Raw genomic sequence first — 109,176 nt, forward strand, 5'->3', positions numbered from 1 at the left:
GTTAACTATACTGCTGCCATGGGGCCTAGAGCTGAACAGTTAACTATACCACTGCCATGGGGCCTAGAGCTGAACAGTTAACTATACCGCTGCCATGGGGCCTAGAGCTGAACAGTTAACTATACTGCTGCCATGGGACATAGCTAGAGCTGAACAGTTAACTATACTGCTGCCATGGGACATAGAGCTGAACAGTTAACTATACTGCTGCCATGGGGTCTAGAGCTGAACAGTTAACTATACTACTGCCATGGGGCCTAGAGCTGAACAGTTAACTATACTGCTGCCATGGGGCCTAGAGCTGAACAGTTAACTATACTGCTGCCATGGGGCCTAGAGCTGAACAGTTAACTATACTGCTGCCATGGGGCCTAGAGCTGAACAGTTAACTATACCGCTGCCATGGGGCCTAGAGCTGAACAGTTAACTATACTGCTGCCATGGGGCCTAGAGCTGAACAGTTAACTATACTGCTGCCATGGGGCCTAGAGCTGAACAGTTAACTATATTGCTGCCATGGGGCCTAGAGCTGAACAGTTAACTATACCGCTGCCATGGGGCCTAGAGCTGAACAGTTAACTATACTGCTGCCATGGGACATAGAGCTGAACAGTTAACTATACTGCTGCCATGGGGTCTAGAGCTGAACAGTTAACTATACCGCTGCCATGGGGCCTAGAGCTGAACAGTTAACTATACTGCTGCCATGGGGCCTAGAGCTGAACAGTTAACTATACTGCTGCCATGGGGCCTAGAGCTGAACAGTTAACTATACCGCTGCCATGGGATCTAGAGCTGAACAGTTAACTATACTGCTGCCATGGGGCCTAGAGCTGAACAGTTAACTATACCGCTGCCATGGGGCCTAGAGCTGAACAGTTAACTATACTGCTGCCATGGGGCCTAGAGCTGAACAGTTAACTATACTGCTGCCATGGGGCCTAGAGCTGAACAGTTAACTATATTGCTGCCATGGGGCCTAGAGCTGAACAGTTAACTATACTGCAGCCATGGGGCCTAGAGCTGAACAGTTAACTATACTGCTGCCATGGGGCCTAGAGCTGAACAGTTAACTATACTGCTGCCATGGGGCCTAGAGCTGAACTTACTTTGCACACAGAGAGAACCAAACAGAGCAACGGAATGATAACGAACAGATTTATTTAAATTTATTTATATTGTTTTATTGCGTAGGGACATATACAATCCAAAGATTTTACAAAGGTAAATTGGATTATATCATCACATTTTATCTGGCTTTTCTACTGAACACCTGGGTGAAAACACTATTTGAAAACTTTCAAATACTTTAAGAATTTTCTTTAGCCTGCCTGGAGTTTCAGGTGCCTGCCTGGAGGTTGGCAGTTTTGGGACTACTCTGTTGGTTCCATTAAGCCAGACAAAGTTGATCAAGCACAGATTAAGTATTTGGAACGATTTTTCATAGTATTTGAACCCATGTGTGTTTGTAGCTGGGTTTTCCTCTCTAAACCAGCAGCTGTAGAAAGAATAGTATTTGAACCCATGTAACTGTGTTTTCCTCTCTAAACCAGCAGCTGTAGAAAGAATAGTGTTTTTTTCTATTTCCTCTACTCAGGGGTAGGACAGGTCTACTTCTTGTCTGCCTCCATACCATACATGCTAAGGTTCAATTCAACTACAAAATGTAATGGGTATGGCATTAGCTGTAGACAAAATCAAACCGAGACACCAGCCCCCCTCCCTCACTTCACTGTATCACTTCCACTGCACATTCTGCAACTACACCGACATGCAATGTACCCCCAAATAAGGAGAAATAACCAAATAAGGAGAAAGAAGATCATGTATATGTATATATGAAGAAGAGTTGGTCTATGGAGACAATTCCAAAATGTAGATATTTCATCCAGTAAATTCTCAAAAGGTTACAAAAGGACAGTTACTGTAAGTGTGCATGTGCTGTGGTATAGTGTAGGTTGTGAGTGGAAGCAATAGCTAGCGACTCAGCAAGAGACCATTCAGAACAAATACTGCGGTTACCTTAAAAGCATAGAGAGATCCTCAGTTCAGACAAACAGGTGTCTTTGTGTATAAAGACAAAGCTGATGTAGTGGTTACGTAAGTTCTCCGGAATCTCTCCTGTAAACATCCTCAGAGCATAAATCTGAGTCATCAGAGCCTTATCAACACTTATCCTCTCCAAACCTTTTGAAACACAGTAGCCGGGACCAAATATTTGTCAATTGGTCACTCCAACCTATATAGGAATGGAATAAATAGTATACATTTTATTTTTAAGCATTTCACTTCTTTGTCTAGTGTTTTATCAGTTGGCCGCTGTATCTCACAATCTGAAAAGATTGTAGTAGACCTTCCGTCAAACGAGGTCTCAAATGATGCAGCAGGGTTAAATCAAATATAATTTCATTGGTAGGTTACACATTCTTAGCAGATGTTATTGGTCAGTTACACATACTTAGCAGATGTTATTGGTCAGTTATACATACTTAGCAGATGTTATTGGTCAGTTATACATACTTAGCAGATGTTATTGGTCAGTTATACATACTTAGCAGATGTTATTGGTCAGTTACACATACTTAGCAGATGTTATTGGTCAGTTACACATACTTAGCAGATGTTATTGGTCAGTTATACATACTTAGCAGATGTTAGTGGTCAGTTACACATACTTAGCAGATGTTATTGGTCAGTTACACATACTTAGCAGATGTTATTGGTCAGTTGCACATACTTAGCAGATGTTATTGGTCAGTTATACATACTTAACAGATGTTAGTGGTCAGTTACACATACTTAGCAGATGTTATTGGTCAGTTACACATACTTAGCAGATGTTATTGGTCAGTTACACATACTTAGCAGATGTTATTGGTCAGTTATACATACTTAGCAGATGTTATTGGTCAGTTACACATACTTAGCAGATGTTATTGGTCAGTTACACATACTTAGCAGATGTTAGTGGTCAGTTACACATACTTAGCAGATGTTATTGGTCAGTTACACATACTTAGCAGATGTTATTGGTCAGTTACACATACTTAGCAGATGTTATTGGTCAGTTATACATACTTAGCAGATGTTATTGGTCAGTTATACATACTTAGCAGATGTTATTGGTCAGTTACACATACTTAGCAGATGTTATTGGTCAGTTACACATACTTCGCAGATGTTATTGGTCAGTTATACATACTTAACAGATGTTAGTGGTCAGTTACACATACTTAGCAGATGTTAGTGGTCAGTTACACATACTTAGCAGATGTTATTGGTCAGTTATACATACTTAGCAGATGTTATTGGTCAGTTACACATACTTAGCAGATGTTATTGGCCAGTTACACATACTTAGCAGATGTTGTTGTGGGTGTAGCAAAATGCTTGTGTTCTTAGCTCCAACAGTGCAGTAATATCTAACAATTCACAACAATACACACAAATCTAAAAGTAAAAGAATGGAATTAAGAAATACATAAATATTAGGTTGAGCAATGTTGGAGTGGCATTGACTAAAATACAGTAGAATAGAATACAGTATATACATATGAGATGAGTAAAGCAGTATGTAAACATTATTAAAGTGACTAGTGTTCCATTATTAAAGTGACCAGTGATTCCAAGTCTATGTATATAGGGCAGCAGCCTCTAAGGTGCAGGGTTGAGTAACCAGCTAGCGATGGCTTTTTAACATTCTGATGGCCTTGAGATGAAAGCAGTTTTTCAGTCTCTCTGTCCCAGCTTTGATGCACTTGTACTGACCTCACCTTCTGGATGTTAGTGGGGTGATCATGCTGTGGCTCGGGTGGTTGATGGCCTTGATGATCTTTTTGGCCTTCCTATAACATCGGGTGCTGTAGGTGTCCTGGAGGGCAGGTCGTTTGCCCCCGGTGGTACATTGGGCAGACGGCACCACCCTCTGGAGGTGTGCACCTGTAAAAGTTGGTGAGGGTTTTAGGTGCCAAGCCAAATTTCTTCAGCCTCCTGAGGTTGGAGAGGCGCCTTCGGCACCACATAGTCTGTGTGGGTGGACCATTTCAGATCATCAGTGATGTGTATGCTGAGGAACTTGAAGCTTCCTACCTTCTCCACTGCGGTCCCGTCGATGTGGATAAGAGCGTGTTCCCTCTGCTGTTTCCTGAAGCCCACGATCAGCTCCTTTTTTTTGTTGACGTTGAGTGAGAAGTTATTTTCCTGGCACCACTCTCCCAGGGCCCTCACCTCCTCCCTGTAGGCTGTCTCGTCATTGTTGGTAATCAGGCCTACTACTGTTGTGTCGTCTGCAAACTTGAAGATTGAGTTGGAGGCATGCTTGGCCACACAGTCATGGGTGAACAGGGAGTACATGAGGGGGCTGAGCACACACCTATGTTGGGCCCCTGTGTTGAGGATCAACGAAGCGGAGGTGTTGTTTCCTACCTTCACCACCTTGGGGCGGCCCGTCACGAAGTCCAGGACCAAGTTGCACAGGGCGGGGTTCAGACCCAGGGTCCCGAGCTTAATGATGAGTTTGTAGGGTACTCATCGTTAAGAAGAACAGGTTGTTTAATCTGTCAATTTAAAGTAGAATATGGTCATTTAGATTAATCGGCTATCATACTGGTGTAGCTTTGTGCTTGTAGTTGGGTCAGGTTACCAGGGCAGATGTCTTGAAGTGACAAGGGTCAGTGGCTCACAAAAGTTCTCTGAGCCATGTTTACTGCAAGCTCCCACTGAACTCCAATGAATTGTGTTGGTGGGATCAACTCCCTGCCTACCTGTAGACTCACAAAGCCTGTGGCCTCACGTAACTGTGGTAAAGTTGAACAGCCTTCCCTTGAAAGGGAAACCCATCTGTATAGTTTCACTGACAACGTCTGTCCCCTGGATTCAATATCATCAACCATTGAGGTAGTCAATTGTGGTCAGGTTTCATTGTTAGAAAGGCAATGAATTGGTTCCTATTATCATGGATGAATAGCAAGCTAAGATAAATGTCACACATCATCATCATCATCATGACTGCTCTTCAGGTGGATGAGTAAAATAATGTATTCTCAAAACCGTTGTTCATATTTTTTAAATTTTATTTCAGGTGGCAACTAGTGGTTGTGGCAATGCAAAACTGAAATAAAACCTTAAAACACATCTAAAATAATATGCCTAATCTGTAGGAGCCCACATCGTTGTCCTTATATACAGTGACTCATTAGTGGACAGAGTGACGTTTTTAAATATGCAACATTAATAAAAATGTGATTATAAAGTGATTATAAACGTTATTACAGGTTGCTAGATAAAAGGCTCCGTTTTTTCACCTACCCTCACCAGCAGACAATTAGACCAAAACAAACACATCATAAACATGACATATGATCATGTTGTTCATCTGTCAGTCTGACTAACTACGCGGCCATGTTGTGTTGTCTAGGACTACCGCACCTGATACCGGGACCTTGGTAACCGGACGCCTCTACCTATTTACCGTGCTGCACCACAGTGACTAGTGATGGGGTGTGAGAGCTTCAGAGGCAGGGGACTTTAGGACGACGTAGCGGTGGCAGAATCAACAGGACTAGTCTTACCTCTACCTTCAAATTAGTTTCTACTTGTTATTGGGACTTGAATTGTTACTGAATATCCCCTGGAAAGCACTTTGTGCTGACATCTACCATAACCATCGAACTCAGCACTGCAGTGGGAGCTAACAAAGCCAAAGGAAGATCTAATACAAAAGGAGATTACCAATTTCTGTCTGTTTTTGTCTCCTACTGATACATTTGTACCACATCACAAGTAGGGTACAAGAAGATGCCCGTTCAGATACCAGACGATACAGACTTTACCTCCTTCAAGGAACAATGTGAAAACCAGGAAGGATGGACAGCGCGCTACAACAAGGGAAACGTGACGGTGTGGTGCAGGGATGAAGAGTGTAAAACTATCCAGAAACTAAAGGCAAGTGTGTCGCTACTACAGATTCATTCCGGCACGTCTGGTGCTGTGCTTAAAGAGAAAGCACTGCACTGCGGAGAGGAGACTGGAAGTCAGGTTTCCAGGAGAAACCGAACTATTGTAGCGCTTCTCAAGATGAGTATAATTTTATTTTCAACTGAACAGGTTTGAATCTAACGTGTGGAATCATAATGATACTTTCCCTAACTTGAAAACCAATACGATCATCAATACATCCTGTATACAGCCGTATTCATGATATTGTGTCTGGAGTAGACTTGAGAAGTTCGACTTGAGATGTAGGTTTACCTTTGTGAATAACATGGCATTGAGTAATTCCCCTGTTCATACAAAGTTAATATTTTCTGATTAGATAGGTGACTAAGTACACCAGGGTTTAGGCTTCATAATACACTGGTGACTGATGACATAGTCAACCACAACTTATTATAATGTGTGCTGGTCTCTTAACCATATTAGTGGCACATAATGACAAATACTGTCAGTGTCTCAACATCACTTGGGATGCATCTCAATAGTCTACAGTAGACTTAGAGATCCCTGGAGCATTCTATTACCCATACTGCTGTGTTTCTCTTCTGTCCTCCCCTGGAGCATTCTATTACCCATACTGCTGTGGTTCTCTTCTGTCCTCCCCTGGAGCATTCTATTACCCATACTGCTGTGGTTCTCTTCTGTCCATACTGCTGTGGTTCTCTTCTGTCCTCCCCTGGAGCATTCTATTACCCATACTGCTGTGGTTCTCTTCTGTCCTCCCCTGGAGCATTCTATTACCCATACTGCTGTGTTTCTCTTCTGTCCTCCCCCTTAGAGACCCCTGGAGCATTCTATTACCCATACTGCTGTGTTTCTCTTCTGTCCGCCCCCTTAGAGACCCCTGGAGCATTCTATTACCCATACTGCTGTGTTTCTCTTCTGTCCTCCCCTGGAGCATTCTATTACCCATACTGCTGTGTTCCTCTTCTGTCCTCCCCTGGAGCATTCTATTACCCATACTGCTGTGTTTCTCTTCTGTCCTCCCCTGGAGCATTCTATTACCCATACTGCTGTGGTTCTCTTCTGTCCTCCCCTGGAGCATTCTATTACCCATACTGCTGTGTTTCTCTTCTGTCCTCCCCTGGAGCATTCTATTACCCATACTGCTGTGGTTCTCTTCTGTCCTCCCCTGGAGCATTCTATTACCCATACTGCTGTGTTTCTCTTCTGTCCTCCCCCTTAGAGACCCCTGGAGCATTCTATTACCCATACTGCTGTGTTTCTCTTCTGTCCTCCACCTTAGAGATCCCTGGAGCATTCTATTACCCATACTGCGGTGTTTCTCTTCTGTCCTCCCCTGGAGCATTCTATTACCCATACTGCTGTGTTTCTCTTCTGTCCTCCCCCTTAGAGACCCCTGGAGCATTCTATTACCCATACTGCTGTGGTTCTCTTCTGTCCTCCCCTGGAGCATTCTATTACCCATACTGCTGTGGTTCTCTTCTGTCCTCCCCCTTAGAGACCCCTGGAGCATTCTATTACCCATACTGCTGTGTTTCTCTTCTGTCCTCCCCCTTAGAGATCCCTGGAGCATTCTATTACCCATACTGCTGTGGTTCTCTTCTGTCCTCCCCTGGAGCATTCTATTACCCATACTGCTGTGTTTCTCTTCTGTCCTCCCCTGGAGCATTCTATTACCCATACTGCTGTGTTTCTCTTCTGTCCTCCCCTGGAGCATTCTATTACCCATACTGCTGTGTTTCTCTTCTGTCCTCCCCTGGAGCATTCTATTACCCATACTGCTGTGTTTCTCTTCTGTCCTCCCCCTTAGAGACCCCTGGAGCATTCTATTACCCATACTGCTGTGTTTCTCTTGTCCGCCCCCTTAGAGACCCCTGGAGCATTCTATTACCCATACTGCTGTGTTTCTCTTCTGTCCTCCCCTGGAGCATTCTATTACCCATACTGCTGTGTTTCTCTTCTGTCCTCCCCTGGAGCATTCTATTACCCATACTGCTGTGGTTCTCTTCTGTCCTCCCCTGGAGCATTCTATTACCCATACTGCTGTGTTTCTCTTCTGTCCTCCCCCTTAGAGACCCCTGGAGCATTCTATTACCCATACTGCTGTGTTTCTCTTCTGTCCTCCCCCTTAGAGACCCCTGGAGCATTCTATTACCCATACTGCTGTGGTTCTCTTCTGTCCTCCCCTGGAGCATTCTATTACCCATACTGGTGTGGTTCTCTTCTGTCCTCCCCTGGAGCATTCTATTACCCATACTGCTGTGTTTCTCTTGTCCGCCCCCTTAGAGACCCCTGGGGCGTTCTATTACCCATACTGCTGTGGTTCTCTTCTGTCCTCCCCTGGAGCATTCTATTACCCATACTGCTGTGTTTCTCTTCTGTCCTCCCCTGGAGCATTCTATTACCCATACTGCTGTGGTTCTCTTCTGTCCTCCCCTGGAGCATTCTATTACCCATACTGCTGTGTTTCTCTTCTGTCCTCCCCCTTAGAGACCCCTGGAGCATTCTATTACCCATACTGCTGTGTTTCTCTTCTGTCCTCCCCTTAGAGACCCCTGGAGCATTCTATTACCCATACTGCTGTGGTTCTCTTCTGTCCTCCCCTGGAGCATTCTATTACCCATACTGCTGTGGTTCTCTTCTGTCCTCCCCTGGAGCATTCTATTACCCATACTGCTGTGGTTCTCTTCTGTCCTCCCCTGGAGTATTCTATTACCCATACTGCTGTGTTTCTCTTCTGTCCTCCCCCTTAGAGATCCCTGGAGCATTCTATTACCCATACTGCTGTGTTTCTCTTCTGTCCTCCCCTGGAGCATTCTATTACCCATACTGCTGTGGTTCTCTTCTGTCCTCCCCTGGAGCATTCTATTACCCATACTGCTGTGTTTCTCTTCTGTCCTCCCCCTTAGAGACCCCTGGAGCATTCTATTACCCATACTGCTGTGTTTCTCTTCTGTCCGCCCCCTTAGAGACCCCTGGAGCATTCTATTACCCATACTGCTGTGTTCCTCTTCTGTCCTCCCCTGGAGCATTCTATTACCCATACTGCTGTGTTTCTCTTCTGTCCTCCCCTGGAGCATTCTATTACCCATACTGCTGTGGTTCTCTTCTGTCCTCCCCTGGAGCATTCTATTACCCATACTGCTGTGTTTCTCTTCTGTCCTCCCCCTTAGAGACCCCTGGAGCATTCTATTACCCATACTGCTGTGTTTCTCTTCTGTCCTCCCCCTTAGAGACCCATGGAGCATTCTATTACCCATACTGCTGTGGTTCTCTTCTGTCCTCCCCTGGAGCATTCGATTACCCATACTGCTGTGTTTCTCTTGTCCGCCCCCTTAGAGACCCCTGGAGCATTCTATTACCCATACTGCTGTGGTTCTCTTCTGTCCTCCCCTGGAGCATTCTATTACCCATACTGCTGTGTTCCTCTTCTGTCCTCCCCTGGAGCATTCTATTACCCATACTGCTGTGGTTCTCTTCTGTCCTCCCCTGGAGCATTCTATTACCCATACTGCTGTGTTTCTCTTGTCCGCCCCCTTAGACACCCCTGGGGCGTTCTATTACCCATACTGCTGTGGTTCTCTTCTGTCCTCCCCTGGAGCATTCTATTACCCATACTGCTGTGTTTCTCTTGTCCGCCCCCTTAGACACCCCTGGGGCGTTCTATTACCCATACTGCTGTGTTTCTCTTCTGTCCTCCCCTGGAGCATTCTATTACCCATACTGCTGTGTTTCTCTTCTGTCATCCCCCTTAGAGACCCCTGGAGCATTCTATTACCCATACTGCTGTGGTTCTCTTCTGTCCTCCCCTGGAGCATTCTATTACCCATACTGCTGTGGTTCTCTTCTGTCCTCCCCTGGAGCATTCTATTACCCATACTGCTGTGTTTCTCTTCTGTCATCCCCCTTAGAGACCCCTGGAGCATTCTATTACCCATACTGCTGTGGTTCTCTTCTGTCCTCCCCTCGAGCATTCTATTACCCATACTGCTGTGTCAGCTCTAATACACTCTCTCCTATACTGTAACACTCACTAGATAAATAACTGCTGAGGTTTCTCATCTTCTCATCTTGCAGCAAATGCTTGTTGATACGAGAGTAGTTTATTCAGTCTCAGAGCTTCATGTCTAGTGAATAGGGCTGACATGATGATGATGATGATGATGATGATGATGAGAGAGAGAGAGAGAGAGAGAGAGAGAGAGCTTATCAGAGAGAGAGAGCTTATTTATTAAAAGGAGAGCTTCCTCTCATTTATGATCATTTAGGACAGCAACATTATGCAGTACAATGTACCAAGAATGTTGCGGTTTCCGAAAGCATTGCCTACACTCGGAGAAAAAATGGTTCCAAAAAGGTTCTTCGGTTGTCTCCAAAGGAGAACCCTTTTTGGTTCCTTGTAGAATCGTTTTTCAGTTCCAGGTAGAACCCTGTTGGGTTCCATATAGAACCCTCTGTGGAAAGGGCCTCACATGGAACCCCAAAGGGTTCTACCTGGAACCAAATAGGGCTCTTCAAAGCGTTCTCTATGGGGACAGCCAAATAACCCTTTTAGGTTCTAGATAGCACCTTTTTGTCTAATTCTGTACTCATGTCCTAGAATACTCATCAGTTCCAGAGGATTCATTCATATTTCATGGAAGGTTTGTTATTGCACCATTGGATAGGAATTCAGGCGGATCCCAATTCTGCCCTACAGTATAGCAGTATAGCAGTATAGCTGTATAGTAGTAAAGTAGCATAGCAGTATAGTAGTATAGTAGTAAAGTAGCATAGCAGGATAGCAGTTTAGCAGCATAGCAGTATAGTAGCAGAGCAGTATAGTAGCATAGCAGTATAACAGTATAGTAGTATAGCAGGATAGTAGTATAGCAGTATAGTAGTATATTAGTATAGTATCATTACAGTATAACAGCATAGTAGTATAGCAATATACTAATACAGCAGTATAGTGGTATGGTAGTATAGTAGCCTAGCAGCATACCAATATAGCAGTATAGCAGCATTGTAGTATAGTAGTATAGTACTATAGTAGCATAGCAGTATAGCAGTGTAGTAGTATAGTAGTATATTAGTATAGTAATATAGCAGTGTAGCAGTATATTGGTATAGTAGCAAAGTAGTATAGTAGTATATTAGCATAGTAGTACAGCATTATAGTAGAATAGCAACATTTTAGTATATAAGTATGGTAGTATAGTTGCATAACAGTATAGTAGTATAGCAGTATATTGATATAGAAGTATATTAGTATAGTGGTATAGCAGCACTGTAGTATAGTAGTATATCAGTATATCAGTATATTAGTATAGTGGCATAGCAGTATAGTAGTATATTAGTACAGTAGTATAGTGGTATAATAGCATAGCAGAATAGCAATATATTAGTATGGTAGTATAGTAGCACAGCAGTATAGTAGTAATATAGTAGTATAGCAGTATATTAATATAGTGGTATGTTAAAATAGCAGTATAGTAGTGTAGCAGTATAGTAGTATAGCAGTATATCAATAAACCAGTATAGTAGTATAGCAGTATATTAATATAGCAGTATATCAATATAGCAGTAATTTAGCATAGTAGTAGCAGTATAGCAGTGCTGTACTATATTAGTATAGCAGTCTAGTAGTATAGTGGTACAACAGTATAGTAGTATGGTGGTATAGCAGTATAGTAGTATATATGTGTAGTAGTATAGTAGAATAGCAACATAGTACTGTAGTAGTATATTTGTATATTGGGATATTAATATAGTAGTATAGCAGCATAGTAGTATAGAAGTATAGCGGTATATTAGTACATCAGCATGGTAGTATAGAAGCATAGTACTGTTGTAGTATAGGACTATAGTATTATATTGGCATAGTGTTATAGTAGTATAGCAGGATAGTAGTATAGCAGTATAATAATATATTGGTATAGTATTAAACTAGTATAGCAATATGTCAATATAGCAGAATAGTAGTATAGTAGTATAGCGGCATAGTAGTATGTTAGTATAGTATTATTGTAGTATCGTAGTATAACAGTGCAGTAGTATAGCAGTATACGGATATAGCAGTATAGTAGTATAGTAGTATAGCAGAACATTGATATAGCAGTATAGTGGTATAGCAGTATACCATCATAGCAGCATAGTAGTATACTAGTATAGCAGTATATTAGTATATTAGTATGGCAGTACATTAACATAGTGGTATAGTAGTATAGCAGTACAGGACCATAGTAGTATATTGGCATAGCAGTATAGTAGGATAATAGTATAGCAGTATAGTAGTATACTAGTATAGTATTATAGTAGTGTTGCAGTATAGTAATATTGCAGAATAGTAGTATGGTAGTATAGTAGCATAGCAGGATGGTAGTATATCAGTATATTAATATAGCAATATAGCAGTATATTAATAAATCAGTATAGTAGTATGGTGGTATAGCGGTACAGCGGTATACCAACATAGCAGTAGGATAGTAGTATATTAGTATAGTAGTATAGCAATACATTAGTATATTTGTATGGTAGTATAGTAGCATAGTAGTATAGTAGTACAGCTGTATAGTAGTACAGCAGCATACTAATATAGCGGTATATTAATATTGCAGCATAGTAGTATAGTAGTATAGCAGTACCGCAGTATATTAGTATAGCAGTATAGTAGTATATCAGTATACCAGTATAGTGGTATAGAAGCATAATAGTATATTAGTATAGTAGCATAGCAGCATAGTAGTATTTCAGTATATCAGTATATCGGTATATTGGTATATTAGTATATGAGTATGGTAGTATAGTAGCGTAGTAGTATAATGGCAGAGTAGTATAGGAGCATAGAAGTGCATTGGCATAGCAGTATATTAGTACAGCAGTATATTAGTATAGCAGTATAGTAGTATAGCAGTATATTTTATAATATTATAGTAGTATAGTAGCATAGCAGCATAGTAGTATATTGGTATAGTAGTACACCAGTATAGTAGTATAGTGGTATAATAGTATAGGAGTGTCGTAGTGCATTGGCATAGCAGTATATTAGTACAGTAGTATAGTAGGATAGAAGTATAGCAGCATGTTAGTGTAGTATTATGGTAGTATAGCAGTATTTTAATATAGCAGTATAGCAGTATAGTAGGATAGCAGTATAGCGGTGTAGCAGTATATTAGTATAGTATTATTGTAGTATAGTAGTATATGTGTGTAGTATAGCGGTATACTAATATAGCGGTATTGTTGTATAGCACTATAGTAGTATAGCAATATACCAGTATAGCAGTATTGTAATGTAGTAGTATACTAGTATAGAGGTATATTAATGTAGCAGTAGTATTGTAGCATAGTAGTATAGCAGTATAATAGCATGGTAGCATAGTAGTATAGGAGTGTAGTAGTATATTGGCATAGCAGTATATTAGTATCATAGTATAGTAGGATAGTAGTATTGCAGTGTAGTAATATATTAGTATAGTGTTATAGTAGTTTAGCAGTATATTAATATAGTAGTATAGTAGTGTGGTAGTATAGTAGTGTAGTGGGATAGTAGTATAGTGGTATAGTAGTATATTAGTATATTATCATTGTAGTATAGCAGTATAACAGTATAGAAGTATAGCAGTATGTTAGTATAGCAGTATATTGACAGAGCAGTATAGTAGTATAGCAGTATACCACCATAGCAGTATAGTAGTATAGCAGTACTGTTGTATATTAGTATAGTAGTGTAGTATTATAGTGGTGTATTTGTGCCATAGTATAGCAGTATATTAGTATACTAGTATAGTAGCATAGTAACATAGTTGCATAGTCGTATAGTAGTATATTAGTGAAGTAATATAGTAGTATTGTAGCATAGTAGTATAGTAGCATAGCAGGATAGCAGTATAGCGGTATATCAATATAGCAGTATAGTAGTATAGTACCATAGTAGTACATTGGTATAGCAGTATAGTAGCATAGCAGTATATTAGTATGGTAGTATAGTAGTATTGTAGCATAGTGGCATAGTAGTATATCAGTGTAGCATTATATTGGTATACTAGCATAGTGGTATATTAGCATAGTAGAATAGTAGTATAGTAGTATAGCAGTATATTAGTATATTGGTATGGTAGCATAGTAGCACAGTAGTATAGTAGTATATGAGTATAGCCGTTTATTAGTAGTGTAGTTGTATAGTAGAATACTGGTATAGTGGTATAGTAGTATATTGGTTTAGCAGCATAGTAGTATAGTGGAATAGTAGTGTAGTGGTATTGTAGTATAGTAGCATAGCAGTATAGCAGTATAGCCTATGTTGACCTAATGTAGATGCATACTGTAACCAAGTAGGGTCCAAATAATTCATTCAGAAACAGAACCCACAACACACTAGACGACATTACGCAATATGTATTGTATACTTCTATATTATATAGTAGTCCTACAGTAGGTAAGACTCAATCATCTGACCATACCTCTGTAGCAGCCAGCTATACTGTAGTGCTAGGGTAAGACTAGGTCATCAGACAGTTTCTGTCTGTCAGAAAGGAAAGGCAGGCTGGGTCTCTGATGTGACGTCCACCCAGGAGAGGTCCTGAAAAATGAAGAGTGGAAAACTTTCGTAATGGCTAGCAGCTAGTAACGAGGAAACCCTATTCCCCCCTGCTGCCAGGCCAAGAGGGTAACAGCCCTTATTAAAGGAACTCCAGCTGATCCTGTCTGGAACCCAGATAAAGAGGAAAGACAAAAGAAACAGGAATGATGAATTGTTTAGAAGGATGAATGAGAAAACAAATGTTGACACCCAGAACAAACGTCAACAAAACAAGAGATGATGGCTAGATAGATCTCTCTTTATAGTACATGAATATTTCCTGGGGCAGTGATGCACTTCTTGCCTCCTGAATAATACAACATAGAGTTAGGTATTGACGACATTCCATTCAGAGGGACATAACCTAACCTAAGGAGGCAACCCAGGCAGTGGAAATGAGGAGTGACTAGGCCTTCTGTTAGAAGCCAGGCCCGGACGGGGGTTGGACAGGGGGATGTGATGGTGAATTATTAACTCAACCTAAGCGATCTACTGATTGAGTTACGTGGAGCCGTTTGCTACGTTGACCCGACACACGATATCTGATTGTGTCACACCTGGCATGCTATACAGAACTGTAGTCCCTGCACACTGATTAACCAAAGGCATCCTGTAAGATTTACAATGGAAGGAAGTGGAATCCTTACTCCGGTCTAGGCCTACCTAACCCCTCTTTACAGTTTTCCTATCCTGTACTTTACACCTCTATGATAATGGGTCAAATTGAATTGAATGAATCCACTCTTTGTCCTGTTGTTTCCACTTGAATCTTGACTCCTGTCTTTTCTTAATTATTTACTCACAAAGAGTCCAACATTTAATGAGCCGTTTGATCAGCCAAATAACCAGCGGTCCCCACTGAAGATGAGTTTCATAGAATCAAGCTCATTGATCACAGAAGAGACAAAATAAACATATTTACTTCAGCTATGAAGAGCGCCAGGAAAGTAAACTAAGTTGTGCATTATAATGCATTATGCACAGCTAATAAGGTGTTAGAAATGCGCTTATAATGCTTAATGAAGAGTGTATCCATACGAAGTGTTATGGGAAACTCCTGTTGCAGCCTCATGGTTAAATATAAACACTAAACTTCTGACCACTGGCTCCTCTCTCTCAGTCCTTCCTTCCTCTCCCAAACACAAGGAAAGGAAGGCTAGGGGCCACCATCATTAGAAAAGATCTGATCAAATAAGAGAAGAAAATATACATTTGTCTGGCCTCCCAAGTGGTGCAGCGGTCTGAGGTGTCACTACAGACCCGGGTTCGATCCCAGGCTGTGTCGCAGTCGGCCGCGACTGGGAGAACCATGAGGCGGTGCACAATTGGTCCAGCATCGTCCGGGTTAGGGGAGGGTTTGGTCCAGCATCGTCCGGGTTAGGGGAGGGTTTGGCCAGCCGTGATGTCCTTGTCCCATCGCGCTCTAGCTACTCCTAGTGGCAGGTAGGATGCATGCACGCTAACTTCGGTCACCAGCTGTACGGTGTTTCCTCCAACACATTGGTGTGGCCAGTGGTGTAAAGTACTTAAGTACAAATACTTCCAATTCGTTTTTAGGGTGTCTGTATTTTACTATTTATATGTTTTACAACTTTTACGTCACTACATTCCTAAAGAAAATGATGTACTTTTTACTCCATACATTTTCCCTGACACCCAAAAGTATTCGTTACTTTTGGAATGCTTAGCAGGACATAATTTTTTTCTAATTCACACAGTTATCAAGAGAACATCCCTGTCATCCCTAATGCTTCTGATCTGGTGGACTCATTATACACATGCTTTATTCATCTGAATGTTGGAGCGTGACCCTGCCTATCCGTAAATTAATAAAACAAGAAATTATGCCGTCTGGTTGGTTTTCTGAGGTCTTGGCTGATTTCTTTTGATTTTTCCATGTCAAGCAAAGAGGCACTTGAGTTTGAAGGTAGGCCTTGAAATACATCCACAAGAACACCTCCAATTGACCCAAATGATGTCAATTAGCCTATCTGTCACGATTGTGTGTAGAGAAGGACCAAGGCGCAGCGTGCTCTGAGTTCCACATTTTATTTTAGTGAAACTTTACAACCAACAACAAAAAAAGAAACAACCTACAAACCGTGACGACAGAGGTGCAACATGCACTGACTCAAAATAAGATCCCACAAACAACAGGTGGGAAAAGGCTGCCTAAATATGATCCCCAATCAGAGACAACGAGATACAGCTGCCTCTGATTGGGAACCATATCAGGCCAACATAGAAATACATAGAATAAAAAGGATCTCTAAGGTCAGGGCGTGACAGTACCCCCCCCCCCCAAAGGTGCGGACTCCGGCCGCAAAACCTGAGTCTATAGGGGAGGGTATAGGGGAAGGTCCTGGTGGGCATCTAGCCTCGGTGGCGGCTCCGGTTCGGGACGTAGACCCCGCTCCGATTGCGGATCCCTCCTCTTCCGTGGAACCGGACCGCGGATCGTCGCCGGAGGCTCTGGACCGTGAATCGTCGCCGGAGGAACTGGACCGTGGATCGTCACCGGAGGAACCGGACCGTGGATCGTCGCCGGAGGCACTGGACCGTGGATCGCCCCCGGGGACTCCGGACTGGGAGCCCTCGCTGAAGGCTCTGGACTGGGAACCCCCGCTGGAGGCTCTGGACTGGGAACCGTTGCTGGAGGCTCCGGACCTTGGATTGTCTCTGGAGGCTCCGGACCTTGGATCGTCTCTGGAGGCTCCGGGCCCTGGATCATCCCTGGAGGCTCCGTACCATGGATTGTCAGTAGAGGCTCCGTGCCATGGATCGTCACTAGAGGCTCTGAACCGTGGGCCGTCTCAGGAGGTTCCGGACCGTGGGCCGTCTCAGGAGGTTCCGGACCGTGGGCCGTCTCAGGAGGTTCCGGACCGTGGGCCGTCTCAGGAGGTTCCGGACCGTGGGCCGTCTCAAGAGGTTCCGGACCGTGGGCCGTCTCAGGAGGTTCCGGACCGTGGACCGTCATTGGAGGTTCCGGACTGTGGACCGTCGCTGGAGGTTCCGGACTGTGGACCGTCGCCGGAAGCTCTGGACTGGGAACTGTCGCCGGAAGCTCTGCACTGGGAACTGTCGCCGGATGCTCTGGACTATGAAGGTGCACTGGAGGCCTGATGCGTGGGGCTGGTACAGGTGACACCGGACTAGTGACACGCACTTCAGGGCAAGTGCGGGGAGGAGGCACAGGACGTACTGGAATGTGGAGGCGCACCGGAGGTCTGGAGCGTAGAGCCGGTGCAGGATGTACTGGACCGTAGAGGCGCACTGGAGGTCTGGAGCGTAGAGCTGGCACAACACGTCCTGGACAGACCTTCACACGGCAAGTGCGGGGGGCTGGCACAGGACACACTGGGCTGTGGAGGCGCACTGGAGACACGGTGTGTAGAACCGGCACACATTGTACCGGAACTGTGACACACACCTCAGGGCGAGTGTGTGGAGGAGACACAGGACGTACCGGACTGGGGAGGCGCACTGGAGGCCTGGTGCATATGACACCGGACTGGTGTCACGCTCCTCAGCACGCCCGCTCTGCAGCGCTCTCAACGCCAACACCTCTCTCCGGAATCTTTTGTCGAGTTCCTCACTCGACTCCCCGACTGGCTCTGGTTCACCCCTCGGCTCCGCCGACCAGTCTGTGTGCCCCTCCCCCCCAAAAAATTTGGGCTGTCTTTTGGGCTTGCGTCCTGGCCGCTCACCCTGGCGTCGTCGTCGTTCCTCCTTCGCTGCTTCCGCTTGTTTCCATGGCAGGCTTTTGTCTCCTGCCATTATTTCCTCCCAAGTCCAGGATGTCCTCCACTCCTGGCTTTCCTCCCAGGCCCAGGATCCCTGCTCCTCCTGGGCACGCTGCTTGGTCCGTTGGTGGTGGGATCTTCTGTCACTATTGTGTGTAGAGAAGGACCAATGCGCAGCGTGCTCTGAGTTCCACATTTTATTTTAGTGAAACTTTACAACCAACAAACCGTGACGACAGAGCTGCTACATGCACTGACTCAAAATAAGATCCCACAAACAACAGGTGGGAAAAGGCTGCCTAAATATGATCCCCAATCAGAGACAACAAGATACAGCTGCCTCTGATTGGGAACCATATCAGGCCAACATAGAAATACAAAGACAAGAGTACCCACCCTAATCACACCCTGACCTAACCAAAATAGAGAATAAAAAGGATCTCTAAGGTCAGGGCGTGACACTATCAGAAGCTTCTAAAGCCATGACATCATTTTCTGGAATTTTCCAAGCTGTTTAAAGGCACAGTCAACTTAGTGTATGTAAACTTCTGACCCACTGGAATTGTGATATAGTGAATTATACGTGAAATAATATGTCTGTAAACAATTGTTGGAAAAATTACTTGTGTCATGCACAAAGTAGATGGCCTAACCAACTTGCCAAAACTATAGTTTGTTAACAAGAAATTTGTGGAGTGGTTGAAAAACAAGTTTTAATGACTCCAACCTAAGTGTATGGAAACTTCCGACTTCAACTGTATATATACATTTGTCTTGGACATAAAAACACTCAAACCCAAACACAAGGAAAGGCTTGAAGACCCCCAGCTATCCCACGCTCCCATCCCACTCTGCTGCTGTGGCGCAGGCAGAACTGTATATATATCAGTCACTCAGTGATGCGTCAGAGATATGGGGCAAATCCACTTATTTGCTTGTTTACGTTGTAATATAATACACTGTGCTTGGCTTGTAGCTAGGCCTACTTTATCCATTTCAATATGATGTACACTATACTGTAAACAGTTTAATATGATGTACACTATACTGTACAGGGTTTAATATCATGTACACTATACTGTAAACAGTTTAATATGATGTACACTATACTGTAAACAGTTTAACATGATGTACACTATACTGTACAGGGTTTAATATAATGTGCACTATACTGTATAGAGTTTAATATGATGTACACTATACTGTATAGAGTTTAATATGATGTACACTATACTGTAAACAGTTTAACATGATGTACACTATACTGTAAACAGTTTAACATGATGTACACTATACTGTACAGGGTTTAATATCATGTACACTATACTGTATAGAGTTTAATATGATGTACACTATACTGTATATAGTTTAATATGTTGTACACTATACTGTATATAGTTTAATATGATGTACACTATACTGTACAGGGTTTAATATCATGTGCACTATACTGTATAGAGTTTAATATGATGTACACTATACTGTATAGAGTTTAATATGATGTACACTATGCTGTACAGGGTTTAATATGATGTACACTATACTGTATCCATTTTAATATGATGTACACTATACTGTAAACAGTTTAACATGATGTACACTATACTGTAAACAGTTTAACATGATGTACACTATACTGTAAACAGTTTAACATGATGTACACTATACTGTACAGGGTTTAATATCATGTACACTATACTGTATAGAGTTTAATATGATGTACACTATACTGTATATCGTTTAATATGTTGTACACTATACTGTATATAGTTTAATATGATGTACACTATACTGTATAGGGTTTAATATGATGTACACTATACTGTATAGAGTTTAATATGATGTACACTATACTGTATAGGGTTTAATATGATGTACACTATACTGTATAATGAGCATTAGGATGGATGTAATGTAAACAGAGAGCATTAGGATGGATGTAATGTAAACAGAGAGCATTAGGATGGATGTAATCTTATGTAATATCTCCAAGGCAACACTTCCTATAGTTTATTTTTAATTCAACTAATATATATCCTATGGTAAATGAATGTAGTTAGGTCCTGGTTTATTCCGTTGGTTCCATGTGGTCACACAGGAATTACAGTAATAGAATATATTCAACTTCCTCAACTTCAAATGTTGTTGTTATGGTGGTGTAATGTACTGTATTCCCACCTGGAGATCTTTTGAAATCTAGTTGATGAAGGTTTTCTGCACAGTGTAATCTTTACTGTAAAACACAGACTGATCTATTGGGAGCATTCCAACAGTGTTAACTGTAACATAAATCCTTCTAGAATCAAGCCTGTAGCAGGTTTTTGCGTCAGATCTATTTTTATGGCGTGCACTACTACATCGTTCTAAACTTCGTCGATACTAAAGACAGTTACAGCTTCAGAGGACCCAGTTCAGGGAAGTCGAATCAATCTCTGTTTTACCTTGTTATTCATAGCTAACCTAGTCCTATGTAATTACACAGTAATTAGCAGTAGCAGAACAGCAGGGACATAGAAATTACTACGTAATAACATGGTAACAAGGTTTAAGGTTATTACACAGATATATCTATCAATACATTTTTTAATATAATGTGTTGTTTAACTTATTGTTTCAGATGAGGATAGCGTGTAAGGACGTGACTGCTGAGACCCTTTACGACGTCCTTCATGACACCAGCTACCGGAAGAACTGGGACAGCAACATGATCGACACCCATGATATCGGCAGACTTACTGTCAACACAGACGTAGGATATTACTCCTGTGAGTTAGTTTCAGATGTAGGATATTACTCCTGAGAGTTAGTTTCAGACAGGATATTACTCCTGTGAGTTAGTTTCAGATGTAGGATATTACTCCTGAGAGTTAGTTTCAGACAGGATATTACTCCTGAGAGTTATTTTCAGACAGGATATTACTCCTGAGAGTTAGTTTCAGACAGGATATTACTCCTGAGAGTTAGTTTCAGATGTAGGATATTACTCCTGAGAGTTAGTTTCAGACAGGATATTACTCCCTAGAGTTAGTGTCAGACAGGATATTACTCCTGAGAGTTAGTTTCAGACAGGATATTACTCCTGAGAGTTATTTTCAGACAGGATATTACTCCTGAGAGTTAGTTTCAGACAGGATATTACTCCTGAGAGTTAGTTTCAGACAGGATATTACTCCTGAGAGTTAGTTTCAGACAGGATATTACTCCTGAGAGTTAGTTTCAGATGTAGGATATTACTCCTGAGAGTTAGTTTCAGACAGGATATTACTCCTGAGAGTTATTTTCAGACAGGATATTACTCCTGAGAGTTAGTTTCAGACAGGATATTACTCCTGAGAGTTATTTTCAGACAGGATATTACTCCTGAGAGTTAGTTTCAGACAGGATTTTACTCCTGAGAGTTAGTTTCAGACAGGATATTACTCCTGAGAGTTAGTTTCAGACAGGATATTACTCCTGAGAGTTAGTTTCAGACAGGATATTACTCCTGAGAGTTATTTTCAGACAGGATATTACTCCTGAGAGTTAGTTTCAGACAGGATATTACTCCTGAGAGTTAGTTTCAGATGTAGGATATTACTCCTGAGAGTTAGTTTCAGACAGGATATTACTCCTGAGAGTTAGTGTCAGACAGGATATTACTCCTGAGAGTTAGTTTCAGACAGGATATTACTCCTGAGAGTTATTTTCAGACAGGATATTACTCCTGAGAGTTAGTTTCAGACAGGATATTACTCCTGAGAGTTAGTTTCAGACAGGATATTACTCCTGAGAGTTAGTTTCAGATGTAGGATATTACTCCTGAGAGTTAGTTTCAGACAGGATATTACTCCTGAGAGTTAGTGTCAGACAGGATATTACTCCTGAGAGTTAGTTTCAGACAGGATATTACTCCTGAGAGTTATTTTCAGACAGGATATTACTCCTGAGAGTTAGTTTCAGACAGGATATTACTCCTGAGAGTTAGTTTCAGACAGGATATTACTCCTGAGAGTTAGTTTCAGACAGGATATTACTCCTGAGAGTTAGTTTCAGACAGGATATTACTCCTGACAGTTATTTTCAGACAGGATATTACTCCTGAGAGTTATTTTCAGACAGGATATTACTCCTGAGAGTTATTTTCAGACAGGATATTACTCCTGAGAGTTAGTTTCAGACAGGATATTACTCCTGAGAGTTAGTTTCAGACAGGATATTACTCCTGAGAGTTAGTTTCAGATGTAGGATATTACTCCTGAGAGTTAGTTTCAGACAGGATATTACTCCTGAGAGTTAGTGTCAGACAGGATATTACTCCTGAGAGTTAGTTTCAGACAGGATATTACTCCTGAGAGTTAGTGTCAGACAGGATATTACTCCTGAGAGTTAGTGTCAGACAGGATATTACTCCTGAGAGTTAGTTTCAGACAGGATATTACTCCTGAGTGTTAGTTTCAGACAGGATATTACTCCTGAGAGTTAGTTTCAGACAGGATATTACTCCTGAGATTTAGTTTCAGACAGGATATTACTCCTGAGAGTTAGTTTCAGATGTAGGATATTACTCCTGAGAGTTAGTTTCAGACAGGATATTACTCCTGAGAGTTAGTGTCAGACAGGATATTACTCCTGAGAGTTAGTTTCAGACAGGATATTACTCCTGAGAGTTAGTTTCAGACAGGATATTACTCCTGAGAGTTAGTTTCAGACAGGATATTACTCCTGAGAGTTAGTTTCAGACAGGATATTACTCCTGAGAGTTAGTTTCAGATGTAGGATATTACTCCTGAGAGTTAGTTTCAGACAGGATATTACTCCTGAGAGTTATTTTCAGACAGGATATTACTCCTGAGAGTTAGTTTCAGACAGGATATTACTCCTGTGAGTTAGTTTCAGACAGGATATTACTCCTGAGAGTTAGTTTCAGACAGGATATTACTCCTGTGAGTTAGTTTCAGACGGGATATTACTCCTGAGAGTTAGTTTCAGACGGGATATTACTCCTGAGAGTTAGTTTCAGACAGGATATTACTCCTGAGAGTTAGTTTCAGACAGGATATTACTCCTGTGAGTTAGTTTCAGATGTAGGATATTACTCCTGAGAGTTAGTTTCAGACAGGATATTACTCCTGAGAGTTAGTTTCAGACAGGATATTACTCCTGAGAGTTAGTTTCAGACAGGATATTACTCCTGTGAGTTAGTTTCAGATGTAGGATATTACTCCTGAGAGTTAGTTTCAGACAGGATATTACTCCTGAGAGTTATTTTCAGACAGGATATTACTCCCGAGAGTTAGTTTCAGACAGGATATTACTCCTGAGAGTTAGTTTCAGATGTAGGATATTACTCCTGAGAGTTATTTTCAGACAGGATTTTACTCCTGAGAGTTAGTTTCAGACAGGATATTACTCCTGAGAGTTAGTTTCAGACAGGATATTACTCCTGAGAGTTAGTGTCAGACAGGATATTACTCCTGAGAGTTAGTTTCAGATGTAGGATATTACCCCTGTGAGTTAGTTTCAGACAGGATATTACTCCTGAGAGTTAGTTTCAGATGTAGGATATTACTCCTGACAGTTAGTTTCAGACAGGATATTACTCCTGAGAGTTAGTTTCAGACAGGATATTACTCCTGAGAGTTAGTTTCAGACAGGATATTACTCCTGAGAGTTAGTTTCAGACAGGATATTACTCCTGAGAGTTAGTATCAGATGTAGGATATTACTCCTGTGAGTTAGTTTCAGACAGGATATTACTCCTGAGAGTTAGTTTCAGATGTAGGATATTACTCCTGAGAGTTATTTTCAGACAGGATATTACTCCTGAGAGTTAGTTTCAGACAGGATATTACTCCTGAGAGTTAGTTTCAGACAGGATATTACTCCTGAGAGTTAGTGTCAGACAGGATATTTCTCCTGAGAGTTAGTTTCAGATGTAGGATATTACTCCTGTGAGTTAGTTTCAGACAGGATATTACTCCTGAGAGTTAGTTTCAGATATAGGATATTACTCCTGACAGTTAGTTTCAGACAGGATATTACTCCTGAGAGTTAGTTTCAGACAGGATATTACTCCTGAGAGTTAGTTTCAGACAGGATATTACTCCTGAGAGTTAGTTTCAGACAGGATATTACTCCTGAGAGTTATTGTCAGATGTAGGATAGGGGGGCGGGGGGGGGAATATGAGGAAGAGCTGAAAGAGGAGGAGGGGAATATGAGGAAGAGCTGAAAGAGGAGGGGGAGGAGAAAGAGGAGAAGGGAGAGGAGGAAAAGAGGAAGGGGAGGAGGAAGAGGAGGAGGAGGATTCTGAACTGCTGAACGTGAACACCAGTCAGTATGAGTCAATATGCAACAGATGTAGTAGACTGAACCATGTTTCTCAAAGTGAAAGGTGTTTTTATGATTAGGCCTGCTGTAACCACATGTTGGAGATGAAAGGTACAGCAATCTAATCAGGCATAGAAATAGACTGTATAGACTGGGTTGTGAGGCAGTTTGTCACTGAGAATCATTGAGAACTCTAGAGAACTAGACAATAGAATGCTACTGTATGTGGACATTTGGACTCAGTGAAACATCTTCCACTGAAGTCATGTTGTCATTGTGTTTGTAGGGAAGTGCCCGAGCCCCCTGAAGAACAGGGACTTTATCACCATGAGATCATGGCTTCCTCTGGGCAACGACTACCTGATCATCAACTACTCTGTCAAACACCCGGTATGTACCTTTATCTACACACGGTGTTGCTTTGCTCTGAATATTATCAACCGTGGGGCTCCCGAGCGGCGCAGAGGTCTAAGGCACTGCATCTCAGTGCAAGAGGTGTCACTGCAGTCCCTGGTTTGAATCCAGGCTGTATCACATCCGGCCGTGATTAGGAGGCCCACCTAGTTATATAAAAACAACGTCACAATGGACGAGTGGCTGGACCTCTTTTTCATACAAGTAGGATTACAAAGATGATTTGACTTATCTAAAGTTGTACATGTCGTCTAGTGAATTTTGTACAATAGATAGATTCCATTAGTGCTGTTTGGCAGAGTCAGTGAGAAAGCTCTGCCAGAGGCCCAGTCTACTGTAGAAGTCAGATCAACATCTCTACATGACTCTGTGACTCAGAACAGAAGAAATCTGGTTTGTTAAACAGAAGAAATCTAAACATAATGTGAACAGCTGACTGCTTTCATGTGTTATGGTAATCCATGTATGAATAATACTTTCATTTGATTGGTCATTTGATTGGTCTTATTCCAGCAATATCCACCCAGAAAGGACTGTGTGAGAGCGGTGTCTCTGCTGACAGGCTACCTGATTCAGTCCAACGGAGCAAACTCCTCCACTCTCTATTACCTAACGCAGGTCGATCCCAAAGGTAAGCCTTTTAACTGGTTATATACAGCACTGTACATCTAAATGATTTACATAACATCATGTTTTGGTGTTTACAGTACAGCTGTAACGGCTGTCGTATAGATGGGACCAAAGGGCAGCGTGTATAGTGCTCATTATGATATTTATTAACTCGAAAAACACTAAAGACAAAATAACAAACGGCAAACGATCAGAATACAGTTCTGTCAGGTACAGAGAATAAACAGAAAATAACACAAACACAGGTGGGAAAAAACCCTACTTAAATATGATCTCCAATTAGAGGCAACGAGGACCAGCTGCCTCCAATTGGAGATCAATCCCCCCCCCAAAAAAACATAAAAATAGAAAAACTAGAACTTAAACATAGAAATAGAAAACATAGAAAACCACCCAAAACGCCCCTGTCACGCCCTGACCTACTCTACTATAGAAAATGACATCTTACAAGGGTCAGGACGTGACAACAGCTCTATGCTGGTCAACACCGGATCTGGATACAGTGCATCGCTGTCATAGGGTGCTATGAGAAAACTGCTCTGTCTGTTTGTGTACGTAACACCAGTCCTATTAGCTCAAACTCCCCTAGCTTCACTCCACACTGAGAGTCCTGTTGAAATACCTCTGTGTACACAGACACAGGTCTTAGGAAGGAATCAGGCAAACGATCAAACGCAACAAGATTATGTTTCATAAGTAACTTTTAAAAAATATATATATATATATATATATTAGGCCGATGATATGACCTGTGGCATATATCCTTCCTATCAAAGATATTTAAGGTGCTTTTAACGACCGTGCTCTAAAGAAGGCCATTACTGACAGAAAGCTTGCATCTGATCTCACATTGCATCTGATTAAAGTTTGGAGAGACTGTTTCACTATAGTATACAGTATGTCTTCTCTTGCACCTTTTGTAAACCCAATGTCAGAGTGCAGCAGATCAACACATTGTCTGAAAGGACTCTGTGTGCTCCATTGGAATTTAACAACACTTTTCATCATTGGACCTAGTTTATAATACAGCTTAACTCCAACCAAATGTCTGTCCTTGAGGGAGAAGATACTCAGTGTGTGTGTGTCCTTGAGGGAGAAGATACTCAGTGTGTGTGTGTGTCCTTGAGTGTGAAGATACTCAGTGTGCGTGTGTCCTTGAGTGTGAAGATACTCAGTGTGTGTGTGTCCTTGAGGGAGAAGATACTCAGTGAGTGTGTGTGTGTCCTTGAGGGTGAAGAGACTCAGTGAGTGTGTGTGTGTGTGTGTCCTTGAGTGTGAAGATACTCAGTGTGTGTGTGTCCTTGAGGGAGAAGAGACTCAGTGTGTGTGTGTGTGTGTGTCCTTGAGTGTGAAGAGACTCAGTGTGTGTGTGTGTCCTTGAGTGTGAAGCATCAGGAAGCCTTTGATGCCCCCTGCACCAGTTTAGCACCACTGCTGCTGAAGACATGTTTTCTGAATCTGCTGATGTCATCTGTTTTCTGTGCTGCTCCAAGCTACCCCATTGATAATAAATGCCTTCTGTTCCATTGATGTGTGTGTGTGTGTGTGTGTGTGTGTGTGTGTGTGTGTGTGTGTGTGTGTGTGTGTGTGTGTGTGTGTGTGTGTCCTTGAGTGTGAAGAGACTCGCTGTGTGTGTGCGTCTGTGTGTGTGCGTTGCTGCAAAGCTCATATTCATGGCATGGAATCCCCAGAAGCTATGAACAGCTGGAAAAGTATCGTCACACTTCTGTACTGTATACTGCCTTTACTGTAAACCAGGGGTCCTGTAGGAACTATACCTACTGTCTACTGTCCTTACTGTAAACCATAGGTCCTGTAGGAACTATATCTACTGTCTACTGTCCTTACTGTAAACCAGGAGTCCTATAGGAACTATACCTACTGTCTACTGTCTTTACTGTAAACCATAGGCCCTATAGGAACTATATCTACTGTCTACTGTCCTTACTGTAAACCAGGAGTCCTATAGGAACTATACCTACTGTCTATTGTCTTTACTGTAAACCATAGGTCCTGTAGGAACTATATCTACTGTCTACTGTCCTTACTGTAAACCATAGGTCCTGTAGGAACTATATATACTGTCTACTGTCCTTACTGTAAACCAGGGGTCCTGTAGGAACTATACCTACTGTCTACTGTCTTTACTGTAAACCATAGGTCCTGTAGGAACTATATCTACTGTCTACTGTCCTTACTGTAAACCATAGGTCCTGTAGGAACTATATCTACTGTCTACTGTCCTTACTGTAAACCATAGGTCCTGTAGGAACTATATCTACTGTCTACTGTCCTTACTGTAAATCATAGGTCCTATAGGAACTATATCTACTGTCTACTGTCCTTACTGTAAACCATAGGTCCTGTAGGAACTATATCTACTGTCTACTGTCCTTACTGTAAACCAGGGGTCCTGTAGGAACTATATACACTGTCTACTGACCTTACTGTAAACCATAGGTCCTATAGGAACTATATATAGTGTCTACTGTCCTTACTGTAAACCAGGGGTCCTGTAGGAACTATATATACTGTCTACTGTCCTTACTGTAAACCATAGGTCCTGTAGGAACTATATCTACTGTCTACTGTCCTTACTGTAAACCAGGGGTCCTGTAAGAACTATATCTACTGTCTACTGTCCTTACTGTAAACCATATGTCCTGTTGGAACTATATCTACTGTCTACTGTCCTTACTGTAAACCATAGGTCCTGTAGGAACTATATATACTGTCTACTGTCCTTACTGTAAATCAGGGGTCCTATAGGAACTATATATACTGTCTACTGTCCGTACTGTAAACCAGGGGTCCTGTAGGAACTATATCTACTGTCTACTGTCTTTACTGTAAACCATAGGTCCTATAGGAACTATATATACTGTCTACTGTCCTTACTGTAAACCAGGGGTCCTGTAGGAACTATATCTACTGTCTACTGTCCTTACTGTAAACCAGGGGTCCTATAGGAACTATACCTACTGTCTACTGTCCTTACTGTAAACCAGGAGTCCTATAGGAACTATATCTACTGTCTACTGTCCTTACTGTAAACCAGGGGTCCTATAGGAACTATATCTACTGTCTACTGTCTTTACTGTAAACCATGAGTCCTGCAGAAACTAAATCTACTATATACTGTCCTTACTGTAAACCAGGGGTCCTGTAGGAACTAAATCTACTGTCTACTGTCCTTACTGTAAACCAGGGGTCCTGTAGGAACTATATCTACTGTCTACTGTCCTTACTGTAAACCAGGGGTCCTGCAGGAACTAAATCTACTGTCTACTGTCCTTACTGTAAACCAGGGGTACTGTAGGAACTAAATCTACTGTATACTGTCCTTACTGTAAACCAGGGGTCCTGTAGGAACTATACCTACTGTATACTGTCCTTACTGTAAACCAGGGGTCCTGTAGGATCTAAATCTACTGTATACTGTCCGTACTGTAAACCAGGGGTCCTGTAGGAACTAAATCTACTGTATACTGTCCTTACTGTAAACCAGGGGTCCTGTAGGAACTATATCTACTGTATACTGTCCTTACTGTAAACCAGGGGTCCTGTAGGAACTATATCTACTGTCTACTGTCCTTACTGTAAACCAGGGGTCCTGTAGGAACTATATCTACTGTCTACTGTCCTTACTGTAAACCAGGGGTCCTGTAGGAACTAAATCTACTGTATACTGTCCTTACTGTAAACCAGGGGTCCTGTAGGAACTATATCTACTGTATACTGTCCTTACTGTAAACCAGGGGTCCTGTAGGAACTATATCTACTGTATACTGTCCTTACTGTAAACCAGGGGTCCTGTAGGAACTATATCTACTGTCTACTGTCCTTACTGTAAACCAGGGGTCCTGTAGGAACTATATCTACTGTATACTGTCCTTACTGTAAACCAGGGGTCCCGCATGAACTATATCAACAGGAAGCAGTGTGTTTTTTTTAAGGAGTGAAAAACACATTTTTGCTAGTATTGTATTTGCTATCATAGGCCTGCCTACTAGAAATACTTGAGGAGTATTGTATTGGTGTTGTACCTTCATGTTTTTTCTTTGGACTGCAGGTTCGCTTCCCAAGTGGGTGGTGAACAGAGCGTCTCAGTTCGTAGCACCAAAGGTAATATTATCAATCTGGACCATCTGATAATCAATCTGGTCCATCTGTCAGTGTATTATGTCTGTTTGTAACGGTGGGTTTATATGTGAAAATGTGGTCGTTTTAAAACATTGGATTTAAATGTTTAAAGAAGATTAGTTGAAATGAGGACGAAAAGAGATCCTAATAAAATAAAATCTGTTTTAGAAATGTAGTATCTTGAAAGCGAGAACTAGAGAGATTGTTCCTAACACATCCCATGGGGTAGTCTATATTATCCATCTCTGGTTTGGGAAAGAGAGAAATTATTGTATATCTCTGCCTCCATCTATTGGTTTCAGGAAGTACATGCATTTCCCAAAGATGTTTTGACTGTTTTGATTCCAAAATCGCTAATCGTGGACACCATTAAAAGTAATACCGTGCTGTTATAACTCATTATTACACATTTAACAACTATTTATAAACACATCATTTACAGTTTATTGCTTACTTATAAAACCCTTCAAAACATGTCTGCATGGCTTATCTAATAGGCTCTTAATTAACATATTCATTTAGAATCTAAATTTCTGCTCCTTCCCCCTAGGCCATGAAGAAGATCTACAAGGCCTGTCAAAAGTATCCAGAGTGGAAGAGGAAGCACAACCCTAACCTGAAGCCCTGGATTTATCCGGAGCAGAACACCTTAGCGTGTATTAACGTGTCTGACCTTGTACTACAGAGAGCCGACTCACTGGAGAACATCGATGAGAGCCGGCTAACGGAGGAGAAACAAGCACAACATCACAGCGATGACGAAGAGACCTAGGCTTACTCTGAGTGAAGACACTGTTTGTTTCTGATTGTGTGGCTGTGTTTAAAATGGCACCCTATTCCCTATATAGTGTATTACTTTTGTGCAGGGCCCATTAGGCTCTGGTCAAAAGTAGTGCACTACTACCTATAGGGCTCTGGTCAAAAGTGTTGCACTATATAGGAAATAGGGTGCCATTTGGGACACAAACTCTGTGTTGAGTTTGGTGTGTGTGTGTGAGTGTGTGTGTGTGAGTGTGTGTGTGTGTGTGTGTGTGAGTGTGTGTGAGTGTGAGTGTGAGTGTGTGTGTGTGTGTGTGTGTGTGTGTGTGTGTGTGTGTGTGTGTGTGTGTGAGTGTGTGTGTGTGTGAGTGTGTGTGAGTGTGTGTGAGTGTGTGTGAGTGTGTGTGTGTGTGTGTGTGTGTGTGTGTGTGTGTGTGTGTGTGAGTGTGAGTGAGTGAGTGAGTGAGTGAGTGAGTGAGTGAGTGAGTGTGTGTGTGTGTGTGTGTGAGTGTGTGTGTGTGTGTGAGTGTGAGAGTGTGTGTGTGTGTGAGAGAGTGTGTGTGTGTGTGTGTGTGTGTGTGTGTGTGTGTGTGTGTGTGTGTGTGTGTGTGTGTGTGTACAGTACAAATAATGTACATGTATGATAGACTATCATTTTGACCTGCAAATTTGCCTTGTTGCATTTAGTTGCTAATTTATCTATAACTTAATAAATCAGAAGGGTTTAACAGGGTATTTTCATATAGCATGACAAATTAGGGAAAAAATCGGACATATTCTTTTAAAAAATGGACGACGTATTTACGGTGCTATCGTTCAATTAAATAGTATAATATCTCATTGACAGTAATAATAGAGTAAACCTTTGAGTAAAACTTTGTGTCTCTTTAAAAAAAAACGAATTTGAAGACAATATTTCAAGACCCTATTCACGTTTGATTTGACTAAGTTTTAATTTGGCTCCTGAGGGGATACAGCGGTCCAAGGCACTGCATCTCAGTACAAGAGGCTTCACTGCACAAATCCAGGCTTCATCCCATTCGGCTGTGATTGGGAGTCCCATAGGGCGGCACCCAACATCGCCCGGGGTAGGTCGTCATTGTAAATAATAATTTGATTTGAACTGACTTTCCTGGTTAAATAAAAAACAAAACAGAAAAATACAGTAGCCTTTACCAATACAGGCAGCCTACTACAGTATATTTCCAGGTCTCTAGTGCCTCCCAGTGGCAGTAATATGTCATAACATTTCCTCATCCCCCAGTGTTCCGGAAGCCATGAGCTGTTAGAACAATGGAATGTCAAGTTTGTTAGGAAGTGAATTAGCATAATGCACCAAGACATGTGTGCTTTTGTACAGTGAATGGCCCACTGAGGCTCCTAATGAGAGTCACGGGGGAGGAGAGATGGCAGCATAACCTGTTTGGAATCATTATCATCAGTCATAATCTGTTATAGTTTTTTATCACTTTAGGGGTCATGAAGCATGTTTAGTTGTTAAAAGGTCATTACATCACTTATACTTTGGTGTTGCCTGTTCTGACTGAATATCAAAGATTATGTCTTTATTAATTAATAAAGTTATTATTAGGCATGTGTTTTCATTTAGTTCAAACTGTCTTTTGGTAGTATTTTCTGACATGTTTCCAAAATGGAGCGGCATCATGTTCATACCAACGCACATGTTAAATAAAGAGAAGCTGTCTCCTGATTTTAACACCTTCGCGGCTGATGTTCTTGATTCTTAAATTCTAAGTACAAGTTCCCATTTCGACCTCCATGTTTGTTTTTCTCCGTCAATAAGGAACGTTTATGTGTGACTGTATCCTTTTTCAGACTTAAAAATGCAGCTGGGAGCCAATTCTCAGAATCTGTATTGTCTCAGGCACTTCCTTTTTCCCCAAGGCTACTTCCTGTCACGCTTCCTGTCCGCATCAGTCAGATTGTTTTTTGAGGGAAAGGAAACGCCACTAGTGTCTAGATTTCTCACACGGCACAAAAGCTTCTCGTTGTTTTCAGAACTCACAATTCATTGCTTTGTCTACCATAAAACGTCTTCCATTTTGAGTGATCGTTGAGAATGAAAGTGTGTGATGTTGTTGTATTGTGTGCATCCATTAATTATCCATAATCTGAGCTTCCGTTGATTTTTGAATGACAACGTGTGTGATTCATGATGGCCCTGGAACTTGGAACAACATTTTTAATGTAACCTTTATTTAACTATTTAACGTAATGTACGTGTGTGTGTGTGTGTGTGTGTGTGTGTGTGTGTGTGTGTGTGTGTGTGTGTGTGAGTGTGAGTGTCAGGAAGGGTGATGGGGCTCAGGAAAATCCAGGACCACATCTTAGTTACACCTTAACATCTACATTTTTTGTAGATATTCAAAATTCTGATCTCTCATCAGGTGGTGTATTGTATCAGTAGTCCTATTGAAGCCCACATCAGGTGGTGTATTGTATCAGTAGTCCTATTGAAGCCCACATCAGGTGGTGTATTGTATCAGCAGGCCTATTGAAGCCCACATCAGGTGGTGTATTGTATCAGTAGTCCTATTGAAGCCCACATCAGGTGGTGTATTGTATCAGTAGTCCTATTGAAGCCCACATCAGGTGGTGTATTGTATCAGTAGTCCTATTGAAGCCCACATCAGGTGGTGTATTGTATCAGTAGTCCTATTGAAGCCCACATCAGGTGGTGTATTGTATCAGTAGTCCTATTGAAGCCCACATCAGGTGGTGTATTGTATCAGTAGTCCTATTGAAGCCCACATCAGGTGGTGTATTGTATCAGTAGTCCTATTGAAGCCCACATCAGGTGGTGTATTGTATCAGTAGTCCTATTGAAGCCCACATCAGGTGGTGTATTGTATCAGCAGGCCTATTGAAGCCCACATCACATTACTTTTCCCACCATGCAGCTAACCTAAACTAACCTAACCTAAACTAACCTAACCTAACCTAACCTAACCTAAACTAACCTAACCTAAACTAACCTAAACTAAACTAACCTAACCTACACTAACCTAAACTAACCTAAACTAAACTAACCTAACCTACACTAACCTTACCTAAACTAACCTAAACTAACCTAAACTAAACTAACCTAACCTACACTAACCTTACCTAAACTAACCTAACCTACACTAACCTAACCTAAACTAAACTAACCTAAACTAACCTAACCAAACCTAAACGTAACTAACCTAACCTAATCTAACCTAAACTAACCTAACCTAACCCTAAACTGTAGGCTACATATTGCACATACTGTGTAGTCTTTTTTGTTATTTTGCAGGCAATAGGGAATGTTTTTAAAATAAGAGCATGGGGCCCCAACACAGTATAATTAAATTACCTGATTGCAAGCTGTCAGTTCTTTAGCATTATGCCTATTACGAAAGTGAAAAAATAAAAAATAAAATAAAATAATAATATATATATATTTTTTCTTTTCTTGCAAAGGTAAAGTGGCGCAGTCAAAAGATATAATTTCTGTTTATGAATTACCATCATGTCTTTAAAGTTGTGGGATAATGAGTTTGTTGAACAGGAAAAATGTCGGCTAAACTCCTTCGCCGCCCTCCCCTTTAAGTAAGATATCCTTGATACATTGCGGAGTAAACTGACCATTACAACAAAGTTGCCGACAGGGATAGTTCTTCCTCTACTGCTCAACCTAAAAAAAACGAGCGATTCAAGAATGTAGACGGTCCATTGGCATAACAACCACGCACATCGAAACACAGCAAAAGGTAATGCATGATTATCATATTATTGGACTAATAGAGTCTCGGAGAGGTGGGCGACATGCCGCAGCATGAGATTGTGAGAGAGCGCTCTTTTTCAATACATTATTTTTTTTCTTCTATAGGACTAATAATGATTTAAATGATCAGTATTATTTATCAATATTGTCGTCATATGTTACTTGTAGAGTTGTGTAGGCCTACCGCAGAATAATTAAATAGATTCTGTGTAATGATTTATTTGACTATTTAAAAAAAAATATATATTACCATGTTTAAGAGTAGCCTATCTTCTGACACCACATGGGCTTGGCATGTGAGCCTATTGTAACATTTCACCCATTATACTATCTATCACCTGTCTGTTTTGCTGTAGGCTATGGGTTTACAGACCCACCCCATTGTAGATTTGCCAGGGGCACATCAGACCCTCTTCATCTTGAGTGGGTTTTGGGGTCTTGGAATCTCTATCTGTTGTATAGTTTCACAGCAGAAACCTGATTGAATCAGTAAGTTATTTGTTAGACAGTGCACCAGCAGAGGACAGAGAGACATCACTGGAATTTCTCATTTAAGATACTAACCAATTTTAGCTCTGTTTTTTTGGAATTGTGTTGAGTGAGATTTATTAATTTAAATTAAAATGTCATGAATGGCTGAATGTTATGTCGTTCAGTGTCAGTGCCAGCTGTAGCAAGGCTCAGATTATAGTTCCTCTATATTCCTCCTGTATGAGTGTCTCAGAGCTGCTTGGGTTAGTCTTTGGTCAGTAGATGGTCAGTGTGACGGACAAAGTTACACTGACCAGAATCATTGACCTCCAGAGCCCTCTCCATCTGTCTATAAATGGACACTACAGCCATCCTTATCTGTGACCCTGTTTTAGGTTTTATATGTGACGTAGTATAGTGTAGCATAGATTTGTAATAGCGTTTCACATGTAATTTTGCTTTGCGTGATGTATTGTTGTCTCTATCTTCTTGCCCTTTGTGCTGTTGTCTGTGCCCAACAATGTTTGTACCATGTTTTGTGCTGCTACCATGTTGTGTTGCTACCATGCTGTTGTCATGTTGTGTTGCTACCATGCTATGTTGTTGTCTTAGGCCTCTCTTTATGTAGTGCTGTGTTGTCTCTCTTGTCGTGATGTGGGTTTTGTCTGTTTATTTTTATCCCAGACCCCGCAAGAGTCTTTTTGCCTTTTGGTAGGCTGTCATTGTAAATAAGAATTTGTTCTTAACTGGCTTCCTCGTTAAATAAAGGTTAAATAAAGTAAAAGTACTTCACACTACGGATCAATACATAACTATTTCCAATTACATTTACTAATCAACAAAACGACTTCAAACCTCCAGAGTTAACATTACATTCACTTTGATTTTCTGTTCTGCTTTCCTTAATTGAAATGCATTCCTGGTGACTACCTCATGAAGCTGGTTGAGAGAATGCCAAGAGTGTGCAAATCTGTCATCAAGTCAAAGCGTGACTACTTTGAAGAATATCAAAAATGAAATACATTTTGAATTGTTTGTCACTTTTTTTTTTGGTTACTACATGAATCCAAATGTGTCATTTCATAGTTTTAATGTCTTCACTATTATTTTACAATGTAGAAAATATTACAAATTAAGAAAACCCCAGGAATGAGTAGGTGTGTCCAAACTTTTGACTGGTACTGTACATCAAAACACAATAATGTTGACATAAAGAACCCTGCCAACTAATATCAACACTTTGTATTTTAGTTCTGGGTCAATTATTTGCCTTTTGTAAGTTTTTAAGAATCATTGCCTTGTAATTCCGTTACCAAAATGAAAGTTCACAGAAGTAACAAGAAAAGGTAGACCTACCAATTAGTTCGTGTTTTTACTGATATCAAATTTGTTATAAATTATTAAAGCTCATAATTCTGTTACGGAATTACTGCAAAATCTGTAATGGAATTACTGCAATTGAATTGGCTACAATGTAACATCATAGTAGTCACAAACCACAGTTGGGTTACCTGCTATTGTCCTCCCTTCCACTGGTATACATGTTCAGCTCATAACGGTTTTCTTTCTGTCATCTGGGGGTCAAAGCAAGACTGGACAACCCCTCCCTCCCTCTCTCTCTCTCTCTCTCTCTCTCTCTCTCTCTTCAATTAAAGTCACCTCTTCCAGCTCTTACTGACACCTACCATGAATCCTACCACCTACCATGAATCCTACCACCTACCCTCTTTCCATTTACTGTAACAAGCATCCTCACCTACTGAGCACCTGCACCGGACGTCCATGGACGTTGAAATTTGGTCAGTCCACCATGGCCGGACCAAATCTGAACTAATCGTAGATGTCTGTTTCATATGTTTGGGCAGCATACTACAGTAGAGTTTCAGTACAATACAGTAGAGCACACTAGAGTACAATGTAGTGTACTGTACTGAACATATCTACTTTACTGTACTCTACTGAGCTCTACTTTGCTGTATTTTGATGACCAAACTTGTGAAACATACACGTCTATGATAGGTTCAGATTTGGTATGGTCCAGAACAACCAAATGTGGTCTTGTTTGGGGGCAGATCTCTTATAATAGTCAATGTGTATAATAATAGCCAAATATGCAAAAGAAGGAAGGATATTGCATATTTCTAGTTTTGTGTACTTATTCAGGATATATCACCATGAAAAGAATAGATATTCGTTATTCATAATTATGCATTTTCTAGTGTAACAACCCATATATTTATTATTTTCAAACTCAAGGTGTCATGTCTGCATAAAGAATGTGGTGTCAGCTATCTTTTGAATCTTCATTTCGGAGCACATATTTAAAGGTTTTTTGGAAAACGTGGTCACAAAAAAAAAAACTGAGGGAGATTTTGCTGTAAGTCTGACTGTTACCAAACTTTGCATCTGCTCATTTCTTCAAGTAAATGTGCTTATGTGACAATTTCTGTGTAAATTGTTCAAAGTAATCCTTGTGCATAGAGTTGTATGGTTTGTTAAACTTTTTAAATCAGTTTTTTTTGTTTGGCATACACTTTTGTTTTTTTAAGTGAAGAATCTGAGCCAAAGCATAATTCCGTTACCTTGGAATTGCCCTCCAGAGCCGCCATGCAAATATACATGATACATTAAAGGGGGCACATTCTAATGATTACAGGAAACTTTGCATTTTAAACATTTTTTTAAATGTATTATCTCTTACATTGTTAGCCCAGAAAATCTGGCATTTTTACAAGCATTTCGCTACACTCAAATTGGTCCCATCTGTGTATGATTTGATTTTGAGGGAGAGAAGAGGTGGATTTGAAAGCATTGGACTGATTGTCATGTGACTGATACTAACTGTAGTCAAATCAAATTGTATTTGTCACATGCGCCGAATACAACAGGTGTAGACCTTAGGAAAATGCTTACTCACAAGCCCTTAACCAACAACGCAGTTTTAAGAAAATACAAAAAAAAAAAAAAGTAAGAGATAAAACTAACATAATAATAATAATAAAGAGCAGCAGTAAAATAACAATGGTGTACAGTAAGTAATGGAGATTGCTGTATACGTCAGAAAGGGATACTTAGGCCTGTCATTTAGGTGTACAGATCTACGTCTCGTACTGCCGTCTCTCCTCCTTCGTAGAGAGACAGGGAGGACACAGATTAACTCCTGATTTATGACTTTCTGGGAGTTTGTCTGTTTGGTTTTTTTACTGCTCTAAGTGGTCGATCTAACCATGTGTGTACAGAAGAAGCTCCTTCCACACTGTGTCTTTTTGTTGTTTTTCCCAAGGAAGAGGGACAGCATGTGCTGGACTAAAACACTGTCTCAGTCAGATGTCTTCGAGAGAGAGAGAGAGAGAGAGAGAGAGAGAGACCAAAATGTGACTGAGCTTGTTAGCTAGTTAGTACACAGGCCTGTACTGTCATCCAGGCAGCGTGGAGGCCATAGCTAGCCTAGCACTGAACAATGACATATTGTGTCTCACAATAGTGCTTCACTGTTATTTATCTACAGCCTACCCCCAACCAGCCAGCCAGCATCCTGTATATAACCCAGAGGCCTGGCCTGCCTGGGTCCTCCCTCCATCCTCTTCCTTTTGGAAAAAAACGTTGGACTTTACCTCTTGTCCGCTTCCGCTAATTGTTTGACTTGATTTACGAGTGGAGAGTTGGAGTTGGGGACATTACGTATCTGGAAGATCATGTTTGAATGGGTTCTTTCCAGATTCATTTAGAGCAGCGGTTCCCAAACTAGGGGTATGATATGAAAATGGGGACGCAAGAGAATTTCCAAAATGTTAAAAGAAGAAATATGTATAAGTACAATACCAGACAAAGGTTTGGACACACCTACTCATTCAAAGGTTTTTCTTTATTTTGACTATTTTCTATAAAATAATAGTGAAGACATCAAAACTATGAAATAACACATATGGAATCATGTAGTAACCAAAAAAGTGTTAAATAAATCAAAAAACATTTTATATTTGAGATTCTTCAAAGTAGCCGCCCTTTGCCGTGATGGCAGATTTGCACACTCTTGGCATTCTCTCAACAAGCTTCATGTGGAATGCTTTTCCAACAGTCTTAAAGGAGTTCCCACATATGCTGAGCACTTGTTGGCTGCTTTTCCTTCACTCTGCGGTCCAACTCATCCCAAACCATTTAAATTGGGTTGAGGTTGGGTGATTGTGGTGGCCAGGTAAACTGATGCAGCACTCCATCACTCACCTTCTTGGTCAAATAGCCCTTACACAGCCTGGAGGTGTGTGTTTGGTCATTGTCCTGTTGAAAAACAAATGATAGTCCCACTAAGTGCAAACCAGATGGGATGGCGTATTGCTGCAGAATGCTGTGGTAGCCATACTGTCTAAGTGTGCCTTGAATCCTAAATAAATCACAGACAGTGTCACCAGCAAAGCAACATCACACCACCTCCTCCATGCTTCATGGTGGGAACCACACATGGGGAGATCCTCCGTTCACCTACTCTTGCGTCTCACAAAGACACCGCGGTTGGAACTCAAAATGTCAATTTTGGTCTCATCAGACAGAAGGACATATTTCCACCAGTCTAATGTCCATTGCTCGTGTTTCTTGGCCCAAGCAAGTCTCTTCTTATTGGTGTCCTTTAGTAGTGGTTTCTTTGCAGCAATTCGACCATGAAGGCCTGATGCACGCAGTCTCCTCTGAACAGTTGATGTTGAGATGTGTCTGTTACTTAAACTCTGTAGTATTTATCTGGACTGAAATCTGAGGTGCAGATAATTGCAGATTTCTGAGAATGGTAACTCTAAGGAACTTATCCTCTATTGCAGAGGTAACTCTGGGTCTTCCTTTCCTGTGGTGGTCCTCATGAGAGCCAATTTTATCATAGCGCTTGATGGTTTTTGTGACTACACTTGAAGAAACTTTAAAAGTTCTTGAAATGTTCCAGATTGACTGACGTTCATATCTTAAACTAGTGATGGACTGTCATTTCTCTTTGTTTGTTTGAGCTGTTCTTGCCATAATATGGACTTAGCCCTATTTGGTAAAGGACCATCTTCTGTATACCAACCCTACCTTGTCACAACACAATTGATTGGCTCAAACACATTAAGAAGGAAAGAAATTCCACAAATTAAGACGAGTGAGTTGGTGTGTCCACACTTTTGACTGGTTCTGTATATATACAGTGCATACGGAAAGTATTCAGACCCCTTGACTTTTTCCACATTTTGTTACGTTACAGCCTTATTCTAAAATTGATTAAATCATTTCCCCCCCTCAATCTACACACAATAACCCATAATGACAAAGCAAAAACAGGTTTTTAGCCATTTTTGCAAATGTATATAAAAAAAACAACTGAAATATCACATTTACATAAGTATTCAGACCCTTTACTCAGTACTTTGTTGAAGCACCTTTAGCAGCGATTACAGCCTTGAGTCTTCTTGGGTATGACGCTACAAGCTTGGCACACCTGTATTTGGGCAGTGGTGGAAACAGTATCAATTGTCATACTTGTGTTAAAGTACAGATACCTTAACAGAAAATGACTCAAGTAAAAGTCACCCAAATACTACATGAGTAAAAGTTAAAAAAAAGTTTTTAGTTCTAAATATAGTTAAGTACCAAAAATAAAGTATAAATAATTTCAAATGTCCTATATTAAGCAAAGCAGAAGGCAACATTGTCTTGCTTTTTAAAATGTACAGATAGCCAGGGGTACACTCCAGCACTCAGACATAATTTATAAATGATGCATTTTGTGTTTAGTGAGTCTGCCAGATCAAAAGCAGTAGGGATGACCATTTGTTCTGTTGATAAGTGTGTGAATAGGACCATTTTCCTGTCCTGCTAAACACTCAACATGTAACGAGTACTTTTGGGTGTCAGGGAAAATGTATGGAGTAAAAAGTACATTATTTTATTTAGGAATGTAGTAAAGTAAAAGTTGTCAAAAATATAAATAGTACAGACCCCAAAAAACTACTTAAGTAGTACTTTAAAGTGTTTTTACTGAAGTACTTTACACCACTGTAGTTAGGGAGTTTCTACCATTATTCTCTGTAGATCCTGTCAAGTTCTTACAGGTTGGATGGGGAGCGTCGCTGCACAACTACTTTCAGGTCTCTCCAGAGATATATGACCGGGTTCAAGTCTGGGATCAGGTCGGCCCACTCAAGGACATTCAGAGACTTGTCCCGAAGCCACTCCTGCGTTGTCTTGGCTGTGTGCTTAGGGTTGTTGCCCTGTTGGAAGTTGAACCTTCACCCCAGTCTGAGGTCTTGAGCGCTCTGGAGCAGGTTTTCATCAAGGATCTCTCTGTACTTTGCTCTGCTCATCTTTCCCTCGATCCCGACTAGTCTCCCAGTCCCCAAATACATCCCCATGTCATAATGCTGCCACCACCATGCTTCACCGTAGGGATGGTGCCAGATTTCCTCCAGACGTGACACTTGTCATTCAGGCCAAAAAGTTCAATCTTGGTTTCATCAGATCAGAGAATCTTGTTTCTCATCGTCTGAGAGTCTCGGAGCTCTACGGACAATTCCTTCGACCTCATGGCTTAGTGCATGTCAGAGAAAAAAACATCTACTGTTGGCCCTTATATAGACAGGTGCATTTCCAAATCATGTCCAATCAATTTAATTTACCACAGGTGGACTCCAATCAAGTTGTAGAAACATCTCAAGGATGATCAATCGAAACAGGATGCACCTGAGCTAAATTTCGAGTCTCATAGCAGGGAATAATTATGTCAATAAGGTAAACCTGTTTTTGCTTTGTCATTATGGGGTATTGTGTGTAGATTGAAAAAATGTATATATTTAATCCATTTTAGAATAAGGCTGTAACGTAACAAAATGTGGGAAAGGGAAGGGGTCTGAATATTTTCCAAATGCACTGTATACTGCATTATAATATTGTCTATATCTCAGTCATTATAATGTGGTTACCCTTAAATCTAAATAAAACATTTTCAAATCTAAAAGCTAAAATTAAACCGGAGAGTGCCCTTAAGATCATGGGAAAAGGCCACACTTGAATCATTCCCACGGTGAATGACTAGACCAGCTTCGCTATGAAACCACACCATATTGCAGAGACGTTGACATTACCAGGCAGCTGCAAATGGTTTGGTAAAAACAATGTGTGGAGAGGCAGAGGCACAGAAACTCACATCAATACCTTTTTTTAGATAAAACTGTTCAACAAAGAATTGATTCTATTGCTAGAAATCAAGAGGAAACTGACTGAACCACTGAACTCCCCAGCTCATGCTCTCCAAATGGACGTTAGCTGTGAGGGCCGAGATACACATGTATTGACTTCTGTTCGCTACACCTGTCTGGGGGTTTTCATTCACCAGGATATATTGTTCTGTCTCACGATTCACGAACATGAAACGGCACTGGGGATGTTCAGTGGGCTGCGTGGCTGTATTGATGAAAAACAGATTCTATATGGGATGTTCAGTGGGCTGCGTGGCTGTATTGATGAAAAACAGATTCCATATAGGATGTTCAGTGGGCTGCGTGGCTGTATTGATGAAAAACAGATTCCATATGGGATGTTCAGTGGGCTGCGTGGCTGTATTGATGAAAAACAGATTCCATATGGGATGTTCAGTGGGCTGCGTGGCTGTATTGATGAAAAACAGATTCCATATGGGATGTTCAGTGGGCTGCGTGGCTGTATTGATGAAAAACAGATTCCATATGGGATCGAATGCTGGGCTTTTGCACAGATGGGGATCCATCTAGGGCGGGTTGGTGGGCAGGACTTTGCACTCTAGTTATGAATATGTCTCCATCTGTCATATACACCCACTGTAGTGGATACACCCACTGTAGTGGATACACCCACTGTAAGTGATACACCCGCTGTAAGTGATACACCCGCTGTAAGTGATACACCCGCTGTAGTGGATACACCCGCTGTAATGGATACACCCGCTGTAGTGGATACACCCGCTGTAGTGGATACACCCGCTGTAGTGGATACACCCACTGTAATGGATACACCCACTGTAAGTGATACACTCACTGTAGTGGATACACCCACTGTAGTGGATACACCCACTGTAGTGGATACACCCACTGTAATGGATACACCCACTGTAGTGGATACACCCACTGTAATGGATACACCCACTGTAGTGGATACACCCACTGTAGTGGATACACCCACTGTAATGGATACACCCGCTGTAATGGATACACTCACTGTAATGGATACACCCACTGTAATGGAAACACCCACTGTAATGAATACACTCACTGTAATGGATACACCCGCTGTAATGAATACACCCACTGTAATGGATACACCCACTGTAGTGGATACACCCACTGTAGTGGATACACTGAGAGCAACTGGCGGCAAAAGAGCTGAGTACAGAACTCAGAGAAATATTGAAGTAGTTTACAACTGAATTTACCTGCATCAAACTACATCCACTGCATCCACCTGTTAACAAAACTATGTGGAGACAGTGGGGATTTTAGCATGTAAATCTTGGTAGGGAAAACTCCCCAAAAATGTTTTAGATACATGCCAGCAAAACCACTACACAATACATGAATTGTGCTGTAACAGTGACAAACGGTGCTCACAAACTGTTAGGGCCTAGATAAGTCTGTCCCAACAGCAGAGTCCCAACACTTTACCACTGTTACACCTGGCTATCATCGGAGCCTTGTCTGTCAGTGAAACCGTTCATTTAGCCTCATTTACTGCCTTTTAAAAAAACATAGCTGATATGGCTGACTTGCTTAAACAAATGTGGTTTCTGCTGACAATTGAGATGTACAAACTATGGCATAAGGGGACGACAAGCAGACAACAGGAAATCCATAATTTGGATTCAGACAATGAGCGAGCTAGGATGGACGTAGTTAATATAACTATTTGTTCAGCACTTTTGAAATGTACAGCGACAGAATTCAGAACATGGGCCGTTCTTACAGTATTCTGCCTGTTCACCAAGTCAGAACCGTAGGGTAATTAGAGGGGGCGTATAAGCAGACAATGAAAGCTCGTACAATATTTGATGACATTTCTCTAAAACAGACTATAGGCTACATGTGCACCACCAAGTCAGAACAGGAGGCTAAGTTATGAGGGGTAAAGGGACCAAATTATCAGGGTAAGGCACATGGGTTACTAACAGCTTATTACACAACATACACTTAGTATTACTTTCTTAGCTACAGTATACACATATCTCCCTGGGATATTAAATCATTTATGTAGCAGCATACAATACATTTTTGGACTCCCCTTGTGCTCACTTGAACAGGAAGTTGGTGAGGCGGTCCTTGGGGGCAAATTATGTCATCAAAGTGGGGGAAAAAACGTTTTATTCATGACATCAGGGATCTTCCGGTCGAAGCTCTAGAAAGAGGCCTGAGTTCCAGACTTGGAATTCTGAGTTGGATGACTGTTCCTCTTCATATGACAAGGTTTGAAAAGGATTTGCCAGTAGATTGTCGATGTGACTTATGATGATAACTGCTTGCTAGCTAAGATTTTGAAAGTATGATGTTGACATGATCAGTCCAATCACAGCTACGGTAGATATAACGTGATTTGACGTAATTTTATCTGTTGCCAGTGACCTTGAGCCTTCTCGGAAGGGCACTTCTAATGTAACTCTATGGCAGCACCCACTGGTGGAAAAAGTACCCAATTGTCATACTTGTGTAAAAGTAGAGATACCTTAACAGAAAATGACTCAAGTAAAAGTCACAAAAGTATTTGGTTTTAAATATACTTAAGTATCAAAAGTAAATATAATTGCTAAAATGTACTTAAGTATCAAAAATAAAACTAAGTATAAATAATTTCAATTTCCTTATATTAAGCAAACCAGACGACATGATTTTCTGTTTTTTTTATTTAGTTACGCATAGCTAGGGGCACACTGCAACACTCAGACATCATTTACAAACAAAACATTTGTGTTTAGTGTTTAGTGAGTCCAAGGGAAGGGGGTGTGGTTATGAGAAGCAGTAGGGTATGTTCTCTTGATAAATGTGTAAAATTGGACCATTTTTCCTGTCAAAATGTCACGAGTACTTTTGGGTGTCAGTGAAAATGTATGGAGTAAAAACTAAATTTTCTTTAGGAAGTGAATTAAAAGTAAAAATTGTCAAAAATATATATATATAGTAAAGTACAGATGTAAAAAAAACTACTTAAGTAGTATTTTAAAGTATTTTTACTTAAGTACTTTACACCACTAGCAGCACCCAAGGGGCTTGAATTTTCGGCTCTACCCTTAGACTTGGCGGTGACCTAGTTTCCCCATGAGTGACAGAACACTGAGCCAATCACGGTGCAACTAGAGAACATTACCCTATGCTCCATGTTTTCGCTGGCTGCTCCACCACCAAAGAAAGCACTGAGCTAGGCTGAAACACCTACATTTTGGAGCTGCCTTACTCAAGAAAGCAAAAAAGAGACCATGTTTGTATGCAGCTTTATCAACTCAATTATTTCTTTTTTACATTTTCATAGCATGACCATGTTCTTTCACACCGTGGCTTGGTGGTTATCGAGGGGGAACAATGGATATAAAAAAAGTAAATACAGACTTGGTTGATTTTCTGTGTAATGAAAAATAAAATGTCTGCTTGCCTATGTAACAGACATATTTGGGAAACTGAACAAACTGAATGCAAGCATGCAGGGAAAATACAAAAACATTCTACAGACGAGTGACCGAATCAGTGTATCCAGAGAAAATCATTGTTATTGGAGAGTCTTTCAAAAGTGAACCATGTCCCCTTCCCTTGGCATGGCATGTTTCCAACAGACAACAACATCAGTAAGTGCTACACCAGTGATGACTGCTCAACTCCAACGGTTCCAAGAGCACTTTGGAACCTACATCCAAATCCGTTTGACTCAGTTGACATGCCCGTATGTGAAATCGGACAGCTGATCGAGCTGTCATATGACCGAATGCATTCACGGGTCATTGCTGAGGGGTTTTGGTTCCTGACTGAAAGGGAATAAATACCCTGCTGTCTTTCTCTGAGCATTAATGCTGCGTTCAAGACAACTGGGAACTCTGGGGGGGGGGGGGGGGAAACGAGCTCCGACTGGGAATAATCTTTTTGAACGGTTATCCAACTCGGAAACGTAGTGGTGCTCATGGGCCATTGGAGATTAACATTACAAAACAAGTTGGAAATTGCAAATTCAGCAATAAGGGGTTTGGAAGGAATTAGTGCAAGCGTTGCAAAGCAATCACTATTTTGCTTCCCCTGCGATTCGGGGGAGAGGGTGTGTGGTCCAAGTCTGGGTTTAAGGTTCTCTTTACCAGCTTAAAAGAATAAACATTCACATGCAACACCATGGGCCATAAAAGGATTGAATACATTGGCCATGCTGTCAATCCAGCATGACTTCTGTGCGTTCAAGACAACTTGGAACTCTGAAAAAGATTTTGCTCTGACTGGGGAAATATATTTTTGAACAGTCATCCAACTGGGAATTCCAACTCAGGAACTCTGGCCTCTAGAAAGAGCTCTGACTTTCTGACCTAAAGATCACTGACATCATGATTTGATCTCGTATTTTTACGAGTTCCCAGGTGTCTTGAAAGCACCATAAAACTCATGGTACCCTTCGCCTGCTCATATCTGTGTGAAGCTGGATTCAGTGCTCTTGTCTGCATTAAAACCAAATATCGATCCAGGTAGGATGTGACAGCAGAGATGAGGTGCTCACTGTCGACCACGCCCCCTGACTTTGAGAAGCTCCGACCCGACATAATGCCACACCCATCTCATTAGTGCTGGTGAGATAAGATGAATTGCTAGACTAATATGCAATTGACTGTCACAGCCCCACATTAAAAGTATGTGATGGTGAGTTGAGAAGACAATCAGAAGTACTTTTTAGAATGTTTTTCAATTGACTGTCATAGCCCCAAATATAAAAGTACATACTTTTTTTCACATGGTTGGGGTCGTGAGAATTTTCAGATATCAAAATGGGGTTGTGGGCCAAAAAAAGTTTGAACCACTGAGGTTTGATCCACTGAGGCATATTGTATCTTTTCTTTCACAATGTTGTTGAGTCCCTTTCCATGTAACTTCCTGTTTACCTAGGGTGATGTCATCATGAAGACTAACGTCAGACTGTTAAGGGGGACAGTACGGTTGTTGTTGTTCTTTACATTCAGACCACTAGAACATACCAGTGAATCAGTTACAGCCTTCTCGGTCGCTGTTATTTTGCCAATCAACCCACACTGCAATGAGACATGCTTGATTTTGCAAAGCATTACTTCGTGGTAACATAATGAATTGAATTCCATAAGAAAAAGAGTCCTGCCAATCTCTCTGTAATGTAAGTGTTACCAGGGACTGGATTTGTGGTCAGAACTCATGGTGCCTAGCTGTTAACATGGCTTAGTTGCAATTAAGAACAAATGAACCCAGTAAGTCTGTCAAGATATTAATTTGTTCAGATGCTTTTATGTAAAGCAATTTACATTTGTCCAAGCTAATGTCAGACAGAGAGACACCAACAAGCTCTGAGAAACGATTGACTCTGTACTGTAAACAGAGTCCTGAACAGGACAACTTGAAATAGAATTTTAGTTGTCTAAAAGTAACCACATGACCACTACTGGAAAAGGGGTTACTGTCATGACCTCTTCATGCAGACAGAAGGTCTCACTAAGACTGTTTTGGAGCTGCATGTTGTCTTGTGTGAGACGTCATAAGGTCTGTAACAATGAAGGACATTTTAGATTTGTGTGAATGATGCAAACTGTCTGTCACTGGGTGTAAAAATGAAAAGCTGATTCATTGCATAATGCGCTGAGAGTTTGAAATATACTTTAAAGTCACACTCTGTGAGATGGTTCACCCCCCCCCCCCCCAAAAAAAACAAAAAAACAATGATCATGTTAGTTTTGAATGACAGCATTTTTTGATAAAGATCATTTGAAATCAGGGGAGGCCATTTTGTTCCTCCCTTCCCACCCCTCTTTCAGTACAGTAGCCTGACATACTGATGTTATGGGAACTGAAAATAATTCAGCTGCTGTCACAGATTACCATCATCCTACCACCTCTCCTAGCCTACAACACTTCAGTTTACTGTCATCCTACCACCTCTCCTAGCCTACAACACTTCAGATTACCATCATCCTACCACCTCTCCTAGCCTACAACACTTCAGATTACCATCATCCTACCACCTCTCCTAGCCTACAACACTTCAGTTTACTGTCATCCTACCACTGGAGGAGGTTGTGGCGTCTCTGTTTTCCTCCAGTGTATGAGGGACAGCTGTATCCTGTGTTTTATGTAGCTCTGACAGAGCCCAGATCTCTAGCCCAGATAAATACTATGGGCAGGGGAGAAGAGGAGAGAGATGAAGACTATTGAATGGGAGAGAGATGAAGCAAAGGCCTGATTTTGGTTTGTTTGTTGCAGGTGAAACAGGAACTACATTCAGGTTATTTAAAACTGACTAGGCACTGTAAAAAAAAAAATCCCCATGTCTTGTCGGGAGTTGACTATTAAAGATACTGTATCTAGTGATTCAACATAACTCCCTGTTCCTCTTCATAATCTCAGTGTTCCCTTCAGATCTCTCCTCTTCTGTTAATCTCAGTGATCAGCAGCTCTCTCTCCTTCTCTCCTGCTGAACGCGGCCAGTCTGAGAATGTCCAATTACTGCTGAGTTGCTTCATCTACAATCCTCCCCCAGCCATCACCCCTTCGGCCTTACATGGAGGGGACTTGGAAGCAGTTTTGGGGAGTAGTGAACCACATGTTGTTCAACTAGTAGGTTATCTATATTTAGCAGTAGCTTGGTGGATGTTTTACTATATTTAGCAGTAGCTTGGTGGATGTTTAACTATATTTAGAAGTAGCTTGGTGGATGTTTAACTATATTTAGGAGTAGCTTGGTGGATGTTTAACTATATTTAGCAGTAGCTTGGTGGATGTTTAACTATATTTAGGAGTAGCTTGGTGGATGTTTAACTATATTTAGCAGTAGCTTGGTGGATGTTTAACTATATTTAGCAGTAGCTTGGTGGATGTTTAACTATATTTAGCAGTAGCTTGGTGGATGTTTAACTATATTTAGCAGTAGCTTGGTGGATGTTTAACTATATTTAGCAGTAGCTTGGTGGATGTTTAACTATATTTAGGAGTAGCTTGGTGGATGTTTAACTATATTTAGCAGTAGCTTGGTGGATGTTTAACTATATTTAGCAGTAGCTTGGTGGATGTTTATCTATATTTAGCAGTAGCTTGGTGGACGTTTAACGATATTTAGCAGTAGCTTGGTGGTAGTTGAACTAAATTCTAATCAGTAGTTCATTACTGTTTTACCATGTAGCGGTGTAGCTAACTACTGGAACTACACACTACTGTTTTACCATGTAGTGGTGTAGCTAACTACCCACTACTGTTTTACCATGTAGCGGTGTAGCTAACTACTGGAACTACACACTACTGTTTTACCATGTAGCGGTGTAGCTAACTACCCACTACTGTTTTACCATGTAGTGGTGTAGCTAACTACTGGAACTACACACTACTGTTTTACCATGTAGCGGTGTAGCTAAGTACTGGAACTACACACTACTGTTTTACCATGTAGCGGTGTAGCTAACTACTAGAACTACACACTACTGTTTTACCATGTAGCGGTGTAGCTAACTACTGGAACTACACACTACTGTTTTACCATGTAGCGGTGTAGCTAACTACTGGAACTACTCACTACTGTTTTACCATGTAGCGGTGTAGCTAACTACTGGAACTACCCACAACTGTTTTACCATGTAGTGGTGTAGCTAACTACTGGAACTACACACTACTGATTTACCGTGTAGCTAACTACTGGAACAACTCACTACTGTTTTACCATGTAGCGGTGTAGCTAACTACTGGAACTACACTACTGTTTTACCATGTAGCGGTGTAGCTAACTACCCACTACTGTTTTACCATGTAACGGTGTAGCTAACTACTGGAACTACCCACTACTGTTTTACCATGTAGCGGTGTAGCTAACTACTGGAACTACACACTACTCTTTTAGCAATAATTGTCTTTATTTTTTGGCATCAGACCTTCCTAATTCTCACTTAAAACATTTGTTGTTGTGTTTAATAGGCTGAATTACACATTCTGTTAACATCTCACTCCAGATCTGTTCTTGCAATTTGTATTCTATGACATTTTAGATTTAGATATGATAATGTATCACATAGTAGTTTGACAAAGTAACTTATCCTAGTAAACTATATTTTTCTTAAGGGTAGATTTAGTATGGCTTCTTCCAGTGTGAAGTAATTGGTAGCTTGGTAAACTATTTTCAGAGTAGCTTCCCCAACACTGGTAGGTAGCCACACAAACACAGAGGAAGTGTGCTGTAGGATGTATTTCTGCCTGAAAATCCCTCATTGGCCTTGTGTGGAGGAAGGAGGACGCCATTGGGCCTTGTGTGGAGGGAGGAGGACGCCATTGGTCCTTGTGTGGAGGGAGGAGGACGCCATTGGGCCTTGTGTGGAGGGAGGAGGACGCCATTGGGCCTTGTGTGGAGGGAGGAGGACGCCATTGGGCCTTTTTTGGAGGGAGGAGGACGCCATTGGGCCTTGTGTGGAGGGAGGAGGACGCCATTGGGCCTTGTGTGGAGGGAGGAGGACGCCATTGGGCCTTGTGTGGAGGGAGGAGGACGCCATTGGGCCTTGTGTGGAGGGAGGAGGACGCCATTGGGCCTTTTTTGGAGGGAGGAGGACGCCATTGGGCCTTGTGTGGAGGGAGGAGGACGCCATTGGGCCTTGTGTGGAGGGAGGAGGACGCCATTGGGCCTTGTGTGGAGGGAGGAGGACGCCATTGGCCTTGTGTGGAGGGAGGAGGACGCCATTGGGCCTTGTGTGGAGGAAGGAGGACGCCATTGGGCCTTGTGTAGAAGGAGGAGGATGCCATTGGGCCTTGTGTGGAGGAAGGAGGACGCCATTGGGCCTTGTGTGGAGGGAGGAGGATGCCATTGGGCCTTGTGTGGAGGGAGGAGGATGCCATTGGGCCTTGTGTGGAGGGAGGAGGATGCCATTGGGCCTTGTGTGGAGGGAGGAGGACGCCATTGGGCCTTGTGTGGAGGGAGGAGGACGCCATTGGTCCTTGTGTGGAGGGAGGAGGACGCCATTGGGCCTTGTGTGGAGGGAGGAGGACGCCATTGGGCCTTGTGTGGAGGGAGGAGGACGCCATTGGGCCTTTTTTGGAGGGAGGAGGACGCCATTGGGCCTTGTGTGGAGGGAGGAGGACGCCATTGGGCCTTGTGTGGAGGGAGGAGGACGCCATTGGGCCTTGTGTGGAGGGAGGAGGACGCCATTGGGCCTTGTGTGGAGGAAGGAGGACGCCATTGGGCCTTGTGTAGAAGGAGGAGGATGCCATTGGGCCTTGTGTGGAGGAAGGAGGACGCCATTGGGCCTTGTGTGGAGGGAGGAGGATGCCATTGGGCCTTGTGTGGAGGGAGGAGGATGCCATTGGGCCTTGTGTGGAGGGAGGAGGATGCCATTGGGCCTTGTGTGGAGGGAGGAGGACGCCATTGGGCCTTGTGTGGAGGGAGGAGGACGCCATTGGGCCTTGTGTGGAGGGAGGAGGACGCCATTGGGCCTTGTGTGGAGGGAGGAGGACGCCATTGGGCCTTGTGTGGAGGGAGGAGGACGCCATTGGGCCTTTTTTGGAGGGAGGAGGACGCCATTGGGCCTTGTGTGGAGGGAGGAGGACGCCATTGGGCCTTGTGTGGAGGGAGGAGGACGCCATTGGCCTTGTGTAGAAGGAGGAGGATGCCATTGAACATACTGTACACGCACAGTAATCTTGCCACTTCTCTTCCTCTGTTCTGACTTGCATTCGGCAACCAAGCAGAAGTTGTGGTCTGGGTCTTACGTTGGTATGTCACACTTCCTTTTTGCTGGTAGTTTAATGAGTGAAAGGAGTTCATCTGCATCTTTGTAATCTGGTCAAATTGTTAGGTACATCTAGGTTAATAATTCTGTCAGGTTGCTAATTCAGTTCGATAACAGCCGCCATGTTGCGGTTACATCGCAGCCAGGTATCCATCACAATACCTTTTGCAGTGCGAAGTGGGATAGGAGGGACAATATCCTCTCACCCATTTCCCTCCCTCCCTCGCTCCCTCCTGCTCACAGCACCAGACCTGGGTTCAAATACGATTTACAATCTTTCAAATACTTCATCTGTGCTTGATTGAGATTATCTAGCTAAATGGACAAATAGATCAGTCCCAAAACTGTAACCTCTGTCCATCTGGTTCTCGAAGCAAGCTAGAGAAAATGCTCAAAGTATTTATTTAATTGATTTGAAATAGTATTTGAAACCAGGTCTGCTCTCGTCACAGAACCGGAGCCCTGTGTTTTCTCTGTGTGTATCAGTGGGCTGGAGGCAAAGGTTAACCTACAGAGTGGAGACAGAGGAAGAGAAGGATGTGACTTATAGACCTCTTTCAGGATTTTGCCTCCCATTCCCCTGCTCCCTGCTCTCTGCTCCCTGCTCCCTGCTCCCATTCCCCTGCTCCCTGCTCTCTGCTCCCTGCTCCCTGCTCCCATTCCCCTGCTCCCTGCTCTCTGTTCCCTGCTCCATGCTCCCTGCTCCCATTCCCCTGCTGCCTGCTCCCTGCTCCCTGCTCCCTGCTGCCTGCTCCCTGCTCCCTGCTGCCTGCTCCCTGCTCCCTGCTGCCTGCTCCCTGCTGCCTGCTGCCTGCTCCCTGCTGCCTGCTCCCTGCTGCCTCCTCCCTCCTCCCTGCTGCCTGCTGCCTGCTGCCTGCTCTCTGCTCCCTGCTGCCTCCTCCATGCTCCCTGCTCCCATTCCCCTGCTGCCTGCTCCCTGCTCCCTGCTCCCTGCTGCCTGCTCCCTGCTCCCTGCTGCCTGCTCCCTGCTGCCTGCTCCCATTCCCCTGCTCCCTGCTCCCATTCCCCTGCTCCCTGCTCCCATTCCCCTGCTCCCTGCTGCCTGCTCCCTGCTCCCTGCTGCCTGCTCCCTGCTCCCTGCTGCCTGCTCCCTGCTCCCTGCTGCCTGCTCCCTGCTGCCTGCTGCCTCCTCCCTGCTCCCATTCCCCTGCTCCCTGCTCCCATTCCCCTGCTCCCTGCTGCTTCCTCCCTGCTCCCTGCCGACTCCTCACTGCTGCCTGCTGCCTCCTCCATGCTCCCTGCTCCCATTCCATTGTTCCCTGTTGCCTGCTCCCTGCTCTCTGCTCCCTGCTCCCATTCCCCTGCTGCCTGCTGCCTGCTCCCTGCTGCCTGCTCTTTGCTCCCTGCTGCCTCCTCCATTCTCCCTGCTCCCATTCCCCTGCTCCCTGCTGCCTCCTCCCTGCTCCCTGCTGCCTGCTCCCTGCTCTCTGCTCTCTGCTCCCATTCCCCTGCTCCCTGCTCTCTGCTCCCTGCTCCCTGCTCCCATTCCCCTGCTCCCTGCTCTCTGCTCTCTGCTCTCTGCTCCCATTCCCCTGCTCCCTGCTGCCTGCTCTCTGCTCTCTGCTCCCATTCCCCTGCTCCCTGCTGACTGCTCCCTGCTGCCTTACTACAGACTGAGGACTAGTTCTCCTTCCTTATTGTTCAATGGTGAGAGACCACCCTTTTCACACTATTGTGCCTATCCAACTCAACCCAAACCTGACTGGATGCATAACAAGGCCAGCCCAGTACAGGCCAGCCCAGTACAGTTGGGCTCTGCACGGCATGCCTCAGTAATGTATAAATGATATGAGTATGGCTGCCATCAGACCCTACTCTACTTGTTAAAGTAGAACTACACTTTAGTTCAAAGATAGTTCCTACAGCCATCTGTAGCTCTGTTGGAAGTCTTTACATTCTGATCTGGCGCCCATAACTAATTTAATAGGAATCTGTCTTAATCTGTCCAAGGCCTCATAAATTACTATTTTCTATCCTAAACTCTATTCGAACGTGTGTTATGTGTTGTGCTGTGTGCCTCCCCCTCACAAGGCTGGCAAACTGCCCCAGTCAGCCTTGAGATTCTCTTTAGTTCTGACTAGGTTCTCACCCACAGGGACACCCACTCCAAACCTGGGTTCAAATACTATTTTAAATCATTTCAAATACTTTATCTGTGCTCGATTTGAGCTTGTTTAGCTTCATAAACAATAGAATAGTCCCATAACTGCAAAACCTACCCATTATGGGACTCCAGGCAGGCTAGAGCAAATGGTCAAGGTATTTGAACGATTTCAAATGGTATTTGAAACCAGGTCTAACACACACACACACACACACACACACACACACACACACACACACACACACACACACACACACACACACACACACACACACACACACCAAGCTTTTTCAGGAAGTGTTTCTACCAAGGCTTTCAAAGAGCTGTGCCCACAAATCTGACATACAATACAACAGCCTGCAGCTAGGGAGGGGTATCCCTGGACACTCTGTTTGTTGCTGCTCTTTCTCCATTACTTTTATCATTTAGATTATTGAATACATGTTGAATAAGAATAAACTTTCAAATGGTGCCTTGTCGTCAACTAAGTGGTACACACCTTCAATGAATTTTCAGAATTCATCAAATAATTGCAGTTTTCACATGTTACCTTATTAGATTTTTCTCATGCGTCTGTGTGTTGTCTATTCATCTCTTAGATGCTACTTCCTTCTCCCTGGTCTGCTGGTGCCATAACCCCCTACTTCCTTCTCCCTGGTCAACTGGTGCCGTAACTTCCTTCTTCCTGGTCAGCTGGTGCCATAACCTCTACTTCCTTCTCCCTGGTCAGCTGGTGCCATAACCTCTACTTCCTTCTTCCTGGTCAGCTGGTGCCATAACCTCTACTTCCTTCTCCCTGGTCAGCTGGTGCCATAACCTCTAATTCCTTCTCCCTGGTCAGCTGGTGCCATAACCTCTACTTCCTTCTCCCCGGTCAGCTGGTGCCATAACCTCTACTTCCTTCTCCCTGGTCAGCTGGTGCCATAACCTCTACTTCCTTCTCCCTGGTCAGCTGGTGCCATAACCCCCTACTTCCTTCTCCCTGGTCAGCTGGTGCCATAACCCCTACTTCCTTCTTCCTGGTCAGCTGGTGCCATAACCCCTACTTCCTTCTTCCTGGTCAGCTGGTGCCATAACCCCTACTTCCTTCTCCCTGGTCAGCTGGTGCCATAACCCCCTACTTCCTTCTCCCTGGTCAGCTGGTGCCATAACCTCTACTTCCTTCTCCCTGGTCAGCTGGTGCCATAACCCCCTACTTCCTTCTCCCTGGTCAGCTGGTGCCATAACCCCCTACTTCCTTCTCCCTGGTCAGCTGGTGCCATAACCCCCTACTTCCTTCTCCCTGGTCAGCTGGTGCCATAACCCCCTACTTCCTTCTCCCTGGTCAGCTGGTGCCATAACCCCTACTTCCTTCTCCCTGGTCTGCTGGTGCCATAACCCCCTACTTCCTTCTCCCTGGTCTGCTGGTGCCATAACCCCCTACTTCCTTCTCCCTGGTCAACTGGTGCCGTAACTTCCTTCTTCCTGGTCAGCTGGTGCCATAACCTCTACTTCCTTCTTCCTGGTCAGCTGGTGCCATAACCCCCTACTTCCTTCTCCCTGGTCAGCTGGTGCCATAACCCCCTACTTCCTTCTCCCTGGTCAGCTGGTGCCATAACCTCTACTTCCTTCTCCCTGGTCAGCTGGTGCCATAACCTCTACTTCCTTCTCCCTGGTCAGCTGGTGCCATAACCCCCTACTTCCTTCTCCCTGGTCAGCTGGTGCCATAACCCCCTACTTCCTTCTCCCTGGTCAGCTGGTGCCATAACCCCCTACTTCCTTCTCCCTGGTCAGCTGGTGCCATAACCCCCTACTTCCTTCTCCCCGGTCAGCTGGTGCCATAACCCCCTACTTCCTTCTCCCTGGTCAGCTGGTGCCATAACCCCTTACTTCCTTCTCCCCGGTCAGCTGGTGCCATAACCTCTACCTCTACTATAAGGCAATGTAGTGAATTAGTTATTTTATTAGAACAATTGACCAGTTGGAACACTAACTCAACATGAACCAATTATATTATTATTATCTAATTCTTAATAATTTGTTCATTTCAGATGGAGAGGAGTCTCCCTGTGTAGGTCCGTGATGGACATCGTCTTGACCACAGCAGCTGAAGGACCCCTCCAAGCCCATGTATGTACGCTGTTATGGCACCAATGGATGGAAACATGGACGTTGAGACACTTTTGGCTGCGATCCACCTGGAGCGATACCTGAAGACCTTCCGCCAGTCAGGCTTCCTCTTGGCCAGGGACCTCAGTCACCTAGACAATGGAGCTCTTATCCAGCTGGGTGTAACTGCCACCGGACACAGGAAGAGAATACTGAGGCTGGTCCAGCACATTCAGAGGGCTACCAATCAGAATCAGTCGACATCGGAGCCATTAGAGCCCGTATTGGACCGTTGTCAGTCTGAGTCTGACATTAATTCCACACCCATCCAATCAGGAGGGCCGAGGTCAGACCAAGGGGGCGGAACCGGGGACATTCCGTTTGAAGCGTTCCGGAATAGTTCTGTTCCTAACATTCCATCCATATTGATGAACTCCGGGTCAGAACAGCAGCAGTACAATGGGAATGTTGTCATAAAACCGGTTCCAAAACCTAGAACGGTGTTCTACAGACACAAAACAGAACCCGCCCGGTTTCTCTCCTGTCCCGCATCACCCACACCACCAGATCCCCTGGTTCTAACCCTAACCAGGAAACCGTCTCAGGAATCTCTCTGCTTCACCATATTGGAAGGTTTGGCTTCAGGAGAATTTAACACTGACACAGTGGTGGTGGGGCCTACACCTACCCCTAACCCTGCCCCTAACCCTACACCTACCCCTGCCCTGAGACACAGCCTAAGCCTGAGAGAGAGGAGGCTGAGTAACTCCTCAGACTCTGGAGGTCCCCTGCCCCCTGTTCCCCCTCGGCTGAACCGAGGTATCCCTCCAGCCATGTTTAGAGGACCTACATCCACACCACCATCATCTGGTGGAAGGACTGAACAAAACCAGGACCAGTGTATGACAACCCCACCACCCTCATCCCCTTGTAACTATGACGACACTGGATTCCCCTCTTTGACCACTTCCCCTCCCGGCTCCCCGATGGAGATGGTCTCCAATGAGATCTACTGTGGCACTTCACCTGGCACGGCAGCTAGTAGTGGACGGATTCCCTGCAACGCTCCTCAAACACCACCTCGGCCAGAGATCCACACCACTCCTGAAGGAATTAGGTAGGTCAACGTCTGACTTTAATATCATATACCTATATAGTAGAGATATAGGCCTACGTCGAAAGAGAGTATTGTTTTGTGTATCTAATGTTTTGTTTTGTGTGTCTGCAGCACTTTAAGTAACAGCTCTTGTGAATCATCCCACGGAGGTAAGTCTACACATCACTTTCTGAAAGTAACCTTACAGATGGTTTAGATAGACCTTATATCTGTGTATCATTCAGGCCTAGAAATGACGCTTGACCTGTTTTTTTAAATCAAGATCATTAGAGTTTTGCATTGCTAAAACGTCACTTTTTCGCTTACATACAGTTTAAATGCTTTATAACTGGTTATAATCATATATGAACCTTTTTTTATAATATATTATAACAAGGCTTATAATATGCCATGTAATTTCTTCCTCCACCACAGTCCCCATGGAGGACCCAGAGGAGGAGATCAGTCCCTACTGTGAAACAGTCTTCCAGACCAGACGACCACTGCACCACTCTGAGGTGAGACTGGGACTCTGAGGATCACAAACGGCACACTATTCTTTATACAAGAACCCATCAGGACCTGAGTCTGTTATCAGGTTATAAGAATAACCCATCAGGACCTGAGTCTGTTATCAGGTTATAAGAACCCATCAGGACCTGAGTCTGTTATCAGGTTACAAGAATAACCCATCAGGACCTGAGTCTGTTATCAGGTTATAAGAATAACCCATCAGGACCTGAGTCTGTTATCAGGTTACTAGAATAACCCATCAGGACCTGAGTCTGTTATCAGGTTACTAGAATAACCCATCAGGACCTGAGTCTGTTATCAGGTTACTAGAATAACCCATCAGGACCTGAGTCTGTTATCAGGTTACAAGAATAACCCATCAGGACCTGAGTCTGTTATCAGGTTACTAGAATAACACATCAGGACCTGAGTCTGTTATCAGGTTATAAGAACCCATCAGGACCTGAGTCTGTTATCAGGTTACAAGAACCCATCAGGACCTGAGTCTGTTATCAGGTTACAAGAATAACCCATCAGGACCTGAGTCTGTTATCAGGTTATAAGAATAACCCATCAGGACCTGAGTCTGTTATCAGCTTATAAGAACCCATCAGGACCTGAGTCTGTTATCCTCTATGGGCTAGCGTCCCACCTACGTAACAGCCACTGGCAGCCTGTGGCGCGATTTTCAAAACCTTAAAAATCCTATTACTTCAATTTCTCAAACATATGACTATTTTACAGCTATTTAAAGACAAGACTCTCGTTAATCTAACCACACTGTCCGATTTCAAAAAGGCTTTACAACGAAAGCAAAACATTAGATTATGTCAGCAGAGTACCAAACCAGAAATAATCAGACACCCATTTTTCAAGCCAGCATATAATGTCACCAAAACCCAGAAGACAGCTAAATGCAGCACTCACCTTTGATGATCTTCATCAGATGACAACCCTAGGACATTATGTTATACAATACATGCATGTTTTGTTCAATCAAGTTCATATTTATATCAAAAAACAGCTTTTTACATTAGCATGTGACGTTCAGAACTAGCATACCCCCGCAAACTTCCGGGGAATTCGCTAACATTTTACTAAATTACTCACGATAAACGTTCACAAAAAGCATAACAATTATTTTAAGAATTATAGATACAGACCTCCTCTATGCACTCGATATGTCCGATTTTAAAATAGCTTTTTGGTGAAAGCACATTTTGCAATATTCTAAGTACATAGCCCAGGCATCACGGGCTCGCTATTTAGACACCCGGCAAGTTTAGCACTCACCATAATCATATTTACTATTATAAAAGTTTGATTACCTTTTGTTGTCTTCGTCAGAATGCACACCCAGGACTGCTACTTCAATAACAAATGTTGGTTTGGTCCAAAATAATCCATCGTTATATCCGAATAGCGGCGTTTTGTTCGTGCGTTCCAGACACTATCCGAAATAGTAAAGAAGTGTAGCGCGCATGGCGCAATTCATGACAATAAAATTCTAAATATTCCATTACCGTACTTCGAAGCATGTCAACCGCTGTTTAAAATCAATTTTTACGCCATTTTTCTCGTAGAAAAGCGATAATATTCCGACAGGGAATCTCCTTTTCGGCAAACAGAGGAAAAAATCCCAAAGGCGGGGGCGGTCGGGTCATGCGCATAAGCCCAGTGTCCCTTGATCGGCCACTTGAGAAAGGCGATAATGTGTTTCAGCCTGGGGCTGGAATGACGACATTCTGTTTTTTCCCGGGCTCTGAGCGCCTATGGACGACGTGGGAAGTGTCACGTTAGAGCAGAGATCCTTAGTAAATGATAGAGATGGAAAAGAAGTTCAAGAAATGGTCAGACAGGCCACTTCCTGTAAAGGAATCTCTCAGGTTTTGACCTGCCATTTGAGTTCTGTTATACTCACAGACACCATTCAAACAGTTTTAGAAAATGTAGGGTGTTTTCTATCCATATGTAATAAGTATATGCATATTCTAGTTACTGGGTAGGAGTGGTAACCAGATTAAATCGGGTATGTTTTTTATCCAGCCGTGTCAATACTGCCCCCTAGCCCTAACAGGTTATCAGGTTACAAGAATAACCCATCAGGACCTGAGTCTGTTATCAGGTTACAAGAATAACCCATCAGGACCTGAGTCTGTTATCAGGTTATAAGAACCCATCAGGACCTGAGTCTGTTATCAGGTTACTAGAATAACCCATCAGGACCTGAGTCTGTTATCAGGTTATAAGAATAACCCATCAGGACCTGAGTCTGTTATCAGCTTATAAGAACCCATCAGGACCTGAGTCTGTTATCAGGTTACAAGAATAACCCATCAGGACCTGAGTCTGTTATCAGGTTACAAGAATAACCCATCAGGACCTGAGTCTGTTATCAGGTTACAAGAATAACCCATCAGGACCTGAGTCTGTTATCAGGTTATAAGAACCCATCAGGACCTGAGTCTGTTATCAGGTTACTAGAATAACCCATCAGGACCTGAGTCTGTTATCAGGTTACTAGAATAACCCATCAGGACCTGAGTCTGTTATCAGGTTACAAGAATAACCCATCAGGACCTGAGTCTGTTATCAGGTTACTAGAATAACCCATCAGAGTTATATTGTGTTTAGTGTTTGTGGTCACTTTGGCTCTCCTGACATTGATGAATGTGTTATCCATGTTGTGTTCTCAAAGGTGGAAAGGACCAACAGTGAAGGAAAGGCAGGAATGACAAGAAAGGAGGAAGTGAATCACGGAGAGGATCATGGGTAAGATTATTGGGTCTAGAGGAGTGGATAATACTACAGGCTTTCCAATGTAACATCTTCTCACACAACTCCGACTACAGCCATAGAGAGGAAATGGTCTACTGTAGATTTAAAATATTCTGTGTTCTCCATCTTTTCAATCCATTGTTGGTACCTGCTATCAGACACCGTATTCTCACACTAGAGAAACTTAAAGCGGCTGGAGTCAAGGTTATTACAAATGCATCAATCAATTATGGAGACTGTCTTTACACTGCAGGACACCCAAACTCTCCTGGGCCCAACGTCTGTCCCACGCTCTCCACAGTGACTCCCAGGGCTACAGCACAGTAGGAGAGGCAGCACCACCCCCTCTCTGCCTCTCCTTACCCCCCAACCTGTACCCCTCGGAGCCAGATGAGGACCAGACGATATCCCCCTACGCCAGCTACACATCTCTCTCTGAGCAGACTGCTCCCATCATCTGTGGCTGGCTGGATAAGCTATCACCACAAGGGTATGCCGGGTCCTGGTCTGGGTCCTGGCCTGGGCTGATGGTCCTTTCCTCCTTTCCTCCCTCCGTCTTCTCCTCCCTTCTGAGGAACTGTCTCTGCCTCGTGTCTGTCCTCTCAAACCGGTGTGTGTCTCTCTTCTTCCTTCTTTCTTCTTCTCATTGTATTTCTCCAGTCTGTGTTTGTGTTTCTCCAGTCTGTGTTTGTATTTCTCCAGTCTGTGTTTGTGTTTCTCCAGTCTGTGTTTGTGTTTCTCCAGTCTGTGTTTGTGTTTCTCCAGTCTGTGTTTGTGTTTCTCCAGTCTGTGTTTGTGTTTCTCCAGTCTGTGTTTGTGTTTCTCCAGTCTGTGTTTGTGTTTCTCCAGTCTGTGTTTGTATTTCTCCAGTCTGTGTTTGTGTTTCTCCAGTCTGTGTTTGTGTTTCTCTAGTCTGTGTTTGTGTTTCTCCAGTCTGTGTTTGTATTTCTCCAGTCTGTGTTTGTGTTTCTCCAGTCTGTGTTTGTGTTTCTCCAGTCTGTGTTTGTGTTTCTCCAGTCTGTGTTTGTGTTTCTCCAGTCTGTGTTTGTGTTTCTTCAGTCTGTTTTTGTGTTTCTTGTTAAATGCTAAACAGTTGATATACAGTGCCTTCAGAAATGATTCACACCTCTTGACTTCTTCCACATTTTGTTGTGTTACAGCCTAAATTTAAAATGTATTAAATTGAGATTTTGCGTCACTGACCTACACACAATACCTCATAATGTCAAAGTGGGATTATGTTTTTATACATTTTTACTAGTTAATTAAAAATTAAAAGCTGAAATGAGTCAATAAGTATTCAACCCCTTTTGTTATGGCAAGCCTAAATAAGTTCAGGAGAAAAAATTTGCTTAACAAGTCCCATAATAAATTGCATGGACTTTACCGTAACAGTGTTTAACATGATTGTTGAATGACTACCTCATCTCTATACCTCACACAATTATATGTAAGGTCCCTCAGTTGAGCAGTGAATTTCAAATACAGATTCAACCACAACCAGGGAAGTTTTTCAATGCCTCGCAAAGAAGGACACCAATTCGTAGATGGGTAAAAATTTAAAAGCAAATTTTGAATATCCCTTTGAGCATGGTGAAGTTATTAAGTACACATTGGATGGAGTGTCAATACACCTAGCCAATACAAAGATACAGGTTTCCTTCTTAATTCAGTTGCCGGAGAGGAAGGAAACCGCTCTGGGATTTTACCATGAGGCCAAAGGTGACTTTAAAACAGTCACAGAGTTTAATGGCTGTGATAGGAAGAAACAGGATGGATCAACAACATTGTAGTTACTCCACAATACTAACCTACATGACTGAGTGAAAAGAAGGAATCCTGTACTGCACTGGTTCTCAATCCTGGTCCTGTTTTTGCCCTAGCACTACACAGCTGATTCAAATGATCAACTCATCATGAGGCTTTCATTTGAATCATGTTTGTAGTGCTAGAGCAAAAATTAAAATGTGCACCCCTTTGGGTCCCCAGGACCAGGATTGAGAATCACTGCTGTACAGAATAAAACTATGCATGCATCCTGTTTTGCAATAAGCCACTAAAGTAAAAATGTGGCAAAGAAATACACTTTTTGTCCTGAATACAAAGCGTTATGTTTGGGGAAAATCCAACAAAACACATCACTGACTACCACGCTTCATATTTTCAAGCATGGTGGTGGCTGCATCATGTTATGGGTATAATTGTCATCGGCAAGGACTAGGGAGTTTTTTTAGGATACAAATAAACGTGCTTGAGCTAAGCACAGGCAAAATCCTGAATGTTCCTGAGTGGCCTATTTGCAGTTTTGACTTAAATCGGCTTAAATCTATGTCAAGACTTGAACATGTCTGTCTAGCAATGATCAACATCCAACTTGACAGAGATTGAAGATTTCTTTTTATCAAAAAGTTAAATATTGTACAATCCAGGTGTGCAAAGCTCTTAGAGACTTACTCAGAAAGACTCAAATCTATAATCACTGCTAAAGGTGCTTCTGTAAAGTATTGAATCAGGGGTGTAAATACTTATGTAAATTACCTGTATTTCTTAAAACATGTTTTCACTTTGTCATTATGGGGTATTGTGTGTAGATGGGTGATGATAATTAAAAAAAATATTTTATCCATTTGAAATGCCGGCTGTAACACAACAAAATGTGGAATAAGTTAAGGGGTATGAATACTTTCTGAAGGCCCTACTGTCTGTCGTCTCAACCCTGTCTCTTCCTTCTTCCCACTGTTTCTCCACTCTGTTTTGGTGTTTCTTGTTAAATGCTAATCAGTTCCTGTAGGTCAACAGCTCTGCTTTGCTCTTGAAATGTAAGATTTCTTTTCTCCTTTTCAAATCAGTGGTATGAGAATCTGATCATTTTTATATTTGGTATTCTAGGAACTATGTATTCCAGAAACGCTATGTGAAGTTTGATGGCAAAAATCTGATGTACTTCGGCAGTGAAAAGGTAGGCTCTTTTTCCTGAATGACGGGCTGTACTACATATTGATTGAGAGAACCAGGATTGTTCATCATGTGCCTCTTTTTTTTTCTATTCTCTCCAAGGATCCATATCCCAAAGGGGTGATTCCTCTGGCTGCGATACAGATGGCCCGCATGGCCAAAGACAATAAATTTGAGATAGTGACAAGTCACAGGACATTTGTCTTCCGGGCTGATAACGAAGGTAAACAAAAAGCACTTAACAACAAGCAATTCAAAATCTCACACACAAGCAACTACAGACGTCAGTAGTCCCACTTCTCTACACTTGTCCCAAAGTGTGTACTTGCAAATTCCCCGTCGTTATTTTCAAAGCATTGGATATGTGTTGTTAAATCCAAGTGTGCAAGTGCATATTTTAGGAGAATGGTATAGGATCGGGACACAGCTATAGAGGGGTCCTCAGGGCATACAAGCAGAGACAAACCATGTGACAACCTCTATGTAGGACAAAGGTTGACCTCAGTGAGACAAGATTGTATCAGTTACTGTCATAAACTCCTAGTAGAAACATCTTGTTTAGGACTTTACTTTAGGCTACCGATTCCTCTGGTATTTACCTATTAGGAAATGATTTGGTATCAAAAGATAGTTTCTGATACAATTGGTAACTGACTGGTACAAAAGGGTAGTTGGTTTGAATCCATACGACGCAAACAATAAATTCACATATTGTTCTTGTGTTATTACCATTTTTACCATATACTTTCATAGTAAATACCTGGTATTTTTTTGTACTATAAAAAAAGTTAGTATTACCACTATCTTTCTACCGGTCCCCTCTCAGTGCAGAGACATCAGTGGTGCAGTACCTTACAGGGGAGGGTGAAGGAACAGCTTGTGTTTGGGCGCCCTCGCTTCGGTCCTGGCAGCCACTGTCAGAGGAGTGGTCCTCTGGAGCTCAAAGGGAAGTCAAAAGTCTACGTGGCCATCAACACAGAGCAGATCTGGCTGTACAAGACTGAGCAGTGCTTTAGAAATGGGATAGGAATCACGCTGATCGAGGCCAGAGGAGCTACGATCAGAGACGGCAAAGGAAAAAGCTTTGACCTCATCACTCCTTACAAAACATTCAGGTACGTGTTTACCGACGTGGTAATAACATTTATTTAAAAAAATGTTTTGCACATTTCTCTAGTTTTAGCAACAATAAAGTCTATTCATCATGGACTTCCTACACTGCTGTTTCTGAAAAAGAATATTTTGGGATTGGTTGATTGATTGATTGATTGATTGATTGATTGTCCCTGTAGTTTCACAGCTGAGTCTGAGCGGGATAAGAGAGATTGGATGGAGGCTGTACAGGAGTCCATAGCAGAGACCCTGTCTGACTACGAGGTGGCTGAGAAGATCTGGTCCAACAGGTTTAATAAGCTCTGTGCTGACTGCCAAGCAGTCAACCCTGACTGGGCCTCCATAAACCTCTGTGTTGTCATCTGTAAGAACTGTGCAGGTGAGACAGTGTTTCCCCTACTATTGTATAGGTGGGGCGGGCTCCCCCTCCCTAGCTCTGTTGCCCCCCCCTTCCCTAAAAGAGTGGGGTTGCAGTTTGATGCCTGAGGGCCTAGTTGGGTGTTGCTTTGGGGGACTTAGCGTCCCGCCTGGTGAGTGTGACTGATGCGATAGCATTGGCAGCTGTTGGCCAGGTGTCTTAGTTATCAGCCCATTGTCATGAGCCACAACAGTTTAACTCTCACCTGTGTTGTTTTAGCACACCTGTGTTGTTTTAGCACACCTCTGTTGTTTTAGCACACCTGTGTTGTTTTAGCACACCTGTGTTGTTTTAGCACACCTGTGTTGTTTTAGCACACCTGTGCCAGGTGAAGTGCTATGTTGCTCTAGAAGTGTTTCCAAATACAAACATCATGTCCCTCTCTTGTGGTTCTTTCCAGCGAGGCAGCGCCTGAGTGTCCTGTTACCAACACAATACCACTGTCTAGTGCCAGGAGAGTGATTATGGAGGTCTTTTGTCCCTTTTCCCCTACAGGTCAACACAGAGGTCTGGGCACTATGGTGTCTAAAGTACAGAGCCTGAAACTGGACACCAGTGTGTGGAGCAATGAGATCGTGCAGGTGAGAGGAAAGGGAAAGGTTCTTCAAGGAAGGGGGAGGGAGAGAGTCAGGGGGAGGGAGGGAGTCAGGGGGAAGGAGAGAGTCAGGGGGAGGGAGAGAGTCAGGGGGAGGGAGGGAGTCAGGGGGAGGGAGAGAGTCAGGGAGAGAGTCAGGGGGAGAGTCAGGGGGAGGGAGAGAGTCAGGGGGAGGGAGGGAGAGAGAGTCAGGGGGAGGGAGGGAGGGAGAGAGAGTCAGGGGGAGGGAGAGAGAGTCAGGGGGAGGGAGGGAGTCAGGGGGAGGGAGAGAGTCAGGGAGAGAGTCAGGGGGAGAGTCAGGGGGAGAGTCAGGGGGAGGGAGAGAGTCAGGGGGAGGGAGAGAGTCAGGGAGAGAGTCAGGGGGAGGGAGAGAGTCAGGGGGAGGGAGAGAGTCAGGGGGAGGGAGAGAGTCAGGGGGAGGGAGAGAGAGTCAGGGGGAGGGAGAGAGAGTCAGGGGGAGGGAGAGAGAGTCAGGGGGAGGGAGAGAGTCAGGGGGAGGGAGAGAGTCAGGGGGAGGGAGAGAGTCAGGGAGAGAGTCAGGGGGAGGGGGAGAGTCAGGGGGAGGGAGAGAGTCAGGGGGAGAGTCAGGGGGAGGGAGAGAGTCAGGGGGAGGGAGAGAGAGTCAGGGGGAGGGAGAGAGTCAGGGGGAGGTAGAGAGTCAGGGGGAGGGAGAGAGTCAGGGGGAGGGAGAGAGTCAGGGGGAGGGAGAGAGAGTCAGGGGGAGGGAGAGAGTCAGGGGGAGGGAGAGAGTCAGGGGGAGGGAGAGAGTCAGGGGGAGGGAGAGAGTCAGGGGGAGGGAGAGAGTCAGGGGGAGGGAGAGGGAGTCAGGGGGAGGGAGAGAGTCAGGGGGAGGGAGAGAGTCAGGGGGAGGGAGAGAGTCAGGGGGAGGGAGGGAGTCAGGGGGAGGGAGAGAGTCAGGGAGAGAGTCAGGGGGAGAGTCAGGGGGAGAGTCAGGGGGAGGGAGAGAGTCAGGGGGAGGGAGAGAGTCAGGGGGAGGGAGAGAGTCAGGGGGAGGGAGAGAGTCAGGGAGAGAGTCAGGGGGAGGGAGAGAGTCAGGGGGAGGGAGAGAGTCAGGGGGAGGGAGAGAGTCAGGGGGAGGGAGAGAGTCAGGGGGAGAGTCAGGGGGAGAGTCAGGGGGAGAGTCAGGGGGAGGGAGAGAGTCAGGGGGAGGGAGAGAGTCAGGGGGAGGGGGAGAGTCAGGGGGAAGGAGAGAGTCAGGGGGAGGGAGAGAGTCAGGGGGAGGGAGAGAGTCAGGGAGAGAGTCAGGGAGAGAGTCAGGGGGAGAGTCAGGGGGAGAGTCAGGGGGAGGGGGAGAGTCAGGGGGAGGGAGAGAGTCAGGGGGAGGGAGAGAGAGTCAGGGGGAGGGAGAGAGAGTCAGGGGGAGGGAGGGAGGGAGAGAGAGTCAGGGGGAGGGAGAGAGAGTCAGGGGGAGGGAGAGAGAGTCAGGGGGAGGGAGGGAGGGAGGGAGAGAGAGTCAGGGGGAGGGAGAGAGAGTCAGGGGGAGGGGGAGAGTCAGGGGGAGGGAGAGAGTCAGGGGGAGAGTCAGGGGGAGGGGGAGGGTCAGGGGGAGGGAGAGAGTCAGGGGGAGGGAGAGAGTCAGGGGGAGGGAGGGAGAGAGTCAGGGGGAGGGAGAGAGAGTCAGGGGGAGGGAGAGAGAGTCAGGGGGAGGGAGAGAGAGTCAGGGGGAGGGAGAGAGAGTCAGGGGGAGAGAGAGTCGTGGGGGAAGATTCAGGGGGAGGGGGAGAGTCAGGGGGAGGGGGAGAGTCAGGGGGAGGGAGGGAGAGAGTCAGGGGGAGGGAGGTAGAGAGTCAGGGGGAGGGAGAGAGAGTCAGGGGGAGGGAGAGAGAGTCAGGGGGAGGGAGAGAGAGTCAGGGGGAGAGTCAGGGGGAGGGGAGAGTCAGGGGGAGGGAGGGAGAGAGTCAGGGGGAGGGAGAGAGAGTCAGGGGGAGGGAGAGAGTCAGGGGGAGGGAGAGAGTCAGGGGGAGGGAGAGAGTCAGGGGGAGGGAGAGAGTCAGGGGGAGAGTCAGGGGGAGAGTCAGGGGGAGAGTCAGGGGGAGGGAGAGAGTCAGGGGGAGGGAGAGAGAGTCAGGGGGAGAGTCAGGGGGAGGGGGAGAGTCAGGGGGAGGGAGGGAGAGAGTCAGGGGGAGGGAGAGAGAGTCAGGGGGAGGGAGAGAGTCAGGGGGAGGGAGAGAGTCAGGGGGAGGGAGAGAGTCAGGGGGAGGGAGAGAGTCAGGGGGAGGGAGAGAGTCAGGGAGAGAGTCAGGGGGAGAGTCAGGGGGAGAGTCAGGGGGAGGGAGAGAGTCAGGGGGAGGGAGAGAGAGTCAGGGGGAGGGAGGGAGTCAGGGGGAGGGAGAGAGTCAGGGAGAGAGTCAGGGGGAGAGTCAGGGGGAGAGTCAGGGGGAGGGAGAGAGTCAGGGAGAGAGTCAGGGGGAGGGGGAGAGAGTCAGGGGGAGGGAGAGAGAGTCAGGGGGAGGGAGAGAGAGTCAGGGGGAGGGAGAGAGTCAGGGGGAGGGAGAGAGTCAGGGGGAGGGAGAGAGTCAGGGAGAGAGTCAGGGGGAGGGGGAGAGTCAGGGGGAGGGGGAGAGTCAGGGGGAGGGAGAGAGAGTCAGGGGGAGGGAGAGAGAGTCAGGGGGAGGGAGAGAGTCAGGGGGAGGGAGAGAGTCAGGGAGAGAGTCAGGGGGAGGGGGAGAGTCAGGGGGAGGGAGAGAGTCAGGGGGAGAGTCAGGGAGAGAGTCAGGGGGAGGGAGAGAGAGTCAGGGGGAGGGAGAGAGTCAGGGGGAGGTAGAGAGTCAGGGGGAGAGTCAGGGGGAGGGAGAGAGTCAGGGGGAGGGAGAGAGTCAGGGGGAGGGAGAGAGTCAGGGGGAGGGAGAGGGAGTCAGGGGGAGGGAGAGAGTCAGGGGGAGGGAGAGAGTCAGGGGGAGGGAGAGAGTCAGGGGGAGGGAGAGAGTCAGGGGGAGGGAGGGAGTCAGGGGGAGGGAGAGAGTCAGGGAGAGAGTCAGGGGGAGGGAGAGAGAGTCAGGGGGAGGGGGAGAGTCAGGGGGAGAGAGAGTCGTGGGGGAAGATTCAGGGGGAGGGGGAGAGTCAGGGGGAGGGGGAGAGTCAGGGGGAGGGAGGGAGAGAGTCAGGGGGAGGGAGAGAGAGTCAGGGGGAGGGAGAGAGAGTCAGGGGGAGGGAGAGAGAGTCAGGGGGAGGGAGAGAGAGTCAGGGGGAGGGAGAGAGAGTCAGGGGGAGGGGGAGAGTCAGGGGGAGGGGAGAGTCAGGGGGAGGGAGGGAGAGAGTCAGGGGGAGGGAGAGAGAGTCAGGGGGAGGGAGAGAGTCAGGGGGAGGGAGAGAGTCAGGGGGAGGGAGAGAGTCAGGGGGAGGGAGAGAGTCAGGGGGAGAGTCAGGGGGAGGGAGAGAGTCAGGGGGAGGGAGAGAGTCAGGGGGAGAGTCAGGGGGAGGGAGAGAGTCAGGGGGAGGGGGAGAGTCATGCTCATGTTTATTTTAGTCAAGTGGCAAAATATTTACCAGGATACTGAAATTAGTTTGATTTGTTGTGTATCAAGTACTTCTCACCACTTTTACCTCCAACAAATCCATTATATTGGAACAGTTTAAATATATTTTGTACATTTTTAAGTTGAAAGTCAGATGATAGACTGTGAATATACTACGGGCCTCATGACTTCCGATTTATTCTGTGTTTGTGTTCGTCAGCTCTTCATAATGTTGGGGAACGACCGAGCCAATGAGTTCTGGGCGGCCAGGCTATCTCCAGCTGACGAGTTAGACCGTGACGCCACACCAGACCAGCGGAGAGAGTTTATCATCCATAAGTACCGTGAGGGACGCTACCGACACCCCCACCCCAACTTCAACACACAGGAGGAGCTGCTCAAGGTACAGGAACACAAAATGTCTAGATTTAAAACATATAGCTGCTATAAGAGGATTCAAAGGACATGTGTTGTGGGCTCCCGAGTGGCTCAGCGGTCTAAGGCACTGCATCTCAGTGCAAGAGGCGTCACTACAGTCCCTGGTTTGAATCCAGGCTGCATCACATCTGGCTGTGATTGGGAGTCCCATAGGGCGGCGCACCCAGTGTCGTCCGGGTTTGGCCCGGGGTAGGCCATCATTGTAAATAAGAATTTGTTCTTAACTGACTTGCCTAGTTAAATAAAGGTTAAATATAATAAAAAGTATAGGGTATATTCGTATCATTAAGCCCTTAATATTAGTGTACAAGGTGCACGAATGGAGAACATTCCTAGTTTGTTATGAAGGAAAAACTAAATTACTATCTGTCTTGACGGCATTGGCTGGTTGCTGTGCCTCACAGTAAAAACACATGGAGGGACCCTACCCTTACCGAAAAAACACATGAATTTCACATGATCACATGTGAATTTCATGTGATAACACGAAACGTGATCACATATGAAGCCTTCCTAAAAACACTTCTAGTCTAAATGTGTACCCTTACAACAACAACAAAAAAAACATGATTTCACATGTGGAAAATCATATGATTTCACATGAAACATGTGAAATCATGTGATTTTCATCATGTGAAATCATGTGTTTTTTTTTCTGTAAGGATACACATTTAGACTAGATGGTATTGGTGGTAGTTTTAGTATCTGTAACTTATCTTAGGGCTAGTATGCAGCTAGACATTCACCCCAACAATAAGGACATGGAATGTGCTTTTGAAACTAAAACAAATAAAAAGAGTCGATAAAAGGGATGGAAGCACATTTTAGGGGGGCAGTTGAATGGAGAGGAGACTTTTTGGAATTTGGGCTGAATGTCTGTCCCTGTGGCTGTGGATGCTTTTAGTGGTGCGTACATACTGTGTGTGTGTGTGTGTGTGTGTGTGTGTGTGTGTGTGTGTGTGTGTGTGTGTGTGTGTGTGTGTGTGTGTGTGTGTGTGTGTGTGTGTGTGTGTGTGTGTGTGGTGCGTCAGCCTAATGCTTCCCCCCCCCTCTCTCTCTCTCTACCATGCAGGTTCTGTGTACTGCTGTGACCGAGCAGAACCTGTTGAAGACAGTCACCCAGATTTTCACCGAGGCAGAGGCATTCCGACCCCGCCTCGCTGCCTCTAATGGATGTGACAAGCATCTGTCTCAGGAATACTCCCGCTCACAGGACACCGCGGGTAAGGCAGGGGACAGGCTTTATCTGCCTACTGGACATTTTTACTGCGTTATGTGACTATTATGCGACCATGCAGTATAATGTAGTGTACTCAGCAACCCACTGGAAAAGTAATTACAGCAGGGTTCATGGTTTGATAGAGAACCCAGATAACCTTTTGGTTGGTTATCATCAGAGCATTTGTCTGTCCAGTTTGTCAAATCTATACATACATTTTATATTTCTGTGTTTTTGATTTCATTGAATTGAAGAATTCTGTGAAATTATATAACGTAGAGCTATTTCATCAAGGGTGTTTACCGAGCTGCTTTTCTGGAAGTTTGGAGTTTTTTTTTTCTCAGGTTTGTAGACTCTAGCCGAGCCTTTGTGATGAGATAGTTAGGTCTTCCTCTGTATGTTCACCTGCAGCGCTGCTGGAGTTAAAGATTAACCCAGTTCAAGCTTTCTCTGTTGAAACAGCACAACTACAATAATGGAGGGAAAAACGTATTTTAAAAACAGAAACATTTCTAAACATCCATCCGCATTTCAATGAATAAGTTAAATGAAATTAATCATCACATTTCTAATCATTTCTAAAGTATGTATGGTCTTGTAAATGCGTTTTATTATGGCTTATTCATGAAAGTTATTGTAAAGTTGAACTTAATGTTTTGCCCTGTTTGCCTAGACCACAACTTGATGGCTACAAAACTTGTCAATATCTTCTTCATGTTTTTCTCTGCTGTTTTCTCAGACCACAGTGTCTATGATGAGATTATGCAGGCCGTGCTGCACTCCGGCTACCTCTACATGTCAGCCTCAATGAACAAAGGGACATTATCCAGGAAAACCCGAGAAGGTAGGCGTGCGTGTGTGTGTGTTTTGATGGGTGCTAACAGCACACCGTGTGTGTGTGTGTGTGTGTGTGTGTGTGTGTGTGTGTGTGTGTGTGTGTGTGTGTGTGTGTGTGTGTGTGTGTGTGTGTGTGTGTGTGTGTGTGTGTGTGTGTGTGTGTGTGTGTGTGTGTTGATGGGTGCTAACAGCACACCGTGTGTGTGTGTGTGTGTGTGTGTGTGTGTGTGTGTGTGTGTGTGTGTCTGTGTGTGTGTGTGTGTGTGTGTGTGTGTGTGTGTGTGTGTGTGTGTGTGTGTGTGTGTGTGTGTGTGTGTGTGTGTGTGTGTGTGTGTGTTGATGGGTGCTAACAGCACACCGGTGTGTGTGTGTGTGTGTGTGTGTGTGTGTGTGTGTGTGTGTGTGTGTGTGTGTGTGTGTGTGTGTGTGTGTGTGTGTGTGTGTGTGTGTGTGTGTGTGTGTGTGTGTGTGTGTGTGTGTGTGTGTGTGTGTGTGTGTGTGTGTGTGTGTGTTGATGGGTGCTAACAGCACACCACTTGGCACGGGTTGAATAGAGGAATACTGCCTCCTCAGTAACATCAGTATAAAGGCCTGTAGAGAACAAAGTACTTTATAGGACCAAATACTGACTGGGCCAATACTGTTCTGTTAGGAAATACACTACTTACTGTTAGTGGCTGGAGTCTCTACAGTAAAACAGCTTTGTGATTTAGAAGTTACTCATAGTTACTTAAAAACATCTATTTAAAAACACAGCTCATCATAAAATTCTAAAAGTTATTTTATTTAGAAAGGAACCTCGATTTCCCCGCTTCATTGCGTTTGTTCGCTCTAATAGCCGAAAGATGGAGATTCTGAAGTATGGCAACGCAAGACTATGAAGAAAGTAACAGCCTATATTTTTTTCTCCCAGATTTCCAGAAGTACTGGTGCACGGTGGAGAGGTCTCTTCTGTTCTATGAGTCTGACCGATGTCCTGATCCTAGCATGAAGATCAACGTCAAAGACATCGTCTGCCTGGGGGTCAGCAGGCCGGACTCCTGCAACAACAACGGCTTCATTGACAGGTTAGAGGACCAATCGTGGCACAGTAACTAACGTAGGCGGCCAATCATACTGTCTCTTTCACTCACGTGGAAAGGATACATTTAGCACTGCCACTCAATGTACAGGCATCTACCAACTAGTGTTGATCTAATGCCCTTCACTTATGTTCCTGTGTCTTGTTGTAGGTTTCTCTATACATTTCAACTGTACTTGTCCTCAGAGAAGCTCTATCAGTTTGGATTGGAAACTCCTGATGCACTGCAGTGTTGGGTCAAAGCCATCGGAAAGGTATGAGATGACTTTCTATTCCAAAAGAGTGCAATGCCTGCACACTGATGATGCCAATTCTCAGCTTTACTGACGTAGTTCGAGCTCTTCCAGCTCAGAATGTTGTAATGTTGTAATGTCCCTATGCATGCATAAAGGGGGGGTTACAGTGAAGTGTTCCCTCCTTTCTAACCAACACCGTCTATTTACTGTACTAGCCTGGGATGTGTCTGTCCAGTGTTCCTTCCTGTACTTGAACCACTTCCTGTGTTGTCTTCCTCAGGCCGCCACACCTTTAAGCTGCCACTGTTTGCTAGCGAGGGAGTTTGAGCGGGTGGGAGTGCTGCGTTACAAGGCCATGCGAGACCCTTCTCAGTGGAAAGAGGGATATTTTGTCCTTCAGAAGTCTAACCTCTTCATCTGCCCAGGGAACGACGGAGCAGCTGAGGACATTATCAACCTTAAACGTCTGCAAGAGCTCAGTGAGTCTCCTGTCCCGACCAAAGCTTTACTGGCACTGTGTGGTAATGCATTTGCTCAAATATTGTTTGGCAACTCCTTACTGAAACATTGACCATGTTATGCCCCAACTAGGGATTGCAATAAAGCTGCCAAAAAAGGAAGTACTATAGTGATTGAAAACCCGTCTGACTATAAAGAGAGAGTTTAACTACCCCAAGCACCGTTTCTTTGAGCAACTGTTTGCTGATGAATGATTTGGTCCATCTTCCATTTGTTCTGTGTTTGACTCCTAGGTATAGTAACTGAGAACCAAAACCATGAGAAGAAGGAAATTCTGGTTTTGGTTGAAAAAGGAAGGTTGGTTTTCAGTCTCTTCCTGTTTTCATTCAATACATATGTAATTACCAAGTATGTCAACATATCATGGCTAGTTGGATGCCTAAAGTATACCCAGCTAGGGGGAAATGGAAATTCCAGGATGAGAATAATTTGACCATGAAAATAATTTTTGGGGGGAGCTGGATTGAGTGATTTTACAGTAGTGATTTTCTCTGAACCTTCACCTCTTGAGTATCGACATGTGTGTGTGTGTGTGTGTGTCCCCAGGACACTGCACCTCCAGGGGATGGGTCGCTTAGACTTCTCCCTGTGGTACGCAGACATCCAGAGAGCTGCTGGAGGGAAGGGCAACACCCTGAGAGAACAGCAGCTCAGCAGGAATGATATCCCCATCATCGTAGACAGCTGCATCGCCTTCATCACACAGTATGGTAAGGGTAGAGTCTGGATATTCTATTCAGTTACACAGTATAGTAAGGGTAGAGTCTGGATATTCTATTCAGTTACACAGTATAGTAAGGGTAGAGTCTGGATATTCTATTCAGTTACACAGTATGGTAAGGGATAGAGTCTGGATATTCTATTCAGTTACACAGTATGGTAAGGGTAGAGTCTGGATATTCTATTCAGTTACACAGTATAGTAAGGGTAGAGTCTGGATATTCTATTCAGTTACACAGTATAGTAAGGGTAGAGTCTGGATATTCTATTCAGTTACACAGTATGGTAAGGGTAGAGTCTGGATATTCTATTCAGTTACACAGTATAGTAAGGGTAGAGTCTGGATATTCTATTCAGTTACACAGTATAGTAAGGGTAGAGTCTGGATATTCTATTCAGTTACACAGTATGGTAAGGGATAGAGGATTCTGCATTTTCCAGTGATCTTGTGGATACGTGATAGGATCCATAGCATTTCATGCATTTTCCAGTGGCGGTAATCCTTTATATTAAAGTATACAATACCAATGTATATAAAGGGGTTTATAAATAGGTCATCCATTCATTATAACTCTGCAGTGGCCTGTGTACTGAAGGGTTTATTATCCCAGCTTAGCTGTACTTTACACCAGCCGGAGACAGGAGATACTAGCTGATGACTGATGTACTGGATCGGATGTGTGATCTGCTCGTCAGGTCTGGGTCATGAGGGGATCTACAGGAAGAACGGAGCCACGTCCAGGATCAAGCTACTGATGGAGGAGTTCAGGAATGATGCTCGGAACGTCAAGCTCCGGATCGGGGATAACTTCATCGAGGATGTGACTGACGTGTTGAAGAGGTTCTTCAGGGAGATAGACGACCCCATCTTCATGGCTGACCTGCATCAGCTATGGAAGGAGGCTGTCCGTAAGTATAGGTGTCTCTGGCAAAAAGACATTTCATCTCAATGAGACTAATCTCTATTAATAAAGGTTGGGATCTCAGACAGCACACATGAAGCTATTATGTTGTTGTGTCACTGACTTAATCAAATCAAAGTTTATTTGTCACGTGCGCTGAATACAACAGGTGTAGTAGACCTTACAGTGAAATGCTTACTTACAAGCCCTTAACCAACAATGCCATTTTTAAGTAAAAAAAAAAGGTATTAGGTGAACAATAGATAAATCAATAAAGATAACAGTAAAAAAGACAGCGAGGCTATAAACAGTAGAGAGGCTATATACAGTAGAGAGGCTATATACAGTAGAGAGGCTATATACAGTAGAGAGGCTATATACAGTAGAGAGGCTATATACAGTAGAGGTTATATACAGTAGAGAGGCTATATACAGTAGAGAGGCTATATACAGTAGAGAGGCTATATACAGTAGAGAGGCTATATACAGTAGAGGTTATATACAGTAGAGAGGCTATATACAGTAGAGAGGCTATATACAGTAGAGAGGCTATATACAGTAGAGAGGCTATATACAGTAGAGAGGCTATATAGAGTAGAGAGGCTATATACAGTAGAGAGGCTATATAGAGTAGAGAGGCTATATACAGTAGAGGCTATAAACAGTAGAGAGGCTATATACAGTAGAGGTTATATACAGTAGAGAGGCTATATACAGTAGAGAGGCTATATACAGTAGAGAGGCTATATACAGTAGAGAGGCTATATACAGTAGAGAGGCTATATACAGTAGAGGTTATATACAGTAGAGAGGCTATATACAGTAGAGAGGCTATATACAGTAGAGAGGCTATATACAGTAGAGAGGCTATATACAGTAGAGAGGCTATATACAGTAGAGAGGCTATATACAGTAGAGAGGCTATATAGAGTAGAGAGGCTATATACAGTAGAGAGGCTATATACAGTAGAGAGGCTATATACAGTAGAGAGGCTATATAGAGTAGAGAGGCTATATACAGTAGAGAGGCTATATACAGTAGAGAGGCTATATACAGTAGAGAGGCTATATAGAGTAGAGAGGCTATATACAGTAGAGAGGCTATATAGAGTAGAGAGGCTATATACAGTAGAGAGGCTATATACAGTAGAGAGGCTATATACAGTAGAGAGGCTATATAGAGTAGAGAGGCTATATACAGTAGAGAGGCTATATACAGTAGAGAGGCTATATACAGTAGAGAGGCTATATAGAGTAGAGAGGCTATAACAGTAGAGAGGTTATATACAGTAGAGAGGCTATATAGAGTAGAGAGGCTATATACAGTAGAGAGGCTATATACAGTAGAGAGGCTATATACAGTAGAGAGGCTATATACAGTAGAGAGGCTATATAGAGTAGAGAGGCTATAACAGTAGAGAGGTTATATACAGTAGAGAGGCTATATAGAGTAGAGAGGCTATAACAGTAGAGAGGCTATAACAGTAGAGAGGCTATATACAGTAGTGAGGCTATATAGAGTAGAGAGGCTATATAGCAGTAGAGAGGCTATATACAGTAGAGAGGCTATATACAGTAGAGAGGCTATAAACAGTAGAGAGGCTATATACAGTAGAGAGGCTATATACAGTAGAGAGGCTATATACAGTAGAGAGGTTGTATACAGTAGAGAGGCTATATACAGTAGAGAGGCTATAAACAGTAGAGAGGCTATATACAGTAGAGAGGCTATATACAGTAGAGAGGCTATATACAGTAGAGAGGCTATATACAGTAGAGAGGCTATATACAGTAGAGAGGCTATATACAGTAGACAGGCTATAACAGTAGAGAGGCTATAAACAGTAGAGAGGCTATATACAGTAGAGAGGCTATATACAGTAGAGAGGCTATATACAGTAGAGAGGCTATATACAGTAGAGAGGCTATATAGAGTAGAGAGGCTATATACAGTAGAGAGGCTGTATACAGTAGACAGGCTATATAGAGTAGAGAGGCTATATACAGTAGAGAGGCTATATACAGTAGACAGGCTATATACAGTAGAGAGGCTATATACAGTAGAGGGGCTATATACAGTAGAGAGGCTATATACAGTAGAGAGGCTATATACAGTAGAGAGGCTATATACAGTAGAGAGGCTATATAGAGTAGAGAGGCTATATACAGTAGAGAGGCTGTATACAGTAGACAGGCTATATAGAGTAGAGAGGCTATATACAGTAGAGAGGCTATATACAGTAGACAGGCTATATACAGTAGAGAGGCTATATAGAGTAGAGAGGCTATATACAGTAGAGAGGCTATATACAGTAGAGAGGCTATATACAGTAGAGAGGCTATATAGAGGCTATATACAGTAGAGAGGCTATATAGAGTAGAGAGGCTATATACAGTAGAGAGGCTGTATACAGTAGACAGGCTATATAGAGTAGAGAGGCTATATACAGTAGAGAGGCTATATACAGTAGACAGGCTATATAGAGTAGAGAGGCTATATACAGTAGAGAGGCTATATACAGTAGAGAGGCTATATACAGTAGAGAGGCTATATACAGTAGAGAGGCTATATACAGTAGACAGGCTATATACAGTAGAGAGGCTATATACAGTAGAGAGGCTATATAGAGTAGAGAGGCTATATACAGTAGAGAGGCTATATACAGTAGAGAGGCTATATACAGTAGACAGGCTATATACAGTAGAGAGGCTATATACAGTAGAGAGGCTATATACAGTAGACAGGCTATATACAGTAGAGAGGCTATATACAGTAGAGAGGCTATATAGAGTAGAGAGGCTATATAGAGTAGCGAGGCTATATACAGTAGAGAGGCTATATACAGTAGAGAGGCTATATAGAGTAGAGAGGCTATATACAGTAGAGAGGCTATATAGAGTAGAGAGGCTATATACAGTAGTGAGGCTATATACAGTAGTGAGGCTATATAGAGTAGAGAGGCTATATAGAGTAGAGAGCCTATATAGAGTAGAGAGGTTATATACAGTAGAGAGGCTATATACAGTAGAGAGGCTATATAGAGTAGAGAGGCTATATAGAGTAGAGAGGCTATATAGAGTAGAGAGGCTATATAGAGTAGAGAGGCTATATAGAGTAGAGAGGCTATATACAGTAGAGAGGCTATATAGAGTAGAGAGGCTATATAGAGTAGAGAGGCTATATAGAGTAGAGAGGCTATATAGAGTAGAGAGGCTATATAGAGTAGAGAGGCTATATACAGTAGAGAGGCTATATAGAGTAGAGAGGCTATATAGAGTAGAGAGGCTATAACAGTAGAGAGGCTATATACAGTAGAGAGGCTATATACAGTAGAGAGGCTATAACAGTAGAGAGGCTATAACAGTAGAGAGGCTATATACAGTAGAGAGGCTATAACAATAGAGAGGCTATATACAGTAGAGAGGCTATATACAGTAGAGAGGCTATATACAGTAGAGAGGCTATATACAGTAGACAGGCTATATACAGTAGAGAGGCTATATACAGTAGAGAGGCTATATACAGTAGACAGGCTATATACAGTAGAGAGGCTATATACAGTAGAGAGGCTATATAGAGTAGAGAGGCTATATAGAGTAGCGAGGCTATATACAGTAGAGAGGCTATATACAGTAGAGAGGCTATATAGAGTAGAGAGGCTATATACAGTAGAGAGGCTATATAGAGTAGAGAGGCTATATACAGTAGTGAGGCTATATACAGTAGTGAGGCTATATAGAGTAGAGAGGCTATATAGAGTAGAGAGCCTATATAGAGTAGAGAGGTTATATACAGTAGAGAGGCTATATACAGTAGAGAGGCTATATAGAGTAGAGAGGCTATATAGAGTAGAGAGGCTATATAGAGTAGAGAGGCTATATAGAGTAGAGAGGCTATATAGAGTAGAGAGGCTATATACAGTAGAGAGGCTATATAGAGTAGAGAGGCTATATAGAGTAGAGAGGCTATATAGAGTAGAGAGGCTATATAGAGTAGAGAGGCTATATAGAGTAGAGAGGCTATATACAGTAGAGAGGCTATATAGAGTAGAGAGGCTATATAGAGTAGAGAGGCTATAACAGTAGAGAGGCTATATACAGTAGAGAGGCTATATACAGTAGAGAGGCTATAACAGTAGAGAGGCTATAACAGTAGAGAGGCTATATACAGTAGAGAGGCTATAACAATAGAGAGGCTATAACAATAGAGAGGCTATAACAATAGAGAGGCTATATACAGTAGAGAGGCTATAACAGTAGAGAGGCTATATACAGTAGAGAGGCTATAACAGTAGAGAGGCTATAACAGTAGAGAGGCTATAACAGTAGAGAGGCTACATACAGTAGAGAGGCTATAACAATAGAGAGGCTATATACAGTAGAGAGGCTATAACAGTAGAGAGGCTATATACAGTAGAGGCTATATACAGTAGAGAGGCTATATACAGTAGAGAGGATATAACAGTAGAGAGGCTATAACAGTAGAGAGGCTATATACAGTAGAGAGGCTATATACAGTAGAGAGGATATAACAGTAGAGAGGCTATAACAGTAGAGAGGCTATAAACAGTAGAGAGGCTATAAACAGTAGAGAGGCTATATACAGTAGAGAGGCTATAACAGTAGAGAGGCTATAACAGTAGAGAGGCTATATACAGTAGAGAGGCTATATACAGTAGAGAGGCTATAACAGTAGAGAGGCTATAACAGTAGAGAGGCTATAAACAGTAGAGAGGCTAAAACAGTAGAGAGGCTATAAACAGTAGAGAGGCTATATACAGTAGAGAGGCTATAACAGTAGAGAGGCTATAACAGTAGAGAGGCTATAACAGTAGAGAGGATATAAACAGTAGAGAGGCTATAACAGTAGAGAGGCTATAACAGTAGAGAGGCTGTATACAGTAGAGAGGCTATATACAGTAGAGGCTATAAACAGTAGAGAGGCTATATACAGTAGAGAGGTTGTATACAGTAGAGAGGCTATATACAGTAGTGAGGCTATAAACAGTAGAGAGGCTGTATACAGTAGAGAGGCTATATACAGTAGAGAGACTATAACAGTAGAGGTTATATACAGTAGAGGCTATATACAGTAGAGGTTATATACAGTAGACAGGCTATATACAGTAGAGAGGCTATATAGAGTAGAGAGGCTATATACAGTAGAGAGGCTATATACAGTAGAGAGGCTATATACAGTAGTGAGGCTATATAGAGTAGAGAGGCTATATACAGTAGAGGCTATAAACAGTAGAGAGGCTATATACAGTAGAGAGGTTGTATACAGTAGAGAGGCTATATACAGTAGTGAGGCTATAAACAGTAGAGAGGCTATATACAGTAGAGAGGCTATATACAGTAGAGAGGCTATATACAGTAGAGAGACTATAACAGTAGAGAGGCTATATACAGTAGAGAGGCTATATACAGTAGAGAGGCTATATACAGTAGAGAGGCTATATACAGTAGTGAGGCTATATAGAGTAGAGAGGCTATATACAGTAGAGGCTATAAACAGTAGAGAGGCTAAAACAGTAGAGAGGCTATAAACAGTAGAGAGGCTATATACAGTAGAGAGGCTATAACAGTAGAGAGCCTATAACAGTAGAGAGGCTATAACAGTAGAGAGGCTATAACAGTAGAGAGGATATAAACAGTAGAGAGGCTATAACAGTAGAGAGGCTATAACAGTAGAGAGGCTGTATACAGTAGAGAGGCTATATACAGTAGAGGCTATAAACAGTAGAGAGGCTATATACAGTAGAGAGGTTGTATACAGTAGAGAGGCTATATACAGTAGTGAGGCTATAAACAGTAGAGAGGCTGTATACAGTAGAGAGGCTATATACAGTAGAGAGGCTATATACAGTAGAGAGACTATAACAGTAGAGGTTATATACAGTAGAGGCTATATACAGTAGAGGTTATATACAGTAGAGAGGCTATATACAGTAGACAGGCTATATACAGTAGAGAGGCTATATAGAGTAGAGAGGCTATATACAGTAGAGAGGCTATATACAGTAGAGAGGATATATACAGTAGTGAGGCTATATAGAGTAGAGAGGCTATATACAGTAGAGGATATAAACAGTAGAGAGGCTATATACAGTAGAGAGGTTGTATACAGTAGAGAGGCTATATACAGTAGTGAGGCTATAAACAGTAGAGAGGCTGTATACAGTAGAGAGGCTATATACAGTAGAGAGGCTATATACAGTAGAGAGACTATAACAGTAGAGGTTATATACAGTAGAGGCTATATACAGTAGAGGTTATATACAGTAGAGAGGCTATATACAGTAGACAGGCTATATACAGTAGAGAGGCTATATAGAGTAGAGAGGCTATAACAGTAGAGAGGCTATATACAGTAGAGAGGCTATATACAGTAGAGAGGCTATAACAGTAGAGAGGCTATATACAGTAGAGAGGCTATATACAGTAGAGAGGCTATATACAGTAGAGAGGCTATATACAGGCACCGGTTAGTCGGGCTGATTGACCTAGTCGTCTTGGTCCCCTTCCACCAAGCTGTGTCGCTGGTGCTCGTCAGGATGTACCACAACCTATCCTTATGAAATCTAACTGTTTGTCCCTTTTTTTATAGGAACAGCCAAGGATAAGAACCAGCGTCTGGACAGATACAAGGAGATCATCCGTAGTTTACCTAGACTCAACAGGACTACCCTGGCTGCTCTCATCAGCCACCTCTACAGGTCTGTATATCCTCAGGGTTAACAGGACTTTCATCAGCCACTTCTACAGGTCATTATATCCTCAGGGTTAACAGGACTCTCATCAGCCACTTCTACAGGTCTGTATAGCCTCAGGGTTAACAGGACTCTCATCAGCCACCTCTACAGGTCTGTATAGCCTCAGGGTTAACAGGACTCTCATCAGCCACTTCTACAGGTCATTATATCCTCAGGGTTAACAGGACTCTCATCAGCCACTTCTACAGGTCTGTATAGCCTCAGGGTTAACAGGACTCTCATCAGCCACTTCTACAGGTCATTATATCCTCAGGGTTAACAGGACTCTCATCAGCCACTTCTACAGGTCATTATATCCTCAGGGTTAACAGGACTCTCATCAGCCACTTCTATAGGTCTGTATAGCCTCAGGGTTAACAGGACTCTCATCAGCCACCTCTACAGGTCTGTATAGCCTCAGGGTTAACAGGACTCTCATCAGCCACTTCTACAGGTCTGTATAGCCTCAGGGTTAACAGGACTCTCATCAGCCACTTCTACAGGTCTGTATAGCCTCAGGGTTAACAAGACTCTCATCAGCCACCTCTACAGGTCATTATATCCTCAGGGTTAACAGGACTTTCATCAGCCACTTCTACAGGTCTGTATATCCTCAGGGTTAACAGGACTTTCATCAGCCAGTTCTACAGGTCTGTATAGCCTCAGGGTTAACAGGACTCTCATCAGCCACCTCTACAGGTCTGTATATCCTCAGGGTTAACAGGACTCTCATCAGCCACTTCTACAGGTCTGTATAGCCTCAGGGTTAACAGGACTCTCATCAGCCACTTCTACAGGTCATTATAGCCTGAGGGTTAACAGGACTTTCATCAGCCACTTCTACAGGTCTGTATAGCCTCAGGGTTAACAGGACTCTCATCAGCCACTTCTACAGGTCTGTATAGCCTCAGGGTTAACAAGACTCTCATCAGCCACTTCTACAGGTCTGTATAGCCTCAGGGTTAACAGGACTTTCATCAGCCACTTCTACAGGTCTGTATAGCCTCAGGGTTAACAGGACTCTCATCAGCCACTTCTACAGGTCTGTATAGCCTCAGGGTTAACAGGACTTTCATCAGCCAGTTCTACAGGTCTGTATAGCCTCAGGGTTAACAGGACTCTCATCAGCCACCTCTACAGGTCTGTATATCCTCAGGGTTAACAGGACTCTCATCAGCCACTTCTACAGGTCTGTATAGCCTCAGGGTTAACAGGACTCTCATCAGCCACTTCTACAGGTCATTATAGCCTGAGGGTTAACAGGACTTTCATCAGCCACTTCTACAGGTCTGTATAGCCTCAGGGTTAACAGGACTCTCATCAGCCACTTCTACAGGTCTGTATAGCCTCAGGGTTAACAAGACTCTCATCAGCCACTTCTACAGGTCTGTATAGCCTCAGGGTTAACAGGACTTTCATCAGGCACTTCTACAGGTCTGTATAGCCTCAGGGTTAACAGGACTCTCATCAGCCACTTCTACAGGTCTGTATAGCTTCAAACGGGACCTGTAGTAATGTTTAGACAACATCACTGGTAACTAAGCAGAGTTGGGGGTCAATTCAATTTCATTTCAGTCAACTGAAATTTACATTTTCATAACTTTTCAGTTTACTTCCTGAATTAAATGAATTGACCCCAACCCTGAACAGTACCACTTATCATACTTAGACAACATCACTGGCAAGTTGTCAACTTGTTGACGTTATTTGTTCTCTCTCTCTCTCTCTCTCGGTCCAGGGTTCAGAAGTGTGCAGACCTGAACCAGATGTGTACCAAGAACCTGTCGCTGCTGTTCGCCCCCAGCCTCTTCCAGACAGACGGGAAAGGAGAACACGAGGTGAAGATCGTTGAAGACCTCATAGACAACTACCTGTATGTCTTTGATGTGAGTAGTGTCTCATAGACAACTACCTGTATGTCTTTGATGTGAGTAGTGTCTCATAGACAACTACCTGTATGTCTTGATGTGAGTAGTGTCTCATAGACAACTACCTGTATGTCTTGATGTGAGTAGTGTCTCATAGACAACTACCTGTCTGTCTTGACGTGAGTAGTGTCGAACCAGAGAGGGCCTAAGCTCAAATGCTTCACATAGAAATCAGGGTTGTGTTCCATAGGTAGAAAGCATTTTGAATGGATTGAAACGGGTACTACCTACCTGAACTTGTCCAATCAGAGCACAGATGTTCACATTCCAATGCAAACTGTTTTGCTACAGTGTGCCCTGCTGAACATGGCCCAGGTCAATCTGTTCTGTGATCTAACGAATCATTAGTAAATGTTTAATTGTGTTTGTTCAGATTGACGAGGAGCAACAGACCCAGATAGAACTGGAGCTCAGCCTCATTACCACCTGGAAGGACACACAGGTACACTTTACCAAGGATTTAGAAACCCTTTTTATAAAGATTTATGAATGGTTGTAAAGGGTTATAACACATTGGTTGGACAAACGGTTGTCTGTAATAAGTATCCTGTCTGTGCAGCTGTCCCAAGCAGGTGACTTGATCATCGAAGTCTACCTGGAGAAGAAGATGGCAGACTCCTGCATCACTCTCAAAGTAAATGGAGACAGGTTATCTTCTGATTTTATTTCATGAAAGGTGCTGTTGTTATTTAGCCCCCTCCACTAATCTCTCTATCACCTATGAGTAGCTCACCAATCAATTCTACATGTCATTAACATAAAGCTGCTGGGGAATCCAATCAAAGCCATATCGACATTATCCCACCCCTTAAAAAGCCAAACTTAACACTATCTGCCTATTCATTTCCAGCAATATTGCCCCGTCTGTTTGTTTGGTGCGCACGTTTGTCTATCCCTCTGCATGTAGCCAGTTAGCGATGCTTATGATAATCGTCTTGTGGGTAGACAAAAACCTTTACCCCAAAACCTTCTCAATTAAATGCAAAGTAGTTTTACCGAACATAACTAAAGGGAAAGGGGGATACCTAGTCAATTGTACAACTGAATGCCTTCAACTGAAATGTGTCTTCAACTATATCGTGGTTATTTGTATCATTTGGGTGGAGATTGTTCTGCCATGGCATGTTCTGCAGCAGCAGGCCTAACAGCAGAAACATCACTAGACCGACACATTCCTCTCTTGCTAGATGCACAGTTGAAGGGGAATTACACTCAAACATTTTGTTTCGTTTTTTATTCCAGACCTTTATGGTCTGGTTCTCTGTAGCTATCTCTTTACGGTCTGGTTCTCTGTAGCTATCTCTTTATGGTCTGGTTCTCTGTAGCATCTCTTTATGGTCTGGTTCTCTGTAGCTATCTCTTTATGATCTGGTTCTCTGTAGCTATCTCTTTATGGTGTCTGGTTCTCTGTAGCTATCTCTTTATGGTGTCTGGTTCTCTGTAGCTATCTCTTTATGATCTGGTTCTCTGTAGCTATCTCTTTATGATCTGGTTCTCTGTAGCTATCTCTTTATGGTGTCTGGTTCTCTGTAGCTATCTCTTTACGGTCTGGTTCTCTGTAGCTATCTCTTTACGGTCTGGTTCTCTGTAGCTATCTCTTTACGGTCTGGTTCTCTGTAGCTATCTCTTTATGGTCTGGTTCTCTGTAGCTATCGCTTTATGGTCTGGTTCTCTGTAGCTATCTCTTTACGGTCTGGTTCTCTGTAGCTATCTCTTTACGGTCTGGTTCTCTGTAGCTATCTCTTTATGGTCTGGTTCTCTGTAGCATATCTTCATGGTGTCTGGTTCTCTGTAGCATCTCTTCATGTTGTCTGGTTCTCTGTAGCTATCTCTTCATGGTGTCTGGTTCTCTGTAGCTATCTCTTTACGGTCTGGTTCTCTGTAGCTATCTCTTTATGGTCTGGTTCTCTGTAGCTATCTCTTTATGATCTGGTTCTCTGTAGCTATCTCTTTATGGTGTCTGGTTCTCTGTAGCTATCTCTTTACGGTCTGGTTCTCTGTAGCTATCTCTTTACGGTCTGGTTCTCTGTAGCTATCTCTTTATGGTCTGGTTCTCTGTAGCTATCGCTTTATGGTCTGGTTCTCTGTAGCTATCTCTTTACGGTCTGGTTCTCTGTAGCTATCTCTTTACGGTCTGGTTCTCTGTAGCTATCTCCTTATGGTCTGGTTCTCTGTAGCATATCTTCATGGTGTCTGGTTCTCTGTAGCATCTCTTCATGTTGTCTGGTTCTCTGTAGCTATCTCTTCATGGTGTCTGGTTCTCTGTAGCTATCTCTTTACGGTCTGGTTCTCTGTAGCTATCTCTTTATGATCTGGTTCTCTGTAGCTATCTCTTTATGGTGTCTGGTTCTCTGTAGCTATCTCTTTATGGTGTCTGGTTCTCTGTAGCTATCTCTTTATGGTCTGGTTCTCTGTAGCTATCTCTTTACGGTCTGGTTCTCTGTAGCTATCGCTTTATGGTCTGGTTCTCTGTAGCTATCTCTTTACGGTATCTGGTTCTCTGTAGCTATCTCTTTATGATGTCTGGTTCTCTGTAGCTATCTCTTTATGATCTGGTTCTCTGTAGCTATCTCTTTATGGTGTCTGGTTCTCTGTAGCTATCTCTTTATGGTGTCTGGTTCTCTGTAGCTATCTCTTTATGGTGTCTTGTTCTCTGTAGCTATCTCTTTATGGTGTCTGGTTCTCTGTAGCTATCTCTTTATGATCTGGTTCTCTGTAGCTATCTCTTTATGATCTGGTTCTCTGTAGCTATCTCTTTATGGTGTCTGGTTCTCTGTAGCTATCTCTTCATGGTGTCTGGTTCTCTGTAGCTATCGCTTTACAGTCTGGTTCTCTGTAGCTATCTCTTTGCCGTCTGGTTCTCTGTAGGTATCTCCAACCATGGGTGCTGAGGAGTTGACTAACCAGGTCCTGTACATGAGGAACGTCCCAGCAGGGGAGAAGGACGTGTGGCTGACGTTCGAGGCCATATATGAAGGACAACTGGGTAAGGATCATTATATTGCTATCTCTCTGACTGGGTGAGGAGCATTATATTACCATCTATCTCTGACTGGGTGAGGAGCATTATATTACTATCTATCTCTGACTGGGTGAGGAGCATTATATGACTGTATCTGACTGGGTGATGAGCAGGATATTACTGTATCTGACTGGGGGATGAGCAGGATATTACTGTATCTGACTGGGTGATGAGCAGGATATTACTGTATCTGACTGGGTGATGAGCAGGATATTACTGTATCTGACTGGGGGATGAGCAGGATATTACTGTATCTGACTGGGTGATGAGCAAGATATTACTGTATCTGACTGGGTGATGAGCAGGATATTACTGTATCTGATTGGGTGATGAGTATGATATTACTGTATCTGACTGGGTGATGAGCGTGATATTACTGTATCTGACTGGGTGATGAGCAGGATATTACTGTATCTGACTGGGTGATGAGCAGGATATTACTGTATCTGACTGGGTGATGAGCGTGATATGACTGTATCTGACTGGGTGATGAGCAGGATATTACTGTATCTGACTGGGGGATGAGCAGGATATTACTGTATCTGACTGGGTGATGAGCAGGATATTACTGTATCTGACTGGGTGATGAGCAGGATATTACTGTATCTGACTGGGTGATGAGCAGGATATTACTGTATCTGACTGGGTGATGAGCAGGATATTACTGTATCTGACTGGGTGATGAGCAGGATATTACTGTATCTGACTGGGTGATGAGCAGGACATTACTGTATCTGACTGGGTGATGAGCAGGATATTACTGTATCTGACTGGGTGATGAGTATGATATTACTGTATCTGACTGGGTGATGAGCGTGATATTACTGTATCTGACTGGGTGATGAGCGTGATATTACTGTATCTGACTGGGTGATGAGCGTGATATTACTGTATCTGACTGGGTGATGAGCAGGATATTACTGTATCTGACTGGGTGATGAGCAGGATATGACTGTATCTGACTGGGGGATGAGCAGGATATTACTGTATCTGACTGGGTGATGAGCGTGATATTACTGTATCTGACTGGGTGATGAGCAGGATATTACTGTATCTGACTGGGTGATGAGCAGGATATTACTGTATCTGACTGGGTGATGAGCAGGATATTACTGTATCTGACTGGGTGATGAGCGTGATATGACTGTATCTGACTGGGTGATGAGCAGGATATTACTGTATCTGACTGGGGGATGAGCAGGATATGACTGTATCTGACTGGGTGATGAGTATGATATTACTGTATCTGACTGGGTGATGAGCAGGATATGACTGTATCTGACTGGGTGATGAGCAGGATATTACTGTATCTGACTGGGTGATGAGCAGGATATTACTGTATCTGACTGGGTGATGAGCAGGATATTACTGTATCTGACTGGGTGATGAGTATGATATTACTGTATCTGACTGGGTGATGAGCAGGATATTACTGTATCTGACTGGGTGATGAGCAGGATATGACTGTATCTGACTGGGTGATGAGCAGGATATTACTGTATCTGACTGGGTGATGAGCAGGATATTACTGTATCTGACTGGGTGATGAGCGTGATATTACTGTATCTGACTGGGGGATGAGCAGGATATTACTGTATCTGACTGGGTGATGAGCGTGATATGACTGTATCTGACTGGGTGATGAGCAGGATATTACTGTATCTGACTGGGTGATGAGCAGGATATTACTGTATCTGACTGGGTGATGAGCGTGATATTACTGTATCTGACTGGGTGATGAGCAGGATATTACTGTATCTGACTGGGGGATGAGCAGGATATTACTGTATCTGACTGGGTGATGAGCGTGATATTACTGTATCTGACTGGGTGATGAGCAGGATATTACTGTATCTGACTGGGTGATGAGCAGGATATTACTGTATCTGACTGGGTGATGAGCAGGATATTACTGTATCTGACTGGGTGATGAGCAGGATATTACTGTATCTGACTGGGTGATGAGCAAGGTACTACGATCTCTGACTGGGAAATACTATAGAAATTCTAAAAACATCTCATAATAGCATTTAGTTCTAATAACTACCACTGTAAAAAATCAAAATAAAGTGTAACTACACAGTATCATGTCCTGGAATGTCCTGTGAAATACAAGTGGAATACAACTGGACTGTGCGAAAGTCTTCATGTTTCAAAGAGAAGCTATCCCAGAATAATTGTTTATGTAATGTTCAAATGTTGTCTATCGTCCATAGAGCGCCCCCTACACCCCAAAGAGAAGGTGCTGGAGCAGGCACTACAGTGGTGTAAAATGGCTGATCCTAGTTCAGCTTACCTGGTGGTGAAGAGAGTTCCCAGAGGAGAGGGCATCAACATCCTCACTGGTAAATGCTGCACAGCCCAGAGAAAGAATAAACTATTGAGCTACATCTATCGAAACAATCACAATCAAATGATTTGTAATCAGCCCAATTTCTTGTTGCTCTTACGTTCTTTCGTGACGTATTGTTTTATTTGAAGACTGTCATTGTTATACACAGTCTGATTTCTATTCACAGCCTACAAGAGTGAGATAATGAAGATAGGAGTTCTGAAGTGTCGTGAAGATCCTCCCAAACTCATCCATGGAAAAGTGTTTCAGGAACACACCTTTCAGATCAAAGACCACAAGCTGCTACTGCTAAAGGACAAAAAGGTATTTCTGCTCTCACCTCACGGTCACATCTTGGTCATCTGCACTAATTTGGACCCGATGTAGTTATCACAGGTGGAGCTGTGATTGTCAGTTTATTGTCTGCCCTGTGCATATTTTCTTACTGTACAATATGTCTGTCATTTCAGAGCATCAAGCCTGAAAAGGAATGGCCTCTGAAGTCTATGAAGATCTACATGGGAATTCGAAAGAAGCTGAAACCCCCAACTAAATGGGGCTTTACTCTGATGATGGATAAACATCAACTGTTAGTGTCCACTTGCTACACATTATTTTGGTCATTGCAAAGGATGTCTGAAAATCTTCAATCCAACTTCTATTGGATAAGATTAAAACATTATATGTTTATAGGACACGCATAATGTTTTCTCAAGTATTTGAATTCCTCATTGTTTACTGTAGTGACTGGTGTTGCATGACATCAGATGTTATGATATTATGTAAGTGGACTACATTGTTTAAAGGGAGGGAGGGTGGAATGTCTTGTTTCAGAGCTGCCTCTCCCCTCCCCTTTAAATGACATCTCCTTCCCCTCTCTTTTTTAAGAGCTAATCACTGCTTTGTGTTTTTGTGTCTCCCAGGTACCTTTGTTGCTTTTGTGAGTCCGACCTATGGGACTGGGTCACCAATTTCCTCAAAGCACAGGTATGTTGTGGAGCCTAGTTCCCCTCCCCAAGTGTATGGCTTGTGTTGCATCACTTTTACATTATTTTGAGTTTGCTTTCCCCCATATTTTTGGGGGGTATAACACTTACGCTTTAGATTTTTACTTTTGTCTGTTTAATTTTATCCATTTGATTCCGTTTTGATTCATTTCTATTCACTTGATTTGCTTCTAACAGAATGATGGCGCCCGACCTCCGGTATTGAGGCGTCACTCCTCCTCAGACATCTCCAAACAGAAGTTTGGGACCATGCCCCTAGTACCAATCAGAGGGGACGGACACGAGAGCAACTCTACCATGCTGTCGGCTAATCAGACTCTGGTACGTTCCAACTCTACCATGCTGTCGGCCAATCAGACTCTGGTACGTTCCAACTCTACCATGCTGTCGGCCAATCAGACTCTGGTATGTTCCAACTCTACTATGCTGTCGGCCAATCAGACTTTGGTACGTTCCAACTCTACCATGCTGTCGGCCAATCAGACTCTGGTACGTTCCAACTCTACCATGCTGTCGGCCAATCAGACTCTGGTAGGTTCCAACTCTACCATGCTGTCGGCCAATCAGACTCTGGTAGGTTCCAACTCTACCATGCTGTCGGCCAATCAGACTCTGGTAGGTTCCAACTCTACCATGCTGTCAGCCAATCAGACTCTGGTAGGTTCCAACTCTACCATGCTGTCGGCCAATCAGACTCTGGTAGGTTCCAACTCTACCATGCTGTCGGCCAATCAGACTCTGGTACGTTCCAACTCTACCATGCTGTCGGCCAATCAGACTCTGGTACGTTCCAACTCTACCATGCTGTCGGCCAATCAGACTCTGGTACGTTCCAACTCTACCATGCTGTCGGCCAATCAGACTCTGGTACGTTCCAACTCTACCATGCTGTCAGCCAATCAGACTCTGGTAGGTTCCAACTCTACCATGCTGTCGGCCAATCAGACTCTGGTATGGTTCTGCAGGAGACAACCATCCACACTCTCTACCTACCCTATACTTTTAAGCCTGTCACACGCTTCCCAGTTGAAATAGTTTGCACATATATTAGGATGACATTTTTGGGGGTTGTGGGTAAAAAAATATTTGATATTTTTGTTAGTTTTGGTGTGGCAGTTTTTTCGGGTGTTCATGCGTACGACATTTTTTTTCTTGAGGTGAGTTGAACTTCGGTAGCCGAAAAGTCTACACCCCTTTGTCTGTGATTGGTCAACAGTACTACTCCTAGTCAGAGCGGGAACTATGGATGGGATTCTTTAATGACGTGTTTGTTGTCATCCAATGAGAGACAACTAGTTTTTAAGGCACATTTCTTCACATGAGAAATACCGCAGATGTAAAATTGGTAAAAATGTCAACTATGTTGAGTAAGTGTATAATGGCTATGTTTTTGATATGGCATCTCAAGAGGGACGAAAAAGTAATATTGCCCCCTTTTTCCTCATTTTTCAAGCCCAGTTCTGCTAGGAGCAAACCGAATGTACTCTGGGGAGACTTTAGCTAACCGAACCTAGTATGGGGAGACTTTAGCTACCCGAACCTAGTCTGGGGAGACTTTAGCTAACCGAACCTAGTATGGGGAGACTTTAGCTACCCGAACCTAGTCTGGGGAGACTTTAGCTACCCGAACCTAGTCTGGGGAGACTTTAGCTAACCGAACCTAGTCTGGGGAGACTTTAGCTAACCGAACCTAGTCTGGGGAGACTTTAGCTAACCGAACCTAGTCTGGGGAGACTTTAGCTAACCGAACCTAGTCTGGGGAGACTTTAGCTACCCGAACCTAGTCTGGGGAGACTTTAGCTAACCGAACCTAGTCTGGGGAGACTTTAGCTAACCGAACCTAGTCTGGGGAGACTTTAGCTAACCAAACCTAGTCTGGGGAGACTTTAGCTAACCGAACCTAGTCTGGGGAGACTTTAGCTAACCAAACCTAGTCTGGGGAGACTTTAGCTAACCGAACCTAGTCTGGGGAGACTTTAGCTAACCGAACCTAGTCTGGGGAGACTTTAGCTAACCGAACCTAGTCTGGGGAGACTTTAGCTAACCAAACCTAGTCTGGGGAGCCTTTTGACACATCAGTACCACACATTTTTGTTGATGTTTTTAACTTTGAGAAGATTCCATTAGTCTGTTGTGTACTTCACACATAGAGCCTGTTTTTATTTTTGTATCAAAATCTCTCCTTTCTGTCCCCCCTTTCTGTCCCCCCTTTCTGTCTCCCCTTTCTGTCTCCCCTTTCTGTCTCCCCTTTCTGTCTCACTCCTTTCTGTCTCACTCCTTTCTGTCTCCCCTTTCTGTCTCCCCTTTCTGTCTCCCCTTTCTGCCACCCCTTTCTGTCTCCCCTTTCTGTCTCCTCCTTTCTGTCTCCCCTTTCTGTCTCTCCTTTCTGCCACTCCTTTCTGTCTCCCCTTTCTGCCTCCCCTTTCTGTCTCCCCTTTCTGTCTCCCCTTTCTGTCTCCCCTTTCTGTCTCCCCTTTCTGTCTCCCCTTTCTGTCTCCCCTTTCTGTCCCCCCTTTCTGTCTCCCCTTTCTGTCTCCCCTTTCTGTCTCCCCTTTCTGTCTCCCCTTTCTGTCCCCCCTTTCTGTCTCCCCTTTCTGTCTCCCCTTTCTGTCTCCCCTTTCTGTCTCCCCTTTCTGTCTCCCCTTTCTGTCTCCCCTTTCTGTCTCCCCTTTCTGTCTCCCCTTTCTGTCTCCCCTTTCTGTCTCCCCTTTCTGTCACTCCTTTCTGTCTCCCCTTTCTGTCTCCCCTTTCTGTCTCCCCTTTCTGTCTCCCCTTTCTGTCTCCCCTTTCTGTCTCCCCTTTCTGTCTCCCCTTTCTGTCTCCCCTTTCTGTCTCCCCTTTCTGTCTCCCCTTTCTGTCTCTCCTTTCTGTCTCCCCTTTCTGTCTCCCCTTTCTGTCTCCCCTTTCTGTCTCCCCTTTCTGTCTCCCCTTTCTGTCTCTCCTTTCTGTCTCCCCTTTCTGTCTCCCCTTTCTGTCTCCCCTTTCTGTCTCCCCTTTCTGTCTCCCCTTTCTGTCCCTCCTTTCTGTCTCCCCTTTCTGTCTCCCCTTTCTGTCTCCCCTTTCTGTCTCCCCTTTCTGTCTCCCCTTTCTGTCTCCCCTTTCTGTCTCCCCTTTCTGTCTCCCCTTTCTGTCTCCCCTTTCTGTCTCCCCTTTCTGTCTCCCCTTTCTGTCTCCCCTTTCTGTCTCCCCTTTCTGTCTCTCCTTTCTGTCTCCCCTTTCTGTCTCCCCTTTCTGTCTCCCCTTTCTGTCTCCCCTTTCTGTCTCCCCTTTCTGTCTCCCCTTTCTGTCCCCCCTTTCTGTCTCCCCTTTCTGTCTCCCCTTTCTGTCCCCCCTTTCTGTCTCCCCTTTCTGTCTCCCCTTTCTGTCTCCCCTTTCTGTCTCCCCTTTCTGTCTCCCCTTTCTGTCTCCCCTTTCTGTCACTCCTTTCTGTCTCCCCTTTCTGTCTCCCCTTTCTGTCTCCCCTTTCTGTCTCCCCTTTCTGTCTCCCCTTTCTGTCCCCCCTTTCTGTCTCCCCTTTCTGTCTCCCCTTTCTGTCTCCCCTTTCTGTCCCCCCTTTCTGTCTCCCCTTTCTGTCTCCCCTTTCTGTCTCCCCTTTCTGTCTCCCCTTTCTGTCTCCCCTTTCTGTCTCCCCTTTCTGTCACTCCTTTCTGTCTCCCCTTTCTGTCTCCCCTTTCTGTCTCCCCTTTCTGTCTCCCCTTTCTGTCCCTCCTTTCTGTCTCCCCTTTCTGTCTCCCCTTTCTGTCTCCCCTTTCTGTCTCCCCTTTCTGTCTCCCCTTTCTGTCTCCCCTTTCTGTCTCCCCTTTCTGTCTCTCCTTTCTGTCTCCCCTTTCTGTCTCCCCTTTCTGTCACTCCTTTCTGTCTCCCCTTTCTGTCTCCCCTTTCTGTCTCCCCTTTCTGTCTCCCCTTTCTGTCTCCCCTTTCTGTCTCCCCTTTCTGTCTCCCCTTTCTGTCTCCCCTTTCTGTCTCCCCTTTCTGTCTCCCCTTTCTGTCTCCCCTTTCTGTCTCCCCTTTCTGTAACCCTTTGGTGTCTAGTATGTTTACTATTCCATATATTTCAGTATCCCCCAAATGCTATCCCTTTACTGTATAGTGTTCACTATGGACCCGTTCACTATGGACCCGTTCACTATGGACCCGTTCACTATGGACCCGTTCACTATAGACCCGTTCACTATGGACCCGTTCTCTATGGACCCGTTCTCTATGGACCCGTTCTCTATGTACCCGTTCACTATGGACCCGTTCACTATGGACCCGTTCACTATAGACCCGTTCACTATGGACCCGTTCTCTATGGACCCGTTCACTATGGACCCGTTCACTATGGACCCGTTCACTATGGACCCGTTCACTATGGACCCGTTCTCTATGGACCCGTTCACTATGAACCCGTTCACTATAGACCCGTTCTCTATGAACCCGTTCTCTATGAACCCGTTCACTATGGACCCGTTCACTATGGACCCGTTCACTATGGACCCGTTCTCTATAGACCCGTTCACTATGGACCCGTTCACTATGGACCCGTTCACTATGGACCCGTTCTCTATGAACCCGTTCTCTATGAACCCGTTCACTATGGACCCGTTCACTATGGACCCGTTCACTATGAACCCGTTCACTATGGACCCGTTCACTATAGACCCGTTCACTATGGACCCGTTCTCTATGGACCCGTTCTCTATGTACCCGTTCACTATGGACCCGTTCTCTATGGACCCGTTCACTATAGACCCGTTCACTATGGACCCATTCTCTATGGACCCGTTCTCTATGAACCCGTTCACTATGGACCCGTTCACTATGGACCCGTTCACTATGGACCCGTTCTCTATAGACCCGTTCACTATGGACCCGTTCACTATGGACCCGTTCACTATGGACCCGTTCTCTATGAACCCGTTCTCTATGAACCCGTTCACTATGGACCCGTTCACTATGGACCCGTTCACTATGAACCCGTTCACTATGGACCCGTTCACTATAGACCCGTTCACTATGGACCCGTTCTCTATGGACCCGTTCTCTATGTACCCGTTCACTATGGACCCGTTCTCTATGGACCCGTTCACTATAGACCCGTTCACTATGGACCCATTCTCTATGGACCCGTTCTCTATGTACCCGTTCACTATGGACCCGTTCACTATGGACCCGTTCACTATAGACCCGTTCACTATGGACCCGTTCTCTATGGACCCGTTCACTATGGACCCGTTCTCTATGGACCCGTTCTCTATGTACCCGTTCACTATGGACCCGTTCACTATGGACCCGTTCTCTATGGACCCGTTCACTATGGACCCGTTCACTATGGACCCGTTCTCTATGGACCCGTTCACTATAGACCCGTTCACTATGGACCCGTTCACTATGGACCCGTTCTCTATGGACCCGTTCTCTATGGACCCGTTCACTATGGACCCGTATCCCTGACCCAGATTAAGACTAGGTCTGGACTGAAAAGCAAGTCAAAGCATCATGTTGAGTCCAGTAATATGCTTAGTCTGGGTCAGTCTGGGTCAAAGCATCATGTTGAGTCCAGTAATATGCTTAGTCTGGGTCAGTCTGGGTCAAAGCATCATGTTGAGTCCAGTAATATGCTTAGTCTGGGTCAGTCTGGGTCAAAGCATCATGTTGAGTCCAGTAATATGCTTAGTCTGGGTCAGTCTGGGTCAAAGCATCATGTTGAGTCCAGTAATATGCTTAGTCTGGGTCAGTCTGGGTCAAAGCATCATGTTGAGTCCAGTAATATGCTTAGTCTGGGTCAGTCTGGGTCAAAGCATCATGTTGAGTCCAGTAATATGCTTAGTCTGGGTCAGTCTGGGTCAAAGCATCATGTTGAGTCCAGTAATATGCTTAGTCTGGGTCAGGGAAACTGTCACTGTGTGTCTGTATCTCACGGGTTGTACTGGTGTCTTTCTGTCTTTTCTCTGCAGCGAAAGCTTCACGCCAGAAGGACACTCTCCATGTTCTTTGTAAGTATGCACACCCTGATGCTCTGTCATTTCAATGGTGCATGTTTGTGTTACATTCTGTTTTGAATGTTCGTACTTACTTTCATTTTGTGTGGCTCAGTTGGTAGACCATGCCGCTTGCAACATCAGGGTTGTGTGTTTGCTTCCCACGGGGGACCGGTATGAAAATATATGCGCTCACTACTATATGTCGCTCTAGATAAGACCGTCTGCTAAATGACTAAAATGTCAAATATATACAGTATATATTTTGACTTCTCCGCTCATCTAACAAGAAGCTAAGGATGAGAATGGGATGTTTATTTTGAAGGTTGCTATTGGACTTATTTAACGCTCTCCTAACTTCCATAACTAACAGTTCTCCAAAGCCTCTCTCTCTCTATCTGTGTAAAGAAATTCCCTTGGTTTATACAGGGACTATATCTGACTCAGCCACACCTCCACTTCCTGACAGAAGCCCTGACTTCCTGGTTTTACAGCATCAGGATGTTGATGTTGATGTGGATGTTTGAAGTGTAGACAACAGGATAGACTGGGAGGAGATATTGTTCTCCAGTATTGTTCTGGTTCCATGGCCCTTTGCCTTGAGGGGGAGGCCTGGGAGGCTTAGTGAAGTACCTTCTTGTGTTTTACAGAACAGTCTGCTGTGTCTATTAGGCTACTGGTGTACCAACTGGAACTAGCCCAGCCCCAGCTACAAATGCATTTACAAGGGAATTGTTTTGCTTGAATTTTTCTTTTGTCCCTCTGCGTTTTAAGTAATTGTCTTGAGGTTGTTGCTGAGGTGCTAGAACAATGGCCAGACCTTAATAAGAGGAAGTCTATTGTTTTCTAAAGTAGTTGTCAAAGAAGGGCAACTCCCTTCCATGTTTGTCCCATTTTAAATGAACCACACGTGTTTCTTTGTCACTGTAATGGCAGATCATCTCCTTAATACCTGCCTAGAGTTCCTAACAGATAGCTACTTCTCGACCCCCTTTATTATTATAATAGTTCTACTTCTGCTTTTGCCTCAGGCATCCCAGATCTTTAAATAGTCTATAATCAAACATACAAATAACTCTGGGTTGGGTTCAAATTCTAATTCCCTCCGTTCTCCCTTCCCCCCCCCCCCCTAACCTCCACCCAGCCCATGAAGGTGCAGCAGGACTCGTTCGAGGAGCGTCCAGAGACTACAGAGCCAGAACCCTCAGAGCCTCTGTATGAGGAAGTAGGAGACTTTGGCCTGCAGGTCCTCAAGTCCCTGGAGACCAGCTTCCTCTCCAATAACACCTCAGAGACCCAGGAGGTCCCTGACGGGTCCCTGAGCCTCAGCCTGGGCCCCCGGAAGACCTGCTCCCTGGACCGCATGATCAGCCCCAACCCGGTGCACTCTCTGGGGCTGGGAGGAGAGGGTCTGCTGCCCCCTGCTGGTTCTCTTGATACCCTGGTCCTGGGTGGAGGAGGGGACCTCCAGGAGTTTCCCCAGCCAGCGCCGAGGAGGAGGCAGCAGCACAGGCCCTGTACCTCCTCACAGGAGCTGCTCCTCCAGGAACTGTCCTCCGTCTTCACCAAGAAGACAGAGAATGAGGAGAAACTGCCAGGACAGAAGAACATAATCTGAGGAGAGGAAGAGATATGTGCACCTGTATTGTAGACTCAGGCCAGACAGACAGACAGACAGAATACTGTAACAGCATGGAAGTACGGACACAACCCATTTGTTTGGGCGGTGTGTCAAAAATACATGATCAGATATGAATAAGCAACCATTTACTTATGTTTTATCCTACAAACTACTTACTGTTCTGCTATCACTGGTATGCACAGATCCGTTTTATATTGAAAGATGCTTATTGGATTTTAACAACCTTGCTAATTGCTTTAGCTATGAACTATGGGATACCTTTTTGTACTTGTTTTTGAATAGTTTACTAAACGACTGAGGGAGAGGAGAAATGGATGCTTCTCTCATGCATGTCTGGCGGTGATGCGTTAGGCATTAAACCATTATTTTTGTTAGTATTAAACGACTGGATTTTAAATATAAATGTGTTACAGTCTCTGTATGTAATAATTTATTTTTAAAGAATATTTTATCAACTTTTTTTTGTAAAAGCTGTGAAAGTAAGAAAAGGAGAGCTTTGCTTCTAGAAGTTACACTGTCTGGCCAGTAGGTGGCAGTATGCACTTTCTCCTAGACAGCCACAGATAATCCAGTGTGTTGCTACACTATCTGGCCAGAAGGTGGCAGTATGCACTCACTATCCTTTATAGTACAAATGGATTCTTAGTATTTATTCACCATGCACAACCACTGTATGATGTGAATACAGCCAAATATAATGATTGTTAGTCGCACTACATCTGAATATTCTGAATTCATGTTTACACTTCCAAGTCTAATGCTTTTTCATTAATTTTCCATGTTCAAGATATCCTCCTTGTTCATCAGTCTAAATAGATAATAATATATTCCAATTTGACTGCCTTTGTCAAGTGTCTATAGTGTGTTATAATGCATTTGCCTGCATTGTCGCCCATTAGTCATTATTCACAACTTACTGTAAATAGTGTACATTATTCTGTATGCTTATACCATTTCAATATTCATTATGCAGTATTTCACGTTGTTGCTACATGAAGGACTATATTAAATATGATTTTTTTTTGTTTTATGATACGTCCAATTAATTAATTTTCTGTTTAAGGATTGAGAATTTGATAAACAAAAAATAAGAAACCTGCGCTGTGCTTTTTAATCTATCACGGTCCAAACACACCAATTTTTTATCTATCACGGTCCAAATACACCTATTTTTAATCTATCACGGTCCAAACACACCAATTTTTAATCTATCACGGTCCAAACACACCAATTTTTAATCTATCACGGTCCAAACACACCAATTTTTAATCTATCACGGTCCAAACACACCAATTTTTAATCTATCACGGTCCAAACACACCAATTTTTAATCTATCACGGTCCAAACACACCAATTTTTTATCTATCACGGTCCAAACACACCAATTTTTTATCTATCACGGTCCAAACACACCAATTTTTTATCTATCACGGTCCAAACACACCAATTTTTAATCTATCACGGTCCAAACACACCAATTTTAATCTATCACGGTCCAAACACACCAATTTTTAATCTATCACGGTCCAAACACACCAATTTTTAATCTATCACGGTCCAAACACACCAATTTTTTATCTATCACGGTTCAAACACACCAATTTTTAATCTATCACGGTCCAAACACACCAATTTTTAATCTATCACGGTCCAAACACACCAATTTTTAATCTATCACGGTCCAAACACACCAATTTTTAATCTATCACGGTCCAAACACACCAAGACAGTTGTGAAAAGGGCACGACAAAACCTTTTCCCCCTCAGGAGATTTGGCACGGGTTCTCAGATCCTCAAAAGGTTCTACAGCTGCACCATTGAGAGCATCCTGACCGGTTGCATCACCGCCTGGTATGGCAACTGCTCGGCATCTGACCGTAAGGCGCTACAGAAGGTAATGTGTATGGCCCAGTACATCACTGGGGCCAAGCTTCCTGACATCCAGAACCTATATAATCGGCAGTGTCAGAGTAAAGCCCATAAAAGTCTCCAGTCACCCAAGTCATAGACTGTTCTCTCTACTACCGCACGGCAGCGGTACCGGAGCGCCAAGTCTGGGACCAAAAGGCTCCTCAACAGCTTCTACCCCCAAGCCATAAGACTGCTGAACAATTAATACAATTGCCACCGGACTATTTACATTGACACCCCCCCCCCCCCCTCCTCCCCCTTTTTTTGTACACTGCTGCTACTCGCTGTTTATCATCTACATGTACAAATTACCTCAACTAACTGGTGCCCCCACACACTAACTCAGTACTGGTATCCCCTGTATATAGCCTCGTTATTGTTATTTTATTGTTACTTTTTATTATTTTTTACTTTAGTTTATTAGGTAAATATTTTCTTAACTCTTCTTAAACTGCGTTGTTGGTTAAGGGCTTGTAAGAAAGCATTTCACGGTAAGGTCTACACTTGTATTCGTCGCATGTGACAAATAAAGTTTAATTTTGAATTGAGCTTCATGTATCAAAGCTCTGACGAAACGAAACGCCTTGAGGCTGATAGTGTCACTGTTCTTTAATAAGCTTAACCTATCAAGAGCAGTGTGTGGGTTCCATCTTATTCAACTGTTACCATGCACCTGCAAAAAATATAGCTCAGATGTACGAGTGCCTTTTTTTTTTAAATATACATTTGTATATGCAAGTAGAGTGTGAAGTAGCACAGCACTAGTGTCTGAGTAAGTGATGTTTAAATGTTAAGTCATGGTTCTTTCATTACCTGGTGCTCTTCTGTCTTCTTACTGCCTTGATGGTGACACCTCATGCTAAAGAATCACCCTTCTCTGTATATTCTCTTTGTCCAATCAGATTCCTTTTTTTTTGAAGTCAGACTTTGTTTTTAGTGGATTGTTTTTAATCCAGCATGGGGTCTAAATTAAAGAGAAACAAATGACAAAGGATGCCAGGTCGGTAGAATAGGAGACGAGTTTAACAAGTGCCTTTTGTCATCTGTACATTTTCAGTTTGTTTCTACTGACCTCTGACCCGAGAAGCCTTTTCAAACCTGAGACAGATCTATATTTAGAAAAATGTTCAACAAATAACCATGTAGTGCAGAAGGCTTTCCTCATCACTCCTCCTCCTCACGGTCAATGATTGTGGTTTTAAAAAATAACTAATGAACATTACACTTTATTACTTGTTGCCAAACGGTCATTTTCTACTGTTTTAAAATCTTTAATTCCAACTTCCATCTCTGACACCGGTTTGTTCCAGTTGGAATAGATGCAGTCAAAAAGACTATCCCTCCCTGATGTCGGAAGCTTCTACCACTTTCCCCTTCTATCTGCCACTCTCCCCCACTCTCCCCTTCTCCAGGGGCGGACTTAGTGATTTGGAGGCCCCAGGCAGAGGCCAGTCTGAGTCCCCCCTCCTATGTGTGTGCACAACATTTTGTTATCGGTTTTATAGTAATGACACGTAAAATGTATTACCTTTTAATGTGCCATGTACACAACCAGTCATGTTTTCATCTGATTGTCAAAACAAAACAGTTCAATAAGTAGGTTATCTTTGCACGTTCATCCAAAGTAATTCCGTCATCTTCCCCCACCAACTTTCCTTAGTTTCAGCCACCTGCAAATGTATCTCAACAGAGAAAGCATCCGAGAGAGTGAAACAGTGCAACAGTGAAACAGTGTCTTACTATTATTTGTAGCCTATGTATCTGATGACATACCATACTCTTTTTTTACAGAAAGCATCAGGACAGACATTGCCTCTGCCTTCATGGCGATGGCAGTATTATCAGCAGCACCTGTCTAAACAAATGCTTTAAGTCATTTTTCTGTTAAAATTAAATCCTCTTTATTTTTATTTTCTTTGCCCACGCTAAAAGCACCTCATTGCTGCCTCAAGTGGAACATGGGGGGTCCTCGAGTGGAGCATGGGGGGTCCTCGAGTGGAACATGGGGGAAAATGAGTGGAGCATGGGGGGTCCTCGAGTGGAACATGGGGGGAAATGAGTGGAGCATGGGGGGGCCTCGGGTGGAGCATGGGGGGGCCTCGAGTGGAGCATGGGGGGGCCTCGAGTGGAGCATGGGGGGAAATGAGTGGAGCATGGGGGGCCTCGAGTGGAGCATGGGGGGGCCTCGAGTGGAGCATGGGGGGGCCTCGAGTGGAGCATGGGGGGGGCCTCGAGTGGAGCATGGGGGGGCCTCGAGTGGAGCATGGGGGGGCCTCGAGTGGAGCATGGGGGGGCCTTGATGATGTGAGGGCTGAGGCAGTTGCCTCTCCTGCCTAATAGTAAGTCCGCCGCTCCCCTTCTCTCCTCTCCTCTCCTCTCTTCTTCCTTTCTCTCCCCTCCTCTCCCCTTCTCTCCCCCTTCTCTCTTAACCAGTAGCTTTCAGATGCAAAATAAGCAGACATATGGAGAGGAGGTCTTTCTCCGGCCCTCCTAAAGTTTCAGATTGTATGACAAATCACGTCCCCCTGCCCCCCCCCCCCCCCCCCCCCAACCCCACACAGACTCAGCAGACAACAGCTTCATTAGAGTGAAAGAGGGAGTTTTTGCAGCTTTGTCGAGTCAAGCTCAGACCCTTTCCCCTTCTCAATTACTCCATTGTTGGCACCGGCTTCAAGTTATTGCACTCCAAACCATATGGCTCAGTCGAGACGCCACAAGTGATGCCATCTCTGCAACAGAACCTCACCAGAGAAGTCCAGTTCAGGGTACTTATCAGGCTAGCACCAAGAGTTGTGGTATAGAAACATATAGGAATATAGTCAACCATTGTCAGCATACAGGGAACGGTCGAATGTAACAAAAGGGTTGAAACTCCAAAAATGTATTATAATACTGTTATTACTATATTATAACCATGATCAGAATTATTATTCAGCTGAATCATATGAAGACATGTAAAGGGTTATTAACTGAGAATCCTAGCATAATAAACTGCTGTTATATAATAGAAAGCCGTCTCCTGGGTGTACAGCACATAGACGTGGTGTTGCCAACAGCTCCAGGGACCACAGCCCTTCCAGGGGCCTATGACCATACGGTGGTGTTTACTCTGCTGATGAGGTCAGGTTCTACATCACAGTAAAGCATTGCTGTATATTTGTTCTTCTTTTAACACTTTTTGAACCTGCAGCGAACCGTTTCCTCAATCTGCTCAGTCGTTGCCATGGATCTTTAGAACTACGTGTTTCGAGACACCATGCTCATTGTGGACCCTAATGCAGGGTAAACTACAGGTAAATTATGCACTTGTGTAAATACATGAAGACAAGTGAATAGGATTTGTATGTAGACCAGAACATGTGATTGATAGCAGCAGGTTCACGAACCTCGGCAGTTTAGAAACCGCTTCACAGTGAGGCCACCCTATTAGCATTCAGACTGCCCTAAATGAGATTCCATTACATTATAATAGCACCTGTTTGGAAATCTAATTTAGCTAAGATGTTACCAAATCAAAAAAGACAGGTATCACAGATAGAAGCATAATTGAGGGATGGCTGACTCTCTCGCAAAACACAAACAAGTAGGTGTATGGTTAAATAGAGGAAGGTGGGTGCATAGATATGGGCTATCCATAGGCAAACAATAGCATCCATCTACTGACAGCATGCCCACTTAACGTGTTCAGCATACCTGCTTTGGAGGGAGCTGTATGTACTTTCATATATAATACTAAATAAATATTTATTGAAAAAACGATTTCATTTGGATAAAATGTTTTTCACTCTAATTATGGAAAATGTACACAAACAAATAACTATTAAACGTAACATTTGAATGATTGTGTGAGTGAAGTAGCATCACCTAAAACAGAATTAAACACCTATTTATTTATACCAGAGTACTGATGAATTAAACACCTATTTATTTATACCAGAGTAGTGATGAATTAAACACCTATTTATTTATACCAGAGTAGTGATGAATTAAACACCTATTTATTTATACCAGAGTAGTGATGAAGGACACACCACCTTGTTGTATCATAAATTAAGTAAATCTGACTAATTGGCCAATCAAAGTCAACTAATGATGTGTTAATTTGTGATGCGCACCAATCAACACTTGACCTGAATTATTATTTTTATTTTTTTAACATGATCTAGAGTTTTTTCTAGAACGTTAATGTTCTCCAGACATGTTGCATGGAAGATGTCATTCATTTTAAGGTTAGGGGCATTATCCTGCCTGATTTTTGGAAGGGTATGGAAGCTGTGGTTTTTCCCAGGATAATATTAAACGTATTTAGTTTCTTTAGAAATGAACCAAGTGAGTATAAAATGGAACCGAACTGTCCAAAAAACCGTGAATCCGTAGTTACAACAAATAAATGTGTTTCCATCACTGTTGTAAAAGCAAAGGGACCTTTATTTGTATTTTTCTCTCTTTCTGGCTAATGCCTTTAAAAAGATGAAGGGGATCTTTGAGATGTGGAGAGTAGTATCTTGGTACAATTGAAGCACTGGAGTAAGGAATGAATTACCATTGAAAAAAAGTAATGGCCCTATTCTGCCCTGCGTGAGTTTTTAACAAGGGGAAAAAAAGCTGTGCTGGCCTGGGCTCCTGCCTGAACGCCAAGGGAAGGGATTAAACAGCGGATTAACATCTGAAAACTCCGTTCAGACTTTCTGACTCAAAGATCTTTTAGCAGACAGTAATCGCGTTAATACCCGGGGATTAATGCTTTTGCAAAAATACTAAATTTAATTTTAATTCAGGTTGTATAAAAAGATATAAAATAAATTGAGGAATATGCCGCTGGAGAATGGAGAGAGTCTATCCCCCACACTTCCTTTGCTCTAGTGTCAATAGAGGTATTATGACCTCACTAGCATAACACCTTGCACAAGATATTTATTTATTCCTAACCCCGAGTTTAGCACCTGCCGTGCAAATGTGATATTACAGCCTACTCTTTACTCTTTAAATAAATCAACTTTGATTCAACATAATTAATGCTATAATATTTCAAATCAAATCGAGTAATACAACAAATTGATCACAGCGGTGGTCTAATAATACAATTGAATTGATTTTATTTTCTCAATTGAATAACTTTTTCGTTCTCCTTTGTTTCGGCTTGAGACCCTACTTTGGGTAATTCGGTTGTTTTATTTTCTCACGTGTTTCTGCTATTGAAATGTAATCACATCTCGTGCACTTGTGCCTAATCCTGTCACAGCATCACCCAGGCAACCCCTCTCAAGTGTGGGCAGAAAACTCCGCTTTCTCTACACCCCCAGCCGATTTGTCCTAACCGCAATACCAGCCTGGTCTCAACGCACGCTTCTAGTGCAAACCAACTAAGTCATATTGTAAAAATGTTATCTTTTATCACTTTATAAGAGCAATAACGTATGACCACCTACTAATGTCCTAACTAAAACCAGAATAATCCTTCAAGCTGTTCCTCCTCTTTGATGTTATTACTGACAGTTTGGTGTTGTAATAATAAAATCGATCCCAATCCCTGTCGTTTGGCCCTTCCGAGCACCGGATTGGTCAGTAAGGGTTTAACATTTTATTTTCCTCATAAACCGACCACCGGCGTGTGGCGACATCATCAATAGTCAGCGCGTCACAACTTCAGCCTTCTACTCATCGAAATAAGTATCATATAGTCAGGCCTATCGAAATAAGTCAAATATATGTCTTTAACATGCACGAATTTAGTCCAACAGATATTAAGCAGATGTGCAGGTAAATACACGGAAATGATTTGTGATATAGAACCTAGGAGCATGCCTCAGAGACGGGCTGTTTTTTGCTCCTGCTGAGACTATTTGAATAAGAATAACGCCAATAGAGTGGCTCAGGCTGAAAAAAAGTGTGACAAAAGCCCAGAGGAGCCCGAATTTGGACGAGGGACAACGCGTATAAGGAGTGAAAAGAAGTGAGGGGAGACGCGTACAATGGAACAATTCACCTTATAATCGCTTTGATATATTATACATGGCCGAAGACTCTAAACATTGTGTAATTATTTATAAATGACTGTCCCTCTACCCTCATTATACCGCCAGCAGAAAGGCACTGCAGGTCCCTGGCCAAACTATTTCTAAATAGTGCCCCCATCCACTTTTTCAAAGGAGAGGAGAGATCCTGGACATGGAATAAATAGAATAATTAATGGATATTGGTATGCCTGTCTCATAAAGATGTCTTTAAAAACCCTTTAAAAAATTGCCCTTTGCATGCGCTAGACATTTTTACTGCTGTGCCCTTCATGTTTTGAATGTTAATTAGCCAAGGTTTGACTGTGGATTTGTGGAGAAAGTTGTGAAGATGAAGTAACCTGTCCTGCTTTAGATGCTAGATAGGCTAGATAGCCTAGAGCTCTAAAATGTGAATGCTTATGCATGCGTGCAACATTGTGCGCAATTACGCACAATAGTTCAAATGTGTTGGGGTGGTGAATTTCCTCAAAATCTTTAATCAGCGTTTTTTTGTATAAACTTTTTGAATACACTGTCTAAATGTTTGGTATCCTTGTTATGTCTATCAAATTTTACTACAGCAACTTTTGTGTTTTGTTCGAAAACTTGAAAAACAGTCTCATTTTCCAACATTTACTAAATCAAATTTTCCATTTCATTTCGATGTATAATAAATTGTCAATTTTTGACAAATATGGTGGTGGATATGCCTTTTGCTTTGATATGTTCGATTTTAGCTGATACTCATGCAGGTTTATATGTTTATAGACCGAATCTTGGACAGAAGATCGGCTCATTTATTTTTGGAGCGTGACCTTGCCTCCGGGGCTAAGCGTTCTGTCATTTGCTCCTTTTCTTCTTTCATTTAACTTTAAAGGTTTAACTTAAAGTGGGCTTGGTCTTTGGTCCAGGGATGGATAGCAACAGTGGTGCTCGCGTGGCTGGGCAGCGGTCCCCTGCTCTCATTGGACGGTCGTGATTACAGGCACGCTTCGGAGCGCGAACAAACAACAGGCATACATTATGCTAATGAGATGGCAGTGCGGCACGGGGCAGACCTGATGCACCCCATTCATCCATCCTTCACACAAATGCCAGCGCGAGAGGGGTACGACCATTGTCTGACCAGGGTATATAAGGTATGTGAGGCCAGTCGTGTGCCAGGCTCATTCGCTCACACGAGCTGATTCAAGCGCAAGAGAAAGACGCGTGCCTTGTACTCATCATACAAACTCATTGTCGGACTTTGGCTCCTTGCAAGACAACTGATACTGTACCTTCTCCAACCAGATTACTAAGGTAGGTTTCGTTCTGCTCCCAGAGTCCTTCGCCATTGCCTTGACTAGGCCTGCTTTCCAAACTTTACCATGCGCGCTTGCATTTACAGTGTTTAACCCATTCCCTCTCTTCTTATTTCTGCAGGGAAAACATCATGTGCACCGCAATGGAGACCGTTTACTCTGACATGGACAGTTCGAGCTGCGACTACTTTATGCACGATGACGAAGACTCGTGCAGCAGCATGCACGCTTCCTCCCCGTCATCCTCGATTGGCAAGCCCAACTCCCCTGCTAGCGACAGCCAGGGCCCGTGCGCTACCGATATGGGACAGAAGAAGAGACGCAGAGGCAGAGCGAGGAATGAAGCCACCGTGCACGTGGTCAAGAAGAACCGGCGCGTAAAGGCAAACGACCGCGAGAGAAACAGAATGCACAGCCTGAATGACGCTTTGGAGACCCTCCGGACCGTTCTACCGGCGTTCCCCGATGACAGCAAACTCACCAAGATCGAGACTCTGCGCTTCGCTCACAACTACATCTGGGCGCTCTCCGAGACCATACGCATCGCGGACATTGAACAGCGCCAGAACAAATCACGGGCTGATGCGTCTCTCTTGCTTCCCAGCCCGTGCGTGATTGACGCCCCGAGTCCGGGCAGCGATGCTTGCTCGTGGAGCTCCAGCGCGTCCTCCTCTTCCTCCTCTCCGTCTTATTGCACTTCAAGCCCCAGCAGCCCAGCCGCCCATGATGACTATGGATGCTTCCAGACTGATGTTCTACAGTACAGCTACCACAACTTTGTACCAGGCATGTCCTACTAACTGAACTAAAGCCTTAACCACAAACTTTTGTAGACTGCGAGATTGTTACAATAGAGTGATAGCAGAATAATGACTGAATGCATTCTTCAGTTAGTCCGTTGAAAGGGAAAAAACGGAATGATATTATTCACTGTTTGCCTTAACCCATGTCTCTGTGGGTGTGTTTTATACAGTTTGTTTTCCTATTTTTACATGCTCTATTTTACATTCGGATTGAACATTAATTTAATTTTGTCGACTTTTCTAAATTGAGTATGATTGTTTTGCTATACGTTTTGTATTCCTCCAAAACATTTGCACTTTTTTTCCAACGCATACGACGCCTACTAGAAGTCCACTTCACAGATCTTAACCTCAACCTCTATTACAAGAGTATTATCATTAAAAAGAAGACCGATTTGCTTTTGTAGACTGAGGTGAAAAGTCAATTTTACAATTAGTAGAGCGATAAGGCAGAAAAACGAGCGTGGAAATTCAGTTTCAATGCTCTGACAATAGAGTGAAAGGCCGTCAGAAGACAAGGAGTTGGCCTCATACATTATGGACATTGACCCCCTGAAAACTGCAATCCTGTTCAATAGAAAGACTCAATCCCAAGAAGAGGCTAGAGAGGATCCTTCTACCACGTTTTTTTATTTTATTTATTCAAGTTTCGCCTGTCATAATGTATTTTGTATATAAATAGATTTCTATTCTATTTACATGAAAAGTGTGTGAACCATTTTTCTACAAATAAAAATATAACTTTAAAAAAATATATTTCTCTTCGAATGTTTTAGTTGCTGAGAGTTGAGCACTCAAAGTGTGCTGATTATCACACTGATAAAGCGCATTGCAAGCCCCATACACACAACAATAAATAATAACAGTGGCAGTTAGTGTCCTCGGTGGCCTGTTCATGAAACAAAAGGGTGTGATTAATAAGATAACGGTTTTAGAGAGAGAGAGAGCACAGCAGGTGCATCCATCAGTTGAGGTTTTATTGCAGCTCATCACCCATTATCATCACCCATTATCATCACCCATTATTACCACCCATTATCATCACCCATCATCACCCATTATTATCACCCATTATCACCCATTATCATCAGCACTGTTGAATGTATCATCTTTGGGGACTTTCAACAGACAAAATAGGAAATTCCGAGATTGTTAATGTGGCCAAAAAAATCTGATATATATAACAATCTCTGAATTTCCTATTTTGTCTGTATATATATATTGTTAATGTTTTGTTAATATTGTTAATATTGTTAATATTGTAGAAAGCAGATTAAAATAGATATTCAACTTGTTACACTATTTACACTGATAAATTACATTTCATCCCGTTTGGAAAATGTATTGAGGCCTTTGTATGAGTGCGACCAGTTTATAACATTTTCTTTTGAAAGTTTCTATAGAATTGTCTTCTCTCAACCCAGATATGCATTTAAAGAGATTTTTCTTAGAGTTGTTTTTTTTGTGATCATCCATCCCGCCCGGGATGATTTTATTTGTAAAGGGATTCAGGTTAAATTCTCCAGTTAGGGGTTCGGCGGCGTGAGGTCCTGCCAAGGCTCTTGTATCTGCACGTGTCGGGGATAGACGAGGATAATGGGAGAGCTGCGATCCCCAGGGGGACAAGCACATGCCAACTTACATGAAGAAAAAAAAGAAAAGTAAAAATAGAAAGAACCCTGCCAAGGACCGAATACAATCATCTGA

At 43.5% G+C, this 109,176-nt stretch overlaps 3 protein-coding genes across 5 annotated transcripts; all 3 read left to right on the forward strand.

The window, feature by feature from the left end:
• The first annotated feature begins 5,416 nt into the window (after positions 1 to 5,416).
• LOC106604145 (START domain-containing protein 10) lies at positions 5,417 to 32,234 on the forward strand. Its single transcript, XM_014198551.3, has 6 exons — positions 5,417 to 5,943; positions 20,882 to 21,029; positions 24,858 to 24,961; positions 25,499 to 25,616; positions 29,688 to 29,740; positions 30,309 to 32,234. Exons 1-6 carry the CDS (start codon positions 5,797 to 5,799, stop codon positions 30,528 to 30,530), a joined length of 792 nt encoding a protein of 263 aa, XP_014054026.1. The 5' UTR covers positions 5,417 to 5,796; the 3' UTR covers positions 30,531 to 32,234.
• A 1,905-nt stretch (positions 32,235 to 34,139) lies between these two features.
• LOC106604143 (arf-GAP with Rho-GAP domain, ANK repeat and PH domain-containing protein 3) lies at positions 34,140 to 98,556 on the forward strand. 3 transcript variants are annotated; one of them, XM_045717838.2, is made up of 32 exons: positions 34,140 to 34,272; positions 55,855 to 57,029; positions 57,141 to 57,178; positions 57,444 to 57,526; positions 60,220 to 60,293; positions 60,553 to 60,789; positions 63,189 to 63,258; positions 63,357 to 63,477; positions 64,081 to 64,369; positions 64,547 to 64,746; positions 65,281 to 65,366; positions 69,077 to 69,259; positions 70,367 to 70,517; positions 71,253 to 71,357; positions 72,264 to 72,417; positions 72,583 to 72,685; positions 72,948 to 73,146; positions 73,420 to 73,483; positions 73,733 to 73,896; positions 74,603 to 74,815; positions 81,419 to 81,527; positions 83,302 to 83,449; positions 83,865 to 83,933; positions 84,051 to 84,125; positions 86,360 to 86,477; positions 88,730 to 88,858; positions 89,033 to 89,169; positions 89,316 to 89,434; positions 89,769 to 89,832; positions 90,030 to 90,173; positions 95,792 to 95,830; positions 96,960 to 98,556. In XM_045717838.2, exons 2-32 carry the CDS (start codon positions 55,936 to 55,938, stop codon positions 97,431 to 97,433), a joined length of 5,253 nt encoding a protein of 1,750 aa, XP_045573794.2. In that variant the 5' UTR covers positions 34,140 to 34,272; positions 55,855 to 55,935; the 3' UTR covers positions 97,434 to 98,556. The 3 variants fall into 3 exon arrangements, with proteins under 3 accessions (XP_045573794.2, XP_082831142.1, XP_082831141.1); XM_082975016.1 differs by having other exon boundaries at positions 60,601 to 60,789; XM_082975015.1 differs by lacking the exon at positions 34,140 to 34,272 and adding an exon at positions 55,206 to 55,291.
• Positions 98,557 to 106,436: 7,880 nt separating this feature from the next.
• neurog1 (neurogenin 1) lies at positions 106,437 to 108,215 on the forward strand. Its single transcript, XM_014198547.3, has 2 exons — positions 106,437 to 106,664; positions 106,788 to 108,215. The coding sequence occupies exon 2, from the start codon at positions 106,798 to 106,800 to the stop codon at positions 107,464 to 107,466; it is 669 nt and encodes a 222-aa protein (XP_014054022.1). The 5' UTR covers positions 106,437 to 106,664; positions 106,788 to 106,797; the 3' UTR covers positions 107,467 to 108,215.
• Positions 108,216 to 109,176: the final 961 nt, after the last annotated feature.

The sequence above is a fragment of the Salmo salar genome, chromosome 05, assembly GCF_965601325.2.
Source record: "Salmo salar chromosome 05, fSalSal1, whole genome shotgun sequence".
Lineage (NCBI taxonomy): Eukaryota > Metazoa > Chordata > Actinopteri > Salmoniformes > Salmonidae > Salmo > Salmo salar.

Bases quoted from the DNA above. Each gene is read 5' to 3' on its own strand.
- LOC106604145 (XM_014198551.3), top strand. From the start codon at position 5,797: ATGCCCGTTCAGATACCAGACGATACAGACTTTACCTCCTTCAAGGAA. The intron at 24,962-25,498 runs GTATGTACCTTT...GTCTTATTCCAG, and splicing joins ACTACTCTGTCAAACACCCG to CAATATCCACCCAGAAAGGA. The intron at 29,741-30,308 runs GTAATATTATCA...CCTTCCCCCTAG, and splicing joins CTCAGTTCGTAGCACCAAAG to GCCATGAAGAAGATCTACAA.
- LOC106604143 (XM_045717838.2), top strand. From the start codon at position 55,936: ATGTACGCTGTTATGGCACCAATGGATGGAAACATGGACGTTGAGACA. The intron at 57,527-60,219 runs GTGAGACTGGGA...GTGTTCTCAAAG, and splicing joins GACCACTGCACCACTCTGAG to GTGGAAAGGACCAACAGTGA. The intron at 89,435-89,768 runs GTTAGTGTCCAC...TGTGTCTCCCAG, and splicing joins ATGATGGATAAACATCAACT to GTACCTTTGTTGCTTTTGTG.
- neurog1 (XM_014198547.3), top strand. From the start codon at position 106,798: ATGTGCACCGCAATGGAGACCGTTTACTCTGACATGGACAGTTCGAGC.